The 144,179-nt window shown below is 40.1% G+C and overlaps 3 protein-coding genes across 10 annotated transcripts in view; 2 read left to right on the forward strand and 1 right to left on the reverse strand.

Annotated features, from left to right (window-relative positions):
- Positions 1-11,710: 11,710 nt before the first annotated feature.
- Positions 11,711-73,054, reverse strand: SEPTIN7 (septin 7). 4 transcript variants are annotated; one of them, XM_027793582.2, is made up of 13 exons: positions 72,958-73,054; positions 39,214-39,320; positions 32,807-32,907; positions 32,184-32,318; positions 29,080-29,197; positions 27,181-27,273; positions 25,874-25,970; positions 23,711-23,762; positions 22,664-22,789; positions 18,234-18,254; positions 15,448-15,583; positions 13,289-13,428; positions 11,711-12,740 (listed from the first exon to the last, which is right to left on the reverse strand). In XM_027793582.2, exons 1-13 carry the CDS (start codon positions 72,965-72,967, stop codon positions 12,701-12,703), a joined length of 1,176 nt encoding a protein of 391 aa, XP_027649383.1. In that variant the 5' UTR covers positions 72,968-73,054; the 3' UTR covers positions 11,711-12,700. The 4 variants fall into 4 exon arrangements, with proteins under 4 accessions (XP_027649383.1, XP_027649381.1, XP_013158581.1 ...); XM_027793580.2 differs by lacking the exon at positions 72,958-73,054 and adding an exon at positions 39,416-39,473; XM_013303127.3 differs by lacking the exon at positions 18,234-18,254.
- LOC129784481 (uncharacterized) lies at positions 72,956-95,088 on the forward strand. Its single transcript, XM_055804277.1, has 2 exons — positions 72,956-73,056; positions 92,339-95,088. The coding sequence occupies exon 2, from the start codon at positions 92,347-92,349 to the stop codon at positions 93,052-93,054; it is 708 nt and encodes a 235-aa protein (XP_055660252.1). The 5' UTR covers positions 72,956-73,056; positions 92,339-92,346; the 3' UTR covers positions 93,055-95,088.
- A 33,375-nt stretch (positions 95,089-128,463) lies between these two features.
- The window catches only part of HERPUD2 (HERPUD family member 2), a 21,227-nt gene continuing 5,511 nt past the window's right edge, over positions 128,464-144,179 (forward strand). The window contains exons 1-5 of one of the 5 annotated variants that reach the window (XM_055805222.1): positions 128,464-128,585; positions 128,826-129,152; positions 134,792-134,869; positions 138,140-138,253; positions 140,359-140,516. In XM_055805222.1, coding sequence (XP_055661197.1) covers positions 129,006-129,152; positions 134,792-134,869; positions 138,140-138,253; positions 140,359-140,516 — 497 coding nt within the window. In that variant the 5' untranslated portion in view covers positions 128,464-128,585; positions 128,826-129,005. Of the gene's footprint in view, positions 128,632-128,825; positions 129,153-134,791; positions 134,870-138,139; positions 138,254-140,358; positions 140,517-144,179 lie in introns of all 5 variants that reach the window. The other 4 variants (XM_055805224.1, XM_055805225.1, XM_055805226.1 and 1 more) reach the window with 4 other exon arrangements.

Consider the following 144,179-nt stretch of genomic DNA (forward strand, 5'->3'; position numbering starts at 1 on the left):
AGCAGTACCCTGCCTTAGTACTGAAGTTAAAAATACCTTCAGCTGACTCCCCACGCAGGTAGAAGAGACATCATTGAGACTGGGACTGGGCCAAGGCAATAGTTCACTCCTCCTCTCCTGAGAAAATTAAATGAATGGCAGTCATAGGAGAGCCAAGAGCAAGCAGAGCCTTTAGCTTTTCACTCAACAGGTGATTTTGCACGTGACGGAGACTTAATTTCCATGCACTGGTTCAGCCCAGTGTCAGAGGAGACATCTGAAGGTCTGGAGCAACCTGAAGGACACTAGTTCTTCTGCTGCTTCAGAGCTGGTGACAGCCCTCCCCCAGCCCCCTGCACCCTGGCAGCGCCTCAGAGAGTGAGCTGGCGATGCTGGGTGCAGTTTGGGCAGAGAGGACAGGCAGCACTTCGTGCACAACTTGTTCACTGACCTCTTGCCATGTGGCAGCAGCCCTGGTCTGAAGCCCACCCGCACACCTATTCCTTGGCAGGTGCCACCCGCCACCCACCCATTCAGACTGGCATGCAAGGGAACAGAGGGATGCAGCTCAGCAGCTTTCTGGAGAGGTGTCAAGAGAAAGCCAAGGTGTGTGAAATCCCCTGGAGTTTCAACGAGCCCAAACTCTCCCTTGACCAAGTGATGGTCCTGAGGAAAAGGGACTCAACCTCCTGACTCCCCTTTGGACAAAGCCTCACACCAGCGAGGCCGTGGTAGAAAGGATGGTGCTGGGTGCACGGGTGATGACTTATTTTGCTGGAGAACAAGGACCTTTTCAGTCTTTGGGATATGTTCATAAGGATGTAGCTCTGTTTTTAAGATGACGGTGAGAGCCGCTCAAAGCGCTCAGCTTGAACCAGCAGGGAATTAATATCCCTGACAGAAATTCCTCCCCTGGGAAAGCCGCCCTCAATGAAAACCCAGCTTGCTGTCGTTTCACGGCGTGCAGCAAGTCGTGTGCCCACCCTCTGGTGCTCAGCCAGGGCCGGAGCACAGCTGACACTGCAGCAGGGATGTTGCCAGCTGCAAATTCAGGTGCCGGTGCCCTGTGCAGGCACAACAGGCACGGCCGTGCCCAGGGACAAGGTGCTTGGCAGAAGCCTGAGGTGGTCGCTCCTGCCTCCAGCCCTGGGATGTCAGAAGATGCAAGGGCTCTTTCTGAAATCCATGCAGGCTTTTTCTGCTTGCTCCTGAGCCCTAGATGTGGAAATAAAGAAAAGATTTTGTTCATCGTCTGGGTACCAGGTTGCAGGGTGATTATGCCTTAAAATGTAGTGAGGGAGCAACTGGCACTGAATCTGGCTCTCGGAACGCACCTGGAAATCAATTCTGTGCACACCTGTCTGCAAGGAGGGGCTGCCCAAAGCCTCCCACAGCTTAAATCCTGATTTGGAAAGAAGAGACCCCCTCAGATGAGCATGGAGGAAGTAAACAGCTTGATGGAGTGTGAACTGGCTGCAAAGGTGCTTTGCTGCACGTAGGCACTTTCCAGGGCAGAACTCGGGTAGATAAGTGATCGTATATAACCAACACTTACGTATGCAATGGGGGAATCTTACTTGAGGTCCTATGCCTTCATATGCCACAGGGAAATGCAGCAGGGATGGTAGATGCTGGTCCCCGGATCCTGAATTAGGTCAGTGGAGTTGTAACATCTGGCGACGTAGCCGCTTTTCTGCGGGAATTAGGCACAAGCGCCGCTTAGATGCTGAGACGTAAATACCCTGAGATGCGGCTGGTGGATGCTGGAGGGTCTGGGCATCTGTGCTCTCCCTGCAGCCAAGGGGCTCGGTGGTGGCTTTGGGGGCCTGGAGAGGAGGGAGCCAGTGGTCACCCATCACACACCCCTCTCCCAGCTGGAACCCCGGCGTTCCCCGAGGGCATTGCCCTCCCCGGGGGTGGCTGCCGCGTCAGCCATCTGCAAGGCATTGCAGCAGCACAGGAGGAATCGCAGCAGTGAACGCAAGCAAACTTTCCCCAGGAAACTGGGAGAAACTGCCAGTAATGAGGCAATTATCTGAAAAAGCTTGAGAGCTACCCAGGAGCTCAGGAAACCCAGCTTAGTCACGGGATGAGGCCATGGCCGGGGGGATACCAGCTGCTGAGGGACATTCCCGTTCACCTTGCAAAACCAGGGCCAGCTTTTTATATCCCATACAGAAACACACAGTGCCTCTACATAAGCTCATAAAGACATAGAGGGCATTGGTCTTGATTAGCACTTTTAGCAGCTTTAAAAATCCTTGGTTTTCCATCATGAGATACCTTTACAAGGCAATTAGGTTTTCCGTGTGGGTTTTTTTTTTTTTTTAAGTGCACAGCTGCAGCGAGTCAAGTGGTCCCTTCCTGATATCTTGCGATGCTCTAGCTGGTCTGGGCTGCTCCACGTGGCTCTGGATGTCAGACCAGTTTAGTTCAGGGTTTTTTCTTTGCCACTGCCATCGGAGCCACCCAAGGGGCACAGAATAATTCAGGTGGGAAGGGACTGGGGGTGTCTCCGGTCCACCCTCCCGCTCAAAGCTCAGGGCAGGGTGCTCAGGGCTGTATCCAGCCGGGCTGCAAAACCTCCAGGGATGGAGCCCACACAGCCTCCTGGGCACCTTCACAGCCATCCTGGGGCCCCCTGAACTCACTGCCCTTCATTGACATCCAACAGATACGGGGGGGGGTTGCAGCATCCACACGTGGTCCAACAAGTGCTCAGTAGACGAGGATAACCCCTTCCCTTGACCTACGGGGCCACGCTCCTGCCCACAGGGGTGGGAAGCTGCTGGTCTCCATCACTGCCAGGGCACGCTGGGGGCTCGTGCTCAGCTCCTGTCCCACCACCCCCAGGCATGTCCCACAGAGCTGCTCCCCAGCCAGCCCCTTGCCAGCGCCGCTCTCAGGGGTTACTCCTTCCCACTTGCAGCACTTGGCACTTGTCCTCGCTGAGTCACACACAGTTCCTTTGGGTGTTTTTTGAGGCCAGATGTGACATGTGCCAGTCTCCATCACTAGGACCAATGAGAGTGGCCAGCCATCTCCATGCCCTCAGGTGCACATGCAGCCCAGCTGCTCAGGCAGATGTGTACGGGTCATGTTCTCTCCTGGAAACCCAGACTTGATCCAACTCCTGAGGCTTTCACCAAATGGGACCCCCACATACAGCCAGGACTATGGATTACAAATTCCGGCGCAGAAAGAGCACGTAGAAAAGGAACTGAAATCATTGACCAGGAAGGAGCAGGTGTTAAGCTTTTCTGGCCATGAAAATTAAATTTCTAAGTAAATGGGGCTGGCTGTTTGCCTGCTTTCTCCACGCAGCCGCATTTCCCTAGCTTCACATGACTGGGGTTCGTCCTTGCAGATGTAAAGATGGGAAGACAGGTAAACCTGGAATTTTGGAAAACCAATGTTAATGGTAAGAGCAGATTTTAAAAGGAAGATTTTGAGGCAAATGGAAAACTGATCAGAGTAATATGAATCACATGCCAGAATGACGACCCTGGTAAGTGCAGAAGATGAAAGAGAAAGTGGAAGCACACCTATTGCTGATGCCCATAATGATCCTCACCATTTACAACCACTTCATGACTTCATAAACTGGCCTCCTCACCCATATCAAATGAAATCCCCTGGGCTTTCAGACATTTCTTTCTACTCTAGAGCATCTGTCTTTACAGACAGAAATAATTCAGTATCTTTTAAATCAGTGTCACATGATTCTCTTCCACAGTTTCCAGGAACTTCTGGGCTATCATTTACCACCTGCACAGCTACAGAGATTGCCTTTTTGTTGTACCAAAATCTTGTGATCTGACTTCATTTTTTGGCTGCTTCTTTCTCCGTAATAGACTTACTTATTTAGTTAGTTCCTCTGCATTTAAAACAATATGTGACCTTACCTCTGGCCCTCAATGCTCCAAACAAGTGACTTTTACGGAGTGTATTTTCAATGGAATATTTTTCTTTGCTTTATTAGAGCTAAACCTCACCATGCAGATTTCCCACCATTCTACACAGCAGCACATCTTCTTCACCATAAGCAGTTACTCACAGATCTGAAATGTGGAAGTGGCAGGCAGAAATGCACTGAAGTTAGAAAGGGGTTTGGTTGGGGGTAGGGTGTCGCTGGGTTTTTTTGCTAGTTTATTTGTTTGTTTAAAATCACTGCATTTTTGGACATCACCAGCTACCTTGTGCCTCATACCCACGACCATTTCACTTTTGCTAGCTACAGGCATGGAAGAGCTGGACAGTCGAAACTGAGTACGCCTCAGAATAACAGATGTAAGGCAAAGGCAGTGCGCAGAAGAATTTAACCGGCATCCTCTCTGATTAATTAGAAATCATATCATTAAACTGCTTTGTCTGGACCCTGGGGCCTTTGCCAATGCCAGGAGTGCCATAGCTTCAGGTTTCAAACTTCTGGCAAATCCCAAATGTCATTCCCCATCCCACTAGTCTGAGGCTGAGTGATGCTGTGGACAAAGCACACAGAAACAAACAGTGAAGCAGCTCGGTGGGTCCACAGCAACTTTTCCAGATGCTGAGGTTAAAAGATGCCCGAGTTCTCAGGTGTGGGCCAGCTACAAGTTTGTGGTCCCAAAGATGGCGATAAAGCTGGAGAGCCATGCCCAGTGGAGCCAGAGTATCTCAGGTGTAACCACTGTGGTACCAGCTGGATGGCAGGATATTTCAAGTGTTTTGCTTGCAGCTCACACCTGAGGAGTGATGGAGAGATCCTGAGGACTCCAGCAGGATGCTGAGATTTAGCTGTGGGAGCCAGAACAGCAGCAGCAGCAACACCCTTTAAACAAGAAACTCACTGCACCATTAAAGGCAGTATGAGCAAGACACGTGGAGTCATACTTTAAAAAAAATCATCCAGGATGAACATTCAGCTTGTGATCTGCTGCATCCCAAACTCATGGCACTACAGCTCTGCTATGCCCCAGCTCAGCACCAGGCCACCTCTCCCCATGGGCCAGAGCCAGCCTCAGACAGGGCAGCTGAGCAGCCCCTGTGCCCAGCAGCGGGAGAAGGCAGGCGGAGAGCTGGAGCGTGCCAGGAACAGCCAGGAACAGGAGTGCAGGAGGGCTGGGCGCCGCTCACCCTGCACGGCCCTTACCCAGCAGCTTTGCCTTGGTGGCCCCTTGCTCACTGAGCAACAAAAAGCTCAGCACAAGGAGCTTTTGCAGTCAGAGTGGGAAGAGGAAAGATGGGATGAATGGCAGGAGGGGACAGTGGGGAGGTGGAGGAGAGGAGCAGGGTGGGTGGGGAGGAGGCAGCTACATGGGGTCTTTTCCCACTGGCACATTAGTCGCTGCAGGAGCAGGAGAGGCCAGGGGAGGAGGAGCAGCCACAGACATGGGGTAGGCAAGCAGGAGACAGGGGAAACAAGGGCAGGAGGAGGAAGAAAGTCCTGGAGGTCACCAAGCTGCCCTGCAGGGAAAGGCTGGCAAAGGGAAAGCGGAGATGTTTTTCTAAATTGCCTGTTTGAGAAGCCATTAAAACGCACACCTGTGCACATCCTTGTAATCTGGGAAAGCTTTTGTTTTTCCTTCATCTTCCCCAAACCTGCTGAAGCCACCGTGTAGGGAGAGTGTCAGTACCAGTGGAGGCATTCCTGCACATCCTCACACAACTTCAGGCTGCGCTCAGTGAAAGCCGTTTGACCAACGGCGAAAACCCACCTTCCTGAAACAGGAACTGTAGCACTAAATTCAAGACACTTCCCCACTGCACGCCCGAAGCCTCTCCCTCCAAGGCACTGGCAAGGTCTGCTGAGAGCCAGAGGCTGCAAAAGCCCAAGGTTCCTCCTGCTGTTGTACAGAAAAGGAAAAATAAACCCTTCATGAGACTGTAAACTGAATTTCATCAGGCAGAGGATGTTGCCACCTGCTGCTTAAATAGGGGCAGATGTTAGTTCCCTGGGGTTTGGGTCATTTCTGGGGTTTGAACTGTTTTCTAGCCCAATAAACCCGCGGGTGTTGCCTAAACTCCCGAATTAAGAATGTTAGATGAGTATGTGCACAAAGTTTAGGTCGTAGAAGGGGGTAGCACTGCATGTTCCCAGGACTAACAGCTGTGCTTGTAGCTCAGGTGTCAGCAAATCCTCTTGCACTGTACTGCTGGCAAACACGACAGACCACAGAACACTTCCTTCTCTGCACTTTCTTCACTGTAATCGGGTTTGCAAACCAGGTGGGCTACCACAGCAAGCAAACGTCACCTGCAAAGCCTTCAGAGGAGCCCAGGGAGGTACCCAGCTGCCACTTCTTCCCTGGTGCCAGTTAGGACAAGGTGCAAATCTTCGGGGACAATGAGGATTGTGACTGGCCAAATCCGGGGCACCCAAAAGCAAATTCAAGACAGGAAGCGCTTTTAAAATTATTTTTAAAGAACTGTAACAAGTGCATAGCCTAAAACGGTAAGAACAGGTGGTGAACAGCTACCTTTATTTGCAATTCAAAGAATGAGGTTGAAGAATTGAGCATTTGTGCGGGACTAAACAAAAAGGCCCACGTTTCCACCAGACGGTGCCTTGGCAGTCAGAGAGAAAGGAGGTAAAACCAGCCCAAGTTGCTCTCCAGGCAGAGCCGAGGCAGCAGCAGCGTTGGATTGCTGTTGGATTGCTGTTGCTCCCGGTGAAATGCCTCTGGGGAAAGATCTGTTATCACAGCCACCTGGAAGAAAGCCTCAGCAGCAGATGCAGTCATAATGCTGGGGAAGGAACGGCAGGACAGAGCTGGGGGCAGGGCTGAGCAGCCAGTCCAGTGCTGTGGCCGGGAAGGGACAGCGCATAGTGACCGTGCTACATCTGTTCACCAGGGCCAAGGGAGAAAAACCCCACCGGGGTTTGGCACACAGGAATGGAGGTGCAAAGTCTTGGGAATCACACCGATTCTGTCTGAATCTACCTTCTGGTTACTTTCTGTAAGGTGTCCGGACAGGATGGAATTACGCTGCTGCTTACTTCTTTTCTTGGTTAGTTTTCTGGGAGTTGAATCAGCTCCATGCAGGCTCTGACCCCCCAAAGCAGCAGCAAAGAGGGAAGGCGAGGAGCTCACACTGTACCAGGTGGCCACTCAGCCATGGGAGCTGCCCAAACCCATTTCACCCATTTTGCCAAACCCTGTGCCTCTGCCTGCATCTCCTGCAAGAAAGGTGTTTTTGCTTCTGCAGGGAGAGGTGAACCTCCATTTTTGATGGAAAACTAAAGAAAACTACAATTTAGGTGACTTTCCCAAGTTCTCAGAGGCCTTTACTAGCCAGGTGAAATCCTGAAAGCTGTCAGCACAATTCTGACTTGACGTGTATGAAGCGAAGCCTTCCCCTTAGCGAGGAACCAGTGGTGTGCTGGTGCTCTCACACTGCTCCAGATAATCTTTGCTAAAGCCCGCAGACCAGGGCAGCTTTTGCTGGGAAGGAGAGGGTGGGATCATATTGTTTCTGAATTTTAACCACCTCTCCTTAGGCATAAGTGAAGTTCAAATCAGCAAAGATTTCGCAACTTCACCACTGCGCTTGCCTTGTGAGAACCATATGGATGAGTCAAGTCTGGCAAGAAGTGATTCAGCAGCTCCCAAATGAGAAGGAAGTTATTCTCAGGTATCCAGACGAACTTTCGAGAGCAGAAAAGGGATTCCTCTTACCTCTCAGTAATCTTGATAAACTACAAAAAAGTTGTGACGTGACTGTTTTTTCCATTTCCTTTCACTGGTTTCCATGAAGATTACTGCTAGCAGAATAAGGGGTGGGGGTGGGGGCTGGAAATCAGAGGAGCCCGAGTAGCAATGCTCCCTTAATAAAGCAAAACCACAAGTTTTATCTTGACTTATGTGGTCTAGCTGTCCCAGGGCAAGCTGAAAGATGATAGTCCATTAAAAAATTGCTCTGGCTGCACAAAGTGTCTTGGCTGCCCCAGAGACCTCTCTAGACGATAGCACGGAGGTGATATATTACAGAAAGAAAACCAGAGCTGCCTTCCCAACCATGAGGGGAATGACTACAGATTTCTACTTGCTTTCCAATGTCAGTCAGCAGTTTCTTCTCACTGTATGGCTCAAAAATCTGTTCCCTCCAACATCCACTTCTAAAAGCTCATGAGGAGAAAACAGGGTGCAGCACACAGGGATTATTTGCACCTACAGCCTCTGCAGCAGCACTACCTGGCATCCCAGCCCACTTGCAGGTCTCCCAGTGCAGTTGCTGGGCTGCCCCCCCATTGTTGCAGACGCCCTCCTGCTCAGGCAGGGATGCCCCAGGCAGCTGTGGATACCTGCTGAACGGACCAAGCCCTCCAGGCTCACAGCTCTGTATCCTGCTGACTACGGGAAGGGAAAGACCCGCTTACCGTGCTTCCTCGCTGCTGTCCGTAGCTGGAGACGGCCAATAAACGACATCAGCAAACCAAGACGAGAGCGACAGTGCTTTGTTCCAGCATCAGCAGGTGGTTAGATCCAGGCGCAAGGGAGGGATCCCACTCACCCCCTCTGAAGACGACTTCTGCCATTTTTACCAGGATATAGCGCGCATTGCTAAAGATGAACATTCGTGACTAGTTAGAAGCAAAAGAAGCTGCCAAGAGCAACAGCTGAGTAGCTCCTGGGAGAAGTAACCATGTGGCAACAGAAGGCAGGGGTGGTCAAAACCACAGCGCAGCGCTTCAGAAGCGCTCCGTTCCCGAGGTGTTGGTACGGGGAGCTCATTTCAGGAGGAGCGACACAGCAGATCCCGGTGTCTGGGGCTGGCTGTTGCGATGGCTGGCCACCAAACCCGCCAGCCACCCGGCAGAACAGGATACTCAACAGAACATGGCATGAAGCAGGCATGGGTTCTGGAGAAGGGAATAATTGCCTTGCTGAGCCTTAAGTGGTGTCAAGTCAGGAAACTGAGATCTTGGCAGTGGAGAAATGTAAACTGCATTAAGACAGAGCTGTAAACGTTAAGGTTAGGCTGGCAGGAAACCCAAGAACCGTAAGCAAAAGCAACCCCAGCAGCTAGGCCTCAGGGAAAAGCATCTCCTTACCCCGGGCACCTAACACAGCCTGCCCTCACCACCCAAAGACAAAAGAAGCTTGACAATGCGGCACAAATAGGGAGCTGAACCCACTGCATACTGGTTTGCTCCACACCTTCCGCTTATTCCCAAAGCATGAGCTGGTGATCCAGCCCAGTTCTTCATTTCCTTATTGATTTATTCGCACCGAAACCTTTACAAGCATTAATATTTAAGCCGTTTATATTTAAATCAGATTGAGGAGTTTCTTGAATCAATGAAGACAAAACCAGTCCTCAAACAATTCTGAATCTCTTCTTTATGCTTACTCTGGAAATTAGAAGGGAAAATGCAAATTGCCTCACACCTTGGGATGCCAAGCTGAGGAATGGTTTCGGTATTGCTTCAGCAGCATGGCCGCGAGGAGTATCTGGTGGTGCAGCATCACCTGAACTCCAGCGGTCCAACACATGGCCACTCGAGCCAGAAGGGGCATCAGCCGGTCACTGACTGTTCAACAGGAAAACCGTGAAAACTGGAAGAACGACACCACTCCATCAAAACTTGGCACTCCGTATTTCATGCTGGCAGCAGTAATACTTGCATCCAGATACTTGGGATGCCGAACCCAAATTGTGGTCAGCCACATAAGCAACTCAATATGGGAATGTATTTTACATCAGAAGGAAGTCCCAAGTTTGCAGTCTTTGTTTACTTTTCCATATATAATAATATAGATGCATTTTCCTATCTAGCTCTATATAGAAGTAGATATACCAAGAGCCCCATACGAACGTAGATGCTGGTTGCCCCTTCAGCAGGGCTGCTTGAAGCGGCATGCCTGACAGGACCAGGATTATTTTCTCCTCCTCGCTACCCCTTTAACAGACCACCCACTACACCGAATTGAGATCTTCATTCTAAAACACAGCAGCAAAATTTCAAGACTCACGACTGCCTGAAGACTAGGCCATATTATTCTAACTACTGTTACAGAAACGTGCAGCAAACGTATGGAACTGCTCTTTAACACCTCTTATTCTGTGCCTCAGTAGAGCAGGTAAAGTTTCACAGCACCTCGTGAGGAAAACAAGACAAGTCTAGTACTGCCCACTGACATCTGGGTGCAACAGGCTTCTGACCAGCTAGCACACACACCACGAAACCTTTGCTGCATGTTCTGTTGAGTTGTGACACAAATACAGAGAAATTTAAGTAGCTATTTATTAGCAAGTAAAAGGAGTTTTGACTTTATAGAAATAACACACTTAAGATTTAGTCAGTGGAAGGAAAAAAAATCCTGGCCTCTATCATAGTACCTCTTTAACTTACAGACTTCTACTAGCTACACAGCTACGAAGTTGCAAGCTGCACAGGTTCAGGCCTACTAATCTCTATTTATTTTTTTATTTATTTTATACCCCCTCCCCAGCTAGAGAGTGTAGAAAGTCTGAAAAAGAATTCTAATTTTTGGCAGACTCTTACTCTTCTGGTGCAGCCCAAACCTACCACAAAAAGCCAAAGCATTTAAGAAACAAGTTCAGAGGTGATAAAAGTCTTCCCAAAAGGACAATGCTCCATTTCAGAAAAGAACTCAGAACATTTGAATTCTATATGCTCTAAATTTTCATTCAAATACAAATGCTATGTTACAGTTATCTATGAGCCCTCATACAAAAGATCTAACACAAGCTTATACTAGTATCCTATTATCCTGAGTGTGTGAGAGCTTTGAGACTCAGAGTGGGGAGAAAGAAGGCAAGCATGATTAAAGTAAGTTTCCTGATAAATAAAATCTCTATTTCAGAGGGAACTAGAATGCTAAAGCACTAGCATGTCCACAGGCATTATATCTTGAGTTTTGACGAGTCTGAAAAGCAATACAGAATCTGCAGCTCCTGTCCTAGATGGTAACACTTGCCTGGTCTTTTCATTCTTCAATTTACAGAATTAAGTATCAAAATAAATTTACCAAGGGGGTGAGGGGCACATGCAGGCAGTGTACATCCTCTGTGATGTATCAAAATACCAGAATTTACAACTCTGTTCACTTGAAAGGGAAAGTTACATCCACTTACTGATAATCAGTAGCTTCTCTGAAAAATAGATAGCCAGTCTATTTGAAACGTATTATAAGGAGGCCTTTATACAGACTACTGAAAACGTCTTCATTTCTTCGGGAAGCTAGCTGAACAAATGTATTTCTGATAAACATAACTCACGTGAAAGAAAAATGAACAGAAAGAGTGATAGCAGGAGTACTACAAAGTAAGACAAGGGACATGTCAGGGAAAAAAAAAAAAAAAAGAGACATTCTTCATCATTCCACAAGTAGACATAAAAAGTCGCCATCAATTTTTTAACAATGTACACTGTTACATTTATTAGAACTGACACAGCTAAAAAGACGAAGAGCCCCAGCCCTGCCCAGAAGCCCAACAGAAGTACCTAAAGAGGCTGCGGGAAAGGGATGCAGCACAGCGCCTGCGGATGCGGGGTGCCCTCTTCTGGGCCAGACAGACCAGTGTTTCGCAATTCACAGCCGCTGAAACCGGATTTTTTTTAACAACTCCACAACGCATAGCTATTTTCTATACCTTAAACTAATTACTTGGATAAATCAAAGAGACGGGTCAATCAAGTCCGGCAGAAGAGAGAAAGTTCAGACATTTCCCAGAGAAGAACTTGGCTGTTTAACTCCTTCAAAATTCCTGACACAGCAGCGTGTTACATCACAACATTGTTTATTATGTGACTTTTTACAATACAAACAAAAATACAGAAATGCAGTATATGAATACAGCTAAATGCAAAATGGTGATGTTTTTCTTGAGGCCATATTCCCATTTCTAGTAAAATAAAGAAAGACTGCACACAGGTAGAAACAGGTTGGTAGTTAACTCCACAATTTTGCCTAGAAATGACCTATAAATGCGTTTTTCCTGCTACTTACCATAAAATGTAAAAAGGGAGTTAAAGGAAAGTTTTACTCACTGGTTCCTACCATATGAAAGAAGCTATATTCTATTTAGGAGGGCCAATATATGGAAAAATATCTAAATTAAATGTTATTACAAAAAATGAAGCAGTAATGAGATCCTTCTGGCTAAAGAAGTTACTAAATGAGAATAGCATATATTTAAAGAATCCAAAACATAAAAGGGTTGTTATAAAAAGCTTAGGTGCACTGTAAGCCTACAACTTTTGTTTTTCCATGTGTACTTTTAAACAATGGAAGTGTCAAAAATAGGGTCAACTGTGTTAGACTAAATTACATTATTGTATAATGCTGCACTGAAAGGAATTCCTGTATTATAACAGAGAAGCATTGTTTGCATCATATTATGGCAATTTATCCTCACTAAAAACAGTCTAGAGTCCTTGCATTTTTCAATATCCTGTAAACCGTCAAACCACCAGAACATGATTGTACAACAGTAAAATGTTTTCTTTTGCATTAAAATGACATCTGTTTTAAAAAAGGAAGAGGGGAAAAAAAAAAAAGGTACTTAGAGCTGTTATTTTTCCAAGTACACAACACCCTAGACAATTCAAGGCATCTCATTCTCCATCAAAATTAACAAAAATATGTCATGCTGTTAAATCCATTACTATGGATACAACTGGTGCAAAATTGGTCAAACGGATCCAACAAACACTGATGTCCAGGCTGGCGTATTGGCAACTAATACATAACTGGTGGTCAAAAAGATGCATTTAAAATATCTTCCCTTTCTTCTTATTCTTTTCCAAGGTCCTAAAATGATATATATAAAAAAGGCTGTTAAACAACGCGTACATGCTCTAATCTTTTTAAAGTAATGGCTACTGTACATCTTTTAATATACATTTTATAAAAGCTTTACTGGTTGCAGTACAACATATGAAATTTATTATGTACACAGTACCTGCACTACATGAAGTCAAGCAATGCATTTATCACTAGATTTCCCCTTCCAAGGGCTAGGAAAACTTAACACTTTCATTCTCAAAGCTTCAACTCTTCATCCTTCAGAAATCTGATGCAATCTAGCTTTCAAACACAAACATTTTTTGGATATGTATTTAGACTAGTTATGTATGGATACAGTGTTTTTGCAGACTAAAATCTGCTTCAGAATAATCTTCCCAATATTTCTAATACATGTTCCTTTGTAACTCAAAGCAGTTCCAGATTTTTCTTGGCTTTTAAGTGACATTTCCATCGTGGCCACCCAGCACTGACCGTCATTACCACAGAAACTGCCTTTTAGCAGAAAGCTACCAAACATTTACTTTGAACTCCAGGACAAGACTTCAAATTACCTGGAAGAATTCTGTTGTTCCAAAATACGCTGTTGAGCTTCCCAGTTTGCTTTCTCATCCTCAAACTGGCGACGCTTTTCCTCTAATTCTTTGTGTTGTGCCTCCAAATTCTTTTTCATTTGCTCGTGGCGTCGCTGCAGCTATAGAAAAAGTTATGAACAGTCAGTAAGTGCAGAAAACACAGCAACTTCTGGAGCTGTAGTAACAAACATCAGTACGATACTAATGCAAGGAAATAGAGGATTATGTTTTCTCTTCAGAGAAAGTAACTCTTAGACCAAAACCTCTAAGGTTATAGGCACTGCCAATAACAGAAATAAAAGGGTATTAATCCCACAGCCTCATTTTATACTTAACAGAAAACACCCCAAATGCTGCCCAAGTTACAAGCAGGGAGCTGTAAGCAGCCACATATGGCAAACAAAAGGAAATTCAAGAATAATTCAATATTTGCTGCAAATGTTAAGAAGCAAATTGCAGAGCATCTGAGTATCAGTAATGCATAAATTAGCATCTTTGACTTTGTGCAGGTGAAAAAAACCCCAAACGTTGATTTCATCCTATAATATTAACTATATTAGGGATCTGTTTGAAAAAATATTAAGTAGATTAATTTATTCACTAAAGAAATTACTATTGGTATTACTGAATACTAATAATACAAGTAACATACTAATAAGAATACATTGCCAGAACAGTGTAAGTCTCTTCTGCAAGTTGATGGGACAGATGACAATCAAATATGTTGTATGTGAGAATGGATCTGTGTGTATGTGTGAACCACTGTAAGTGATTCCTTTTGTGCGGTGTAACATGTTTCTGAATTGGGTTAAACAAAACTCCCTCTTTCTTTACTCTCTTGCAAATTCCTCTCTTACGCAAACCCTTCAAAACATATTTCCTTTTACAGATTTTTTTTTTTTAAATGCTTTATACTCAGCAGTGCTTATTGTCTACTTTTCTACATTTAGAGAAATACAACAGAAGTTTGAAGTCATGAATGGTGAAGAAAAAAAAAAAAGCACTGCATGAACATTTAAAAACTAGCATCACAGGATGCGCTCAGTCAAAAAGTCATGAAGTATTACATGCAAAACAAGATAGGTTTCTGTTTGGTTTTCATATTACAAGTAGAGTGTGAAGGCCAGAAATATAAATGGGTTCAAAAAGATGAGAGAGAGAAAATGAGGAAGGATAAATCCAGTGACTAATTAAACACAGTGATCCAGATAAAATGCTTAGCTTTAAAACCCTCAAATTGCTGAATGGTGTATATTAGCATTTATGCCCTTATCTATATGTTTCTTCAAAAGAAAAAAGTCTGGATTGATACTTTTTTTTTTTCCTCTCATCCAGTATGTCTTGCCTCCTTATAATGCCCAGGCTGCCAAGCATTTCAACATTTCAACCATCCTTCCAAGTTCCCTCACTTTCCCTCAGATCTGGAGCCAAACTTTCCTTCAGGAACTTTGACAGTTTTGAACTTCTCTATTAGGCTTCTTATGGGAAGCTGCCTTTTCAAAATTTAAAATTAATTTTCCAGTTAAATATAATTTTACAATAGTCTCTTAGAAAGATCACTCTAGTTGCTTGAAGGCCATAAAAACAGTTTCACTGTGAGGACTTAACCTGGAGATGACAAATTAAATTTATGTACATTCAAATGACATCAAAATGCTGACAACATATCCCTGTCTCTTCCTTAGTCTTGTAATTCTCATTTAGATGGTTTCTTACAGACATTGTATCTAACTTGTAAAATGATTTTTTAATACGCAAAGCAAATTATCATTACTACATTAGCTTGTGTAAACCATTAAAGTCTGCAGAAGTTTTTAACGCACATGGAAGAAAACATGCATAAAATATTCCAAAGAAGAGGGAGAAAAAGAGGGTAAGAAAGTTAAGGAGTATTCTAACATACTGTGAAAATAAAATGAAAATGCATGAGAACATTAAAATTATGTTTTAAGTTTGGGCGTACACCATTTCAGCAAAGACAACAAGCTGAGAAAGAATAACCGTGTTGTCCTTAAACGTAAAATCTAACTATGGAATCAAATTATAGACAGAGGTTATGTTGCAAAGTCTTGGCAAAAGGAACCATCTCTACACTTGTTCAGCCTCAAGCATATTGGCGTTTAAGACACTTCGATTACCTCAGCCTCGGAGTCCTTCAGTTTCTGAACTTTTTCTTTGACTTTCATCTCAAACACCTGTTCCATTTCCATTTCCATTTTTTTCATTTTGGCTACATGCTCCCTCCTTTCCTCCTCCATCTGTGCCAACGGGCTCCTGCCATAAATCCAGAAAAAGAAGTTAGCTAGTTAGAACTTTTTTTCCTGTCTGTTACATTAGGGCATCTGTAAAAAACAAGATAAAAATGCTGAAGCATTAAGATAAATAACATTGCTGTGTGCACTGCTAGCTTAAATTCAATTTGCATTATTATATTAACTGTTTAGTTAAGCTTTCCTCCAAAAGACACTTTATACAATATATTTTCCTCCCCCACAACTGATTTACATTACATTTAGGGTAACAGAACTCTTGAATTTATATCTTTAGGAGAACCTGGTAGTGGGAAGACAGGAAACCAAAAGTTACCAAAAAAAAAAAGTTAGCATCTTCCAAGTGATCTTCAGGCATCTTTCCTTTCCTTTCAAATATATACAAAAATCAATGGACATAATAAAAATTTTAAGAGCACTGTAGAAAAAGTGTCCCATTTCCTCTAAATCTTCACTGTTTAAAGTGAGTCCAAAGAGTAAGTTAACATTACAACTGTGTTGAACACTGTGGTCATGCTTTTGAAGAGATAGCAACTTTGCAAAAAACAGATTCAGGAACTGAATATCAGTACTGCACGGAAGTGTTAGTTGGAAGACTTTCCTTTAGAAAGCTATTGATAAACTTAATGTACATTATTTTTATAAGTTAGTTATTTTTTTAAAATATACTTCACGGTTATTCCTTTTCTGGGTTCTGAATTTTCAAAGCTGTATAAGCCTGCTATCTATGTTATGGCGATACAGATTTTAAATAGCAAGTTTCACACTAAATATCTGATAAAACAGGATGATTTTTATCTAGTGATGATTGCTACATAGAGTCATTAAGATTTTTCTATTGTTCAACAACGTAATCAAAACAAATCACTGGCCTCCTTTTTAGGTTTTGAGTATGTATGGCTTAAAATGACAAAGCTTTAACTATCATGTTGTTAACAATGAAGAATTGAATATATCTGGAACTGTTATGGTCAACCAGCAGAGGGTATCTACGGCAATGTCAGCAAAAAGTCACTCAGACCAGCAAATTGTAGAGGTAGCAAGCCTAAGCCCTATCAAAAGTAATTTTGTTTTCATTTTAAAAAAACAAAACAACCAACCAAACAAATAATAATAAAAGACCCTAAAACACCCCTGTTCTGTTGTGATTCAAATAATGCAAATTCTAAAAGGAGAAAAGAATGACTAACTTTCAGTGATGGTTGAGACAATTAGCAATGCCTATTTTGATTCAGCATTTGCTACTCATTCTTAAAGGAACAGAGATATCAAACATAGTTAAGATCTGGTTTGACTGTTAATGGCTCATTTTACCCTTCCTGCTTGCCCATTTTCACCAACTAACCATACAGTGAGAGTAACTGATGTCACATCAACTCAAGACCATATGGACTTTTTCCTCAAACACCAGTATTTTAAGGGTGACAACTGGTGGGGGGCAAGGAGGAGGAAGAAAAAAAAGGCATTTCCATTTTAAAAAAAGAATTAAATTGAATCTGAACGAATAGTTGCAAAGCTTGGACAGGTAAGTAAAATGCTGTATAATATATGGAACTGAAACTGACCCTCAGTCTAATGTTTACTTTAGCCCTTTAGCAACTTTTGTCAAGGAACATAAATAATGGTTAAACCCAGGTGAAAGTACACTAATACACTAAAATAAGAAGAAAAATGAAGGAAGAGGTGAGTAGCAGTACTTGTGGAAACTAACCAGCTGTCAAAACAAGACTATTTTCTTGTTGTTAAAAGTGTACAAGTTCTCAAATGTATCTGCTCTTCAAAAATTAACCTAGGAAGTAGATCTGAATAGTGAGGAATTATTGCTGCAGTTTCTACAGAGTTGAAAACGGAGCAGAACTGTCCTTCTGTTGACAAACTAATAATCTAATGGGGATGTCACGCCAGCTGTATTGCAGCTGTATATTCATTCAGTGGTAAAAATCAGTCTGCACAGAAAATCTGATAAACTAACAAGCAAGCATTTACAGCCCAGAGCTTTACAACCGAGGTCACAACTGGTTTTGTTAGGTCATCAGTATGTGACGTGGGTAAAAACACATCATCTTGTAATTCAGGATACAACTATACAAGGGACTTGAACAAAAAGAGAGCTGAAGGAAGACCACCGAAGACATAACACATTTAATAGTAGGATGTATGTTAAAACAGCCCTCAAAGTTAATTGGCAAAAATAAAAAATTATTCTAGATATGTGCAACGTGGAACCTCTGCGAGCCAGTAATAAGATAAAACCATGGAAAAAGATTAAAGTAACTAATTTCCCAATCCAATGAAGTGCTGTAAATCTACAGATAATGATGAACCTATGGATAGAAACTGGGGGGATTTCCCAATTTATGCACTTCTGCTTGAAGTTTGACCAAATTTGTTTGAGGCTTAGCCAAAAAGTTTCTAAAAGAGAATGGGTTTTTTACAGATATATCTGTCACTGAAAGTATTTCTAAATTCCTACAGTTTACACTAGCACAGCTTTAAAACAACAACAACAAAAAAAACTGCTAGGGAAAAAACCAATGCTAAGAACGGGATGACAGGAAACTTTTAAATTTGAAACATTAAACAGTGAAACTCTTTTTTGTTTTTATAAAATTTTTGTCTTTAAGTTTTTTGGAAAAATTTAAATGACCACTTACATGCCTTCAACTGTGTCAAATCTAAAAAACAAAAAATACAGAGGCTTAGCTTAGCATGCTTAAATAAAACCACAAAATCAAAAAGCAATAATTAAAAAAGTAAAATCATTATTAATAGATTCCTAAAGCTAATTATGTGCTCCCCCAAAAGCAAATTTTTCACAGTAAAAGGAAAGACTTAAAGCTTGTTATATTTATGTGAAATTCAGTTAGTAAATCACTATACCATGTCAATATTAAGGCAGGTTTGATGTGCAGACACTTTCAGGAATACCTTCCCTAGAATATGCATGCTCTTAAAGTGATTTTTAAATATTTTAGTCACATGAACAACCGCTTGCTCTAAACAAATTTTCGGATACCAATGCCATATCGAGGCTTCTGTGTTCATTTAAAAATTGTCACCTAGCAAAGGACATTGTATGAAACCCCCAGGCATGTTCTTGTGCTACAAAAAGAGCACTTGACGTCCGTGGCCAGCAGAGGTCCCGCCGGGGCTGAGCTCAGCTCTGCAGAAGGCTTGCTGCAATGTCACCGCCCCGGAGCGCGATGCTCAACCCGGCCGTGCCTGGCGTTGGTACTTCACTAACACCAGGAGCGGGGGCGGGGGAATGCTGAAAACAAGATGCTCAGATTCAGTCTCACCACAGATTAAGGTGGGCTTAATAACAATTAGAACCGCTCCACACAATTCTCTAAGAATACAGGGAAAGGGAGTTAGAAGCTGTCTAAGCTAAGTGATTAGAACGACCTGTGAGTTGTGTATTTTGTTACCGGGTGACAGACAGGTTATTGGACAGAGCAGTAGATGGATAAGGCTCATTTTACAGCATACGATACGACTTTCAATAAAGTAAGGTTTTACTTTTAAACTGACTGAAGATAGCAGCTTCATACAGCAAATGGAAAAGATTTTTCACATTAAAAATTTTAAATTTCAGAGCGAATGCCAATTTTCTCACACGTCACACGGTACACACGTGTGAAATTACAATTACCACAGAGTTTGAAGAGACAAGTTATCCATATATGTGAAGACTACCCTTGCCATTTGATTTTTCTAATGGCTGGGATGATGTTGAAAATTTGAAGAAATCAGACGCTAAACCTAAAATACAAAAAGGCTACATAATCACCGAAAATACATGCTTTGGATTGCTCTTCGGTCAACGAGTTACTTGTAGAACAGTCATTTAGAGTTTCACCAAATCAAAGGAGACAAATCAGAGAAAATTATCAACTGCACAGAAGAAATTGCTTCACTTCATCTGCCCAGCATTAGTAAAACTTGTAGCACATACTTCCATTTTTCTTTCACATTTGCATGTTAACAGTATGAAAAACAAAGATCTGCGAAGGTCATAAAAATACAGCTGTTTTAAAGGTGCAAAAAGTCAGTCCAGTCTCCAACAGCTGCCAGTAGGAGATACTTTTGGAGAAGCGCAAAAACCGCTGCATGTACGTCTCTTATGTCTAACCTCCCATCTTAGAGAACAGCAGCGAAGTAGTTTCCAGAGCCAGAGGTTGTGTCCGTGCTTAACAGTACGCTTGCAATACCACCAGACAGCATCAGAGCACGTCTCCATTCTCATATGGAGATACAGGATCTGCCTCTTGTGAAAGAATCAGATTTCCAGAGGACAAGTCAAATATTGCTCCATTTGAGACACAGACGCTTCTTTCAAAAGGCAAGCAGGCAAGCATAAATCTCCTAAGGGGATGCATGGATAAACTGTTAATATCTGTTCGTCCCCCTTTCAATTAATTCCCAGGAAGCCACATTGTTATTAGGAAAATTCTTTCTATGCTGCTTCAACTATGCTAGATCCAACACAATGAGAACACACTGAAGCCAAAAAAGCATGTTAAAGCTTAAAAAACAATGCTGCAACTCAACATTTGGATAAGGTAACAAGACAAGAATAGCATCAGCTGCTTCATAACCAATATATGCATTTAAGAATTGTACTTAAAGTCACCCTGTGTTTGAAGGAACAAACTAAGGAAAGGTTCAAAATATTTCTTACAAGTTTGCAATAGATTTCGCTATCTTTCAAATGGCTGAATCAAACAAACTGCAATCATTTAACAATTCTTCTCTCGAACAAAAGAAAACCTGATGGCTAAAAGCACCAGTTGTATTTATTCTCCTCCAAGATGCAGTACTGCAGTGTTCTGAGAGACATTTCTTATAGAGAAAATTGTTCCAGAAGGCACGTTTGCCTAGAAATATTCAGATGGGACAGCATAGTGATCCGAGATGGCAGGAGATGCAAAAATAAGCATTGCTTCAGAAAGCACAGGAATTCCAGACCCTCTTAGCATAAATTCTAGCTAAAAAGAAAATCTCAGCAAAGCTATCAGCAACTGACTGAGAAGGGCAAATGAAGGACACAAAAAGAGTTTTGAAACATTCTAATAGATACATTTATACAGAAATGCATCTTGTTATGATTGCAATATGGGAATAAAAAATAGATATAAAAAAATCACTGGTTTATTCTTTTACAGAAAAATTCAGCATAACCAGTCCTTAACTGGGGATTAAGTAACAGACCAAGATTGTAGGTGCAAGCTAACACAAACAGCACAAACCAAAAGATAGTGAAAGTGTTATCACTAAAATTCAGATTTTTTTCAAAATCTAAGGAAAACATACTAAGGTTTGGAAAGGTATAAAAACATAGTATTAAACAACACAAAAAAATAAGAACTAAACAACTTCATTTGATATCCATGGAAAAGTTTCACTTTTCAGTACAGTAACAGCAAATAATAATACAGTAAACAGTATAGCAATAGCAAGTCAGAAGTCCTGGAGGAAATGCAGAGTTTTCTTTTCTGTGCTACTAATAATACACTATCACCTCAGCAAAGAGAAAGTTAGCTCCAGATCTTGCACTCAAGTAATTTTCTTCTCTGACGTGCCCACTTACACTGTTTTGTTCTCAAACATGGGAACTACCTTACATCCCCCCCAATCCCCAATTTTTCCACAGCAACTACCTCATCTAGTAATTTTAGTTCTTATGATTCCTCCTCTCCCTCCCATTAACACTGTACCGTTACAAGGAACAGTGTGGCTTGAGAAATGTTTCTCATACTTGCTGTAAGCATTCAGAACCCTCGAGACGCGACTCAGGGACAATATGACGACAACAAACATGACAGTAAGAAGAAGGAACCACTGTGTTATGGATACACGTATTGGAAAACTACCCTTTTTAAGACTTGACCTCACTAAAACCTTACCTAAATTTACATACACATTCGAAGAGTTGATATAACTGACATATACTATTGTATTTTTTGTCAACATCTCGTGTAGGCTCACACTAGACGGAACCAAGTCATGTCCGCTTAAATCATTCCCTCACGGCCACTTTCAAAGCATTAAGGTAGCACAGAATAGACGCTCCTTTAATGAAAAATGGCTTTGTAGCTGTCAAATGGATGGGAATAGCAGATATTTCCATCTAGTTTCAGAGATGTTTTTCAGGAAGAACAGCTGCAATTTGGCAGGTCATTAGTTGAACAGAATAGTACCCTATATTTTGGTTGAGAAAATTGTATTTAAATCTAGTACAAATAAAAGAAATAGTATCACTAATTATTAATTATTTAATCAGTAATTATTGTTGATACAGGAGAAAAATACTTAAGAGTGAGGCTATTCTCAAACAGCATTATACAATGCAGAATAAAGTAGAGCCTACTTTTAAATCTTCCAGTAACTTCATGAGGCTGGCAAACAACTTGCTGTCAGAGGTAATTAAAATGATATATGAGGGTTAAAAAAACAACAAACCAACTGCAACAAAAGACAAAAACCCTCCTTCACTGCAACTCTCCTCTCACAGAAGATAAAGACGTTGCAATAATTTCCCTGCCATGATAAGCAACCGTAGAAGTAGCCAGGGCAGCGTTTCAAAGATGACAGCAGCAGATCTGGATTTTCAAAATTTCAAAAAAAATTTTAATCCTTTCTTCTCAAAAACGTCCCTGACACAAAGTATTGAGCATTCATGCCAAAAGAACCAACAATCCCGAAAGTATATAAACCAAAATAGAAACACTGATGCACAAAAACTTTGCAATAAGTGCCAGTGAAATAAAACTCAAACAAAAATAGTAAATGTTAGATTCAGTCCTGAAGAGAACTCTTACTAAAACCCAGTTATTTAATATGTTCAGTTAAACTAATGTAAGCATTACTGAAATAGAAAAAAAATCAGAAGTAAACAAGAGGTATACAGTGTAAAGACCAGAACTACAGTGAAGAGGCAACTGATGGGAGGATAAATAAAAACAAAACCACTCCCCACAGAAAAAAAACAAAGCCAGAAACCCCACCACACATACACAAAACCAATGAAACACAAACCAGAGCAAAAAGACTAAAGCACAATACAACCTTAACAAGAACTTACTTTGTTAGCTGCCCTTTATTTTTGTTGTTGTCAACACCGTTGTATGTAACAGCTGCCAGTTTTCTGCTTCTGTAGTTCTCATAATGTACGTTATTAGTGACATCCTTCAGGTCCTGCATATGAGTTCTGTCAATAATTGCAATTTATCAGCTTAGTGCACAAATACAAAATACTAACTGAAAAATCAGTCCATGGTAATTTTGCAGATTTACTTAATTTTATAATTATATCCCTTCATTAATGTCCCACTCCCCACAATGTTTCTTTCTTCCACATAAATTACAGCTGTCAAGACAGCAAAGTCACAGAAATACCAGGTTATTCTGCAATGAACTCTCTCAAGTTTGCACCATTCTAGACCTTAATTTACAGGACTCATCTTTGGAAAATTTGACTTCTGTGGATAAACTTGCAAATTTGGAGAACAGATATGAAAAGTGTGTATTACTACTGGAGTAGGTCTGCCAAAGCACATCAGGCAAGAAACAAACAAACAAAACTTCCTAGTTCCTATATTTTAAGTCTGCAAAAGCTAAATGTAAAGTTCAAGACTAAGTTACAAGCACTCATTTCCCATAATAATTTTCCATTGTCAGCCTGGAGAAAAGCAAAGCTTAATGATCAAACTAAGACTTGTTATAGCAGATGTCACTTACTGAACTGCTGTTAAGTATAGGACTCAGTGCCTAACACAACGAAGCACAAGCAGTCTTGCTCTAGACAACTGCAGCACTGACTTTTGTTTTTAAAAAAATACCTACAACTACGTACACATCAGCACTAACAAAGAACTCTGGTTCCTATGGTTTAATCACAATTTTCAAGAACAAGTAATCAGAAAGCAGAGAACTATTTAAAAAAATATCACCACCACCGCTTGCTAAATACGTGGTTAAACAAGATATCACTAAGTGTAAGATATTGTTCACAATTAAAAATATAGGGATTAATATCAACTCACTAGCTCAAATCCTTTATCCTCCAATATACGACTTCAATCTCCTGGACATACCAGAAAACTTCATGTTACCCCCACAGGTTACTTACCTTATCAACATGTTCCTCAGAATTGTGAAATCACAGTGTTCACCATTTTCAACTGCAAAGAGGTAAATTTTTGTTGAGATGCCAACCAAAATACGTGCCCTACATAGAGGTAAGGCTTTTAGATGTCACCCAACTCCTACATTCATTCCAACAACAGATCACTTCCCGCCTTTCCTTACTCAAACAGTACGCGTATTAACAGTAGGACAGCATTAGCAATACATCAATATATCCTACCAGCAGAGTTCCTGTGCTCCCCTAAGCCATATGACAAACCGTACTCCCTACAGCAAAAAAGCTACTGCAACAGAAGCACAGTTTTGCCAGTTTAAGTAACTGTATGGTCCTTTGGAAGCCCTGCCAGCACAGTTGTATAAGGATCAGGCACTAACCAAAGACCTCAGTCTAAATACAGGTCTATCCGAAACCTTTAGAAGACAGACAAGGCAATCTATTTCTCCCTGCCCCACCAAATGAGTTGCCAAGAGTCTTAATTTTTATGTGGATTTAGTCCTTTATTACCTAAGCAAAGGAAGGCTGTATATCTTATTTGATGCATAGGCCTACAGGCCAAAAGAGCACATTGACAGCTGTCATTAGATGTCACCCACTCCACTGTGCCTATCATCCCATTACTGTAGAAGAGGCTGGTACTGAGTGGCATTTCCCAATACATAATGAATTAACACTGGAGAAAAATGTACATCCCTGAACTCTCTGGCATGCAGACAGAGAAGGCAACACACAAAGCTCTTGGCACACGCAAAAGAAAGGCACAAGACAGGTTCCAATATGCCCCTGAAGCAGAGATGGACGTTTTTGTGGGAAGGAAGAAGGAAAACAGGATGAAGGAATTAAAATAACCCAGGTCCAGTGAATCCTACAGAAAAATGAAGCACATATTCTCCCTGTGTGTTCAGCTTGTATCTGCACTCCTGCATTATTTTATCCCATGGTTTTACACAAACTGTTAAGTGGTGCTGTTCAAGATAGTACATGAAGTCATACTCTCAAAAAAGTATCATCTCTGACTATTCTGTCCTTAGCTGGCAGACTCAAAGCCATTTAAAGAGGCTCCTTTTCGTTAGGCTAGTTCTTCCCTTCCAAAAATTATACAATCAATGAGTGTAAAACACAAAGTTTGTTTTAAAATGAAGAAAAGCAGCAGCATTTTGTACATCTCCAAATGCTAATGCAATAGCCTTAAATAAAGCTGGATCCTCTCTGGTGCAGCTGGTTTTTACTTTCTGCCAAACCTCATTTCCTGCCAGACATGCACTTCAAAGTGCTACAGCATTTCTCTCTAAAGTATTGGTCCATACTCTGCCTGTTGGTTGGATTTTTTTGGGTCTATTTTACACTGCATCAGATGTACAGTCCCTTGTTCTTGGAAGGCAGAAATAGCAAGAAAAAAAAAATCTTCCCTTTATTCAATACATGCACACTGTAAGGAAAAAGTTCAATGATCATGCAAAACCAGTTTAATAGTGAGTTTCACTATACAGCATGGTGCAAGGTATGCCATGTGCCATTTTGAAATAAGTGAATAGTATTAAAGCACAGGCAATGGCTGCCTGCAGAACATACAGTTATCTTCAAGCTTCTCTAACAGTGGAAAGTAAATTTAAAATGAGTAATAATAATTTAAGCAAACCCACACCACCAAACATGGAAAAAAAACAACTATCAGAAGTATTCAATTAATTACCAGGTACCTTCCTGTTGCTACACTCCAGCAATTAAGACTCAGATGTTTGGGGAAAAAAACAAATTCTTCCAGACACTTTAAATAGTCAAGCTGATCAAATTAACATTTATAATGCGAATACTTTAGAAAGAGGAATCAAAAAATATGTAGGTTTTGCATGAAGAAAATTAAAATAAGAATGCTAACAAACTGTTGTAATTTAAGTCTCATTGTTAACTGCAGTTAAGTTACTACAGGTTTTACAATTCCCCACTGAGGCTTTAACAGGAATCTGTTTGCAAAGTTACATGTTGCTGAACCTTTACCTTGTTCCAAGTCTGTCACAACAATAAATGTATATTCAATAATTTCCAGACCAAAGCACATTGAAATTAAGCACATCAAACATTTCAAATACAGACTAATGTCTAGTAAGTTTGAAATAGATAACAAAAAAAATCATGAGAAAGCCTTACCTTCTGCAACACCCCACGGGTACTGCCTTCCTCTAACTCTCTTGCCATTGACTTCAATGATCGTATTACTACCTACCACAGCAAGAGGTAAACGGTCCTACAAGATAAAGTATTACTTTAAAAAAATCAAAATTTCTATTGCCAAAAGATACTGAAAGCATGCCTATGTATAAACTTGATGTAAGCTAGTTTGGCACTATAACACAGCTTACCCGAAGTGCAATAATTATGTTTACTGACCTCTGCCTAGTGAAATGACAAATATACACATACACATCTCTCAAATTCCTTACACTGTTGTATTCTGTAAATCTAGTTAAGAAACAGACATTACTGTTATTTAGTAAACTAGGCAGCAGGCAAACCATTTCCTATTTACTCAACTGCACAGTAATTATTTACCAATTCATATCCTCACTGGCTACAAGGCCTGTTACTTTGACTGGGTCTTGTACCCAGTTTTTCAAAGGTTTGGCAAAGAACTACTTGAAATTCTTGTTTTCAGCTGAACCAAAAATCTCTTCAGTGTAACAAGCAACAAAGAGGCCAAGAGCAGCATCACGCTGCTGAAAGGAACAGTGTACAAAGATAAGTATTTTGGACTTTTGTCCTTGCTTTTATCCTGCTCTTCTCCTTTAGGCTTAGCCCCAGAATATCTTTCATTTGTGCTATTTGTGTTTATCTATCCTAGGTGACTTCCACAGTAACAAAAAAATTTGAAAGCCTTTATAGGCTGTTAAAGATACTGAACAAACAGAAGCAAGGCTCAAGAAACATATACAAGATGGACTCCAACATAAAAGAACAAACCAAAACCACAAGTAAACAAAGAAAAAGCCTTTCAACAGCCTGACAGTCCTTTTGATTTTCTTTAGTCATTTGTCTCTATTAAGGTTTCAGTATATCAATTAGTCAGACAGCTATTAACTGTAATACAGACACACTGTGCCACTGCACACCTCTGCCTGAAAGACAGCTCTTGCCTCCTTCAAAGCTCAGAATCAAACAAAATGTGGTAGGTGGAGAAAAGTCAAATAGGGATGAAATAAAAAGAAAGTGGTCTTAAGAGTTTATTAAATGAACATGTGATCTAGTGCTCTTATTCTGAAGTTTAGCCATTAAAGGACTTAAGTCATCCAAGAGTGTCATTCATTGCCTCTGCTGAGGAGCAGTGACTCTTAGAACAGGTTTATATCTGATTTTTATCTTCTAAACATTTTGGTGGGCTCTTCAGTAATGACAAAAAGCTTTTACCGTTCTACCACACCCCCCTCCAGTAAGCAGTTTTTCCAAAAAGAATTATTTACCTTTATCTTTTTAACAATCTTATTTTCTTCTTCATCATCTGTTTCTGGAAATTCATATATTTTAATTTTGTGTTCTTGGATTTCTTTCATTATCTAAAAACAAAAATGTTATTTGTTTGAGGAATTCATACTTTGCAGTAACCCTATTTCTTGCTGCAATCTGATTCTCCCTCCTTTTGTTTGATATGAAAGACCCTTGCATATTAAGGTGACTGAGTTATATCACAAAACTTGCACATGTTTAACACCATCAGGTGACCCCAAGGGATTTATTGGCATGACTACCTCTCCTTAACCAGGAGAAGACAGGATCAGAGCCAGAGCCCCACAGCTAACAGAACACTATCCATCAATACAGCAAAAATGAACATCAGTTTCCTGCAGCAGGGCAAGCAGACATTTACACTAATGGGAATTCTACCTGCACACAGAAAACCTAATACAATACAGCTTAAATTCTCTAGCTAGTTGTGTAACTGAGTCCCTTAAAAAAAAAATTTGAATAGATAACTGCAGACATGCTTCAGCCCTTGGAGTTCTCACAATAGCTACTGCTGTCACTCCTATTCTTTTCCATTTCTAGCTCACCTGAGCATCAGTTGCTTCAAGCAGAATCACCTGCCCATTTTAATAGAGCTTGTGACTGATGGACTGACTCTAGCAGTTAGCTGTGTTGAAAAGTATTTGCAAGCAATAATGAAAACTTAAGAATAACTGACAGCGTCATCAAAAATGAGACTGTGCTGTTTTGGTGCTTGATTTGCCTGAAGGCTATTTTCAAAAACAAGCTGATTAGTTTTCCAGAATTTTAAAACGGAAAAGTATTAGACCATTAAGCCAACAGCTACACTGCAGAGCCTTGGGGAATATTTCTGGTTCATGGGTTTGCACTCTTATAAGAATGTAAGTTCCCAATTCACATAAGGACTTATTTTCATTTGGGAAAGTCTCCCCTATTTAACACCAACTCACTGATAAAGCTGCTTATATATTAAGAAATATTCTGCGTTCTACCATTTTCTCCCTTCTTTACATAAAAAGGCCTCCTAAAATGCAACCAAAACAGACTTCAGGACTACAGCACCTTGCTTAAGCTCCTCCAAGGAAGAAAATGTCCTTCCATTTTCAGTCTTAGATCAAGAGTATTGCACACAACATCTCTTAATACCAACTTCTTTTCAGACCCTGTATTCTTCTAAGCTAGGACTGAACACAGTTCAATAAAACAAACTTCATGCCTTGTCTTGTCCTTTTCTGGGTCCTCCTTATCCTCCTCATACAATACAACAAAGCCTAAATGTTCTACTCTGTTCATGTAGTTGAAATAAAACATAAACCACTTGGAGACAGTAATACCAAATTTTTTCTACAAAAGAAATTTTATCAGTTGTATCAATGTTAGCATTGTATCACCGTCTTTAAAATACATTACCGCAGCCCAAGACTGAGCAACAGGCATACTGATTCTGATCTAATACCTGAGGCATCTTTAATAAATATAGCGCATCAACACAAAAGTGAATACCACAATACAATCAATACTACTGTGATACTGTTAAATAGCTTTTTTTTTTTTAAATCTTTTCAAGCACACAACTTCTGTTTGGCACCTAAATCTTGAAAGCTCCCTTCCTCCCTGACTGATTTTTATCTCAGCAGTGAATTATTTCACCTGCCAAGAAACATACTAGACTTGAAACCTCTCCCCCTGAGGATAGAAACAAGATTATTTCACCAAGAAATATAATTAAATCTAGATATATAAATTACTTAGCTTTGCTGTCTCAAGTTGTTGCTTCAGGGTTTAAACTTCATATGCAAGAAGTTAAATCTCACCATTTCCATAGGGGCCTACTTACTAAATTACCCCATGTTGTAAATATTAATCTTTCAGCTCACCTGTTTTTTAAACTGTTGGCATTCCTCAGGTGTAAGTGTGTCTGCTTTGGCAATAAGTGGAATGATATTCACTTTTTCATGCAGGCGCTTCATAAACTCTATATCCAAAGGCTTAAGTCTGAAAGACAGCATTAGAGCTTCGCAATTTATATTAATTAAACAAGAATGTACAAATGATTTGAGATTTGTCCTGACAACTACCCTTAAGACACTGATTTGTGAGCGACAGATGCTTGAATGAAATTCAGAAGGCTACCTGCGACTGCTATAGGAAATCCCCCAGAACTGTGCAAGCCCAGAGGGTAAGTCGTAAATTAATATTGCTAGAAGTCATGAGACCACTGCTAGCTGAAATTACACTCATTTAAGCAAGTAATAAGAACTCTCCTATGAAGGTAGTAAAGCTTGTGTCATTAGCTGGAAGACAGTCCCACTTAAAGCCTGGCTGGTAAGAGCTTACAGTTGTGAATGATGCTCTGTTCACATATGCAGTTTCAGTTTCTGGAAGTAATGTTTATTTGTATGCTTCTTCCTGAAAGTGGGCTCTGAGGTTTTGGGGTTTTTACTGTCTTTAGCAATCTAGTATATAAACTCTGTGGCCTATGTACAAATGAAGTAGAAATATCTAATCTGTAAATCGCTACGTATAACAATAAAAACATTATGAAAGTGGGTGACTGACATAAAAACTAAACCACCCACCATATGGGTATATAAAACCATTGACGTGGATCAAAGTGGTCAATATTTCCTGCTTGATAAAGTAAAGCCACAGAGGCCGTGATGCATTAATGCTTCAGAATTTCAGCGTTTAGTCAGGCTTAAAGGAGTCATTTAAAGGACTCAAGATTATTTCTCTTCATATAAAAGAAATTAGGATTAGGAACATTAAAACCAGATTCAGTTGGTACTCAAATTTAGCTTCTTTTCCAAACTATATGTAAAAGAATAAATAAAGTGTTAAAGAATATACACTTTAACATTTCTACCTGTCACTGAATTTCTCAGCTTCTCAACATGTTTCTGTTAATCTAGATGTGCATTAATGTTATTTACTTAAGAGCACTGGTTTAACTATCTATCCATCTCAATACGCTTTCCCTCTCCTCACTCCAAAAAGCTACCCAGGGCAACACCAGCTGCCGGGCAGTTGCCAAAGCAGAACGTCCAGAATGACGACAGGGCTCACCTCAAGGTCTTCAGCTGACAGTGTAGACTGAAGCAGGAAGCCTTTACATGAGGAGCCTAGCGTTGCAGAAAGGCTGCACATTATCACCCCATTCCCTTACCTGCAAGGCTCCTCCAGCCCCTTCACTCTCTCCCCGTAACCACCCCCATACCAACTAACTTATCGATTCAGATGTTTATGTGGATACCAGCTAAAAACAATGGGATGCGTTAAATTGAAGGACCTAACCTGCATAATTTTCTTCTTTATAGATTGCAAAAAGTAGGCTTTTGTGAATGTATGAAGTTATAAGGACAAATGAAGTAAGTACACCTACAAATGGCTTTAATTCAATGTAAACACTATCATGCATTAAAAGCAAAGAGTACATTACTCGATGGGTTGCATGTGCTGTTGGAAACATGACTGAAGACTGCACCACTACAAAAAACAGGTAGGAAGCAAGCAATGCCCCTTCAGAGAAGACAGGATCTTAAGAAGAAATGAATGCTAACAGCAGCACCCATTTTTTCTGTGCTTCATTAATTTCCTTTAATTAGATGACAATTCCAAGCATTTACTCCAGTAACTGAAAAACATTATGCAAACCCAGCTCAACTTTACAGGCCCCCACAAGAATAACATGAAATACCCGTGCAAGGAACAAATTTTTCCAGCTTTTTAGCCTCACAAATTTAGTGACCAAAACTTAATTTAACTGAAGTATTACCTTTATTTTTCCTTACAATTTGCACCTCCCAATAGTTTAGAAACTTTAAATGGGTAAGAGAGAAGTGTGGAGGGAAGACAAAGGTTTTTTTGAAAAAGCTCAAAAAAGATTGACTAACACAAAGAACTGATCATCTTCCCTTTATTTAGATAATATTTTGATTTTGTACACTAGTAAAACAGTGTATGCCAAGGATTTAAAGCGTTTGCATTTAAAAATTGACATGCATGCTGAGCAAAACTGACATTACAAACATGCATGTTGAACAACAACAAAAGATGTTTCATTAAGGCAAGTCTAGAAGAACAACTCTTCTCCACCCCTCAGTACTCCTTTCCAAATTTGGAACATCTCTGTCTAGCTCAAAATGATTAGAACCATTCCAACACTAGCTACAGAAACTGAGCATAATAGCTGGCATTTTTCACTGCCTGAGGAATATTCCTCAAAATTCCTTCATCGCTCTCTTCAAGTTTTACTACTTTTGACACATACAGTAGCATAGGCTACTTCTCTTCCTTCTGGTTTTGAAGGTATAACTTAAGAGTCTGACAAATTTGATCAGCTAGACAATGGTTGCTTAACATCTTATCAATTTCAGACACAATCAACCTGCATCTAATACACCCTGGAAATGCAGTTCTCTCTCTCTACCACTAGATAGAAGTCTGATCAAGTTAAAAACTAAGCAGGGGTGGAAGATTGCATAATAATTGAAAAAAAAAAAACCATAATGCCTATATTGGAATTATCACTAGACAAAAGATTACACCCCAGGTGAATTAAAGCGTGCAGGAAACTTCCCATCTTCAATTTATCATTAAAGTCAAAGGGAAGGAGGAAGAATGGAAAGGAAAAATCCTGTTGCTTCAAGTGTGAACCAGTTTCTCCTCCTGATCTGAACAAAAGATATAGATCACAAACATACATGGCACTTGCGAACACCTCTGTAATTTTAATTGTTCTAGTACTATTTTCCTTGTCAGATAATTGATGTGCAATCATGTTTTCTCGTATTCTAATTTATGCTTGTCTGGCTTGCTGATGTTTGACAAGCCAAAGCAAGCTCATCTTTGAAATTAAGGATGGCCTACAGGCCATTAAGAAAATTCTGTTTGGAACTTTATATAACTAAGAGTGCCAAATTTGGATGTTTATCCAAGATAAAAGACAGAGAAAGAAAATACAATATACACTAATACGAACCCATGTCCTGAAGGAGCAATGAAGTATAAACAACACTGCACTCTATTATCTGGCATCTGACGTCTGTTCACTCGAGATTCTGCATTCAGGTAGTCCTCAAATTTACTGTCAATGTAGTCGATAACTGGCTGCCAACTGCAGAGGTTACATGAATAAAAACCTGTAAGTTATATCATTTACGTAAAAAAGTCTGTCTTTGCTAAGAAATAGATGTACACTATTTCCCCATGGCTTGCCTTTTTTTTTTTTTTTTTTTTTTTTTTTTTTTTAATTAAGACATTCCAACACAGCACATTTTAAGTGACCAGCTCCTCAACATACATCCAAGTTACATAGCTCTGGAGATACAATCTGTAAATTCACTGAAAAACCCTTTCAAACATAATTACCTTCATTATAATAGCATTAAATAGAACACTTAAGAACAGTAGCCAAAGGAATTCGCTTTACTGGTCACATCTTGTGACAGTACAGAAGTTGGTTCTGCACACTGCACAAACTGGATAAAGAGCCAAATGCTCCATTTACTTTAAAGGGAAAAGCTGACAGCATTTCAATGGAGCTATAAAGGTACTTGGAACTACAGTAGTTAAGGTTTTAAGCTAACTGAAAGAATGTCTTACCAATTACTATTATCCACAGCATCGCCAAATCCTGGTGTGTCAACTATTGTAAGTAGTAACTGAACACCACCCTCCTTGATTAAAACTTTTGACTGCTCAACCTGAAAAATGAATAAGGCAAGATTAAATTTTTAGCAATTTTGTCACTCATCATAAACACCGGGAAAAGCAATCCATGAATAAGTCCTCTTACAAAGAATTACTAACTTTTCTGTTTCAGACGAATACTGCATCCATGTTTTGCTTATAAAGTCTCTATAAATTGAAAATCATTAAAGAGAAGAGTCATAATTTAAATAAAGTGATAAAAGAACCCATCTAAGTAAATAGGATACCTTAATATCTTAACTCCTGTCAACAGGAGAAACCCTAACCAACAATACTAATGCCAATATAAAAAATAAAAATATATATATTAAAAATACTTACATTCTGAGATATCCAGACATTCTGATACAGCAGGCATTACACTTTGGAGTAAACTTTGTCACTTCAAAGAAAATGACAATTTTCAAAACTAAACCTCCCCCCAAGCATCTTAGATACTACATTTCTAGTCCTGTTAATGTGTTTTTAAGAATACATTTATTCTTCAGCTAGTATAATGCTTGGGAAAGGAATCATAGAAAGTGATGGTTTCCTGTTACAAACAGATTGATATTGGAAAGTAATATAATCTAGCTGCAATCTGCTGAGCTAGACCTCATGTGACCATAATGGATTTGTTCCTGTTAGCTCAGGTCACTGATGGAAACCTGGCTCAGAAGGCAACTGCATCAGCACAAGGCACGATGTGAGATCTGGGCGTGGGAATGCGTGCCTCAAGTTGTGACCACCCATCGGCAGCACAGCTCAGTCAGCTTGCAGTGAGCATGACGTGTTTAATCTGTTTGATAACATGACACAGACAACTTAGGCTGAACAGCAAACTGACTGCTACCCCTTTCTTTCTGCCAATACCTCCTTAATTATTGGCAATGCCAACGTCAAGCGTATCTGCTTAAGAAAGTGCTGTACAGCACTGTCGTATCAGTGTGATCCACAGTAGCAAGAAATTACAAATTACAAACTCACGTGAGCACGTTGGCTCTTGCCAACTGCTCACACATTTAAACAGTTTTCCCCTGATATTAAGACAATATCTATTAAATCACTAGTGATGCTGTTTTCAAGATATGGATTCAAGAAATGAACAACGGAAGCCATTTATTCAGAGCCACACACGAGTTGGCAGACGTTGATGCCACCTGGTTGCACATTGCTCAACATTTCTTAAGTCTCCTGAACCCTAACTGGAGGGAAAAAAGAAAGTTAAATATAACCAGGCGAACACCCACAAGAACATTCAGTGAAGAGTTATCAAAGTTTCTACTCTGAAAGTAAATCCTATCTGGATGGTCTCTTGACCAGCTCAAGATCTGAGATTGTATCAACGCAGCTCAAGCACTTGCACATCCCTAGTTATATAGGTGAAACAGACACTCTCACAGCCACACCTGAACATTGTTACAAACACTTTGCAATCACTGGTTACGTGATGCAATGTCAATCTACAAGATAAATTAACACTCTACACAAAGTCAAACTAAATACCTCTTGCACAAGCAAAACACTGATTCCAATTCAGGAAAAGAATACACAAAACCACAGAAAGCAGTAACTAACTGCAAAGAAAGCTCCACATTTAATCTCCGAGTATGCAGGATATTATTTTTATCTGCTCAGCACTGGGGATCCTATCTGAGCCAGATCAATCCTTTTTACTGCTAGGTGTCAAAAACCTAACTCAGCTACACTATCGCTGTCCAGAGCATGCAATTGTCACGAGCTGGTTCTTCACATAACAAAAACACAAATACAAAATCAGTAAAGCAGCTTCATAAAACAAAGAGTCCCCAGCCCCAACACTGGTTTACCTAGATGCTAGTCTCACAAGAATCCAGGTTGGGGTGGCCTGGGGTTGGGGTGGACTTCCAGGCCACCCAATTCAAACCCCTACTTGAGCAGGCTTACTGCAAAGGTTAGGAAGGTTTAAAAAAAAAAAAAAAAAAGAAAAAGAAAAAAAAAAGCCCCAGTACACACACAGCCTGAGACACCACCAGGCTGCCTTTTCATTAACTGTGTAACTCCTATCTTTCTGAAAGCATCCAGTCCAAAACCTTGAGAACCTAGGAATACATGCAGTGCTTTAAAAACTTAATTGTGATGAATGTAATTTTTTACCCCTCAAGGGTTCTACAGAGAAATTTTATTGAATGCCACAACGCACGACAGTAATCCCCAGTCACACAGTCTACTCAGCCAAGAGTTTACTACTGTCAAGTTTTAGCACACAGATTAACTTCTGATGCCTTGTATTCTTTTTGCTTTCTTGCATATAGTAACTACAATGCCCTCCTATAACTGAGCTCTTTGCAAGTGTTAAGAAACTCCTAACGCTTTCAAAATATTAGAGATGGTAATGTTACGAGCTGTACTCTTGCCAAGTGCTTACAAGGTATCAGCTTTATTCTCCAGCACAAAAATTCCCAAGGAGAATCTTTAAATTATTAAGTACTCACAGTGGAATGCTTTTACAAAAGCAGCAATTAATAAACCATTATCTTGAGCATGTGTTTATAACAAAGGAAAAGGAAGGTCGGGAGATACTCAGAAATGCCACGCCAAACATTTTTCCTGATTCTGTATGCTTGTAAAATTTAAATGTGGCGAATTTGTGAAGCCACCTTCTGACAAAGGTGCAGTAACTTTTGCCTGCAGTAACTGAATCTCTGCAGACAGTGCTAATACCTTACTGGGTGGTGAGGATTTAAATTTATTCTTACTTTCCATAAATTCATGTAAGTATCTTGCTATCAGAGCAGGGTTTTCAAAATCCTACGGAACAAGAAACATTAGTTGATCAAATTAAATATCCTATGCTTGTGTTGTGGACAATCAGATGATATCCACCGTATATTGTAAGTGGTAGAGACTATTGGTAAGAGATAGTAGGTGAAGAACCTGCCGTAAGGCCTCTGTAAAGTTGCATTTTTCTAGCCTAAATAGATGTGTCCATACATGGTCAAAGGCACAGAAGGCAGCAACATCTGGAAAAGATCCAGAAAAATTACTGTAAAATAGTGTCATTCATAGTTAAGAATCCAACTGCATCCTATCATCTGATTTACAAGTATTCCCAAGGGATTAATAGAAAACATTAGTTCGAGTCCTGGAATTTAAAACGTTTTAATAAAAGTCTCCTCCAAACAGCCATTTTCCCATGCACTCCAGTCAACTGGGTCACACTGATCTCCTTGGCAGTTACAACACAGCATTCACAACATGATGCTTGTTACAGCTTGACTACTTCTAATGGATTAAACAAGCTCTTACCATACTCTAAGATAGTCAAATAATGTTCAGAGAAAATATATTTCATACCCCATCATTTCTGAAGAAGTTTCCTTTAAATTCATCTGACATCAAATCACTTACTACTAACCGTTTTTCTGTTTTCCATTAAATTAATACAAAGGACCTGCCTCACAAAACAACTTGAAACTGCAATTGTTTTCAAGCCCAAACCAGTTTGTATTTATCTATGCGAGATCTTACACAGTTTCTGATCAGTAAGTTATTCTCACCACATAGAAACAGGTGATTACCACCACCAAGACTTTAGAATGCTCTGGTGGCTTGTCTCATCTCTACTCTACAAAACCTTTGGCATCCTCAGCTTAGACAGATTTACACTGGCAAAGAGTACAAATCCCATGTGGATCCAAATAGCAGCTCCCACTGTTGGTTCTTTGATTTAATGCTTGACTGGAATCACCTCCACAACATACACATTTTATGTTTTTATTAAACCCACTAGATTTTCAAGGTTGTAGGGGGAAACAGTTTTATCCTCACTTAGACACTGACAATTAAATAAGACAGTTTCAGTTTCCTTCTTAAAATGCCATGCTTACCGATTTTTCATTCAGCACAAGTAACTGAAAGCAAAGCAACATTGCACTACAAGTATACACAAACAAAAAACCCCTCAGATAAGAGTAAGCAGTAATTTCTTAGTGGAAGGTGGTCTTGAAATGTATTTTATTCAAATCATATTATTTTCTGAGTCATGACAGACCCCAGTACTGAAAGTAGTTTTGGCTAGCTCTTGTCCACCCTCAGGCTTTAGCCCACACAGTGGATGTAGGAAAAAATGCAATGGCTTTTCAGCCAGGGCTCTGTTCAAGCCCTGACCCCCTACCCTACACCTTAAAAAGAAAAAAAGAAAAAAAAATTAAGTGAAGCTTAACAAAAAATATGGGGGTTGTCTTCAACCAGTAGATCAATAAAAATCAAATCACCTCTGAAGAATTCAAAAGGTCAGCATGAACAGATCATCTAACCTTGCCACCTAACAGATGAAAGTAGTTAACTCTGATTCCAGAAGCTATGTGCACAGTTTTAGTTCAATTTTTCTTACACTGATCCACCTTTAGACAGGGCAGCACTGAGTTATCTTTGAAAGATGTCTTGTTATTGTTTTTGTTAGTCTGTATGTAAATTCTTCCCACTTTTCCCAATCTAAAAAATAAAATTAAGTCTTCCAATGACAGGGAATCCAACACATCATTAAGTTATTTAAACTATAATTCAATGAACATAACCTGAATTAGTTTAGCTTCCGCTAAACCAATGTATAATGAACAGTAATGAATGGAATCACACTACATCTCTCTTCCAATAAAAAACAGGTCATCCTCCTACCTAGTTTTCCAACAGGCACTGATTATTTCATATTATTCATATTATACCAGAGCTTAACTATTTGCACACCTTTTCCATCCCACTTAACATCTCTTTGAAACAGGTACATAAATTCCACCTTTCTAATTCAAATAACGGTCCAATGCCCCTGCTAGCAAGTTTTAAGTCATTTTGTCAGAGTTGCTATGCTTTTATATTAAACCAATAAAACAGCTTAATAGACATGACCAAAGCTTAGAGAAATAAGCTCAGAATGTTCAAAAGCTTTCTTCCAAATTAAAGGATTGATATTCCACAGCAAATGCATTTTGTATTAGTATTCAAGATTGATGCTGAGCTGACAAGCAACATCATTTAACCTTCTTAGTATGAGCATAACGTTTTCCTGGCCCAATGGTAATTATTCAATGTTTTGAGATTAGATTAAAAAAGCCTTACCCTAAACCCCTCTAAAAAACACAAACCAAAAGCCCCACAAACCAGTAAGGTCAGTGGATCATAGCACTGGAGCAGTTATTTGATTTCATTGAATAAAACATTTGATTTTACAGCTTCTGTTTAGCACCTCGCATACCCTCCTAACTCAACACAACGCTTATGACCACTCTGTAATTGCAAAATCACTTCAGCCACAGCTGAGGTGGTCTGAGGCTGTCATTTTGCAGCTGGAAGAATTGGGCTGGACAACAGAAGCAATGCTGAGCACCCCCGGTCCTCATCTGTACAAAGTTAGATTATTACAAGCTATATTCATGAAAATCTTAAACAAGTGTCTAACGTGCATCAGCAGAGATGAACAGAGCTTATGCATCCTTATTCAGCTGCTCAGCTGTGGAGGCAGAAAACAGCCCACTGAAATATAATTATTTCCTATGCTACCCACAACATTATTTATTTATTTCTTCCTATTAGGTGTGGAAGGTGTTTCCTATTAGGAAATTTCTTTTTTCCTAATAACATTTTTAATAATACAAAAAGCATGCTCCTTTTCTTGAGAGAAACATATAACTGATCAGTAGCAAATTATTACACAAAATGAATGGATCAACTTCAGTTTTCCAGCCTGACTAAATAATTCTGTTGTATCATGTACTTGCAGGAACATCTTTTTTGCCTAAGCACGGAGTCTAGTACTTAAAAGTCAGCCAGGTTCACCCTAGCCCCTGACAGGTTTCAGAATAACAACTTATAATTAGAAAATGCACGACAAAGGATACAGGCTGCAGAAGACTGGTGGATACTTTCATACCTTATGTCCTTACACTTACGTCAAATCTTTTAACACAGTTTCTAAATGCCTGCCTTAAGCAGTCAAGGGGGTTAGTGCACATCTGTATATTTCTACAGATACACTCAGTATTTTTACTGATAATAAAACATCCCATTTCCAAAGAGAACTGCAGCCATATAAGGTTTCTAAAATACAGGCAGCATGCAAAGTACTTGACTTCAAGGTTCCCACACTTCAACAGACTACCAGTTTCAGAACCTGGAAGTTTTGTATTGCTAAGGTACACTGAAAGACACATTGAGCCTTTCTTGGTGCTTCACATAACTGCTAAACTTACTGGAAATACAGGTGCTTATGTGACAACTGGATCACCTTGCATTACTAGATTGTAAGTTACTTCATTCAAGGTGCAGTTTTTTCCCAGACATACCTGTACAGTCTTTTTAATTCTGTGTGAAGGACCTGGATACTCTGGGGAATACAATTCTGTTAAGAATAATGAGTTGATTAATGTTGATTTTCCCAGTCCAGATTCACCTGGAAGAAAACAAAACAGTGTCAGTAAAACCAGGAGTATCACAGCAGGTATAAACATTTAGATCTATATTTCAAATACTTTTCAAATGTAGTACCTGAAAACATGCACTCCGCTCTAAGGCTTTGAGAACCTGTCATGTTTTTGAATTTCAAGGAAAACCATGCAAATCCAACTGTCACTGTTGGATTCTATAGATGTTCATTTTTCTGATCACATTAAGGATTGAGTGCATTTAGCTCTTCTCCATTGCTCCTGTTACAACACAAAGATGATATCACCCCACGTTAAATTTTATAAACAAGCTATCTTCCTGGTATAACTTCCTAGCTTAGCCTGCTTTGGTGTCACAATATCTCCTTTATTTCAAGTATTATTTGAGAGTCTTATCATCAAGGAGGGGAAAAAAGAAAGGGGGTGAGGCCGGGGGTGGGGGAAAAAAGTGAAAATTAATTCAGTCTCACTACTAAAGCTACAAGAGCTAAAATGAAGTTTCAGAACTGTGGTTTGCCTGGGAATTCTGTTGTTGGGGCAGGGGAGGGAGATTAAAAAACAAACCAACAAACAAAACCAATTTGTTCATCAGCAATAATAAACCAGCCTTGCTAAAGAATCTGGAGGCACTACTGCCACAACAATCCAAGCAAATACAGTTACAAGTCCCCACAGCAAAGCTTACCCCCCATTTACATCTCTACAGAGACAGGAGCAAGAATTTCAGATCAACTACTTATTACAGTATTTAAAAAAAAAAGTTGCTTATTTTTCTACTGTAAAGAATCTACTTCAACACAGCAATTCACACTGGCAACAAGAACCAAGGAAAATAAGCATATGAAAATGATGTTTTCTGTTTAAGTTTTCATATGCAGTGCTGGTAGTCATTGACCTAAACAGTCATGCAGGAATTTGCTCTTAAGCTAACAAATTTGGGTGCAAACTATATAGTTTCACTAAGGGAGTAGAATGAGCTGCACTGCCCTCGCACTTTGAAAAGAAAAAGCCTAACCTGCTAATCCCTCCATTCCCAACAAATAATGGTTGATTTAAAGACTAAACTCAGAAAGCTTCAAAACTGAAGTGTCCTGAGTTAATGCAAGTAGTAGAGAGCTACAAAACAAAGCAGTTACAAACCTCAGCAGACAAGACCTTGTCTTGCCTGTAATAGCCAGCTCGATTTCATACACAAGCTAGCTTATACACATCAGCCATCTCAATTACAATGGCACAGCACAAGGTCTCTGCAGCACGGAACAGAGCAATCTGATTAGCTATACTGTAAACGGATTAGCAGCTGATGAAACATTGCAACCAGAGCTCCTGCAGGCTGGCTAAGTTATTAGTAGCGCTTGTTCTTCAAACCCCACCCTGTCCAACAGATGAGCTGGCCCCTGCTGCAAGCAGGCTCTGGCTACAGCAGCCAAAGAACAAGGAGATGCTCAAGTTATAACCCCATAATAGCGGTGCTGGGAACACTAACCCAAACACAACAACTACCTGTGAGCCAGAGGGGACAGGCTTGCTGACAAGCATTTCATCACCACCACCGCAGGTTTTGACTATTTCTGTGGTCTGCTGCACTAGACCTTTCAGAACTATGTGGTAAATACAACCAGACACTTCTAGGCACTGTAAGGGGGACACATCATCTGCGCTTGCAAGACCTTTAGGGTCCCTACCAAGTCTGCAGCAGAAAGAAGCTTCACAGCTTTCCAGCCTCATAGCGGCAGCTAGTTTCAAGTTTAACCTCCATCTCACAACTCTGCCCAAGATGCACATATCATTCCAGTTAAACGGAATAGCGTTTCATCCATCTACGGGATGCCTTGAAAGGAGGGGTCCAATTTTGCAAAGTACAATTCATAGCCTTTCAGCAAACATCACTTCTTTAGGTGAACATAATCTTGGAAAAGGCTCTCTACTGCACTATTGAAGAAAGATTTGTGTGTCAGATTCTAATTCAATATACAAAAAAGGGTTATCCCTTCTCCTCCCTTCTATTAGGGTTATTGCTGGTCTGGATGTGCTACAGAATTTGAAGTGGAAAACACTCTGAATAACCACTTCTCCTGAAAAATCACAGTGCTTGTCAAGTTGCCATTGAAATTCAACATATGGAAATAAGATTTTCAGCTTTGAAAGAATGTGATGGAAAACCAGCAGCTTGCCCTAGATGGTTCCTGCAGCTGTGGCACTCCATACCAAGTAGTTCCTGAACTGCTGAAGCATTACACCCTGAGAGGTTTGAGGTTTGTTTCCCCCTCCCTTACAGCAGCAAGGATGGGAAGGCAGTTTTGAGCTGAAATTAGTGAAAAAGACAAGTATGCTAAGGGTATTTATGCAACACCTTGTTCCCAAAGGTGCCCAGCCTCTTACATACCCCTAGATAACACTAAAGTCAGCAACTTTCATCAGCCAGTATTGATTTTTAACAGTTTGAACTGCTAAAATGCTACCAGTGATTGCGGTATCACATGTAAGAGTTTGCATCAATACACCAATCCTGGATGCAGTTGTGCCTTAGACCATGTAACAGTCAACACCTATAATGGTAGTAAAAGGCTATAATATCAAATAAAACAGTTACACTGAAACTGTAGGTAAAACCTGTACCGAAACATTCAATGTTGTACTATGGGGAGTCATGCTGCTTCCACTGTAATAAAACAGGAATGTCTCTGCTGACTACAAGGGAAGCAAAATTAAAAGAAACCAAGTGTATTTGAACAGTTCTAGCAGCCTTTTTGGACACAATAAAATATTCTGACCTTAGCTAACAGTATGGTAAGAAAAAAACCTAAACACACACCCCCAAACAAAACCCTCTGCTCTTCCCATGTAGAACCTTGCTCCACCCAAATTCACCTGAAAGGATTCCCTACTGGAAAGGCCGGGAATGCAGCTTTCAAGGATGCAATGGACTATGAATACAGCAAAACAAAACACAAGAGAACAGGGAAAACAAGTGGAATTTACTTTGCCTTAACATAAAAAAACCCCACCCAAACATCCATATAAAATGCATCTTCCCACACTCATTAAGCATTTCTGATGGGATTTTGCCCTCTCACCGTTACATAAAAGTGGCATAAGAATACAATGTAATAGAACCATTTCAGCAGTAATAACTTCCAATCATTCAATGTGCCATGATGCAGTTGGATCTAACTGCCTAACAGAGTAATTTTTAGAAATACCTTGTGTCTTCTGTTTTCAGCATGAAATGTTTTGTTTCCAAAAGAAAATTAAAAAACGCTTTAACTTTGCAGGGTAACCCTGAATCCAAGAGTTTAATCTTTTTTGATATCCAGCTACTGCTTTTACCTTGCCCTCACTCTCCCACTTAATGTTTCATATATGCTTCAGGTTCTTCTGGACAATTACACTGTTCTTTTTCTTCATTATTTTGTGTCTCATGTTTATCAGAAAATTAGTGTTTCAAAATTTCAACGTTTTCTCAAGCTATTTTCCCTCTGTAATCACATTAAAATAATGGAGCTGGCCACTCCTGGTAGAAATAAGCATGTACTTTACTAACACACTCCTGTCAGTCTTGCAAAGCACAGAATTTTTTGTCAGCCCTTACAGGACTAGCAGAAGTTCCAACTCTTCTCAAGCCTATGAATTTCTAAATGGCTGTACAAATATTGGAGCTTTTCTTTTACACTTGTGTTAACCTGTCAAAAATTAGCATCTTTATACAGATGGCCCAACGCATATCACTTAAAATTAACCTTGGATAGCATAATTTCTTCTTCTGTGAACAAAACACTGATCAGGTACTTCCCTTTTTCTCCACACAGATGAGACCAGCTGTAACATGAGAAGGGAAAGAAAGAAAGAAAGAAAGAAAGAAAAAAACCCCACACCAACACATTCAACACATTCAGCTTTTTGGGTTTTATCTTGAACATAGTTTTTTGGGGTCAGAACAGACTAACAACAACCACGGTAAATAGTCTCCAGAATAATATTAGTGCAGATAAGTATGGACAATTAACAATTTCAAAAAACGGAACAATGAAACGCAATCTATGGGACTGGGGGGAAAGCAGTGCTCCAGAAGTGAAAAATAAAGTAACTCGGGTTGTTCTCAACCGAGCTACATAAATCTTTCACCTTCATTTCCAAACCACTCTCTGTAAAGGAACCAGAAATCCTGATCTGTGATAATCAGTTAGAAAAATCTATTCGCAGCTAAATTGCAAGTGTTCAGTATATGGGGTTTTCTTTCACTTCAACTTCTATCCACCATCAGCTCATTACAACTTTATTACTGCAAAGAAACTTAAATTGCAAGCATCTCCTCCCTGTGATAATAGACATTAACTGTTATCCTTAAACCTTAATGATACTGCTTTTTTCACCATTCACTGTTGTGACACATTGAGAAAGTGGTACATTTCCAACCTACTCCAACTTTTGAGCCTCAACCATTCTTACGCAAACACCTACAACAGAAATGTACAAGCAGTCCACTCCAACTCAGTTTCCAATCTGATATTTAACTCTTTTTGGAGACTGCTATTTTCTCATTCATATATTACATCACTTGATAATACACCACACTACGTCTTCTAGCTACCACATCACTCTGAAAATCCAGGATCAGTTTTCTACCGTGTTTTTAGGATCTTGTTTTCTAAAATCCAGGCCCTGAACTTAAAAATATTACTTACATTCTTAGATTTATGACCCCATACGAGAGTTCATTAAATATGTCAAGTGATCAAGATCACTAACTGATACTGAACAGTGTCAGTGTGCTCTGCACATTCTATTTCCTACCTCTTCATTAAATACGAAAGAATTTACTCATGCAGAAGTCACCTGAAGTTCCTCTATTCTTCACTAACAATTACTTGGCTATCTACCAGTCAAACAGTATTTCATGCTTACACCCTGTGACAATCAACTGCACCGCTGGGAATGTGACCACACATGCTATCTGTACTTAGGCATTTCAAGTTCCTTTCCCAGACTCCAGGTGGGACTACAAGACTGCCTCAGAATCTGCAAGGAAAATGCTTTTGGCAATTCACAGCATCATAAACCAAGACTTCAGTTAAAATGCTCGAAGAAGTATGCTTCATGTCTTGTCACCAAGAAGATGACCCAGTCTCCATCGCTGTATCCGTTAACTGAGAACTGTAGCAACTGCAGATTCAGAAGGTGCATTAATGCCAACAGCTCTAGTGGACAAGGGAAGGTAACTCATCCCAATGGGGCTTGTAGCTTATTAGAGACAAGCCACCAACACCTAACATCCCAGGGTAAATGAGTTTTCTACAAATAGCACAATTTATTTTAAAAGCTTCCACTGCATTCTAGAAGGAAGCCTGCAGTTAAGAGTTACTTGATACAAACGGACACAATCTGCAGTGGCTTTACTGCTTTATCAGAACAAAGATATCCAGCAATACTTTTCTTCTTTGATGTGAGGGGGCAGAGATTTTTAGTGCATCTGATAGCTCCAAAGAGTTGTTACACAGGGATAAAATTCAAAAGAAAAATTATGTACTTCTCCACAACTAACATATACAGACTATTTAAATCAAAGCATATTTTATTTTTAGCAGGTGAGCCTTTTTTCATGGATTTTTTTTCCATTTTATATATTCTGATTATTGTGACAGATCTTGCCTAAAATATAATCCCATCAGTTTGATGCTAGTGATTCAAAGAGGGGTAAAAAGCTTGTCAAAAGACAAAAAAAATTAATGCATTTCATCTTTCATCCTTGTACAATTCAGTTTACCTGCATGACAGCACCTGCAGCTTTATGCAAATGTGCAACAGCTTTGATGGCACTGTAACACAGATGATTTTACTTTTATACAGAAGTGAAGCTACATGAATAATCAAAGAGCCTGAACTATACCGAACGGTATGATGGAATCGTCCTCTCACTAAGGGGAAATTATGCTCTGACATGTCATTTTAGATGACCACAAAAAATGAAGACTACAAGATGCTTTTAATTTTAAGTCTGATTTTAGAAGCTTTTGTAAAGGCTAGTTCCTGTGTTCAGCGCTCTACAAAATACAAATCAACATATCGAGAAATGGACAAGAAAATCCAAACTAAACCCGTCCGGAGGATGGCTAGGAGCAGTATCATGCTGCACAGCTGCTCCCACGTATTTCAGCTCCACGTAGGATGGTATCATGTGAAATCTTGCAAAAAGCTCAGCTTTGTATTTTATAGAAGTTTATAAAAGGAAAGAAAGCCAAAGCTCCACCATTTCACAACATGAATTTGGAGCATAAATTATGAAAGTAACATCTGTTACAGTCACAAAGCTGATCCTAGCAAAACAAAGTAATGGGGAAATCTACCAGCAATAAATTCACTTTTGCCTATCAGCAACTGCATCAACAGCAACAAAATTTGAGCATTCAGGATACAGTAGGACAATCTCATCAACTTTCTTAGAGCAAAATTTAAATTTTAAGTGCAAAAACTGAGGACAGACTCTTGGTATATTGCTCTTGTCACAGATGGCATTTCCATGATTCAGAAAAGCCATTAAAAGCAGAGAAGTACTTCAAAAGAATATTGCAACAGATTCTAGATAGCATTTTTCAAGTATTATTATTTCCCCTCAAAGCAGAAACAGTTCTAGCTTTTTACAACAGACAGGTTAAAATGGCCATGAAACAATGGCTTCACAGGCGAGATTTTTACTGCTGCCAAAATAAATGGTCCCCTACTCCAAACCCACCACTTGCACTAAAATTCATGGTGAGGCAAAAGCGATGCAGCAAACCAGGGCACTAGGAGCTTGAGGATGGGAAAACGAGGGAAAGATGACACCAGAGAGATGAGGTAAATCAAGACTACAAGTTTCCAAAGAGAGGGGATGGTAAATGTAAAAATCTCTATTTAGAAATCGACCTCTTCAGTGCAACAAAACCACCAACAACATTTCAGAAGTCAAAGAATATGTGGCGCTTCATGAAGGACGTCACATCTGCTCTAATTATGTACATAGGCTTTGCTCCTGATAAGTAGCATGTCTGCAAAGTAGCCATTTAAAATAGGATATGTTACTTAAACATGAGGCAAAGGAAGCAAGTTGTCAACAGTTTAAAAGAAGTTCTAGTGTAGTAAAACCAGGAACCAAAAATGAATAGAAACTTGTGATTTTAGTCCTTCAACATGACTGCAGAATTACAACAAAAAAAAAATCCCATGGCATTAGTCCACCCATATCTAGTATCAACAACAGCTGAAATGTGACAACCTGGGCTTCAGCATCCAAGCTCGCATGGAATTACAAGTACGCAGTTAGCAGCTGCAGCCCAGGCTTGCCAAAGCTTACTTCACTGTTTTCTATGGAAAACTCCTATGTCTGATCAAGCAGTAGTCATACTGCAATGCAGTTTCAGAAACATTACAAGCAACAAGAAGTTGTCAAAACTAACCTACACAGGAAACCTAAATGCACAAGCTGTCTGTGAAATAACTAGGTTAAGGGATTCAATTGGAAATGACAAACTGCAGAGTTCCAGGACAACCTCATAACCAGCATATACCTTGAATTTTCACAGGCGTTCACAAAGCCAAAATAAATAGCCTTCACAAAAGAAGAAAACACCCATATTGCTTCAAAATGAAAGCAAGAAGAACAAAACACAATTGTGAAAGATGCTTAAGAAGGATACTCTCTTTACGGCTGACAAAGCATATATCTGAGACCATGACTGCTTGGTCTGGAAAAATTATGCATCTAGAGAAAGCTGCAAAGCTGGACTTTACTTTTGCCACTGTATATGTCTCCAGAGTTATTTATTTTTTTAAAATTCATATAATTGGGGAATTAAAAAAAAATACAAAGACATGATACAAACATGAAATTTGCCATCTATACATTACTATTGACAACTAATGGTACAGCATTTCCAGTACAAAATTTTTAACATTTGCCAACTCAAGAATGAAAGGTATATTAATCAACAGATCACAGATTAATTAGTCACAGTAGGATCTTTCATTACTTGGGCAGAAATAAAACCCACACAGCTATCTACAGGCTGGTGAGAAACTTATAAAATAGTGATTGGGTTTAGTTTGTCTTTAAGACTGAAATACTCGGTACAGACACAGGGTCAACACCTTACGGACAGTATAGCTTACATTACTTGCATTCTACTTAAGAACAAGCAGTGTTACAGATCAACTCCAGCAAAAGGAGAGAGAGGTGAAGCACATTAGTTATGGTGTTACTCAAATAAGCCACCCAACTGATACATTTAAGGTACAAATATCACAGAAAATTTCCAAAGGACAATGAAGAAAATTATTGACTTAACACTGCATCAGCTCTTCCCTTGAAAATTCACACAAACACAATAAAAACAACTGGAAATAAGTGCAGGTGGGACATTCTGCGCTATTAAGCCAATCCACAAAAAAAAAAAAAAAAAAAAATCTGTCTGAGGACTGAACTAGTTTCTAGTGCCAGTCAAAATTTCTTTCAATACCCTATACCTTGTCTCTTGATGCTTTCGTAATGTCTTTGGAAGCACTTGCTACTGCAGGCAGCACAAGAGAAACTATGTTATTAGTACAGGACACTTAACTGCCACAAGTGGCAAGAGAAAGGCACAGATAGCTTGACAGAATTCTGCAAATTTAGCCCAGAGATATTCTTTTGGGGTCAATAAGGAAGGAAAAGTTAGGGCAACACCATTTGCAGGTTAGGATAATTCTGCTTTTCAATATTTGGTCTAGTGTTAGTCCAGGAGCAAAAGGATTGCAGAGATGTGCTCTACTGGATGTACTGCTGCTACTTCAAAGCAACCTTGGCAAAATACACAAATCTGATACCTCAATTACTTGGGGGTGGTTACGTGCTTTTCTTTAGAAGAAAGTTTCTGCTGTAGTGGTAAAAATGGGTATTTCTTCTTTAACAAAGGCTGATGTAGGTTGGAATAAGCCCGTGTTGTAAAAACTACACCCTTCTTAATACAGTGAGAACTGTTTTGCTTAGGTGCTAAGCCATTGCTTCCAAATTGCTGCCACCACTATTCAGTTTCCAAATAATTACTTGGAGGAAAACTGAGCCACTTTTGTAGCCAACAGCAGAAGCATACATTTACAAAGCTGAAAGGAAAACAGATAGGTCCAATGATAAGGTGATATCCTAAGACCTGTCTAGTGTGCTTGTTTGTTTTGCAGCGGCTAAGAGTGAAGGACAGACACTGGAGGTGGACCAGAACTCCTCCTGGAATTCCTGCCAGCTAGGGAGGACACAGCCCAGAGCCAAGGACATAGAATCAGGTAAGTCACAGGCTTGCCTTTCACAGAAGGTGAGGATGATATTCAGTGAGTTCAGCCAAAAGAAAAATATTTTAGAGAAGTTTTATATTATCACAAATTCTTAAATCATTCAGTCAAATGCAATGAAAAAAAACCCCAAACAAAAAACAACCAACCACTGACTTGGTAAGTTAATGAAAATCTGACATCCTCTCTTTCTCTCTCAACATCTGCTGAGCTGTCAGCTATTGGTTTCTGCTATGCCTGGCACTGATGCAGCAGAAAAGTGGTGAATAAATACTTGCCTATAGTCAGTTTCCTCTAAATTAGCAACTTTGTATCCATTCCAGCAGTGTATGCCTCCACAACCTAACAAAACAAAGAAATCTTGCGATTTTTCTGAGCCTTTTTAATACAAAATATCACCAAATCTTCCCTCATCTCCTATTTCAATATTTTTGCTGCTCTAAGGCTCTGAGTTTCACTGTGGATTTTAAATTTACTTGCTTTTGTAGGGCTAGAAGCACATAAAAAATTGTAGTAATTCCTATATTCCATATGTTAGAATAAGAGGATACCACCTTTGCAGTACTGTAGATTTTCACTTCATATGAACTTCAAAATCTGTGTTCAAAAAGTCTCATGTTGCTCTCCCACAGCAAAAAAAAGTCCCACTCATGTCCTTGAGTAACTGTCAGATTCCTATTCAAGTTTGTTGTTGAAAGTGATATATCATAGACTTGTTGATACTGAAATAGTAATTCTGCTAATGAGACTTTACAAAAAATTAAGAAAAGCTTTAGTGATGCATGGAAGTCCAAAGAAGACACATCTGATTAACACGTTATTTATTTACAGTTTAACATATGCAAAAGCTCACCATGTAATAAAAACTTGGGCAATCATTTGAAAATACATACAAATACTGTTTCCATACGCCACAAATATTTTGTTTGAAAGGTACATCCTAAACAACTAGCTTAAAGCCAAGACTGTATGTGTGCTAAACAAGGTGTCATTTATAAAACTTTAAGTTGTTCTTTTTAAAATGAGGAAGAAAGACTTGCCTTCATCCTACACCACAGGGGAAGCTACAACAACTACTGTTTCAAAAAAAGTGTCAACTCAAAAGCATGTTTCCAGAGATGCGTCTATTAACATCAGCTGATCTGATGCATGACTTCAGCTGTGCAGTGCTACAGGTTGTGCTCTTCCCTGAGATCTCAACATCAGACACATACAAAATCCACTAAATACAACTTTTAAACATTTACATAGGAGTATTTTTCAACCGCATCCTACAAGACTGACTCGTGCATAGCTTCATTTAGTACAAAGGTATCCACAGGATAAGCTGCTCTTCCAACTATAGAAATCCTAAATTTCTTTAAGGAGAAGTATCTCAGACAAACATAGATCCTTCATTACAAGCACCACAGTATAATTGGCAATTACAACACAAGATTTTTAGCCAAAAGCAAGCATTATTTCAATGCAACCGAGACTCATTTTGACAAGTTTCTGAAATAAATGCCTAATCACTGTCATATCAACTAGTACTGCCACCAAAAAACAAAGTAAAAAAAAAAAATTAAATCCCAGCCTCCTTGCCACCCTTCTTTGTACTGACACAAGATTCTTCTTTTGCCATGCTGCAAACAGACTGAAGACTAACCTTCCTTGCAGCTCCCAGAGAACTCTCCAGCTGGATTTGCACACTAATCCAATTTGGGCTGAGTGCTATTAGTTCTTTCAGCAGCAGCACAGACAGACCAGGTTAAAATCTGAACTTCAGCCTAGAGGAACAGCTGCTATTGTTGGATCACAGTTTTTCCTAATTAAACCACAACCACACTTCAAAAATGCCACTGAGGCCAGTATGCCTCTTCAAGGACTTAAAAATGATGGAGAATCATTTCTATTCTCTTATTTATGCAACTGACACCCTCTACATCAACCAAACTTTCCCATCAAAGCATCTTCAAAAGGTTGCCCACTATATTAAGAAACAGTGTGAAAACGGAATTCCAGCATCCATTGAAATAAAAAAGAAAAAATAATAATAAAAAAGAGATGACTCAGTGAAAAAAAAAAAGCTCTGCAGGAAAAACTAGTCAAAAAGAGGCTGACCACATATGGAATGCACAGTTTAATTTTTTTTCCCTTTGCTTTGTTCTGTTTTTCATTAAGCAAGAAAGCCCTTCAAGTTTTTGGATAGTTCCCCCCCGGCCCCCAACAAAAAGTACTCAAATCTTATTTTCCTAGAAGTCACCATAACCTGATTTGGGAAAAGAAGCTCACAAGCGCAAAACGCTGAAATTAAAATACTAATTTAAATTTTACAGGTTTTTTTAATGTCTGTAATTACTGAAAAGCTAGAAAAAAATGAGAAAAAACACAAACCTTGAAATAAATAAGTCTAATAGCAACTCCAGTGCCACTTGAAGTGGTTTTCTGTACAGTGTTTTATCCATTAACATCTGTGATGCGAATTGTCCTTGCCATGTTCCGAAGGGACACCTCTCAAAGGAATCGGCAGTCTTGGAAGACAGCAGCTCTCATTATTTTCCAGTGGTAACTTTATGCTGGCCACATTACAGATCTACCAACACTAAAATGATCAAAGGAGGACTAGAAAAAGACAGTTTGCCACATCAGACTGGTCCGTGGAAAAAGAGCCATATCGAAGTAATCCACTGGTATTGATATGAAAAAAAAATAAAAGAAAAAAAAGAAAAAAAAAGCAGCCAAATGAGGTAAAGAACTGCAAAACAGAACCATGGGTAAGGCAGTGACTGCCAAGAAATCTGCATTGATTCTAATATTTTTAAAAAGGAAGATGCAAGTCTGGATTCTTCCTATCTGTTTCCAAATGTTATGGTTAAAATAGGTCATTGTGAGTACAACATGCTTGTAAAAGAAGCCGGTGGAGTGGGGTGATGAAATGGGCACTTTTATAGTTTCAATAATCAGTTACTGTTCAAACTTACTATGATAAAAAAAAAACAGGGCAAGTTTTTGTAATTGAATATCCACAGTGCTATCAGAAACTCTGTTCTCAGAAGTAGAGGCAAGACAACAGCCAAGTCACAATCACAAAAATGAAGGACTAAATCAAACAGCCTAAATGATAGGGAATGAAAAGCATGAAGCCAGCAGATTCAGTAGTTATGTCGCACTGTAAGACATATCAAAAATCAATACTCATCAAAAGGTAGACCAGCATGCAAGCATACACCAGAATCAACAGAAAACCTGGGGTTCGAATGAGGGGAACTGAGAGAAGAGAAGGTTAGAAAGTCTTTGAAATGTACAAGGAAGTTTGAATAAAATTGAAAATAAACTGCCAGCTATATCTGAAAACAGTTGCTCTATGTTGGCAGCCCAAATCTACACTGCTTCTGAACAACACTTCTCAACAGTGGGGCACTTAAGTCACACAGCCTAATCAGAGAGAAAGCAAGGACAGGACCCTAAACAGAGTATCATACCAGCAGAGCAGTACTAATCACCCCAGCATCCAATTATGCTGGAGTGAAATAGTCCTACAGCAAAATCAATCAGAAAGCTGTGGAAAATGTTTTTAGGCAAGATTCAGACTTCAGCAAAAATCTCTGCTGCACTGAGCTGTGTTACAGAGCACATCAATAAGCCCTCTGCTCTCCCAAGAATATTGCTTCCAAAAATAAACATAAACAACTACAACAAACTCCCTCTTCACATTACATGTTTCAGGTTAACTGCTTTTTGCAGTTTCATGCAAATTCATCTACACTAAAATAAAGATCAAGGTTATCACTACCACCCCTGCAAAACATCATCTTTCCTTCCAAATTTCCATGAAGATTTTTTTTACTCCCCTTTCATCTCTAATAATGCTTCATTTAAATTATAGGCCTAAATTGCTCCAGAGATAATTCAGGTACTGAAATGACCAACAGACTTACTCACTCATAATTAGACATAACTGGCTACTTTTACCACCAGAGTGGTATGTTTCATAACATCCTCCACTCCCTCAACTGGGGATGCAGCACTGCAATCTCGTATCAGGACACTCTACTTTTTGCTCAACTATACATGTTAAGTTAAAAAAAAAATGTATACCTTCTTTATTAGCTAACATCCTAATTACTGGAAAAGGAGCACCCTCCTGCCTCTAGCCCCCTGCAAAAAGAATATAAAATGTATATTCTTGTCTCTTAGATCTAAGGGCTTCTGCTCTCCCCATCACAACCATAAGCTGTGTCATTTCTGCTGCTTAAAATAACCCTGAAGGACTAGACAAAGTCTGCATATTTCTGGGTCATTTTTCTTCCTAAAACATACCTAGCTATGATTCTGAAAGGAGCCATTTAAAGCATATGAAATAGAGATTTAAGTTGAAACACTTCTTAAATAATGAAGTATTTCAACTAGCCACTCCTGAAATCCTTGTACCAGGCCTACTGAAGGTATTTCAGCAAAAAACATACGCGGAGTTTTGGGGGGTTTTGTTTGTTTGTGGAGGGGGTGCAGGGGGGGTAGCATGGTTTTGTTAGTTTGGAAGTCTTCATTGCAATGATTAAAAGGGCTAATTAGCATGAGTGAGGGAGACTACAAGGTGTGCTGGATGGCTTCTTCCAGTCCCAAAGTAGTTTTTAAGCTATAATTTATTTTAACATAAATAGCCCATAGAGAGTACATTAAGATCTTTAAAGTGATCAGACAACAGTAATGTCTGCAGCACAGGAAGAAACCAAAAGGCCAGTTTGAGCTATAGTGCCTCTGATTGCAGATACAAGATACTCTTTAGCATTAAATTTGTTTTCAAATCAGGCCAGACTTGCTCAGAGCTACATTGATTTCACAGCATTTGTATAGAAGCACAAAAAAACCTGGTCACATCTTTATCACTGACTAGATTTTAGAGTTTTTCACTGGTTTATTTTTGCTGCTAGGATCAATTTCCTAATCTTAAAGATCATTACAAGTATTGGCCTTTACTCAGCAAATGTTTGGAAGCCCCTCAGTTCCAGTACAGACACATCGTATCTGTGTTCCTGCATGCTGCTTCATGCTTAAGAGACCATCTTAAAACGTCACAAATGGGAACAAACAGCAGGAGAGGGAGAAATATCATTAAAAACCCAAAATTAATCAAAGAGAAAACAGAACTATCTGCTAATTTCCTCATTAGGAAAAGCAAACACTGCAAGCCCACTGCAGATTCTCAAGTGCTACCTATCTGTGCCAAACACCTCAACATTTATGGGACTGAGATGAACAAGCTTGAAGCTTTTACCACTGACAAGTTTGCAACAGTTGACAAAGCAACCTATCAATAAAAAGCAGTCAGAACTACTCTGGCTAATTCGATGTAACTTGAAATATTTGTTACAGCTTACAGCCTGCACATTAAATATGTCATGTGCTTTTATGGATTCTCAGAGTTTCTACACACAAAAAACCTCAGACTTCTAAAACTCGCTACTAGACACCTTGCTGCTTTTTTTTTCTCCTTTTAAAGAAATCAGCGTCACTTCACAGAAAACATGAAATACTTCCTACATACAAGAAAAGCCAAACACAGCAAAATTTACAGAAAAAACTGTACTACAGGAACTAAGACTTGACTACACCTAAGGCCACATTTACGCTTTTACTGGAACAGCTATGCTCAGAAAAAGTCTTGATTTGTCAACAGTTAATATTGGCTTAATTGCAAGTATACACTCACAAAAAAAATTATAAATGTTATGTATTATTAATGTATAAGATGCTCCATAACTGACAAAACCAAATTTGGGTTTCTAGACACCAGTAGCCACCACTTCCTACCAGGCAGGCAGTGCAGGTTCTTCTTTCAGCCCTCTTGCCTCTCTTCCTGAAAAGCATCCTCAGCGAAAGCCTCAAGGCAGACTGACTGAATGCTAAGTAGCAAATGGACCGTATTAGATGTAATCCTTGACAGAATCTTGTGATTTACTAGTGTTTTCTGAAAGAAATAGAGTTCACGTTCTGCCAGACTGCCCTATGATGTGAATGAAAGCCCAGTAAATAGGAACAACTGTGAGATTCACTTCAAAAATGGAATTAAGGTCAGAGCTAGAACTGCATTAGATACAATCATCTAGCACACCATTTCACCACATCAGAAACACAAGTGAGCCTGACAGCCAGTAGACTTGTGCTAACCAGTCACCTAACTAACACCAACTGTAGAATAGGAAAGTTTTGTTTATATTGTCCCCCAGGGAGAGAAAGTCCAACAATCCTACAAAAATATTGCAGAAACAGCATCTATATAGTTACAGGACATTCCTAGTCTTCAGCACCTTTTGAAATTCAAGGGGTCCCAGTGTCATCTAGTCAGATGATGGAGTACAAGGGATCTCACAACTGGCAGCATGAGTACTATGTCTTCCACCCATAAGGAAGAACAAGTGCTCTGGTGCCAGACAAAAGGTATGGGGAAAAAACAGCACCACTACTTTACACAGACATCTACAATCTGGAGTTAAGACTATAAAAGCACCGATTTTAAAATGTGAATGCAGAATACTTCCCCAGTCTCAAGGGGCTCTTTCATGTGATCACTGCTGGCCTTAGTTATTGGAAAGCTTTTTGCTAGATAAACTATCCAATTATATGGGTATAATTCATATTCAATCCAGAAAGGAAACAAACCTCCTTTTTTCCCCTTCCTCAAAACTTAAGGGTCTGTCTTCCCACACCCAGGGATGGCAGTGAGGAAGTAAGCTTTTATTCAAGCAAAAGAGGAACACGCCCTAAACCGTTTTTTCCCTATATTTCATATACATCTGTATTAATGCATTTGGACACCAGCTTCCTTACACAAAGCCTTGCTGTTGGCCTGTGTCCTCCTTTTCCCTTCAGGTGCAGAAGCATTGTTTCACCTACAGAACAGCACTTTCTAGTCCTCATCCCCTCACGCTACCTAAGGCAGCCCCCACTGAGTCAAGAGCCACTTTTGATGACCCCACCAAAACATGGTGGTGGTTTGCCAAGCAAGGCAGCAGGATCTAAGCAGAATAGTGCCCTTCCAGAGCCAAAGCTGAAAACTGTAACAACACTGGTGCCCTGGAAATGAAATATAATTATCGGGAACAACCCGTTAACTCCACTATCAAAGAGTGACTAAAAATTAGTTCTCTTAACCTTCTATTCAGGAATACCACTCAAGAAAACAAGCCTGAAATAGCCTGTGTAAAAAACCATGCAATTTTTGCAACCACATTCCTAATCTCTGAGATTTCATAACCCACTGAATACTTTTTATTTACAGCTCTAACATTAGTCCACTGATTCAGACAGCTACATGCCACAGCTACAGAACATGGTTAGATTATTTTGAGTAGTATTTTGGCAAGTATATATGAATGTCTTATAAGAAAATTAATTTAGCACCTTTGGATAACAGGGGAGAAAACAATGCAATCTCTGTCCTCACAGTTCCAAACATGAAGCACAGCACAGTATGTAGCAAGCCTACTCCTACCTGGAACATGTTATTATGCACCAGATCTCATAAGACTTCATAAAAACGTGAAGACATTTGAGAACTCATTGCATACAAGCTTATACAAAACAAATCAGTACTGAAAAAAACCAAAAAAACCCCACACCACTGCAGCTTTAAAGTTGTCCTTATCTTTTTCACTCATTTCTTTCCAAAAGCACTACTGGGCCCAAAGCACAGATAAAATACTATTTCAGAACTTCAGTGCATTTAACTGAGAAGGATCAACATTAAACTACTATATTTCATAAACCCTCAAACAAAAACTGCCAAGGAAAACATGCATATAAGACAGAAAGCTCTATTAATTCATCCTGTTCACAGCATATACAAACAGTGCTTAGTTTTGATTTATGACCAGTGCTAACTACTAATTAGCAGGCTTACAACCAAGATACTAAGAAGCCTGTTCTGAAAGGCAGGCTAGAGTAGTTTTGACAAGCTTGAGTAGTTAAATTATCACCATGGTACAAGTCATCACTATGCATAAACTCAAATGTGCCCAACAGGGAACATTACAGATACAGTAAAAAACAAACAAAACAAAATACTCCACACCACCTTTCAAAAACAGCGTTACACAACAACATAAATATGCAAATTAAAAAAAGGTAAATTTGTCCTGCATTTTAGCGAAACTTTACTTTGTTGGGAACTTACATATGTGTGTGTTCAAAGTTTTCTTTGCTACTTTGCAGACTCTCAAAAAAAAAACCTAGCCAAAACCACAGAACCATACTTTCTATATGCAGGTTTTGTTTATCAAAAAAATATAAAATCCATATTCCCATACTGAATACCTCCTGGGTATTCCTTTGCATTCTTTTCAGCCATACTGGACTCAAATTAAAAACAGTATGATCTGCTATTCTGGCTGTAGCTGACATAACTATGATCTATAATTCTAGATGGAGACTTCAGATTAAAGTGTAATGCCAAACACCCTTCTTTGAAGCCAGTAAACTGACCCAGCTTCTCAACAAGCTGCAAGGCAAAAAGTGAGAAAACCCTTCAGAACGGCAGTAGTCAACAGATCCATGACATGATTTGGACCATGAACAAACAGACCACCACATCCATGCACCAGCCAATCCTGCACTTAACCTTTAAGGTGCCTGTCTCTGTTAGACATGAATCATTTAAGTCGGGGGGGAGGGAGGGGAATGAAGAAAGAGGATTACCAAATGGATTACCAAATGTATTTAGTGATACTTTGATGACAGAAAGGGCAGGACAAAAACACATTTAAGCCTTCAAGAGGAAACACCCAATGAGCTCACATGTAACCAGCAAAAAAGCTTCTGATGAAAGAGGTATGAAGAAGAAAAGCCCCATGATACAACATTCAGACCAATTCCAAAAAGTTTAAGTGCAACATCAGCAACTGCATTCATTCTGAACAGTGCTTATGCACACTGTCCCAGGCACAGTACCCACACAACTCAAGACAGCCAAACAAGCCTTCTCTAACACATCTGCTTTGTAATAAACTCTGTTAAGTAGCAACTGATTTACCCTAACCTTTCAGGGAAACACAGTTTACCACCTCTACCTCACTCAACTGTGCAATTCCAGTGTGTCTTCTTACCCTTGTTCACAAAGACTTCAGTCACCTCAAAGAAAGATGACAAAAAGCTGTGGTATTCTGCAGGTTTGAGTTAAGAGAAATCCTTGTGGGTAGTGGGGTGCCGTCTGACACTCTCGTAGCATACTGCAAGAGGCTGAACAGAAATTCACATTTGTTAGCAGATCTGACAAAGGAAACTTCACCATGAACCACAGCTCTCTGCTGTCCCTGCCTACTCTATCACCAGCCAGCAACATGGTTTTCACTCCTTGAGCAGCACCCACTGCCAAATCAGAACCGTTGGATTTGAACTGAGAGGGCAGCACGTATGAGAAGTATCTCCCCCAGTTGCATTTTTCCACCTTTTTATCCATGAGAATTCAATTACTAATTACTTTTGCAAATAAAAATTTACATCTCAAGGCTAAGCAGCAATACAAGAAGTTTCCTTTGACTTCTGCTTTCACATTCCCTTTCCATACTTTCCCACCTTTGCACCCAGCCTATCAAGTCCTCACTTTCTCCCAGAATAGCTTCAAGAACCACAGCTTTTGCTTGCTTCCAGAAGCAGGTAACGCTGAAGCTATACATATGTTTTGACATATGCAGTCATTTTTGTTAGAATATGTGGAAACAGCCAAAGATGGTTTTGAACAGTAAGTAATAAAAGAGCCTTCTGGAAAAGGTCCGAAATACATCAACAAAAAATATCTCTAGCCAGAAATATCAGAAAAGAGATCTCTACAATTTACTGGTCATGAAAGGATGCTAAATATACTCACCAGTACTACTATGACACAGCAGCTTGAACAAAACATGTAGAAAGGCATGTAAGATGTTGCCCTTGATCTTCCATTCTCAGAAGCATAAACATAATCGTGGCACAATTTAACTAAAAAATCCTAAGCGATCATCCACAGAAACAAAGATAGCCTTTTTAGTTATCTTAATCATCTGTGCTGAAAAGTACGAATTTCTCAGTTGTTTATTTCTGGTTTGTTTTTCTAAAAAGACACCTCATTTAAAAGCTTCTCACTGTATCAAGAAAACCCATCTGAGGTTTTAAATCCTTTTGCTCTATATGTAACAAAACCTACCATAAAACTTCAGCTATGAAGAGGCTTTCTATTAAAAGCCAAGGGGGGCAGGGGGGAATCTTACACAGCAAATTGAGACTGCAGTTCATTACAAGTAAGAGAAGCTGCATATTTATACCTCTTCATAATAAATAGGTAACACTGAGGCGTTCATGTCACTCAAACAATACTGTCAGTATTAGCATGTGAACCAGAAATATCTTATATGAAAAACAGGTATTTTAAAAAGATAGAAACTTCATGGGGAAATTCTCAGAAAAGAAAATATACAGTAATTACTGCCAACATAGATCTGGCATATACACCTACCACTCTAAAAGATACCACAGTCTGCAACATTTCTGTGTCAGTTAAATCTTCTATCTCTTCTGTAGCATTAAAAGTACTAGAGGCTTTCAAATTCTTACCCAATACAGGCCAGCCTCGAGCTTCATCTAAAGTACATTGACAGTGGGTGTTGTTAGAACAATGTGTCTACCTGATGAAAACAAAGTTTGTAAGGTGTGACGCTTTTTCTAGGAAGTACTGACACCTCTAGTATAACTGCAAAGGTCTAGTTCTCAGTAACAGGACAATTAGCAAGCAGCTTTCTCCTCCTTATTAAAAACCTACAAAATAAAAAACAAACCCCAAAAAATCCCATCACTTTATTAGATAGGGAAGGTGGTTCTGAAGAATTTTAAGTTTTACAGACAAGGATACAGACAAAAATGCAGATTGAGCCTTTAACCACTTACCTCAGAAGAGAAGATGACTTCAAGAGAAGCATTCCATAAAGCATGAATATGAACAGCACATAAGAACAAGTTATGAAATACTTCCCCAAAACCACAAAATGCAGCCAGTAAAGATTCATCTTTACTGAGGCTAGAGCCCTAACCTTAGTGCTTATTTTTGCATTTGGCAAGCCAAAGATAGCCTAACCTTAGAAAGATGTATCTAAATTAGATCAATTGGAAACATGCAAACAGGTAAAGAACACAACATCTTTAGTGAAGCATGGCTGTTGGGCTTTTCGATTACTATTATTTCATTGTAATAAAAAATTATTTATGTATTAATCACATTCAACATTCATTACATTGTTTTTTTAGCAGTTTCCTTAACTGACTGCTGCTCTTAGCTTTTTTTAAAAAAAAAAATAAAAATAAAAATCAATGTTGATAAACATAACCTTACCAGAACAAGCAGAAAAAAAAATTGTCTGCATCTTCCATCAGCTCATCTTACTTACTAGTAACAGGGAAGCCTTTCTTGTCCTGCCTTCTAATGGCATAAAAAAATGATGCAGTAACATATCAGTTTTAAAATGCTAAAGGAATAAGGTAATCAATTACAGTTTTACTAACTAATGGTATGATCTTTTCTATAACAGTTTATTCAAAAAAAAGACATACATCAAAGATTTTCACACTGCATATTCAAATTCGTGTCATTCAAATAAGAACAGTCATATGCAATTTAATTGAACACTAGCTTCTATATGAGGCAACCCTATTTAATCTTGGTTAAAAACCTACCTTTTAATAAAATATTCACAGTGTCTGGTTAATGAGAAACTGAAAATGGCCTAACTTCACCTGATTAGCAACTGCAAAGCACAAATTTAGCCAGAGACTAATTCTAAAGGGTACTGGATTCACAAAGATTTCAGAGTCCTCTCAAACTCTCAACAATGTCTTCCATCTTCCTGAACTCTCCTTCTGGTTGAAATGATATAAAAGCATTTTGGTAGTTTTTGAGGGCAAATGAAACCACCTAAATGGTAAAATGAGAAAGCTGAATGGTAAAGACTCATATGCAGCACAATGATCTCTAGATTATGATATTGTCTATCTCTGCAAACACCTGGATTATCAAGTTAACGTCACAAACTGATTTGACAGAAACATTTTTTATATATTTGTTTTAATAACCAGACTGAAGATCCTATGTTTCATCAGGAGTTCAAGAATGCAACAGATATCAGACCACTGTATACAATAATTTACTCAATAAGGCACATCCATGCAATATGCTCTACCAAACCTACAGTATCAAAAAACAACTGTGCAGTGAACATCAGCAGGACAGTCCTGCTGGATTTGACCCTCTGCTTTCCAAACAGTGGTGTACAGCAATAAAAATAACCTATAGGAAAAATGAACTGACATTGTACACAAACACAGAATATTGCTTTTCCTTGCCTTCCTCCAGTTAAAACCTACACTGCTCCCCCAGATATTACGTAGCCATAGCTAACATATAAAAGACCTTTCAGAAAACTGCACTATCGGGTATGTCCCCAAGGACATGGAAAAATAAGAAAAATCTTGCCTGAAGCACAACTGCTCTTTCAGCATGAACATAACTGCTCCCTAACATTTAAAAAGAATTCAATAAGCCTTTGCAATAAAAGCTATGTATAGAACCTAAAACCTTGGGTCTGACTAAATGCTGCATACCTGCACCTTCCTGAAACACTCAAACAGGTTATCAACTGTGACTTCAAAATGGGACCTAGCTTATTTCATTCAACTCAGTATCCTCCTCCTGACAGAAGACAAAAGCAGATGCCCAAGAAAAAGCACATGGAAGTGCTTCGAACAGGGGTGGACCAGATGACTTGGAGATTTCATCTAACCTGAACTGTTAAACTGTTATTATAAATAACAGTTTATAAAGTGTTATAAACTAAAAATAGCATGATACTGTAAAAAAGGCATGCGAGCAAGCAGTGAACTTCCTTGAAATACCATTTAATGTCCCAAAGTTTATGGTGCTACTTGATAGAGATCTTTATTTTGACCTTCTAATGACATGTGCTTGTGAGAAGTTGCAAATAGTAAACAAGAAAGCAAGCATCATCTACAGTCAGGCCCTGATGCTATTAAACTCAAAATTTCTCAAAAACCAAAGGCACCGACCTCAGCTACTCACAAACCCTGAACAAGAAACTGCTTAACATTTATTAGCAGGAAGGCTACTCTGAAGCCTTTTCAAAGAGCTCTACAGATGCACAATCAAGAAATTGCAGGAAGGCGTGCAACTGGAGACCTCTTCACCCATCCTTACCTGCTTTCCACAAATTAATACCATGACATAATTTGAGCTATTGTCATTATGCCGATCCTCCAAACTTCCTGTATTTTCTACTTATCCTGCTGTCTGTATCCTTGCCTGGTCTCAGTCAACTACACAACACAATTTAATAGGCATTAGAAAATACAATTACAGCATTCTACACTGTGCCCCAAAAGAAAATCAGTTTTTTAGCAAAAAGACAAGATAGGAAACTTCAGAAGAGTTCCAAAACTGAGGGACAAGAAGATTATATATATATACACACACACTCCCTAGAAGGTTGTCTGTTGATCACATAGTACCGTTGACATTTTGAACTTGTAGGTCTCAACTTCTTTCCAATTAGAAAGCTGTACCAAAATGCTTTGCAATTAGTTGCGGAATAAATGCTTTTGTTGTTACTTAAAGCAGCAGCTGTTTTTTGAGTAGAACCTCACACAGTCCAAGTATCTGCAATGTTCATAAAATACTTCCTCTGAGTCAGTTTTATTTTATTCCGTTATCTGAATGCTTGCCATTTGACATAAAATCAACCAAACTAGATAAATTCACAGTCAAATAAAAATTTGGACATTGCCCTCAGTTCAAACCATAGTTTAACAGCGCCTAAAAAATCACATCCTGTTATTTGTTGTATAGACTGAAATAGCGGTGAAAATTCAAGCCAAATTGTTTCAATTCAAGGAATACTTAAGGCTAAAATCTGACTTAATCATCCAAGTCTCAACTCATTTCTTTTCATTCAGTCACTAAAAATGTTTGATAATTACAGCAGCTAAAAGGACTGAAATGTCACGTGCTTAAAAAGAGCAAGAACTGCATTTCAGAAATAGTGTTTATTTCCTCGTAAGAAATGTACATGGATTTAGTCTTCCAACCACTAGACTGTGTTAGCCTGTTAAGTGAATTAAAAAGTAATATGCATTATTGGATTAAGCTCTACCTCTTTTGTAGCAGAAGCAGGTATTGATTCTGCAAAATCACTGGTAGAAGACATTTCCCTGCAGTAGTAATTGGTTTTGATTTTTAGCTTCAGTTATTCAGGAAGCAGGAGACAAAATGTACCTTTGAAATAATAATTCAAATAATTTTATGTACTGAAAGCACCCTAGACCATAAAAGAATAAAAATGGAGACATTCCAGCACAATTTTACAGAATAAGTGAACGTAAAACGCTATTTTTATTGACACAGTCAGTATTCTCCCTACAGGAGGGGATTTGGTGTAGCAGGCAAGATTGCACTCTTCAAGGTCTGACTTCACTAAGGTTTCACTAAAGTCAATCAACGGGCTACAAATAGTAGTGCTGTAGGACACAAAAAAAGTAGTAGGGCCACAAATACTCGGCATGTGGGACAAGAGGCTTCACTTGTCCTGCTCAGGCTAACCCCTCACACAACCCCTAACGTTCCCTCACACAAGCTTCAAGAGTACATGGAAACAAGGGAGTTCAGATTTTGTTTAACACTATTTCTTTCTGCATCAAAAAGACTCATACTAACCAAATTGCCTTTGGCATTTTCAGAGCAAGGAGTGGCCGTACACTAAATGTCTGCAAAGAGATGATCTAATTTCTTTCCACAACTTCAGTTCTGTTGCTGGGAGCACAGAAGAATGGTTAGCACAAACCTGTGCAACCATCTCAAAGGGTTCTACATTCCGTGAGTCTTTTGCCAGAAGTCTGGAGATACAAGATTAGAATTCTGGTGACCAAACCATAAAAAGTTCAGAAGGGAAATCCCCCTAAAAATAATTACAAGTAAAACTGGAAGACTATTTTATGTTGCTAACCTCTCCACAGGTCACTAAGCAAAACACCATCACATGTTACCCAAGACAACTGATGTTCAGAGTCAAGCTTGTCTTTAGGTCTTTTAAAGAGCTCCTTCTGTTGTTTACCTGTGCCATCCTATGTGAAGATAAGGGTATTTTTACTTCAGGGTATTACATTAATTGCTCAAAGGCCTCTGACAGAGTGTGCCACTTGTCACTAAAAGTATTTTCTGGGGTGAAAAAAAGAAAACAAACCAACCCCCCTTCACCAATGGCAGATGTAAATAGCTAATAAGGAAAGCAGTGAAGCAAAAATAACTGGAAACTGACAATAAACTTTCTCATAGCTTAAACCAAGGAAGAACAGATCGTAAAAGAGAATTGCTGACTTTCACGATAAAACATAAGAAGTTTAGTCTCAGAAAACCTAGAGCTCCCTTTTAACTCTGCAGCGTGGGACAGAATAGTATCTCCTCATTAGAAAATTCATGTATATGTGAAGGCAAATTAATGGATCACAGTTTAATATAGATACAAAGTAAATGTTTTGCAGATTTACATGACCGAGTTTGCAGAGATATTTACAAATGAAAGATCCAACTAGCTCTTTACCAGAATACTGTATCACAGGTGAGCGTTCAGATCTTTCATGAGACAACTTCAGAATATTCCTGAGAACATCTCATTTGTAACAAAAGAAACAGATTATTCCAAAAGAACACAAATCCACTTACGTTAGGTGCAATAGTTTAAAATGCTTTGATTTTGTGAACTGTTGGTCTGACTGGCAGCAACCAGAGCCTTGATAACTGGCATTTCCGTCACGGTAGAACAACATAACATTTTGTTATCTCACTGGTAAGTAATATTTAAAGTAAAAAAAAAAAATACAGGTCTATGAGAATAAATCAAGGACGGCAAGTTCCAAAACACTGGTACAAACTGAAGGTCAATGTCCCTTGCTTCTAAAACATGCGGTCCCTTACCATGCTTTTGAAAACAAAGTATAGCATTTCTATCTTGAAAGACAGACGACATGGGCAATGTGAATCAAGGCAGTAATAATAATCAATGCATGTGTGCAATGAATCCCCTTTGTTGCACCATGCCATTTATCAGGTGCCACCCACTGCTTATGTGACAATTGTATTTTTCAGCAGTGGTTTGTTTCACAGTTGTTCACTTTAACACAATGCTCAGAAGCCTGTACTGCAAAGTGCTTCACAGACATCCCACAACTGCTTTCAGACCACTGAATCACAATTTTTTCACCGACTTAGCAACAGAATATGAAACAAGATTAAGAATTAGCTCATAAATTCAAAATTTAACAATGACTTCAAACTGCAAAACTGCTATTTCAAAAAGCATTGCTGTTTGCAGTTAGAGATGTCACTGAGAATGCTTCAGATTCTTTCTAAATAAGCAAGCTGTCACCTTATGTGAAAAGCAGCACCACTTCACACATCCCAAACAGTAAAATACCAGAGCCAGATGCTGTTAAAACTGATACTTGCTGTCCTTATCCATCACACATTTGTGTCCTTCTGATGCACTGCTGCTCATTCTGCGGAAGGCCAAGAGTTTAATTCCCTTAAATCACAGCCCATTTCTGCCCTTCTGGAGAATCATCTACCTCCTGAAAAACATTTGTTTAGCCTTCACAGCAGAAGTTTCATCAACAGAAGTACCAGTGATGCACTTTGCATTAGCTTTGACACACCTGTAGTTTCGGTTATAAGATGTCAGTGTAATTTCTGGCTTAAAGCCTCAATGACGGAAGTCAAAACTTCAGTGATAGACAGACAGAACTGGTTGTGAAATTAGGAGGTCAGAACCCTCAAAAAAAACTTTCACACCAAGCTTAGAGGGAAGGAACTACATTGAATGGCATCATTACACACTTAATAAAGCTGATATCAACACTGACAGAAACTTAGCACTGTTCCAAGGTAGGGTGTAAGATTTGTTACATTTGTGCTTTCGGCATGTGTAACAAAACTACTCACACCGAAAAATTGGGATGAAAGAAGGCTGACAAAACTCAGAGAAACTCATTTGATGAAATAACTTCAGCAGCCTCACTCCAACTACTGGTAAGTCTAAATATTCTATGCCTGAAGTATTATATTATGGTAAATTACCGTAAAAAAAAAAAATCCCAGACTGCCACACCAGAACAGAAGTGAGAAAATAATCTTAGAAGATGTTCATTCTCTTTAGTAAAAGAAATTCTAGACAAGAGTACATTATAAAGTCTAGTTTGTCAGTAAATGTGCCCAACATAAAAACATCCAAAAACCCCAACGGAAAAACAGCCAAAACCCAAAATGAGAGTTGTATGCAATAGCCACGCTACATAAAGACACTGGGAAAAGGAACAAAATGTAACAGCTTCAAATAGATTCACAGTGAAGATCTGAACTGACTACTGCAAAATCAGCCAGAGGGAAAAACACGCATAGTGAATCAGAAGAATCAGGTTTAATGGGTCACAGTGGCTTTACTACAATTGGATATTTAGACCACAAATACTCCATCCAAGAATATCACTTTGGTTACAACATTAACCTATTCATTCATGAAACTGTTCACATTTCTTGATACAGCAGGCAAGTCTAACATTTTCAGCCAACAGGAAGAAAGCAGCTGTTTTCAACTCATACAGCATATTTATCTACACAAAAACCTGACTTCTACTTTGAATCTCGCTCCATGCTCATAGCAAAGATGGCCCAAAACCAGTCCTACAGTAAACTGGCACCTGATTATCCAGGGCTAAGGAACTGGAAACTGTAGCAGTGTACTTGTAACAGGTCATTACTTACAAGATGTGCAACATTCAGCTCACACCTTAACAATGCACCATGACAGCTCAGGACAATCTGTTGACTTTTGAGGGTAGAATCAAAGTGAGTGCTGCCATCTGATAACTGATTTAAGAAGTATCCATCACTTAGGTACCTTCTGTAAGATGTGTTTATGTTCACATATTAAACATCATTGCATGTGAACATCTACAAAAGCGTAACTAGAATATCCTGCCGTGACTAATTATTCTTACTCTAATATAAAAAATGAGATTCATTCATTTCAGTTAAACTGCAATCTACAAACACATCACCAACAGGGCAAGGACCAGGTTCTCATGCTGACCTCACCACAATGAACAAGCATACCGTAATGTATGAAATACCAACAGAGTAACTGTGCGTTTGTGTATATGTGTGTACATATTCAGATGTGTAAAATCAGCAAGGACATTTTGATTTAGAAATAAAATGAAAAACTGGTAAGATAGGATAAGAAAAACCACCCAGAGCAAAAATATTTACATAGTGAGAAACACAGCAAAAGTTACAACTAGCCTGAAGTAATACCATGACAGGATTAATTATGTAGGAAAGTACTGAAAAACTCCACAAAGCTTAAAAAAACAAACAAAACAAAACACCAGAAAGAACACAGTATCTCATTAGATTGTTTCCATTATATTCCCTAAATTTATCTATTAGAGACACCATTTTAAATACAGATAGAAGTAAAAATACAGGTTTTTTTATGAGACTGATGAGGAAATTATATATGAAATAAAAAAAAAAAAAAAACACAACACATTTCCAACAATCAACACTTGTTTAAAGAAATAAAAGCCAATTAGGCTACAGGCAGATTTTTGCCAAATTATGGGTTCACATCCACACACTTCAGGAGAAGTTTCTTCCCTCAAAAACCTTTGTCAGGAAACAAAGAATTTTAATAAAGAAATTAGGCTCTGACCAAAATGCTGCCACACAAGAAAAAGTTCAGTTTAAATACAACCACTAAAGCTTTACAAAACCTTTCCCTAATTCCTCAAAACAATATTTTAATATAATAAGACTTAGTAATCAAGGTTAGTTGTCAGAATTCAAGATTTGTATGACAGCAAGCATCTAGGAAGAGATACCGTACTGAAGTTGGTTTTCATGTTATCTACTCAAGAAGCTCTGCATTTAATAAAGAAAATAAAAACCCAAAGGCTCTTTAGAAGTTGTCCAGTAAGCACTACAATTCCAATAAATGTTGTAGGGGGGGTGGGGGTGGAAGGGTGGAATAAAAATAATTGAGAATTAAAGAGCAATCATTTTAAATACCAGCTTCAGTTCTGGCCACCACTGGAGTCTTTAAGCATCATTCAGTACAAATCTGAGCTACTGCACAGCAAGGGTAACGTTTAAAACCAGCTTAACAAAAATTAAGATTAAAAAATTTGTTTCTTCATATTGGGTGATTAAAAATCACTAGACTTATGAGCAACTTGTGAAAGTATTTGAAGAGCAATGGTTTCTAGATAAGCTCAAATAGGTACATAAACTGACTTTCCCAGACACTTCAGTTTCCACAATAATACACTGTAAAAAAGGTTCTCTTCCTCCTTCAGGTTTCAGACCTCCTGCAGGTTTCTTTCCCCAGCACTAGAAAAAGGCACAGGAAAGTACCACAAAGGAGACAAGAAGAGCAAGCAGGCTGCAAAGTATTTCACTGCATTACAAAAGAAAGGGGGGCGGGGAACAACACTCATACAACCAACAAAGAAGTAAGAGAGAAGACCTTTTAATTGAAACTAAGTAGTCACATGAATTTATGCTTCAAGCTCTGACCCGAAAGTAACTCAGTAGAAAATCATGCATTGCTGGCTAGTAAACTCACTGTCAGATCACTGAACTTTCACATCTTGAAGAGATACTCACTTCCTTTCCACAGAAAGGTCTTCAGAGTTCATCTAGACTGCCTTCTCAAAAAACCTTTATCAACTTTTTTGTACAAAAAGGAGTGATACGCTATTGGTGAGGCGTTACTCCATCAACAGAGACTACTCCAGAGGAATGCATCATCTCTAGGAATACCCTGGCTCCATTCAGAGTTCCACCAGTTTTCTATTTCTTTCATTTTTATCTCTGCCAATTCTCCTAAATTCAACATATTTTGCTTTGGCATCCTCATCAGGTACATGCAAGTATTAAGCTATCAATTTTAACACTCTGTAGACATCACCGCTGGAACATGTATCCGCAGAACCAGTACAGGAAAGGCAGTAATTTATTTAATTTTTTTTAACATTGCAAAATTCTTCAAAGTACCTTTCCTATTTCTGTCCTTCACTGAAACCTGATAATCCTGTCAACAGAACATCTGCAAGTTAAAATCTTTATTTTATTTTTTCAGGTCTAGTTTCCTAAGGGAGTAATCTGCCACCCAACAGCTGATCCCAGACTGCTACTGTTCTTTATGGAAAGAGCACCCTGGGAACTGGAAGAGCGCTGCCTAGCCTGGCCCTAGCTCCCTGGCACCACAGTGCCAGCCAGGCAGGCAGCCTGGAAATGGACTGCAGCCAAGGTTGTCGCACAAAACACATGACAGTTTTCAGACCATGACAGAATTGGAAAAACTGAGGTATTTTGAAGAAGTGAAGTTACCAGGGAAAAGGAGCAGGGCTCACTCAAGAAATAAAATAGGCTTTGCTAGTTCTTTTCCATAATATGCTTGCCTTTTTTTTTTTTTTTCCTACAATATGCCAGCATACAGCCTTGACTGTATACACAAGAAAAAGCTCCAGAACTGATAATGCAACAATATAGCACAGGGAAGCTAAGAACTGACTGGAAAGGTCAAAACTAACTTTTTTTTCCCTCCAGTAGTTTTTTTACTTCACTGATCCTAAGAAGCCAAATATGAAGGTCACACCAAAGGCCAAACACATACCCGGATACTGCGGTAGCAAGGACACTACAGAAACCTCAATTACAAGAATTTCAAATCACAGCAGGTCAACAAGAACTGAGAACACCCCTAAAGAGCTCCTACTAAATTGTACTGCCCATCCACAGGTTATTTTTCACTTAATTATTCTTCCTATCCTGCCACGTGCTTAAGAATTTTGTTCCGGGGTTTAAAATTAGGGGGGAGGATATCAGACTAGCAAAGAACAAGTAGCTGTGAGCATCTGAGGCTCTTGGTACCACTGGTTGGCTTGATAAACAAACTGCCCCAGAAAATGAAATGTGTCATTCCAATCAGAACACGATCTGCCGCCAGAAGATACCAGTATTAAAACAGTCCACGTTCTCTTCAGTGAATAATAAAAGCATTTTAAAATCAGAGTGTGCTTTTTCTTTAACATAACTTCAAGTCTTGCAAAATACAGCCCTTTCCATCCAAACCAAAAAGCCATGTTTAAACCAAAACATTTGAGTGTGCATATAATTACAAATGAAACACTATGACAATACTGCATGACATTTTCCTTTAAATTGTACTCTAAAGGTGAACTACAAGGCTAAAGCATCAATTAGAAAACAAACAGACAATTTACTACAGGAGAAGTTTCAAAACAGCTTCTGCAGTCAAAGCTACCGAACAGTTGCTCAAGAAATAGGAACTATGTAGCAAGGTCCCCTGGAAAGTCACTTGACTGTAAGTGTTCGGCACTTTGCAAATCACACTATTTTATTTAAAAAAAAAAAGTAAATAATATTTAAGAGTCCAAACCCTACTAAGGCTCATGAAACTCAAACACCTTAAAGTATACAGCTCTAGGAAAAGCCATCCCAAAATAATTAAGTACATAAAGCCTATAGGAGAAAAGAATTTAAAACTTGTTGGTTCAAACCACATTTTACCAGCACAATTTCAATACAAGAACAAAAGAGGGATTTCCTGATTCAGTATTTAGAAAAAAAGACACACTGAAAAGCAACTGTGTTTGTTCCATACCTCATTACACTAAAACAAAACACACACACCCACTACTTAAGCAAGTGTAATTATATTAATAAACAGACATAACTACAATTTCACAATTAAGATTTTCTTTAACCGAGTTACTAACCATGGTAGTATTAATTCTGAAAGTTTTCTTTTCTTAAGCATCTGACTTAAGCAGGTATTTCCTCAACTACACAGCAGAGAAATACAGAGAATACTCTGGATTTCAAAACAGACCAAATATTTATGTCGGGTTCTCACATGTTTCAACAACTATCTTGTACTTGAAAAGATTACACAAGATTAGAAGGAAGCAGCCTACAGAGGAAAACTTGACATTTTTTCCCACTGTTAAGCTTTAATGTTTCAGATGTAGTATTACTTGCTTTAAACTACTATTTAAATGTCATCTTTTGAAAGCATCAAGAATGAAGCTCAGTTTAATGCATATTTCTGCCTACTTCATGTCTTACCCTCAGAGGAGGCACTTAGTTTTTATTCTACAAAACAAGCCATTTCAAAAGCAGCGTGACAAACTACTCGTTAGCCTTTTAGAATATGATTAATATGAAATTCATTGTCCCATGAAAATTTTAAAGACAAATCAATGTCCAATGACAACTGATCAATAAGGAAAACAAAAGGCTATCTCAGTCTTCAGTTTTTTAAGAAAAGTTTATAAATGCTACCAGAAGAAACAATACAACTTAAAACAGAAATACAGTTAAATAGAAACACTGAAATGCTTATTACAGCTAAATATTATAGACTAACCCCAGTTCCTATTAAAGTTAACTTTTTAATGAGTCTTAAACATTAAATATAAAAAGGATATTTTTAACATAATCTTTTTATATTTATGTATGTGTAGTTCATAAAAACTTCACCCTTTAGTTACATGTAATGTAAACACCAGACCACCTGGAAATGAGCAACTATATTTACAGAAAAGACTTCGCTAGCATTCTAAGTCTCAAATAATCTTATTAAATCCTAACTCAAAGAGCAAATTATAGAACAGAGCACTGCCCAAATGGCTGAAATGGAGCCACTTCTGAAGTAGGGGTTGGAGGGAAAGAATTAGATGCATTTTTAATTTAGAAAACTACTGTCAATTCCCCCAGTAAACTTACAGTTAATGGCACAAATGTGCATGCAAGTAAGTTTTACTGCTCAAGTACCAAAATATTAAAAGTAATACTAGTAACAAAATTTTCTGATCAACATCTCATTTTCAATCTGGTTTTGGGCCAACTTCTCTTCTCGATGGTCACAATTTCTGCAGTTCTTCTAAGTGCAATTACACCAAGGTAATTTTACATGCTTTCTCCACTTTCTAATCCATCACTACATCTACTATGTGTGCTTTAAGTGACCTGCTTTTTGCAAGAATGAAACTCAGAAGTACAAATTATACTCCGTTCTGGAATAATACTTCATGAAGACTATTACCTCCCTATCGCCTCCCTTTTTCCTGCAGATAGCAGAACACCAAATTTTATTTAAGGCTAAACTGTTTTGTACCAAATAACAAATTATATACTTGGATGCTAGATTAAAAAGGAACATGTAATCAAGTTCCAAAAGAAAAAAGCCACCCTTAAATTTTAAAATTCTAACTCACTTTGTAATCAAAAGAAAATCGCAAGTGATCTACAATGATTTTTCAGCAATTTGACCTTGATTTCTAACTCCACCAATAGTACTATTGTTACATGCTACACGTTCATGACCACACAACGTATCCATTGTATTGCTGACAAAACATCAAAGCGTTATCAAACTAGCCAAATTACAAAAGATAAAGGTAGGCGTCAAAGACAGCTGGCTATTATAAAACACTTAATATTTTAACCATTAGCGTGTCAAAACTGGGTCACATATCTACTATACAAATATCCGTTACACACAAATGTACCCAACTTTAGTAACTGTCTGTTATCATACAAGTACTCAAAAGAAGGAGAATAAAGGAAATCTGATGTCCTAGAAGGACAGATTACAATTTGGGTCATCACTGAAGCCTTAATGACCTACTCTGCATGGCATTATTCATCCATACCAACTACAATTTCCCATTCTCTGTAGTCCATAGGGAACATAGTGTTTACATTTGGTTTTCTCTGCAACCATACAAACGAGAAAGGTTTGTTTAAATTAAAGCTTTGATTTTGTAGCACAGTTTTGTGGCCACAGAAGTGCAGGATATACAGGATCCTGCTGCCTGGTTATGTGCAAGGAAAGAGTCCAACTTTACTTCTGGATCCCAGTTTGCCATGTTGCACTTAACTGTAAAAGCAGTTCAATTTTTTTATTCAAATGAAAATCCAAGTTCAAATTACTTCTATTACGTATTTGCAAGTCACATTTTTACTAGATCCACACCAAACCTTTTTCTTACACTGTATGAACTATACAGTTCTCATTCTTTATTCTCTTCATCTATTTGCATATCAGACAATATGTTCTTTTTAAACACTCTAGATTTACCAGTCTAAAGGGAGAAGATCCATGTTTTCTCATGAGATCATCATCATCATCAACTTCAAGAATTACATCAATATACTTCTAATGATCACCATTCAAAACAAAGAAAGAAACTTACCTACTACCATGAGTGTGAATTCAAATCCTCTCTTCACAGACTTTCGGTAAACTTGATTTGGAAGATTTGCAAACCCCACATATCCTTCAAGGTTCTTCTGTTGCTAAAGGAAAGAGATATTTAGAAAAAAAAAGTTAAAAGCCTGTCACTTCTTAGCTTCTATTTTTTTTTAGTTATTCAAATGTTCACTTCATTTTCACATTTGTAGAAAGGTGCTATATGCCCAACCTCTCAACAACCTAAGCTGTCTACATCAAAGACAGTGCAACGAACTGAAGCAATAACTAAGATTATTATTTTTTTATTACCTGGCACAGAAAATTAGCCACGTTAACAGTATTTTGAGCAGCTACAACTACCACACTGTGACTGTGCAAGCCCAAGAGTGTACAAGCACAAACGGATTAAAACATAATCAACTTTGTTCTGATGCCCATTTGAAACAATGCAGGCAAGCAGTGGAAGTGTAGCTTTCCTATACTCCTGAGAGTTGTGGTGGTACTGCCCCAATATGACAGGGACTAACTTGAACCCCTCTACTTCTGGGTCACACATTGGAGGCCTTCATTGTTAAATCTAGATCTACACTAATGCAGCATGCTTTCCAACAAACTGTCCATAAAGGCCAAACTTCAGTTGCCTTGTACTGCGAGGAAGTTATTAAAAATATTGCCTACTATGAAAAGGGAGGAGAATTCTGGATGTTAGATGTTCTTCTCACCACATCAATGAAAGTGTTGAAGGTGCCTAAAATGCCTATTCCTTACTGTACTAGATCCAGCGATCCTCCACAGATCAGCCATGCTACTTTCAAACCACTCTTTCAGTAGAATCCAAGAAATGTGTTTGATATCACACCAGGCCTGAGGATTGTCTTATGACACAAGATAGTTCATTTCTTTTAGAGAATCAGAAAATACTGTTGGAGACAACCATCTATTTAAAGCTACACAAGGTACTGTTTTTCATGGAGCAATGATTTCAGCCTTTAGGCTTTATGTCCATCCATGGTTGAGAGGATATGTTTTGATACTACCTCAATTTCAGAGCTTAAGAGCATTACGTACATCCAGAGAGCTGAAGTGCTGCCTACAGGTTTAAATTCCCCTCCCTAAGACTATCTTCAAAAGGATAGAAGAATTCTAAAAAATAATTTAAAAAAATAAATTAAAACAAAAAACACCCTCACCCTGTTCTACTAGAGGCACTACTGCCTCAGAACTTCTCTGTATGGAATAAAGTATGGTTAATTTCAGTTCGGTATGCAGTGGACTCATGCTTATTTGGATCATTTTTCTAAAATTGACAGAATAAACTTATATACAGTAACAGCTCCTATAATTTCTTTTTTTTTATTAAAGCAAACATTCATTGTAAGGATATAAAAAACACTACCACTTTTAAAGCATTAAATGCAAGAAGAACTAGCTTCTTTGCAATCCAACAGCACTAGACAATTAATGGACTGTTTTAAGTCACAACTGATTTCTTCATTTGGCAAACAAGCAATGCTACACCACTACAAAGACATATTATACCAGTACCATCATCAAATGTAAGTTTGAAAAGTCCAGACTTAACAGGACTACATTGCAAATGACAGATCTAATACTACTGGAAATTAGCATCAGCTCTCATTTAGTGATAACACACTGCATTAATTCTCCTTCCAAGCTTTCATACAGAATGAAAAAGGTACATGTAACGATAGCCAGCTAAAGATAGGTGCTATAGTTTCAAGTTCAAATACACAAAATGCAACAAATGTTACTACTTCTCTAAATGTAGGAATGTTTGCCTTGTGTCATCAAGAAACTTTTTTTAAGATGCCTTTTTTTTTTTTTTCAATTAAGCCTTGGTGCCACAATAGTTTCATCTGAAAGGTTTAATGAAATTTTTAAAAAAAAAAAAAAAAAAATCAGTTACTACAGCTACAATCTATTACAGTCTAAAACGCTGAGCAAGAGCCAATGCTTCAGAGATACTGTATGACATGCAAGTGAGTGCTCTTTAAGATATTAAAAAGCTTCTTAACAGTGCAGGTCCTTAATAACTATGAAGGATATAAAATTGTTATTCATCCTACCAGATGTAAAATATTTAATCATAGTCAGACACTCCTTATAGTTCTACTTTGCATCTACATGCATCTTTTAAAGCCTACATACCTTTTAATGTATGTCATGCTTACCAGAAAAGTTCACCCCCTCACTAAATCTAGGTAACACTTCTCTTGCTTAAAAAAATGGTTTACATTTAAATCTTGTTTTAAATTATTTTTATTTCCTTTCCCCTTCATTTTAAGCTCCACATTTAGAATAGTTTTACTACTAAGAACTTTAAAAACACTGAGTATGAAATGCTAAACAAAAATTGATGACAATTTTGGGGTTGTTTGCTCTGTCAGTCTATAGCATTTACACCAACTTTCAGATAATTAAATACAAATGCTATGAACCAGAAAGATGTATGAAGTGTCACACTTGGTTTTAACGCTCTATTTAATGTCAGCATTTATACTCCACAGCAAAGAACCTTTTAAAAAGCTTAAGTCAGATGCCAGATTCAGAATGCTGGTGTACCAACACCAATTAAAATTGAAGCTTTCAAAATACTGATTTTTAAGCGGCTGCATTTGTTCATAACTTGCTACCTCTAAACAGACCAAAATAAACTAGGAATTGAATTTCATATATTCCTGCCAGGGCTTTTAAAAGAAGTTACTTTTTTTTTTTTTTTGCTAAAGCATTGACTTCCACTATATTGATCGTTGTGCCAGGTGAGATCTCATGATTTTAATACTTACAATAGCTTCCCCTTTTATCCATTCCTGATTGTCAACCAGCTGCTATCTAAACTCAGTTTCAGTTCACCTACTAAAACCCTAATTCTTCTTCTATTTCCACAATAGCTGTAATACATCTGTATCACAGTAATACTTACAGCTACTTTGTAAACAACACGTTTCCACCATTTCCAGCATTGAAGGTATCAACAGAATACATCCAGAAGCAGTCCAGTATAATGATGAATTTGAACCATTGCAGCAACAAGTCCACACAAGTGCAGCAGCAATCCAGAAAGAGAAACACGAACAGCATGAGGAGAGAAGAAAAAGGAAAAAAAACAAAAGTTACTTACATTTGACCAAGGTTACTCACAATACCTTCCACCTAGTATGCTTAGTATATAGTGTTTTATGTAACCTTAGTTTTATACATATGACAGCTTAATTTCACGATAATACACTACATGACTTCCATGCCATTTAATGATGAATACAGGTAATTATTTAATAGTTCTTTTTACCCTAGTTACTCAGTGTGCTTTTTGTTTACCATATACTATCTGAACCTGTAATAGGTTCAAGGGTATTTGTTTTCTTCAGAGGTGTTCACCAGAACATATAATCTCATTTCACCACACTACTGCACAGTATTTTTATTTTAGAGTAGAAAAGGTACAAAGATCAAAGCCACCATCATTGTAAATGGGTCTCAGGATTTTCTATTTCCATCTTACTTTATACATTTCAGTGAATAGCATCAATTCACTTCATTTGCAATACTGACCATTAGAGCACTGCTGCAAATTTTGGCATAACTGAACAGTTGAACAGTCAGAAAATAAAGAATAAATTAGGGGGCACAAGTTAATGTGATGTCTGTTCAGCATCACCTGACTCTGTGGATGACAAGACACCTATGCTCATTCTCCAATGTGGCACCTGAAATACTTTATAACCACAAACTCATATCACAGAGGCCCTTCAAATTTACTTTTTTCACTAAGCATCTTCCCATGCTTGAGTATTTCAAAACACCAATACAAAATAGAAGGGGGGAAATCTTAATACCAAGTTCTAGGCCAGCAGTCAATAATACTTCTGCCCCCTAACATCTATCAGAGCTTATATTCAGAAAATGTACATTGTTCAAAGTGGCAGTTTCTAGCTAATGAGATATGAGCATTCTGTTTTTACAGTCTCCCTCATATTCTATCAGTGTCCAGAGCCACAAAAATGTAGTATGTTGGGTACTTCGCTGCTGCGCTCTGAGAGGACAAAAAAAGCAAAGCACTGCCAAGGAGATCCAGTCCCTCTCTGCACCCTGCAGAAAGGTGGCACAAGTTGTTCCATGTAGCTTTGGGAGGAGGACAGATGCACATGCAGCAGAACTGGAGCAAGCTGTACAGGCTGAATACAACCAATGTTATAGATTAATACAGCAGTATGAACGCCTAAAGGTTTTGATATCAACCATATTAAGCACTATATTACTATAATTTATCATGTTGCACATCACTACTTTCAACTTTGAAACAAGGTAGCATTGTCAAGCACAGACATCAGTTCACCAAGTGCACAGGAGGGCCTGGTTCCCTAGACAAAAGCAGTATTATTAAACAGTGCTGCTTTAAAGCCATATTCCAGTGAGAACAGCCACACAGGTCAAACCCAATATCCTGCCTTCAACAGTAGCCAAAAACCATATACCTAAGGTAGCACAAAGAACTGAGTAAACAGACAGCAGTATTTTACTAAACACCTCTGTAGCCACCAAAACTGCCTCTCAAGCATTTGTTAATATGGGGCTATCTTCCCACTTAAACAGCATTTGACTGATTACTTTTTCATGTACTCATACACTCTTTTTAGCCTCATGTAAACAGAGCATCCACAAAAGCCCCTGTAGCAGGGACTCCCTCTGATTACCTGTATGTTGTTAAAGGGAGAACTTTATAATTTGAAAATCACCACCTCTTAGCTTAATTGCTGCACAGTGCTACCTGTGCTGGAAAATAGCCTTAATAATCTAGCATACTTCGTCAAGAAGAAGCAGTTTCGTGCTTCTGATCATCTGTGCTGCTCTTCCTTAACAGTGTTCTAGCTCTGTACTCTTCTGTAGAGGCCAGAATTAGAGCTGTATACAGTTCCCAAGATACAAAACAGTCACAGATCCACAGTCTGATCATGTGGTATTTCTTGTACTGATTCTCAACACGCAATTGGCTTTTTTGACTACTTCCGAGTACTGAGCTAACGATACCGTGAACTGCATGCAGGCTCAAGACCTTGCTCCTGAGCTTTAACAGACATTCACAGCTTATCGCTGAGCCTACAGCGAGAAAGCAGTCTGCATGTATATGTATCATTTCACGTTCACCTCTGCTGCACTTCAGCTATCATTTTATATCAAGTCTTCTAACGTTTTTAAGTCCTTGTAGTTGTCCATCATCTCTGTTCTAACTTGGCACAAATGAAGGCAACTCATACAAAGAAATATAAATTTGGCCTTAGCTAAACTTCTGATGCGTCCACTCTGTGCACTCAACGTTACTTTAATGTAGGTCTCCCCCAAGCAAAATGTCAAAGCCCATACAAACCAGCTGCAGAGCTGGTGCTTTTAGATCCATCAACCAAACCAATGGAATAACAGCCAGCAGCAAGCTGCTCCAACCGTGCAAATCAGTGAAAAGAGAGAAAGGAGGCACCATCGGCAGCTTTTCAAGGGGCTTTAAGGAAGAACACTGACAACCAAAAAATCCTCTTTTCCTTGTTTTCTATCATCTTTCTTATTACCCAGGCACCATAATTCACATCTCTCCTTTATTCTGTGCTGAATGGGTCCAGGAATGATAAATCTAAAGCCATTCTTCAGATGCCACCATCTGGGCCAAAAGATTAGAGTCTCTGGCATAAGGTCCATTACCTGACAAAACAGCATACCTTATCCCTCTGATCAAGAGGGGATGCAAATCCAAGGTGAGCTAAAGCCATTGTTTACCTCTACTATATACCTCTCGCTCTATAAGACAGCATTGAGCTGCTGGAGCATGTCTAAAGAAGGGTGACAAAGCTGAAAGGTCTGGAGCACAAGTCTGATGAGGAGCAGCTGAGGGAACTGGGTTTTTTTAGCCTGGAGAACATGAACCTTCAGGGGGGACCCTATTGCTCTCTACAACTACCTGAGGGGAGGCTGTAGGCCGGGGGGTGGGGGGGTGGTCATTCGGTCTCTTCTCCCAAGTAACAAGCGACAGGACAAGAGAAAATGACCTCAAGTTGTGCCAGGGGAGGTCTGGACTGGGTATTAGGAAAAATTTCTTCACCAAAAGGGTTGTCAAGCATTGAACCAGGCTGCCCAGGGAGGTGGTTGAGTCATCATCCCTGGAGGCATTTAAAGGACATAGATGTGGTACTTAGGGACATGGTTTAGTGGTGGACTTAGCAGTGCTGCTGGATTAATGGTTGGACTTGATGTCAATGGTCTTTTCCAACCTGAATGATTCTGTCCAACTTGAGAGCTCAGCTCACACTATAAACGGTGCACTGGTAGTAATCAGCAGTCTGTTACATGATGTTATGAAAACTCTTCAAAGGATTTATGATCTAGCCAAACTAGCAGCAAATATTAACACAAAGACAGCTGGAGAGGAGAAAAAAAAAAAAAAAAAGACAAAACAGAAAAGCAGTTTTACATGAGGAGAGTTTCTGTCCTTTCCAATCAAAGTTGTCTTTGGAGCTTCTCAGTCAAACTTATTCTAAGAGAAAGAAATGCAATACTCTTTCCCTAGTGACATCCTAGGAACCATTATTTTAAGAAGTCTCCAGAAGCATCATAGAAAACCCAGGAATTGTTGAAATCTGACCACAACTATAAGCAACATAAAACAATCCTAGAAAGGACAGAAATACCCATTGCATTAGGCATGTGATAGACATCAACAATGAAAACAGAAGGTGATAATTTTTCACTTATTTCACACATTTGAAACAAGAAGCACATTCTGAATATATTTTTTCTACAAATTTCATTTGCTGTGGAGTCAATTTGTTCTTGTAAAATATCTAGACAGAGGGCAAGTTTCCTTTACATAAAGTTTAGTTTGAAATGATGTCAAAGCTGCCAAAACATAAGAATTCACACCTGGTCTAAGACTGATTTCAATAAAGTTAAAACCATCTTTTTAAACCTTTTAGCCAGTTTCTGTATACTCTTTAGCCAGAGTATTTCCACACAATTTCGTACCATCATGCCATGAGTAAGATCAGTTTAATAAGAGTTTCTAGTTTTACATAGAAAGACTAGTTTATGAAACACTGTGTAAGTATACATTTCTCCAATATACCTGACATGGTAACTTTTTATTTTTCTCTAACAGTGATAGTTGTTAAAATCTCCAAATCAGTGTCCATAAGCCTCCAAAACCTGCACAAAGGCCTAGGGATTCACCCTATCAACATCTTCAAAATCCTTAAAAGCTTTCTACAGTTTAACAAAGTGTATTTTTTCCAACTGCCAACATGGAGGCAATACATAAAACATACAGCTAACACACATCCCCGTCTTGTCCTACCACATCCCAGAGGCAGTCAGCAACTGCTCAAGTCTTGCAACTGTCAGGTTTTGTTACCACATTTTTAAAACAGGAGTTTTAAGTAGCAGTACTTAGCACAGTAATGCTTTCACAAGCCCTGAGCACTTGTTAATACAGATGGTAGCTTAACTTAATTTTTTTTCCCAAAAAAATTAAGATATATGTAATCCATATTAAAAAAAACCCAACTATTTAAAAAGTATGAAAAATAACATAAAAAGGGGGAAACTCATCAGCTCTAGCTGTAGAGTTAAATGTCTTAAAGATGCTGAACATCTACAAGTATGTTTGTCCTTTCACTATTCAAAGTACAGTAAAAACATCTGCCAGGTCAGTAATGTCTGCTATAATCTGCATGGTAGAAGTCTAGTACTGATGGAAAGGAAATCGGCACTTTTATTGCCTCAAATAGGCATCAACTGCAGACAGCACAAAGCTAATAAAAGCCTTCTTTTAAAATAAGAAAATTTGGCTTCCAAATGTGAACTTAGGGTCTTGCCTACACTAGAAAAAAACCAAAACTATTCTCAAAGGATCAAAAAACCAAATAGTTATTTGGATGCATAACCACCATTAAGAAATTAGCGTCTCTTTCCATCTCTAGGAACAAGCTGATTAAGTTGATAATCAGTAACTTCAATCACTGACCCAGTGAATGCACTTTCAACTGTTCCTCAAAATCTCACTGGGCATAGCGTGTGAGTATAGGTGAAGAGCGAGCTTTAGACTCTCTCTTTTCCTGTGCCAGACACTATCATCTGGTTTATTAAAAGACAGTGCTGAAACACATGTGATGTCTAAAAGCAAACTGATTCTCCAAGAAAGATCCTGTACTGTAAAGATCAGAAAGAGTAGACAGCACAGTCCGTCTGTTGAGCTACAGGCAGCACATCCAGAAGGAAGGCAAAAAACTCTGAAGAAAACCAAAGGGGATGCAGCACACACACTAGTAAACCTTAACTTGCTTGTTAAAAATAAATTTGCTAGCCTTCAGAGCCAACCTACAGTATACAAGGGCATGCCTGAGTAAACCGTGCACAGACTGCAGCAGCTACAGCCAACACAGCCAGTGTTGCAGTTCTTACAGCAGCCAAGCAAGTGCAAGAACGCAGACAACTACAAGAAAATGAAGTCAGTTAACTATTTAGAAAAACAAAACTCATTATAGATAGATGGGGGAGAGAAGGACGGGGGTGTCAAACTACAAAAGCAGGACTGCATAACTAAAACATACAATATTACAAGTTCTACTCATGATGCCTCTACACAACATTGAGGCCAGCCATACATACTGACAGTTTTTATGTAAAAGTTCATCTTTTAATATACATGCTTTTACAATTTAAAAGCACAGGAATAGAATTTTAAAGCTTCTTGTTCTTTCTGTGCATTTTCCCCTTTACTCTGGCTTTTAAAAAAGCCTTGGTCTGCCTCCAGAAACCACCATCACATAGCAACTTGCACCTAACAAATTACCAACTCGAAATCACATTTAGCAGTTAAGTGACCAATTATCTTCCACTCCATAAAGTAGGGGTCAAAAGGACTACAGCAAGAAATGGCACATGAGATAGGAAGGCTTATAGAAAGAGGTCACCAAAACAGCAGCCAGGGAAAAGGTGTCAGGAACAGCAGCAGATCAAGCATCAACCACATATCACTTGGTGTGTCTGTCACTTTCAACCTTTCTAACTCCTCCTCCTCGGTTTTGCTATGGTTGAATGTTTATTCCAATATAAACACTGAGCTCAGAGTTGAAGATTAAAGATGCAAAGGAAAAATATTTTGAAAAAAGCTGGGAAAGATTCCTGGATACAAAACATCCAGGGTGAGGGTGGGGCGGGGGGGTGGGTGCAAAACAAACAAAAAAAGTATCTGTACTCAGTATTTAACATGTCTCTTTGTCTATTTAGTTTGCGGAAGTTTCACAAAGAGATGTAAATAAAAGATTTTTTTTTAAATGGTGGGAACATTCAGGTAGTTTTATCTCACACTATAATCTCCTACAAAGTCAACTAAACCATGAGTTTGAAAAGAGTCACTTTGAAGGAAACACAAATTCTCCACAAAGTAGGTTAGCGCCTCAACCTGGAGACTGTTTCAAGAGTCTTAGGACTGAAAACATAGTAGAAAGAAGCAACAAAACACAGTAAGTATCACGCTGTATGTAATATATCATTTAGTTCCTTTGCCATTTCCTTTTAATCTAAAAAAAAAAAAAGTTACTGTTGAGCATTTTTCAGTTCTTCAGGTTCACCTGAAGATTGCATTTTCCTTCAAAATTTGCATAATGATTGGTCAGTTAACACAAAAACTCAGTAGGTGGTGATAAGTCATGGTTTATATGTTTAGACCTAGTTAAAAACAAGAAAATCCAACCCCAAAGAGAAACTGATTCCCTCCCTCTCCCACCCCACATCTCTGGGTGAAGCAGCAGCAACAGCAAGGGCATCTTCCATCTGCCCAAGCACAGGAGTGAATTTTTCAGGAAGAGCAGATTGCTGCAGTCCAGCTGGCAGTATTTCAGCCAAGGGACCCTGCAAAAGGCATTTTCAGGTGTGCACTCTGCACTCCCTTCTGTTCTACATGTTGAATAGTGACAGAAGTGAACTCCCCAGTAGTAGATCCCATTCTCCTCATCAAGCAGCTGTAAGGATGGCAATACAAGAAATAGTATTGTTATATTTCTAGCCTAAAGGGCTACAATCAGATCTAGTAAGATTTCCTGAACATGTAGTGCAGAAATGCTAATGAGAGGTGAATCACTCATTCAGAAACACTCAAGTGTGTTCAACACACTCCTGAAGTGTGTTCCCCTTAAAATCATGAGAGAAATTACAGTATTGCAACTCTGGTGCTTGTGTTAACATAAGGAATTCTCATTTAAAGTAACTAGGGTGAAGAGCTTTTACTATAAACTTCTGTATAGTGGATGCAACTCATTCCCACATGGAAACCATCTGATTTTCCGTATAGGCTCTTATATTCATTCCCATAGTAGCTTCTATGCTTAACAGCTCAAGCTCTGGCTTACAGGAGCCTTCAGAAGCCCTGTAGGTTTCACTAAGAAAGCCATTTTGAGCTAAAATTTTAAGACACATCCCTGTCACCTTTCCTTTAAGGTTTATTGTATTTTTGTGCTGTACCGCCCCAGAACAGTGAAACCCCAAGCACTTCTGAAAGCACTGATTCTTTTGTCTCAGACAAGCAATTTCTTCAGAAAAATTCAAATATCTCTTTAGACTATCTCATCATTAAGAAGCTGTTACCAACTAATCATTTAAAATGCATTTTTATGTAAAAAGCATAGTAGTAGTTCAAAGTTAAGATACTGTATTTTTTATACTTGAAGCTGGTTAGGTATAATTTTCCACAGTGTTCATTTTCCCCCATGGCAGCACATTTTAATGAACCAAAAGGCAGAAGTCAGATTTTTAATTATAAACTGAATTTTCAGGATACTCTGAAATCACATGTATTTTTACATTTCAATATTCCTACTATAAGGTTCATCAAACACTACCAGGAGAGGTCCTTAAAGATTTTATTAAATTACTAATACTTAGAGGATTTTACTTTTTAACTATTTCTATATTGTCTGAGGAGGTCTGTACCAATAATATAAAGAACTCAAATAGGGCAAAGAAAATTTAAAAAAAAAAAACAAAACAAAAAGACACACAGGTGCTATTTTAAAGAATAATGCCAACTAACAAAAACCTCTTCATGTGTTAAACTTAGATGTTTTGAAACACAGCTGCCTGGCTGCATTGGTTTTAGTTCTCTTTATTTTTAAGCTAGAGAGATACCACAGAAAGATAGCTCTCATTATAATTACCATGTAAGGAAGATCCTAAGTAAAACTTAAGATTGTTTCCCTGCGGGTTGCAATGGCAACTGATACAAAAGAATGGTCCACACTGATAATAAAATGTATCATCCAGGTGTAATATGAAGACTATTACAACATATAATTGGTTTAATTACCATCTGTAGTGTAAGTTGGCAGTTAGAAACCCTAAGTTTTGACTTAATTTATTCCACATCAAGGAATTGATTTTTAACTCAGCATTTACTGCATACATCTTTCCAAGTGGACGGCAACCCACTGGAGAGCATTCACAACACCAGTGGTCTAATTGCCCTGGATGACAGAACTGAAGACTGCGAAGACTGAAGCAGCAGCTTGATAACACCAAACCTGTTGGTTTCTCAACTCCCCAAGTACTTTTGTTTTTGGCATTAGTAACAAGGCTGGCTGTGAAGAGCATGCATTACCTGGTCCAACACGTATATCAGCAGAGCAGCTAACCTACATAGTTAGCACTAATAAATTTTACAGTGGGAGTTAAATCCCCTCTATACCCAGCTGCCACATGGAGTACTTGATGGCCAAGATTCACAACCAGAAACACAATTCAAAAGAACAGGAAACCCAGGATAACTGCTGCTACACACAGCAACAAAGAATTGAACATACCAAGGAAGAGTCACCTTTACCTACAGGGATATTGGATGCCTTGCAGGCACATTGCTAGGCAAGAAGCCAGACACAAAGCTAGGACCCAGTGAAATTCACTCAGTGACCAAGCTAAAGGCCATCCATCAAATATTTCTTTGGAGAAGCTGTGCCTTCACCACTTTCAAAGCCTTCTCCAAAATCAACTCTCACATATGTCTGGGCAAACAAGATGTCAGTATCCCTTCACTATTAAGGTATTAACACTCAAATAACTTAACTTGGTCTGCATAAAATACTGACATAATTTCGAACTCACCTGCTAAAAATTTCAACTGGTTAAGGATTCAGAACACAAAAAATATTGAAGACCTTTTACAGAAGCCCTGCTAAATACATAAAAAGTAACATATACCGAACAGCTCAAAAATTAACTTAACTTGCTAATTAAATTTTAAACTGCTGGTAAGGAAAAACTCCCAGCTTTCCTTGGCAATTTTTTATAAGATAGAAGCTCATTACCCATATACCACCTCCTCCTTCCAAGCATCTAGTCTTCAACATTGTTTTGAACTTCTAACAAAGATATTTTTCCTTTAAGAGATTAAAGAAGAGATTCCCATTACTGACAATCCATAACTGCACAACACCTGAAAAAGGACTGAACAACTATGTTGCCTAGTTTTTGCCCCAGTCTCTTTAAGGTCTTGTTCCCCATTGCTTGAGTTTGTCACTTAGAAAACTGCAAGTTCCTTCCACTGCTTTGAAAACTTAGAGGTTTGCAGATGTCCATGGAATTGCAATTAAGAGCAGTGAAGGTCAGTGCTTGGCACAGCTGAACAGTAGGAGATGACCATGAGCTTCAGTAACTAATACTGCAGCAGTCTGCAGACTATTTTTCTCTTAAGTTCTCCCTCAACTAAGTGCTAAAAAACAAAGAACACAGAACAAGGCAACAGGATGGCGCCCCTTTACCCATCATCAAGAGATTACTCAAGACTGTGATTTTGCACCATCTGGCAAAGCCTCCCAAGAGGAAACTAATTTAATCTCGAATCTCTTGGTTTGTTATAGCTTTACTAACAATTAGGAAGTGTTTGTTTCTAGAAGCAGGGGCCAGGGGAGAAGTAAGAAGATGGGTTTCTTAGCCTCATTCTCCTTTGGAAATTTTCACCTTCCCCAACTTGAAAGCATTCATTTACATTTAAACCAGCATTTGGAACTCTAATTTTGAGTCATTGAGTATTCTGAGTCTTGCATTCTTGTTTTAAAAAGCTACAGTGAGTATCGGTAAGATTGCACAGCCAGAAAAATCACCACTGTCAGAAAGCTTCCAGAAAAATTACATTTCTCCAGGAATAGCTTTCAGTGCCTCTTGACTGTTTGTTTTTGACAAGAAATCAGCTAAAAACCAGTACCTCAACTTACTTAAGATACCATCACAGTCAGCTTCTGGTGAGGACGACAAAGACGCTCTGCACTACCAGATTTCTGCAGCCATCATCAGTCAGGGCTTTAGTTTTGCACATCGCTCAAGAAAGCCCTACTGCTAATATTAGTATTACCATAAACGTTGCAGGTAATGATGCAACAGCAGGTAATAAAAAGTCAGTCACCTCACCCATTCAGTGCTCAAGGAGTAAATGATAGCAGCTAAAACAATTTTATCTTTGCCCACTTCCATTTATCTTCAGGTAAGTCACCAGCTCAGCAGAGAGGGGACAGTACTACCTTCTTAACCACTACCATTAACTCCTCCAGCAGGATAGGGTTTTCCTCTTTCCCTTTCTTAACCACTGGTAGAGTGGAAACAAACAAGTTGTACAACTAGATCAACTACCACGTACCTCTGCTGCCTTGGGCACACTTACCACAACTTTCAGCCTACGTTAAGGTGCAGTGTTTGGGTGGGAACAGAAAATGAAGCTCACTTCTCTTTCCAGCAGTGCCATGTTACACCAGTCTAAACCAGGCACCAAACCAAGACTGCACGTACTACTGCCAAAACGGTCGGTTGACATTCCATCTCTTGCCTAGAGCTCACTTGCATTTCTTTTTTCATGCCAACACTTCCGTGATCCCATGACATGAAATTTCAGGGAGCTCAACTGATAGAAAGAAAACTACCCTTGAAGAAAAAAAAAACAGTCAGTTCCCATGAGTTGAGTCCCATGAACTGACTCGCTGTCGGGTCAAAGAGGCACAGATTAAAAGGTGGGGAGAGCAGCAGAACTGCCTCCTTTCAAGCAGCCGGCCAACAGATTCACCCAGCCACTGTACCATCAGGGGTGAGCTTAGGCTTCCCTTGTGTCAGTTCTGGTAAATGTACAGCTAGGGAACAAGTCAGATTAGCTTGCATATCCAGCTGAAAACTACCATAACGTTAAGACTTCCATTACATCAGCAAGCTCATCTAATCATACCAGTGTATATGAACACTGGAGGTAACACAAAAGGAAAAGAGAAAAACCATAATCAATAGAGTATTTTTCAATTACGGTCCAGTTTATACCAGCATAAACTATGAAAGTGCATGATAAGGTTCTTCAGAAAGAACAAAAAAGAAAGCAGAGGGTAGTGCTGGGCATACCAAAATTTCTTACAGACAGTGAAAAAACTACACATAAATGAGATTAAACCACTCCAACTGGCCAACAGTGGAAAAGGTTTGATTTAAGCTGTATGTTAACATTGACTTTAGCATTCTCGGCCATTTTGACCACCTTACTAGGTCAAGTTTCATTTTATTTGAAGTTCAACTTGAATCATTACAGTAATTGTCTTTTAACATTAAATATAAAAAGAGATAATATTTCATACATTATTCTTCTAATAATCTGCCTGCTCTTACTACAGTGACACCCACTGGCACCAGTACCAATATTCATGCCATCTTACATTTCTTCTCAGCATCAACTACAATGACCTACAAAGCTCTGTCAGACAAATGTCACAACAGAAATTCTGCCATCAATGACTTTAGCTGACTCTCTGAAAGGTCTCTTTGCAATAACATTACTGTACAATAGACTGATTTCTGCATATAATAAGACAACTTTGATTGGAATTTGATAAACTGCTACTTGGTGGCTCAACACCACCAACATTAGAGAACACACCTTATGTATCTAGTTTGCATTCTCTTTTTCTGGTCATCATCCCAATCATGTTTTACCCCAAAGCACTGGAAAAAGCTTAGTACGTTATATTCTCCCCTTTCAGAGCATGCTTCTAAGACCACTGTCACTCCTTGGTCTTTTTTGTGGTCAAACGAAAAATGAATCTCAAGTCAGGGTTGGTTTGGGTTTTTTTCCTTTCTTCAGGTCTTGCATCCTTTGTGAGCATGATGCAACCTTTCCATTTAAAAAGCTCTATTTTAAAAATGCTGACACCAAAACTAGGTGCTGTATCTTAATATTGATCCCCCTAAAGGTACAGTGCGTCAAAGGAGGGGAAAATCTCCCTAATGTTTTAATCAATCCTCCCTCTTTTTTTTTTTTTTTTTTTTTTACCATTTTTTTACCTCTTTTTTTTTACCATTCAGGTCAAAAACAAAAAAAAAAACCACCAAAAAACAACCCAACAAAACAAAAATCACAAAAAAAAAAACCACTACCAAAAAGTCACAAAATGACCAAACAAAAAGCACACAACTATTAAGCGTAACACGGGGGGCGGGGGGGGAGGGAGGGGGAGAAATACAATTAAAAAGCATACATGTTGAGGTAAGATTTTCAGTGTTGACAAAAAAAAATTTCTAAATCTTCTATGCTACCAAGAAATAATTCAGTTCTATTTTGGTTGCTTAAGTGCTTCTGAATGTAACACCCATAGTGTTATTGTTCTGTAATACTGTTTCCAAAAGTATTTGCAAATGCATTTTGAACTATCATTGCGTTAAATGATAGAAATCTGGCATGAAAACGGCCACACAAAGAGCCATTTGAAAAAAAGATGAGAGCTAGAGCCCCTGAAGAACAGATTCCTCCTAAGTGGTGTTAAGAAGGGCTCGACCGGGCAGCTCACCCCTCTGTGCAGCAACACTACCAGTCCACACGCTGAAGCCGGCATGCAGCTGTTCGGGTGAGGCACATTTAGAAGCATGGAACAGCACTGATGCACAAAAAGCATGTGGCTTTCACGGGAAGGAAGTCCGAATGTACATCAGAACAAGGTTTAGTCAGGCACGTGTTTACATATCTCTAGCTCAAACTCTGCCAAAAGAAGAGTGGATACATATTGTCTTCTGAAGTGCTTAAGAACCTACTGGTTACTTTTTGATTTTTAAATGTAACACAAAGAATGTCATAATTTACAGCACCTTCACAGCCATGCTCATGCAATGCAGCAAATGACCTGGTTTTGCAGGACAGCTGCATTGAACTAAAGCAAAAAACAAAACTACAAGTCATGTAAATAACTGTTGCTCTGATTCTTTCCTATTAAAAAACAAACAAAGAAAACCCCAAAACAAACTAATAGGAAAGACCTACCTAATGACATTACAGAGCTATCACAATGCAACCATTAAACCAGGGCTGCAGAAAACCCCAATTTGCCTGACAATGTGAAACACAGTCTGGCAAGGTGAGCAGGAAGTCACTGGTTTCAGTGAGCCAAGTCTCTGGCCCTCACATTTGAGAGATGTCTTTACCTCACCTACACCACCATCCCCACCTCTGCAAGACATCTATTCTATAAACATCAGTTTCAGACGTTCAAACACTCCTAAGGAATAGTTTGGGACCGCCTACAGTTTAACACTACCCCAAATCTGAATTACTAAACGAGACTTAACTAAACTACTTAAATGGTGACTAAGTGCCATTCTAATTACAGAGAACACACATGCAATTAACTAGCTTATTTCAGGAGCTAAAGCACTAACTTACAGAAAACAGAACGTGGCTCATACATACACATCTCTGGTCTAGACAGGTTAAGTGAATAGTCTGGCAATAAATTAAAGCAAAAAAAAAAAAAGTATATCACACTACAGTTCTTAGTAGAAACCTCTCTCCTACACCTTCTCCAAGGCACATTTTCCATCACTGACCGTGTTTAAAACAAGGGTTTGAATCTGTGGCCATTGTCTTTTGTAACTATTTGTTGTCTTAATGGGTATTTTAAGACAGTATTAAAAACACCATCACAGCAGCACTGAGCTACAAGAACTGAAGAAATTAAAGTACTGAAAGTATGAGCCTGACCCATGGAAGAAAGTACCACTAAGCTGGCTAGCCAGTTAAAGGGGGGGGGGGGGGGGGGAAGAAGGCTACTGTGCACATTTAGACATCTTTATGCAAAAAGAAAGTCTATTGTATTTTAGCTTATAAAGAAAACAATTCTGATCCTTTATTTCTGCATAAGGTAAACAATCAAGTTTTTATCCATATACACAGACATTTGTTTGTAATACTAAGTATACATCTGAAGCACCATTTTAACAGACTAGTTGCTTCTCCTTGTGGGTAAACTGAAGGAAATGCTGTGAGTTATTATCAGCACACAGACTGATACGCACAGTTCTAGGTGTCTTTGCTTCAATTTCAGAATGACTAAGTAGTAACCCTTTCTCCCACAGTAGCACAGAACAGGTCTTGCATTTCAATTCAAGTTTCAACACAGACGGGCAGTAACTGACCTTTGAAGCAATGGCTTTTTGCAACCTGCTTTCCAAAGTAAAATCTCTATCTATCAGGTTTTGTTATTCACATGTGAACTTAAAGAAAAAATAATAAAAAAAACCCACAACCCACACACACAGACTCACCCAAAGCCAGGACAAAATAATGCTCTTACGTTCACAAGTCACCAGCCAAAGATGCTAGTAATCTCACACAGCAAACAACACACAAGCATTACAAACTAAGCAGGTATCAAGTGGAAGATGTTAAACACCACACAAAATACATCTTTCCCAATTTCTTAATGTTTTAACAGGCAAGAACTTCAAAATATATGTAGACAGAATTATAAAGAAGAAATACTTTACAATAATACTAGTTTGATATCGCAGTGAAATTTCTAGCCAGAAAAATCAGTTATCATTTAGTGAAAATCTACTACAAAAAAAATCTTGCGTAAGGAATTATGGTCTACCTTTTAGCTGGGACACACAGCAGTGGCCCCTCTAACTTTCCCCTTTCTTGGGAGCTAAGCCTGCATTTTCACACAAGCTGACTTTTCTTTTGGTTACGATATTAATTCAGATCATAGATATTTCTCCATACAGAAGCATTTCTTTCACTGAACGTAACCTAAAGTCACTATCAGTCAGAGGGAGATTCCAAAGGCCAAGAAAAAAAACATTCAGTGAATGGGTACTTCTACTTCTGACAGTCTTCTGTTCAACGATTTTTCATCTGCAGGAGGCGGCACACAAACTGCACGCAGAAGATTCTTGAACGTTGTCTTTCACAGAATTACATTTGTATGTAACTGGTTCAGCGCGAAGACGACAACTCCACGCCAAAATAAGTTTAGCTGCTTTTCCTTAAGTTGCTCATCAAAAAATCTCCATACACGATTGCCCCTTTCCCCAGCCACCCTGCTGAAACACTGAGCACCCCTCCAATTTATTTTGCAAGACCGGCTGGCTAAGCGAGGGGCTCACACTGAAACCGCTCATAAAGCATTTCATACAGATTTCCGGGGGAGGGGGGGGAAGCTGTTCATAAATTGTAGTTTTAAATATTTTTTTTGGTTTGTTGGAAAAACGGCCGAGCCCCCGGCGGCGGCAGGGGCAGCGCGGGCGAGCGCAGACCGGGCGCCCCGCGGAGGCGGCCAACAGCCCCCACGCACGCCCCGGCGGGCGGCAAATAAAAGCCAGACCCGAGCGGCATAAAGCCCTCCAAAAACGCTTTAAGATTTATATAAAAAAATTAAAAAAAAAAAAAAAAGCTAGAGAGGCGTGTAGGCGGCTGGCGGGAGAGCGCTCCGCCGTGCCTTCAGCCCTCGCCCGCTGCCACACACGCACCCACCCGCGCACAGGCGCCCCCTTCCTCCTCCTCCCCCCTCCCGGCGCCGTGATTTCAGTCCCACCCGCTCCTCTCCCGCATATTTGAAGGCTGCTTTAATTCCTGCAGCAAATTCCTCCCTCCCAAATTTGGGCGCAAAAGGCGAAAAGGGGAGGAGGGATGCAGGGATGGGGGGGGAAGGGGAGAAAGCGAGGGAGAAGAAATATCTCCGGCATTTTCGCCGCCTGGCTCCCCAGCTCCGCGCAGGCATTATACAATTTCGGCGAGGCAGGAAGTGACTGGGGGGGGGGGGGGGGGGGGGGGGGAAGGCGGCGGCGAAGGGGGCTGGAGCCGCATCTAAGGAGGAGGAAGGCGGGGGACGGCCAGAGGGATGGGGGCCCCGCGGCGGGGCCGCCGCTCCGCCCGGCAGCCGGTCCCCGCCGCCGGAATGGGGGTCTCGGCGGTACCCGCTGCCTGCCCCCACCGCCGGGGCTGCCTCTCAGCCCCCCCATCATGGAGACCCCGCGGCCGCAGGCTCCCGCCTCGGACTGTCACGGGCCCCCCGCGCCTCGGCCTCGGGCTGGAGACTCACCCATGGCGCTGGCCGGCGGCGGTGGTGTCGCTGCCGCTGCTGACGCTGGGCTCCGGCTGGCTGGCCGTCCCCCCTGCCTGCTCCCTCAGCCGCGGCGGCACCGAGCGGGCCGCCCCCTCCTCCCCGCGCGCCTCCCGCCAGCCAACCCGGCGGCCGCCGCGGCGATTCTCCAACGCCCCCTACGCCGATTCCGCCGAGGGGCCGCGGCCCTTCCGCACAGCGCCTACGCGCGCCCGCTCTGGCGGCCGGACGGATTTAGCGGCTCGGCCCGGCTCCGCTCCCCCCGCCGCCGCCGCCTGCTGCTGCTGCTGCTGCTCCTCCTCTTTCGCCTTCGCCGCCTCCGCCCCGCACACGCTCGCTCCCTGCCCGCCTCCCCGAGCACGCAGCAGCGGCGGCGGCTTCCGGCTCGGCCCCTCGGCTCGGCGTGGAACTCGCCGCGGCCCCCACGTCCGTACCCCTACTCCTCCCAGCCCGGGATCTGTTATTTCCTCCCGCTCCCTGTCAGAGAAAAAAGGGACCGCTCGGCAGCCATTTTGAAACCGGGCACGCCCAGGAGCGCGAAATCCCCGCAGCGGCCGCCGGGGTTTGCCCGCAACAAAGATGGCCGCCGGCTCGGCCGGGCTGAGCGAGGCCGTCACAACGCCCCCTCCTTTCTCCGGAGCTATTCTCGGAGCGCCGCTACGCCGCACGCGCCTTGCGGAGTGCAGTGAGCGCTGCAGAGCCTTACGCTCCCTTCGCCCGTCCGCTCACGCAGTTGGCGTGGGAGAGGCCGGCAGGAGAGGGGCATCTGGGGCCGGAGAGAGGGGCCGGGTGCGGGACCCCACCCGCAGCCCCTGGGCCGCCTTTGGGCTGGGGTCGCTGGGGCGAGGCGGGACGCCCTTATCCCAGGGGAAGCGCTCGGGCTGCAGCACTGCGGCTGGCGGGCAGGCGTCCGTCCCTTTGCCTCCCGGCTCCGCCCGCCCTCCCGCATGGCTGAGGGGGCCCCGCCGCGGCGGCTCGGCGCCGGGCTTTCCCCCCGTCCCTCCGTGGCCCCGGCGTGCCCGCCCCCGAGCGAGGCGGTTGGGTCCCATTCACAACCGCTGTCTCACCGGCGGAGCCTCTCCCCGCTGCGGGGCACGGCGGCCCGCACTGCCGGGGCGAAGGGAACGGGGCCCTCCTCCCCAGGGGCTCTGGGTGGCCTTCCTGGCAGGTGTGGGCTTTGCGGCGGGGAGGTGAAGGCGCTACCGAGCCGCTCGTTTCCCCGCCAACGGGCCTGAAGCCTGGCCTTTCTTGCCATCAGCAAGTGATAATCGGATGCCCATGGCCACCCAAATGAACGAGAACTCTTTTAAAAAATAAAATATCGTTGGCAGGCGCCAGGTAAAATCCTTCTAGGAAGCCCAAGGGGTGCTCACAGGCCCTGGGAGCCACGCTGAGGAGCCCGACCACTTGGGCAGGTCTAGTGTGGCCCCGAGACCCTGAACAGGCTCCTCGGGATGTTGCTGCCAGCGGGGGTGGAGGTCTGCTGACACTGGAAAAGGATGGCCTCCAAGAGAGGCAGAACAACAACTTTTGCTTTTCCGATTCCAATACAGCTCTCCACATAGTATTTCCTTTTTATGTTTGGGGCAGGTATCTTTGGAGCCCTTTAAACTCTTGAGTTATTTTATGCCCCAGCTGAAGTACTGGAGACCTGTATTTATGATGTGCGATTTGAAACTTTACATACTTTCTTTTCTGTTAGGGATTTCCGAGTGTGGCCTGTTCCTTGCCTTTTCTTTCACATAAGCCATGGTGTATTTTTCTATTAGGGAAAGGTACTTGGCAAAGAGGCAACGTTATATGAATTTATTGTTTATTATATCATTTGGTTTTGCTGTTATGAAGAGTACATTTTAAGAGCGTGCCCCGGTACTAGAAAGATGAAAATAGCAATTTTCATTTCAGCAGCAAAAGGGAAACTTTCAGTATTGCATATTTCTGTAGGTAGAGTCACAGCAAGGCAGACAGGAGCAACAATGAAGATGCTAAGATTGTCCTTGTCTCTCATTGATTCCCATCCAATTCTGTCTTGTCTAACATCTGATTTTCTTCTTTTGGGTGTGTTTGGTAAAGAAATAGTTTTTTATGACAAGGAAAATGCATCATCTTTTCAGGAAGGTATGCAGCTCTGCACAATGTGGTTCAGCGCTGTTTAAGAACTGGAAGTGTTACAATATACTGTGGTTCTTGGATGCCCAAGGGAAAGAGATTTTTATTATCATTGGTCACAGGACTGCCAAATATTATCTCATAAATCTGTGTCTTTCACAATGGGTGAGGTAAGAAATAACCTTTTTTTTTCATTCTGGTTGGTTTAGGTGGTAATGTCCATGGCAATGAGATATAGTTACATTGCTTTCGTGGTTATTTGAATACCAAAAAAGAGACATTTTACACCACAGAAGTTGTTCACTGAATACAAAACACAGTCCCCGCAGCTTTCCCATAAAAATACATTGTGGGAAAACAAACAATACGAAAAATACTTGTTTTCTGTCTTGTAGTAAGGGCTTCAAATTACTCAGAAACATTTATCTTGGTTTTCGGATACGTGTTGTTGAGAAAATAGTATGTAACTGATGGGGATATCTTCAAAAAGGGAATGAAGCCTTTACTTCATGGATTGATCACTGAAAAAAACAAAAGTGAGCTTGCATCTTTGAAATTACTGCAAAACTGGCACAGGCTTGATGAGGAAGCAAGATGCAAGCCAGTGGGTTTTATGTGAGGTTAATGTCCTATTTTTCTGTGTTGTGAATAGCGGGGGGGGGGGGTGTCTCTTTTCATACAGTAATTTACAGGGTTAGGAAGATTCTGCAAAATTGTGTTCATTTTGAGAAGACATAAAGCAAATGCAAATGGGTCCCAGAGGTTTGAAGAATACTTTGTTCTGTGCACAATATAATAAATCCAAATTTTTGCATTCCTGTAGTGATCTGCTGTTTTTCCTTCAAAAGGAAAAGACTTCACTAAATCCGTCACTAAACTTTAAAAAACTGAACTTAACAAGTAAATTTCAAGACTCCTTAGATTCTATTTATTTGATTCTTTTGAAAGAAAATACAATTTTGTGATTGCTTCTTGTGAAATTAATAAAAAGCTTTTTAAACTTAAATGTAGAACACTACCTGCCGTAACTCAGAACCCATCGGTGTCTTCTATTGTCAAGATACAGAAACAAACCCCACTCACCTTATTTACAAAATCTGTCAGCTAGGGTTGCTGCCAGGTTGGTTCCCAACCAGCCTAGCCAGTTTCAGTGTCTTCTTGCCAGTGAGACATATGAAGACTATTTTGTTTTTGTTTGGTTTTTTTTTAATGCAAGCAGACATGACTCACTAGGTGAATTTGCACATAGCATGAGCTCCAGCATGGGATGTGGTGGAATTACTGAGCTTGTACCCTGTTGGCTTGCTCCTGCATGCCAACTCCAATACCTCCGGGGTTTGTAGGGTGCGTGGTGCATCTCCAGGCTGAATCATGCTTGCTCAGTCTGTCCAATGTATGCAGCATCTTTTTGAGCTGCTGTGCAAATGTAACAGATCTTTGCATACCGAGCAATCCCTTACCAAAACAACTAGTTTCATTACACCAAATGAAGTCCTAAACTCCCACTCCTGTAAACAATCTGGCTCTTGCAAGGTAGGAGGCTGAGGATGCTCAACAGTGAGTAATAATCACAGTGTCCTCCTTCAAACCCATCCTTAAATCTCAGCTTTGCAGTAATGCCTGCCAGCATCTTGACCATTCTTTGACCACTGCTTGTCATACTGACCAGAAATGTCTCCTGTCCTTGTACTTTGTTGCCTCTTTGACAGCTGTTGCCCTTTACATTGGATGATCTTTTTGTAAATGCTGCCATTTTGCTTTGTTCACTAGCACAAGAAATGGCCTAACACAATGGCAGTACAAAAGTGAACAGTAGCATGAGGCATCTGGTGTGACATCTAATTGGGCCCTGATGCCTTGTTCATCAGCCCTTCCCTATTTTGAGACATACCGAGTCAGTAGGGCCCCTTCTTTTAATAAAGGTTTCCAGAATCAGGCCTGTATTTATGGTACTTCTCTCTGTTCAGGGGAGGGCTGTCATGAAACAGAAACCCCTTGTAAACTCACACGAGCAATACACTAACCAGCTATCCTAACTATCGTTGTTGCTGCCATCACGGCTGTTGTCTTTGGCTGCCACCTACAACACTCTTCTACAAATATGCAAACGATGCAACAAAAAATGTATACCTCCTGGCCCCCTTTTAAGTCTTGCTATTTGCTGTTTAAAAGAGTGCTGTGTAAAAATAAGAGCTATATTCATCAGCAAAGGCTTATAAAATGCTGTGAAGTTATGAACACAGGCTTCTATTGAACAATTGCTATGGGAAAAATACAGCATCTCTTGTTTTGTAGTGTGTTTACTGTATCGTCCTGGTATACATCCATTACTTCAATTATCTAAAGAAAGAGGCTTTGATGGATTACAACCCAATGATGTGATCCTTGTGAGAGGCACACACATGCACTTATTGTTTAAGGTAGAAAATGGTTGCTTTGTGCCGTTATAGTTGTGTAGCGGGGAATATAGATCAGCAGAAGAAGGAAGGCAGCCCAGCCCTTAGTCATGTACTCATACCAGTAACAATTACTTCCTTAAGTAAGGTGAGATATAACCTTCGTGGCAGTTTCCTTCACCCTTGTGAAGGACTTGTGGCTTGGGGAAATGCAGCAGATTTCCAGTAATGTTAAACTCTTTGAAAAACGCACCATCTAATACGTTGTTTGTACACCATTCACAGACACAAGCCAGTGAGCTGACAGATTGAAAGATACGTTTCCTACACCAGGGAGTCGGAGTCTTAAGCAAAGCCTCCTCTCACCCTGCCACCCCTCCGCTTGCGGGCAGTAGCAGCGATTGCTCAGATGACCGGGAGCAAGGCGATTGTGTGCAGCGTGTGTCTTGTAATTCCAGTTCTCCGTTTGTTTATTTGTTAATAAGTAAACCCCACCAAGGGTTGGGCAGGTCTCAGTAAATCCTTTCTATATACCCAGATGTGTAATCATTAATAACCAGGGCTGTAGCCGAACATATACTGATGAACCATTGTGTCTGAGCAGAGTCCGATGGGCGTAAAGTGTCTGCTCACGCTGCCACTGCTGTGAGAGTGAGGCCTTTGGAGAGCTGGGCTTACTGCCTTTTTACATTAGCAAGTGCTTCCTTGCATAGCATAAGGTACTACCGTCATACTTTGCATATTAAATTAGGAAAAAAAATACTTAGACGTATAATGCAATGTGGCATTTTATTACTTTTTTATTGATTTAAGGAAAGGAGTTATGCCTTCCAAAGGAAAACCAATTTTTCTTAAAATGAATTAATGAGCTTATAATTAATTTCCTGCATAAATGCTAGACAGTTTTTTTCCATTCTAGAAGTAAAATATTATAGAATAAAATAACAGTAAAATATTACAGAATGAAAACAAATTGTTCTGATAGGAAAGAAGTACTGTGTACCCTGTGCCACTGTGGTCCCAGCAGTCCAGCTTGTGTTTTCCAGTTGCCCCCTTTCAATTAAAGGACATCTACATCATCATAGGAATATTGAATCGGGCTTTGACCTTGCAAACACTGAAGTGATCATATGTCTAGTACTTGACGTTAGACTTGAGGTAGCAGTATGCCATATCCAGGCCTTGGGTACACATGTTGAACAACTGAAGTGTTGCAGATTTGTGCTACATACTGGCGTTTTAATCACTTTGTTCTGTTACCTTTAGCTGTGAAAATGTGATGCTGGCTTCTGGCACGGTTACTGGGCTACCTGCAATCCGGAGTCCTCTCCAAACTCATTCCAAAGCGATGGGTCTCTCCCTTCATACTGCAGGTCAAACCAGCCTGGGCCCTGTTCCCTCTGGGTACGCAGGTCCCCAGTCCACTACCGCACTTATTCTTCTGAACTACACATTTCTTGGCTCCCAGGTCCATACTTTGAGGCTGCATCTCGCACCTAAATGCATCAATTAAGCAAAATGAGTTGCTTATCAGGACCATCAGGAGTTCAGCACTTCGCAGAGCAGAGGACTTGAACCTCCACACCTGTCTAATCTACCACACCTACACATGTAACTCACCCAAGGTAGTCAGAACATCCCTCCCGTTTTTTTCTGACCAGCTGTTTTGCATGAACAAATTTATTGATGTCTCAGCACCAGAACATCAACCCTATGCTTTCTGAAATACAATTTTCAGATATTCAGTTGCACTTTTCAATTTCAGATATTCCAAGTGCTTTTGACCTTTAGCTTCCAGCTTAAAACCAGTTGCTGAAGCCTCAGGCTAGAATCAATTAATACAATCTTTACAGTTCACTGTTTGGCTTTATCTCCTGCTTTTGTCAAAGGATGGCTTATTTGTACCTGTGTTTTGGGCTGTGGTGACAGTTTATCTAGAAGCAGTCATTAAGCTGACCACACCTATGCATGTATCTTCAGTTAATCCAATAGAGCTACTCACTTGTCCCTTGCAACAAAAGGTGATCTTAAACAGTTATCAATAAATAAAAAGCAAAGCCTATTTTCTTCTTAAACCGTGTGTAATGATTCATGTCTGTTTACACATGCGACCCACAGAAGCCTACTGCCACCGATGACCGGGAATTTTGCAATTGGTTTTAAGGGTTCTACAATCTCCTGCAGTCAAACCTGTCTATTGCCAGAAAAAAATTCTCAAAACTATGTTTTGTGGGAAAACCACAAACAGCTGAGATAGGAATGTAACAGTATAGAAATACTCAGAACACATTGTAGTTCAGTCCAGTGAGCTAAATTATAGGTACATTATATAATGTGGAAAAAAACCCAAACTGAAATGTAGATCAAGGAAAATGCTGAAACTTAATTCAGATTACTTATTTGTATTTGTATTCTGAGTTACATCATCCTGAACTTCTCTTTTACATAAGGAGAACAGTACTTAGTGATTTTGCTATGATGACTGAGCAATACTAGAAACAGAACACACTTCTGAAAGAATCGGTTATGCAGACATTTGGGATTCATAATGGAAGATAATGGTCCTTTTGATGATGAATCCACTATATAAGCCAAAAGTATTTCAAGAGCTTGTTTCAAAGTAGATCCATTAGCATAACCCAAAACATATCCTTGGTCTTCTAGATATGAAAAGTTCTTACATGGTTGTAATAACATAAAGTTAGAGAGTCTTTGAAGAATCTACGTGCTTGTTACAGAGCCAAACTTCAGGTTCACTCCTTTCAGCATGTACATTTCCATGCAAAACACCACATAATCTGCGTTAGTGTAGAAAAATTGGGGTGGGGGGTTGTTTACATGATATCATAGATATGTTTTATGAAACAACTTCTGGATCATGGGGTTATTAAGTGTCCTTCTTGGATTAACTGGCAGTGTGAACTCTTCCTACTCAGGATGTTTCTAAGTTCCTTGCCAACACCTCTTCATTTTTTCCCCCTAATTCTAATGTAATGCTCAATGTTCTGTAAAAAACATGGTCAAATATATGGTAAGCATAGACTGTTTGGTTATACATTGATAGTACTTTTTGATAGTTGATCTTCTGCTCTACAGAGTGCAGGGCATCACTGCTGTTATATAATACACTAAATAAAACCACTTTTTCTCTTATACCTGGAATGCCTACTTGCATGACTTCATGTTTTATGAATATACTAGTATTTGTAATGCCCATGCCCGCTTTCAGATATTAGTCATCTTCAGCAAAGACACTGTCATAGAAGTAGTCTATTGGACATGACAGTTACAGACTAGTTGCTGTGTATTCTTTATTTCCTTGAAATACCTAGCTAAATAATTGAATGTTATTGAAAGAGGGTTCAGTTGTGCAGGAAGCAAATATTTGGCTGCGTTACCCTTCTTTAAAATGTGTTTTGACTACTTTATTGCAAAAAGAAACACAGCAGTATTCTACCTGTAGTGTATTATTATGCAGCTCATGCAAGTTACTGTTCTGTTGACTAGCTGGTCCAAAAATTCAGTGTATTTCATTCCAGTTTGCAAGCCAGTGATCTCCCATTTTATATCAATTTATTTCTTGATGTTTTTCTAGTTTATTGAATTTATCTCAACTATGTAAAAAGTCTGCAAATATCCCTATGGTAATGGAATCCACTTGGCAGCAATATATAGTTATATGATTCATAACTAGACAGTAAATAAATGGTTTAAGGCACAACTAAATACCAAATGGAAGCTGATATGTTTGGTAACAGCTGAAGGTGTTTTTTGTGAATATACCTCAACACCATTAATATTCTTTCCTGGAAAACCCTACTTCTCAAAAAAGCTGGTTTGGATGCATTGAAGAGTTGGGTCCTGATGTTTTAGGGGATGTCCCCCAAAAGAAATCCTTTCCCTGCGGTTGGGTGGTTCACCCCATAACTCTGTTGTGGCTGAGTCCAGAGAGCAAAGGTGGCTGTTGGAATTCTATACAAAAGAATTGGGGAACATTGAATTTTTATGATTATGGATCTGTTACTGCTAGGGCTGCCCATAGCAGTTAAATGGAGAAGTAGCCCTTTAGAAAGGTTCTTAGGTTGAGCCTATGCCTTTGACAGAAAGCAGGCTAAAGCAGCATTGATGGACCTTCAAAAGATCTAGTGTATGTGCATGTAGCTTCCAATGAATAAACAAGTCACTGTTTTTTGTAATGGCATATAATGCAATAAGATGGCTGAATACTTGCAGAGCATTTTTTTGCAAGAGAACAGTATTTGATTTTCTTGGGCTACAATTGGCAAAGAAGCCTTTTTCAGAGTATTCATAACTACCACGCCTATGAAAAAAGTGTCTATTCAACTCAGTGTCTTAGATGGACCCATTAGCTACTGATGTCTTGTTGCATAAATGCACACAGTTGCAAAAGTGACACAGGTTTTTAATGTAGGGTGTCTTAATCCACTGTGATAGCTACATGGCTTCTCCTTCGAACATAGAGGGAAGACTGTGCAGTCAAGGGTATTTTAATTCCATATCTAAAGTTCAGCAAATGGAAGAGAGAGCATTGAAAGACTTAAATAAACCATAATGTGATAAATCATAACAAAGTACAAAATGAAAACATTCAGTTTATTTAGAGAATGTTCTCAAAGAATGGAATACATCGGTCTTGAACCAAAGCATACATTTATCCAGACTGCTGTTAATTCACAGTTTATTTATAAAACGATTCCATTTCTGATAACATCTGTATATGGCAGGGTGCCTAACCTCTGGGGCACAATGGGGAAAACTTCTTAAGCTAGCATCCTCCTTCCTCTTTATCTACAAGCAAAGAAGCTGGAAGGAATCGCAGTGTTAAACTTTGCTGACTGAACTCACACAGCAGCACCGGGTGGGTCTTACTAACTTCCACTGACTGGAGAAAAGACGGAGCTCCTCTAAAATGGAGACAATAGGAAATCTTGGTAGGAGGTTCTCAGAATGGCCAGCCAAAACAACCTAGGTGCAAGACTGTAGACCTGTTGTGATACAAACTCAACACTTTGACTTCAGACATGGAGGAAACTAAACAAAAGTAATCACACAAACTGACAAAATGAAATCAGGAATTACCTTATATGTTTTCTGTCAGTTTGTGATAAAAACTCCAGCTGTTTACAGGCAGCACAAGCCCCACGGTTATTGTAATTCTGCTTTTCTCTCCGATTACTTGACTGGGAAAATACTAAAACATAATTTCTATTTGTGAAAATCCTTGAAAGAGCAGTGACTGCTTATGAATAACACACCTAAAATGCAACGTACTGATCTGGATGGAAACAAAGATCTTAAAATACATTTTTGTGTACAGAAATTCCATTTGCTGTACATCACTGGCAAATTTAATGTGGCTGAAAAAATAAATCTGATTAGCCACAAAATGTTTTTCTCTAATAGTAATGGCCTAAAATGTATTTTTGATATTGGAAAAAAAATAACATATTGGTCATTTTGTCTGACAGATTTTACCACTTCCTGCCTGATTATTGAGGAATTCAGAAAGCTTTTTGGCCAACAAGAAGTATGCCTACGCTAGGGAATTTCTTGTCCTCTTTTCAGGAAACACAGCTACATTAGAGCTATTAACGCAGGCTTTCTCACCACCATTTATTTAATGCCGTCTGGCCTCTGTTGCTTTTCTAGATCCCTCTTATCAGCTCCACAGCTGGCCTCTATCCTGCAATTAATTGTACTTGGTACAGAGATTGGCAGTGCTCATCGTGAGGTCCCGGCCATTACAGATCCCTGTACGTAAACACGAAGGAGAGAGCAGTACCTGGGCTAGCAAATATTAAGCCAGCAGTTTTCTCACATTTGCGTGGAGATCAGGCTGAACTACTTCAGATACGGTTTAACAAAGTGACCATTCACCGTGTGAGCCTTTGGGGCAGGGACCTTGTGATCCCAGGAAAATGGGGTCCCCATCCTTGCTGGGGCAAGTAATTAGGAAAAGAAGATGGGACCTGGCTGACCTGCTTCCCATTACCTGCTGCGATCTTCTCTCAGCATCAGCTGAGGAGGTACATCACTCTTCACCCTCAGTTGTTTGTTTGTTTGTTTGTTTGTTTAAATAAATCTTTAATTTGCTAAAACATAACCATTTTATTTAATAAGAATTTAGTAAGAAATAACACGTTATTAGCAAATGGAGGGGTGTTTTTAAGACTTTTCTCCTCAGCAAACTGGCTGTCACTGAGCATTACACATGCCCCTGGTAAATAAATTAGGAGATAAAGAGCATTAAACTCATAAAACAATTGCTGTATTTTGCTGATGGTTGGCATCTCTGCAATACAGCTGCTTCTCCCAGCCTCCTGGGAGCAGAGAAAGGGACAATAGCGAGCTATGCAGTGTGACTGACATCTCTTCTACCCCACCAGCCTAAAGGCACACACACATATTTACCCATACTCACCATCGGGTCAGAGTAATTTCTGTCAGTTTGAGATAATCTTAAAAAACTTTCTGTCACCCAACCAGGAGCCAACAGATGGGCAATGCAGGAGGTCACACAGGATGGTCCTAACAAATTCTTTTGGCCATGCAGTCCGTTCATGATTAGACAATCTCCCCGTATGTGTCAGAACGTGCCTTTTTCCTTAGCATCTGGTCTAGCAGGTGCAGCTCTGCCTGTAAGCCGCCCCCAACAGCCAGCTGGGCTTGCAGAGGAACATTACAATCTGTGACCATCAGAGGAGAGGGGTCCTTGCCGAAGGCTGTAAATAAAAGGAGAAGAATGTAGTGGCTTTGGGCCTCCTGCCCGAGCAGATAAACCTTGACTGCTGTTGCGCCTTTGCTTTCTTAAGAAGCCCCAAGTGCTGTTTCTGATCAGAGAAGAAAGAAGTCCTCTGCTGTGACCCTCATCATAGGCTGTGGCCGTTCCAAGCTGGAGTTCACACCGAAGGCCAGGAGACCCAGGATTGAACGCTGTAGCATTCCTCCCTTCCATGTGCAATCCCCCGTGCTGTCTCCTGATTGCTCTAGCCCGGTCCTAAGCGTTTCCTCCTCCACCGCTGATTGATGAAGGGTTTTCGTTACTCACACCCTGTGTCCCAGTGCCGGTGTCCTGTGAGGAGCACTCTGCGTTAAAGCAGGTGTTGAAAAGGCAAGAGGGAACAGGAAGGTAATAAGTAACTGGGTGATGGGTAATTCAATTAGCCTTCCAGCAGCTAAGAGACAAGAAATCTCACACTCTTAAGGAGAAGTTACTCCTCAGGAAATCCTTACTGATCATTGTTCCTATGGAGCAGGAAAACAAGCCTCTCACAATAGAAAATATCTTCCCATCAGCAGCACTAGAAAATGATAAAGCAATCACACTGTGGTAGAGTGAGTCATCACTCAACAATTTTTCTTCAGCGCTTTCCCAGTGATTGCTTGCAAAGGTCATGGATTGCTAAACCAGAGTTTGAAGGCTCTAAGATGGGAAGGGCCACCAGGAAGCCCTGATGCTGACAAAGATGCTTACTTCTAAATTTCAGTCAAGCTCAGAAGTAGAGTCTCAGGGGAAAGATCCATCTTCCTTGTTCTAAATTAGACTTGTGTTTTAGCAAATCTGAGGGAAGTGTTGCGGTTGCTATGGATAAAATAGATGTAGGGTCCAAACCTCAGAATTCACTCTTTTAGCAGATAGAGAGCAAAGAAGACAGGAGAAGTTGAAAGAGTGTAGTACTGTCACATCTCCTGCTGACACATCCAGTTCAGGGTTAGTTCCAGATCATGACACAGAAAGTAGCTTAGACTGCGGTGTTCCCATCTGCTGTGATAATCTGGCCCTAACATCCTTCTAGTCCACTACAGTGACTAACCTATGGAACGTCTTCAAACCATCATTCAGCTCTCTCTTGAACTGTCCAAGTGATTAATGTACCACCTGTAAATCTGTGATAGTAGGAAGAGTTACGTTCAAAAAAGGAAAATCACTGCTTTCTGCTTCATTTATCTTAAAACTAAATCCTTCCAGAGGTGTCACATTCCCTTCCTTCCTGCAGATGTAGGCTTGTCTAAATAGCCACGTTCCCCTAACATTCAGTTATCTCTTGTGTAGCACCATCGCCTGTAGCACCACTGACAATAATTAAGATAAGACATTAGTGTTTTATCACTGTGTGATAAAGTTAAAAGACTTAAAGCAAGTCTGATGGATGTAGAAATAACAAATAAATAAAACCCAACTATGCCTAACAGTACCTCTCCTGCCCTACAGCCTATATTGCTATTGACAATCCAGCCACAAGGGAAGTCCCAACAATGGAAGACATTATGGAAGAAAGTCTGGTGGAGACCCAGGTGTTGGAGTTACACACTGGGGTAGCAGATGCAAGCAGAGGAAAAAACCTGGAACTAGACTTCATGTCCATTCTGTTCTCATTTTTCTGTGATATCCCTGTGAAAAGTGATAGGAAAGTGCTTAGGTAGTGTTAATCAACAACTAGTGACCTCCTGAGCTCTAGGGAATTTACTGCTTTCACGGAGGTTTCTGGCTTGTTTTTTCAAGACTACAGACAGATTGTTTAATTTCTGTGTGTCATGGTGGTTTGATTCACCGTGAGCTCCCCCTGCAAGGGTAGAGCAACAGGCTGTGCTTGGGTAGAGCTTCTATCCTGAGAATGGCCAGACATGCCCCATTCCCCTAATGAGATTATTTTTACTCGGTTTTAAGGGTATTTTAGGTCTCCACAGAAACTGGGTTTTAGCTGTATACCTTACAGGCATATTAGATATATAAAGACTGATGTTAGCTGCATGCAGTACTGCTTAGAGTATGTCAGTAACGTATGATAAACAGAAAGATGTGCTTGGGGTTTCAATCATCTTTATTCTTAGTGAGGTACTTCAGGACTTCACCTAAATGTACATGTCATACATTAGAGAAGCTTAGCAGGCTCAGAATATGTATATCCCCATTTCCCTTTAGCCTGTGAAGCTGCATTACTACCAAAGCTGGGTAAAGTGTCTTTACCGAGTCAGTGTAAACAGCTCCTATTCAGCTCTCAGCATTGCAGGCACACTACTGGGTGGTTTTGGTTTTTTTTTTTTTCCTGCAGCTTTTTTCTTTTTCGGAAGTGAGAACCTTCTCATGCCTGTTGATTTCATCATTCAGGAATTTAATTCAGCAGTCACCTTAAAAGGCCATTCATTTAGACTTTAGGGAGGAGTGCATTTGCTTCCTTTGCAAAACGTGATGTCAAGGCTTGTATTTTTTTCCCCTTTAATTCATCTTAAAATAGGAAACACAGAAAGAGGTGGGTGGGTCCATAGTAGAACACAGCACACATTTATAGGGTCACTAAATAAACAGAGCTGAAAGACTCACAAGTAATGTATTTCTGACTGAACATGAGTACACTGGATGCTTTTTCTGAGGGTCACAGGTATGGAAAAAGACACAACCTATTTCAGCAAGGTGCTGGCTCAAGCTTCTTAATTAGCCAGCTAGAGAGATCAAAGAGCAAAAAGAAGTCAGATGAAAGCTAGGTGCTGGTGTGGCTGTAATTCCTAACTATCTGGTTCCCAGATTACAGTGATGTCAGGCTGTATCTGTCACAATTAACATGGGGAGGAGGAGGATAAAACAAAAGCCTGTTTGCTGTAGGCTTCACCAAAACAGTTTTTGTACAGATTTCTCCAAATGAAATGAGTTACTGTAGGTGAGGGGTGGCTCCAGGTATTATTACAGTTGTCTGCACATCTCATTACAAAGCCCTGTTTCCAGCTGGTTGTAACTTCTCGGAATTCAGCTCCTAGAACAGAGCCGTTCAGTGCCGTCTGGCTGTATTAGGTACACCTACGTACACGCAGCTGTACTTTTCAGACACAGGATAAAAGAAAACGTGTATTTTGCTCAGGGCAAAGGGGTTTGGGGTGAGGATTTGGCCGTTGCAGTCAGGAGGTGTGGGGGGAGGAGGGAGAAGGGGTCTTTCTGAAAGGGCTCTCTCTTACACTCCTTCAGCAAATCCAGCCACAGCTAACTCAGGCAGAGAGAGGGCTTTGAAAGTCTGCAGCTCACACATGTTCAACAGAAACCTTTACAATCTGAGCAGCTAACTTCCCTGATAATTTTGTCTGCCTTGAGCACACCCCAGTCCAAACTTAAGATCATTTTTCCCCCCGTACAGTTGTTACGAGGCTCTGTGGCAGGTCACGCTTGATACTGATATCCGAACTGAGCTGGGGGGCACAGCCTGGTTTCCAGCCAGCATCCCCTGGCTGGCATTACAGTGGAAAGGGGAAGCTGTTGGGGAGAAGGACCCCCAGAATGGTGGAAACTGGTCCCAGAGGTGGCAGGAGGAAGGGTGAGAGGTTTAAACTGGCAGCAGAGATGGGAGGAGGACGCTGACGCTGAAGCAAACTGCAAGGCAGAAGTTGGAAGGGAGCTGGGAAGGCAGCATCAGGGCTGGGGGGCCTGGGAAATGCCCCCGAGCAGAGCTTGGGGCTGAACCTGCCTGAGGTGGCACGGGAGAAAGGGAGAAAAGCAGTGGGGACAGTGATGCCAAGTCAGGGAGAGAGTAACGCCACTGGTCCAGGCAACAAGCTGTGCATGTGGCTGATGCCTGCAGTCCACTTATCTTGGATTTGCTAGGGCCTAGGATTTCCTGAGCAAGGAGATTAGGGCTCAGTGGGAAGTTTATGGGGTGGAGGTGAGGACTGGCTCAATCAGAGGTACAGGACTTAAAGCTGAAGGCAAGGAGAACATCTGGTACGGTTAAATGGCCCCTGGGATTTAAATGCTGCCTTGGACTCTGTCCCACTGCTCCAGAACTCCTTGAACACCAGGCAAGTTTTGCATTTGGTTACCTGGAAGCTCCTCATTTCCCTGGTGATCAATGTGATGCTTGATGGGAGAAAGTGCTGAGTGTTCAGAGCCAGAGCTAAAGTCAATGGGGCCTATGCTTTTTGCGGATACAAAAAAAGTCAGGTGCTTAAAAGGATTAGGTTTCAATATCTCAAATTGGATGTCAAAATTAATTTATCTTTTCCCCCATTTTTCATCCCCTTACCTCAGTTTTATTAAAAAAAAAATAATATTTGTAAAGTACTCAGATCCAATAATGTTAAATGCAAATAAATAAGTATTTTGGGGAACAAAAAATTCTTCCTTTGGGGTGAAATAAAAGAATACAGCACAGTAAAATCTGAAGCCCCATTAAACAACCAGGAGAACACAAATCACTGAACAGTTGCTCATTACATGACCAGCTCTTCTACTGTGTACTGGCTGAAGCAGAGCTACTCTGAAAATATAGTTAAGTATCATGCTACTATGAGCTGAGTCATCCATGGAAGTACTAATTGGAAAAATACCATCCACTTCTTTTCATGTACTAGTAATAGTGTAAAAGCAGTGGTTTTGAGCTTTCTTCACTTGTAGATCCCTAAAAACTTTGCAGGAGAGATGAAGACCCTTGGATAGGGACAAGACAACAGCTTGTTCCTTAGTTACCTCTTCTGCAGCCCTTGGAAGTCATCTGCAGAACCCTTGGAGTCTGTAGACCACATGTTGTAAACCACTGTCTCTGACTGTATAGCTCACAATGGCAAAAAAATCCCTGTTAAATCTAGAATGGTTTTCTCAGTCTTTCCAATAACATGCTCTGTGTAATAACAAAGTAATGAATGTAATGAAAGTACTGTTGTAATGAAACATTCGTCGCCCTTGCTGCTAGCAGTAATCTTGAAAGGGAACAAGTTTGTTCTGACTTTGCCATATCAGATGCTCTGCCTGTGACTTGTCTCCTTGTTGTCTTTGTTTTCTCTCCCTCAGTCACCACTGCCATATCTTGCATTTCTCTAGTTGACCATCACTACTGTACCACCAGTCTGAGTTAGGATCCCAGCACACTAGCTCATCTCTGCCAACTTAGTCTAGCTCCTAATATGCATCACATAGGGCTGCCATCTGGTTTAAAAGCTCACATACTTGAATGTTTCCATTCCATTGCAAATTAAGAATGTTATTTGATTCTGCAAAAACAAACATTATGAAGGTGTTTCCCCTTGGAGTTTGGGAACTTCTGTCAGTGATGTGCAAGGATCTGTAATTACAGCAGTGTTCCCTTCCATCCACCACAGGTGTCTCCGGCAATGTTCCCCCTCATTAGGAAACTATCCTATAATTTAAGATTAGAACTGGAACATAAGGCAGTAATTGCCCCTTTCTGTTTGAGTCTTTGCAGAATCTACGTTGTCAAGCTGAGGTGTCTGTTGTGCTTAAACCTCTCCACCCCTTGGCAATAGGTCTTTACTTGAACTTCATTTCGCTTTGCCTTGTTTGCATTAGCAGTTCCCTAGTTCAGATGCTGTGCGAGCTGGTTGCAGATAGCATTTGCTTCAGGGAAGTGCAAGCCTCTGATTCTCTTGATAACGTTACAGCCACTGACGATTTTCTCACCATCTGACATTCAGCTTTGTGCGACAGTTGGTGACCTGTGTCGCTTTCCCATTAAGTTATTCTGGCTGTGAAAATTATGGAAGAAGAATTGAAAGTGATGTGAAGTGATAGGTTCATTCAGTTCCCTGTTGGGAATATCTGTTCATTTCTGGAATATGGAACAAGGCACATATATCTTTATTCATTACCCTTTAAAATGACACATCTTTTTAAACTTTGTTAGTTCCATCTATGTGATATATGAGATCTTCCTGAGCTCACAGTATGTCACTGCTGCCTCTGGGTGACAATCTTAGTAATAGATGCTGGGCTGGTGACAGAGGATGTGGCCTCCTGCTCCCTGATTTCTCCTTTTTTGTTCTAAGCCCTGAGCCCTGGCTGCTCTCCTCTGAAAAACTCTGTGTTTGTTAGCAGAATTATAACAACACAGATAATATAAATTTGCCAGCAAGGTCCCTTTAATTTTTGTTCATTTTTTTTTAATTTAAATTCGCAAAACATAAAAAAAGATGTATTCCGGGCTGCAAGCACATTTAACAAAGGATTTAAAAAGCAGAGCAACCCCTAAGAGCTTTAGTAAACCACTAGCTTTTTACCACATGCCAGGGCTCTTCATCAGATTTTTCAAGACTTGCAGAGTGGACAAGAAGGGCTCGGTGTGGGTGGGCTTAGGACAGAGGTCTGACGTGTGAACGTGGGCTCAGAGTGCTTAAGCCCTTCACTTCTCCAGTCTTGCTGCCTCTTGCCTCAGTGTCTACGTGGAGGAGGTGCGCACATACATACATATGTGTGTATACATGAGCATGTCTTGCCCAGGTGCACGTGTAATATCCATGTATTGGGAATTATGCTGTGAGTAGCTACTCACTGCATTAACTGTTCCTGTTTCCCCCCTGAACCACCAACATTGTTATTTTTGCTTTACCGCCAGTACACAACACGATGCCATAGATAAATTTTGAAGTTCCACAGATAATTTACTACAATTTCTTTCCAGTTACCCCCAGTTAGTGTGGATAAACATTTCCTCGGAAGACAAAACACTAAACCACATTCTGGTACTCGCCTTGACTTTTTTGAGAGATTGACTTTTACAAAGCCATCTACTGCTTCATGGGAAGAAGGAAATTCCATTTGTGAAAATCAAGCCTTTCTTTTTAGAGAAAGCTGTGCAGTTTGTGTTTGCTGATTCTCTTCATGTGTTGCCAATGAGTAGGGATGGCCTGAGCCTGACTTGTCCTTTCTCATATTTGATGCATGTTTACTTCCCTCGTGGGCTGTGTTTTGAGCGTGTTTATTTAGTTTCTCACTGTTTGCCATACCAACTTCTTTATTCTTTCCCTTTTGAGTTTGCTGTATATTTTATTTCAGTCTTGCATCTGCACTCTGCTTCACTTTGCTCAGCTGGGTTTAGCATCCTGATTGTATGAGGATGTGCCTTTTTTGTCATTTAACCTCTTGAGGGTTAGTGTTCTGTTGAAGAGAGACTGCAGAGGGGAAGTCCAAAAATCAACCCCCTAAAATAGTCCTACCAACAGCAAAAAGAAAATTAAAAAGCCAAAAAATAAGTATATACAAAGCTGAAATTAATAAAATGGGTACAGGATTTAAAGAGCTGCATAATTTCTTCCCATCGACATAATCAAGATGTTATTCAATAAAAGAATAACTTTTAATTATTAAAAAATCATATTTATTGCATTGTATAATCACTGTATATTTTGAGTTCAAGAAAAATATGAAAAATCCAGGTTCAGTAAAGCACACCTTTCAGTGGAATCCAAGCCTTTCTTAGCATGTTTTATGGCCATTGTGCAACATGATCCTCTTATCTCTGGTAAAAGTCTGCAAGGTTTATCAGCAGCTTTTGACACAAATGAACTTAAGATCTGGCTGCTTTTCCGCAGAAGCTATCTGTGATCAGTGGAGTCATTCTAAAGATGAAAACTATTTGCACTCCCTGCAGAAATATCAGAGAGGGTCATCTTGGTTATCTTCCTTGCCTCACATCTCCTCGTGGAAAGCTAGTTGTCAATATTTGCATCAATGGGATGTTACTTTATGAGATACCTCAGATTTTTAAAATAAACAGTTATACGTATCTTGTAATCTGTACTGATCGTTACAATCATCCAACTATAGCCAAGCCTGGGAACAGTGAACGTCAGAAGAAAAGAAGCTAACTCAGAATAAGTTTGAAGAAAAGACGGGTAGGGCTGACAGATGGTACAGCACTTCAAGGAAATCACGAATTTCTCCTCTTTCCATCAGTTGCTAAGGAGAGATTATATATGGGAAAGTATCAAGAATATCAGCATTCAGGTAGAACTTTCTTACTTAATTCTATCAGTGTTTGAACACCCGTGAAGCCATCTTACACTCCTTCCATCTTAATCCAACCTGCTTCTTGGGACTGTGGCACTCATCCCTGTGACTATTTCTGAGATGGAAGGTGGGAATGCTTTATCTTCTAAACTGATCATAAAGCTCAGAAGCATTAACCAGTCCAGCATGCAGTTATGCATCTCTAGAGCTGCAAAGGCAAATGGGAACATGTCAGAACATATTTCTCTGCAGCTTAGTGACTCCACATTCAGTAGCTGATTTAAGCCAGAACAATGATCTTTCTCTTTTCGGCTTTCCACGGGACAGGGTTCAACACCATTAATGACTGTATTTCCCTCCCTACCACTCCAAGGGTACTTGCTGAGAGGGGATGATGTAATTTTCATGACTGAAGTGAATCTCGGATCAGTTGAGGAAACAGAGTTTGAAGAACATGCATTTGCCACAGAAATGCGTCTGCCAAAGAAAAATAAAGAAAAAAATGCAGAAAATCATTGCTCACTTTAAAAAAAAAATAAAGAGATTGCAAGATACTTATTGTTTATTCCATCTTTAAGTGGCTGAAGGACAGAATTCAAAGGGTTGTAGTGAATGAGGCTACATCTGGCTGGAGAGCAGTCACCAGCAGTGGTCCTCAGGGTTCAGTTCTAGGGCCAGTTCTGTTCAATCATTTTATCAACTATTTGGATGCTGGAGTTAAATGCACCATTAGCGAGTTTGCTGATGATACTAAAGTGGGAGATGCTGTTGACTTTCCCAAGGGACAGGAGGCCTTGCAGAGGTATCTAGATAGATTGGAACATTGGGCAATCATCAATGGCATGAAATCAAACAAGAACAAATGCTGGATTCTGTACCTGGGATGGAATAACGTCAGACATAAGTATAAATTGGGAGAGTGGCTGGAGAGCAGCCCCGCAGAAAGGGGTCTGGGGGTGCTGGTTGCCAGGAGGCTCAGCAGCAGCCAGCAGTGTGCCCGGACAGCCAAGGGGGCAAACCCCACCCTGGGGTGCACCAAACACAGCACAACCAGCCGGCCAAAAGGGGTGATTATCCCGCTGTATTTAGCGCTGGGGTGGCCTCACCTGGAGCACTGTGTGCACTTCTGGGCCCCACCACTTAAAAAGGCTGTGAAGGTCCTTGGCTGCATCCAGAGGAGGGCAACCAAGCTGGTGAAGGGGCTGGGAGGCGTGGTGGCTGAGGGGCAGCTGAGGACACGGGGTTTGTCTAGTTTGGAGGGAAGGAGGCTGAGGGGCGACCTCGCTGCTCTCTACAGCTGCCTGAGGAGGTGGAGAGGGACGAGCTGAGCTCTGCTCCCTGGAACCCAGTGCCAGGGAGTGTGGGAGCAGCTCAAAGCTGCATCTGCCAGGGGAGCTTTGGACTTGGCATGAGGGTGGTCAGACCCTGGGACAGGCTTTCTGGAGAGGTGGTCGATGTCCCATGCCTGTCAGTGTTTAAGAGGCATTTGGACAACGCCCTTAAAACCATGCTTGAACTTTTGGTCTGCCCTGAATTGGTCAGGCACTTGGACTAGATGATCATTGTAGGTCCCTTCCAACTGAAACAGTCTGCTCTACATTCTAAGCTTTCATTCAACAGAAGCAGTGATATATTGCCTGCTAAATAACCTCCCTCATCTACTACTTTAACTATATTACATCCACTAATTCCTGCAAAAACAACAGCTATAGGAGAGATATTCCAGGTGATGATGGACCAAAACAATCCTCAGAGCTAGATGAAGTCATCTTTACAACATCTTCCTCTTAAGTGACAGGCAGCATGCTAAAAACCAGCCACATCCCATCTCTCCCATCTGAAGTAAAACCAGCCTGTTTTAGTAAAGTGACGCAGAAAACTGTGCCTTGTATTTGGTGAACACACACAATAATGGCAATTATGACAGGAATGCACATGAGTTAATGATGAACACTCTTACTTGAGAACTGAGATCCACCAACAGAAGTGCCTGCAGGTGTATAGGGTGGAATCCATCACCATTGCAGAGAAGGATGCAAACTAGTATTTCATGAAAGGCCTTCAGGGAAGGGAAAAAGACCAGGCTTGTACATTTTTGCAATGAAAAGCACCAAAGAGAGCCCAAAGCACCTTGAAGTGTTACTGGGAGAATCCCCTGGGCTGCAGTGAGGGTGAGGTTTAGGTGACTGGCAGCAAAATGGGCTGCAGACTAACTGCACATGACTATGATAACCAAAATGGAAGGCACAGAAAAAACAAGAGGCTGGGGGAGCTGGTCAGGAGGACAGAGCCAACGGTGGTAGCTGGGGGACACTCATAAATTTTATGGCTAGAAAGGAAGACAATATGAAGCAAAGGCTGTAAAAGTGATTAATATGATTTAAGGCCAGTAGGGAGAGGGAGCAGAGATGAATGGGTGAAGCAGTCACTGGAAGCAAGTTTTTGGGTCAGAGCACAACAGTGAGGGTGAGGACAAACATCGCTCAGACTTCCCAGGCCTTCCTCAGGATGCACTGACTCCCTTATTCCACATAGCAAAGACTTAAGATCCTCCTTAAGATTCCTCTCTTTTGGCTTGACTTTGACTTGACATTAATGAACAAACTTCCATACTGGTGCTGCACACCCTCCGTCTTTCCCTTGGTTTTTGCAGTGTGGTTTGCAACTTTCTCAGTAAGACTGCAAGCTCCATAGTAAACCATTATAGCCGTAAAATATAAAGTGCAGAGAATTACAGCACCTAAATGGTATCAAAAGCACACCTATGGTGTTCTACAAATAATAACCTACCTAGCTGTAAAAACAAATTCCAGAAACAGATTACAAAAGGGTAGGATGTAGAACTCGTACTGTTGGACTGGCTCCTGCAAGAGGGTTGGACTATCGTAGGAGTTTTCTGGGAAAAAGTAGTGGTTAAAGAGAGTTAATTTTAGTTTTGAGAGGATCTGTTGTGCAACAAAAACCCTCTGTATGTCATGAGCATGCAGAAGAGAGTGGTGCCATCATAACATTATAATGAACTAGATGCACCCAACTCTAGTCAAATTAAGATGCAGTCAAGAATTTTAAAACATCATGCTACACATTTTATCTAAAGCATTTAGCAGCACACAGAAAACCTCTTCACTTGGTGAGAAGCTGTGACACATTTCTAAAGCAAGAAATACCACAGCACAGACAGAGCTGTCACCAGCGAAAAACAATTTGGACTCAAGTGAAAGAAATGGTAAAAAAATGATGATAGGAAGCCGTTATGGGACACTGGGGGAGGATGAGAAAGCAGAACAGGAAATGTTTATGTAGATAAAGGAAGCCTGCAAAACAACTACAACAGGGATCATAGGGATTTCAATCAGCCTGTTACTGAGGGGAATTGTAATTAGGAAATATCAAATAAGTGCAAAAAGCTGAAGACTTTACATACCCCTGAATTGTCTTTAGGCAGTTTATGAATGTGCAGCTACAGACAGAGAAACAGCCTCATCCTGGCTTTTATCTCCAGCTCCAAAACAGTGCAGGTCTGAAAGAATCAGTTTATTGACCTTCTGGGTTATACTACTCGCTCTATTTTCTCAGGCCTTCTGCAGATGGCTGGGGGCTGGTATATTCACAGAGGATGTAGTTCGTTTAACTTCTGGGGATTGACTCTTCTTATGTTTGTGGAGGGCATGAACTATAAATTGTTGGGAAGACAACTTTGCAAGCTATGAGATGCTTAAGTGGCTATACATATTTACCACCTGAGTTACTTAGAATATATGATAGGCAATAACTAGTCAGTTTTGGAAATTACAATATACACACCAACAAAAGTTTAGTTAAATTTGCAGTTTAAAAAAAATCAGGTACAAACCCCACTCTGCTGCCAGCAGTACCACCTCGGCTTCTGTGAGGTTTAAATTCTCCACTGCAAAAGTGTAGTTTGAGGCTTTGGCAAAAGTGCAATGTGTTGCAGTTGTAAGAAAAAAACAGTTAAATGAAGATTACTGGATGTTACTCTAGGCGATGCTAAAGCATCAGGTGTGGCAGCACTGGTCTTCTGTCCACCCCTAGCTTTTGCTTGCCTTTTGCTCAGGCTCTGTGTGTCTGCTGCACTGCTGCAGGCCTCTCTTTGCCAGGGGTTTCCACCTGGTCCTTCCAGTTGCCACTCAACTGCCCGTGATGCTTGCCTCATCCAAAACCATGGTGTTCTGCCATTGGGCCAGCATAAAAGAGGTGGAGGTCCCCCCTGATGCTGGACTTCAATAGACTGGAGGAACATCATCTCATACTAACAGGACTGCAGCCGGGAAATATGAAGAGTCGCAAGAGTAACAACCAAATATTTATGGGCAGTAGTTCAAAGCATGTTCTTCTGAGAAGCTGAAGCTGTAAATTTTATTTCACTAGACTTCTTGTTTGCAAAGATTCATCTGAACAAGCATCTGGTACATTCTGATTCACAGCACACGTCTGCTATTGTATCATTCTGCACAACAATAATCACTTTAAGATTAGTCCTGACTTCATTCAGTGTTACTACCACAACACAGATTATATCTGATGTCTGCTAAAGTGGATAACTTACTTTTATAGTATTTTATCTTTTCTGGTCTTTATTTGTCCTGGTGAAACATGATCTAGTTGCTATTTCTCAAGACATAATTTTTGAGTCTGGAGTCATCCGTGTTTGTGTAACAGAGATTGCACTTGCAAGACTTGCAAGGGATTAGAATGAGCATTGATTTTATAAAGAGACTGTGATTCACTAAGGTTTTGATGAAATCGTGGGAGAAAAGTGCACAGTTAATTCTACTTTCCTCTGGTTCCATGTGTACACTGGTCTCCAAAAGCTGTGCAGAGAGGTTTTCAAGAACAAACTCTAATCAAACCTTTTCCTAGGAAAGTCTTCTTCACAGCCTGCAGAAATGCCTGCTTTATTTTAATGAGCACTTTCAGCAGTGTCACACAAGTGTTTTCATAATCTCAGAACTCCTATTTAAATAGATGTGACAATCAAGCCAATTATGCTCCCATGGACCAATTTTTAGTTATCTTTGGGAGGATTCCACTAAAAACATATTTGTGTCCCTTTCCTGTCAGCTGAAGTATTTTTTTGGAAATCAGTATTATTTATCTCACTAATTACCCTTTAACTTGCTTTTGCTTATTTTTACAAATTTCCCTTTTTTTCCCCCTACTAGATTATTTATTTTTTTAAGGCTTACTACTTATTGTTTCTACTGACCTTTGGATCCCTGAGCCTATGAGGCTCTGGGATATTTTTCCTATTTAAAAGCCAAAAGGAGACATTTCAGTTTCCTTCCCCCCCCACCCCCACCCCCTGCCAAATATTTTCTGCCAGTGATTCCCTTTCATACAACTGCTTAATTCTGTTTTCCCAACTCATAGAAATTCATGTTAAAATAGGAATAGAGGAGATTCTTTTGGCAGCCTGCCTGCTGAACTCTAGAAATGCCACTTCACATAGTCCATGCTTTGGATGGTTGAGTGAGTTCCAGAGAATATAGCTGGGCAGACAAACCTGCTGACTGAAGCCTGTTCATCTGAGAAGAAGGGAAGCCGTTCTCCGAATCGCTTCATCCTGATCATTACATGTCTGTTTTATTCCGAGTGCTTCATCTTGGCAAAGTAATTCATTCTCTTCACCGCTTCATTTGCCAGTCACTGTGATAACTCAGCCGGCAGGCACTAATGGTGCCGGGGAATTTTGTGACTCTGACCCCCATTTATTAATAAGCATAGTAAGATATGGCATACACATGACTACATGGTTATTAGATAGCAATGACTTTACACCAGTGCTTACCTGAATATCCTTTAAGACAGGAATCTGGCTGGGAAAGGATGGCTCTGTTGCCACGTCATGGTCATCTCCCAAACAAGATGATCCTAATTGTGTAACTGAGAAGACCTAAAAGCATTTTAGTCTTTCCTAAGTGAAATTAAACTGCAAGTTTACACTTGATCTTTGTATGGGAAATGTTAAAATTCACAGCAGGTTTCCAGACGTCTGCTTCCCAACTGTTTTTAAAATCTAGGTCATTATGTAGAAGTGGCATCATATAAGTCTCCATGGAAGTCTCAGAACATCTTAAACAGCAAAATGGGTTAGCTTTCTGCAAAGCTTTTAACCATCTGATTAAAGCTTGTAACCATCTAACACAGCTTTTCATACATGTGTAGTCCAAGAAAGGTTAAATATCTCTCTTGACCCCTCACTGAGTGTGAATTTTTAACGTTCCATGTTCTCATTTGCTCTGTAAGGCAGCATTTTCTAGGTAAATTCCCCTGCTGTTTCAAGTTGTTTGTTGTTTTTTGCCATCCCGTACAAAACCTATGGCAATATAAATCCTACCTTGTTCCAGACCTTGGTCATTCATTTCCACATGCTGTGCAGTCATTCCTTGACTGTAGGCATTTTTCATGAGCTGAAACATTTGACGTGCCTCAGCTACTGCTATTTCTTTGATTTTGTTATTATTATTCTCCTCATCATGTTTTCCCAGACCGGGATTGAAACAATGCTTCTGAAATGTGCCCCACTCCCTGTGTGCAATTTTGCTCATGCTTGCAAATGATTTTCAGACTAGCAAGCAACACACGTTACTCTAAGCCATGGCAGAGCAGAGGTGTGGGGTAGTGCAGTGCTGGAGAGTGCTACGGGATGGGCAGAGGTGGTCACCAAGGCTGACAGTACCATCGGTAGGGATGCAGAGAGACATCAGATGCAGATGATTCCAGTGGCAGAAAGATGAGTAAGACATTGCTGGGTGAGGAAAGCAGCGGATGCTCAGACTCTTGGAATTTCTACAGGTAGAAGTTACTTTACCTATGGAATAAAATGTTGGAGGGGATCCTGCCATCACTTGTTGCAGCTATGTCAGCTTGGGAACCTTCACCCCAGTTCCCTCAGCCTGGATCAGGTCCATTGCTTAGAGGCATAACCCAGTTACACAGTACATGATTCCATGCCTCAGGGAGAGCCACGGGGGCCCCAAGGCAGAAGTGCAAACCAAACGACTGCCACATTTTCTCACCACCAGCCTGAGTGCCTGAGAACCCAGCTGAGAGCCTGGCTAGCGTGAGAAGGTACCCGCTAGCCTGAGTGAAAGGCATGACATTTGGCAGCTCCATTGCAATATGGGCTATTGAAACCCATTAAAACATTTCCAGTGCTTTCAGGGGACTGCGGATCCTGCCTACAGGCTGCTTTCCTTGTGCCATGACAGCACTCCAAGAACTCCGTTAATTATCACCACCTCTTGAACATAAATACACCTGCATCTCAAAGTGTTTGGTTTTTTTGTCCCTGAGCTTTTTACATCAGCTGCTTATTTTCATGTACTTGCCCACAACTGCCAAAGAATAATTTGTCTCTTTTTTCTCATTTCTGTCTGTTGCAGCCAATACAATCTCCTTGTGTCTGTTGCAAATTCCTCCACCACTGAGCTCTTCTGGCATCATATTGGCTTGTGTTTTTAGGGCAGAGGGGAGAAGGGTTTTGTGTGGTCATTTAATGCATGAGAAAACTCATTAATAGATTTTCTGGGTAACTGAAACGTTGTTTTTATCTGCAGAATAGAGCGAGTTTAACACTGCAAGCTTCCTCCTGATGCCCTGGCAGTCTCCTGCAATTCCAATTTGGTGTGACTGGTTTTTTTGGAAGGAAAGAGTAGCTCAAACTCTGTGCTTATTCATTCTCATTGCTGAGGCTAATCAATGAAGCAATTGTAATTTTTGGTGATGTGAGTGCCGGAATGTTTTCAACTGACAGGAGACCATTCACACATACTATTGCTAGGCCACCAGGTGAGAAGGAACAAGAACCATGAATAAGCACCAGATCCGAGCCCACAACACAGCTGCGGAAGCTCACAGCCCACGTTAGACAGTGGAAATACCCAGTTCCTCCATAGTGGCTTATTTGTGATTTTGCAACCTGTTGCTGTGAAATTAAGGTGATGTCAAGAACTGATGATAATTACTTTGGCTAAGTTGTATAAAACAGCAACAGATAGACTGCTCAACCAGAGCATTAAAAAGATTTTCTGCAACTCACAAACAATTACATAAAATTAAACAGAAGAACAATATTGTGTGCAAATTGAACCATTTTAAAACAATAAAGTGAAAAAGTCTGCATGCACTGTCCTTATATCCCTGGGGAAGGGCGCTCTCCTCCTTGCCTATGGAAACACAGCTTTGTTCCCTGAAGATGGCTAGAAGCAATACAGCCATCTACTGACTGGCAAGGTTAACCACAGCATGTTTATATGTTTGTCATTTAACTCGCCCTCTATTTCCATCTTAAAATTGTGGCCCGTGGAAAACTGGTTTTCAGCAGAAGCTAATTACTGAAGCACACAATTAATAGCTGATTAGTAGCTTGCTGACTCTCCTTATTACTCATTGCTTTGACATCTGGTTAGGTAGCTGCATATATAAGCACCCCTAAGCATGTGCCATATATTTTCCCAAGCATGAGATGGCATCGCATCTCACAGTTGACATGCAAGGGCTCCGTTCCCACGTCTCCACTGCTGTGTAGGTCTAAAAGAAAATCATAATCACATTTCCACCGAAGAATGAGATTAAACTCCCTGATGTCTGTGGCTGTCCTGTTCCCCTTTCGACACCTTAAGACGGTGTTTGCTGAATACTGATCACTTTGTAGAAAGTCAGAGAAACACCCTGGACACCAACATGATGTTGACAGAGCAACCTGGCAAAATAAGGGGACGGGAGTCTGACTCAGGAATTATTCAGGATATTTAATTGTGTTTAAGAGCTGTCTGTAGGTTGCGTGATGATGCAGGTGTTTGAAATGGAGCCTGACATGCAATACCCTGTGTGTTACGTGGCTTGAGGGCTTGCATGCACTAAGACCATGGAATCTTGCAGGAAGCCCATGTCTTGCCACAGACTCTCATTAAAACAAACTAATGAAGTACACTTCAAGTTCATACAACTATAATGAAAGATGCAAGAAAGGAAATGGAATGGAAGTGGATGAAATACTCCTTTTAAAGACAGTTTGCATTACAGGAACACCTAGATCCTGGATGGGTGTCAAGAAGCTCCCTTTTCGCAAAAGGCTGTTTTAATCCTTAAAGGAAAATGAAGTGTTGGTTAAGAACCATATAAGGCTCAGCAAGAACGATGTCTGCGTCAGCAAATTGAAAAAAATACCTGGCATATTTGCACAAGTAGCTGGCTGAGCAGTCCAAAAGGTACTCCTGAACACATATTGAGACAGCAGACTGTGTGTAAATATAAAAACAGCCCTACATTGTTACAAAATGACTGTAGGGAACAAGACTGACCAGAGCGACTGACTTTGCATGATGAACCTCACGACAGTTTATAGAACATGGTTTTTACAAATGATGAATGAAGTCCCACGATCCTCCTCAGGTTTTGGAGGAGCCGTGTAACCCACCGTGCTGCTGGGAAAGCTCTACATACTCGGTAGGCAGCAGGCTGATTATATGCACACATATGATTCCTACCCTTGCTGGAACTGGAGCATCCAGATTTACACGACCAAGACTTCTCTTTGAAGTGTCACTAGGAGGAAATTGGGACCTTCCTCCTCCTGCAACTACTTCATGGCATGGCTCAAATTAAATTTTAGCTATGTTCAGTCCCTATGCTTATGTAACATATAGGCTGAAATCACCCTCCGCAATGTTTAGAACAATCAAAAGTCACAGCATCAAGAACTACAGGCAAAATAAAACTCCTAGGTTATTTTACTTTATCTTGCTATTGTAAATGAGATGTTACTACAGATTCTCAGAACACAGTGTAAAGCTCCATGTATACGAGCAATAAGCATTCAAGGCTTTAAACTGAGACTCAAGACTCTCCTTATGATATTCAAGAACTTGTAAAAACTTTCTTTAAATAACCCTGAGGTTTTTAATGGACAGAGATAAATATAATGCTATTATAAAATCTTACAGCTACAAGAACAGCATTTCAGGCTCACAAAGTTATGTTTTCCAGAGCAGAGATGTGAGGATGACACCTAAAAATACAAGCATAGAGAAGCACTTGGAAACAAACTACTTGCAAGCATTTGGAAGCAAAACCTAAACTAGCTTATTTCCACTTGAAAATAAATGTGTCATCACAACAGACATGTCACTGGCTCAGACCGAACAGATTATAAATATACAAAATATATAGATTTCTAGAACATTTGGATCTTGTTTCTGTAAATACTTGTGCACAAGTGGATGCATTGAGTTTCCTGGGGTTGCTCATGTGTAGTTATTAGTTACGAGTCTGCAAGTCTCCAGTCATGTGCAGTGACATTTGCAAACCTGTAGGACTGGAACCTCAAAAATGACAAATTCTTCTGAAGTGCAATAGTTTCTTTTCTACGGACTGGATAACACTTAGCAAGCATTTGGTCATTTCTGTTGTAAGTAATAATAAACTGTATATGTAAAGCTATAAAGCAGAGGCTGAAAAATGATTAGACATTTCATAATCACTAGACTGGCGTTTTTAAAAGTTTTTCTTGTTCCCCCTCATGAAGGCACGTTCTCGGCCTTGCATGCTCTCCCAACAATCTGTGAATTATTTTCGTGGCTATTTTCAACCTGCGTAGCAGTGACGCACAGGGTATACGGTAGCCGGGGAGAGAGAAGTGCTGGGAGGGATACTGCCAGGAGGTAATGGCTACACCAGAGTTGCAAGCAGGAAGGAGCTGCCTTGCCAATTCCAAGCATTTTCATCACTGTGCTCTCCCTACCCTATTCCCACCCAGACACTTCTGCCATAACCCCACTCCTAATTCCATCTCTTGTGCCTCAGATGCCTCTGAAGAAGGCAGTGGTGCTGGGACATGCTGTGGTCCCAGCACGGCAAAGAAGACTTGGAACTAGCAGTGCTGCTTTGCTCTGCTCTTGCCGTTTCCTTACGCCATGTCCCAGGAGCTGGGGAGGCACTGGGAGACTAACAGCCCCATAAGTGGTTGGTGGAAGAGCAATCCTTTCTGTAATAAAGAGCTGGGTATTCAGTTATATATCTTAATTCTTTCCATACGTGTCCTTTCTTGCCCTCACTCCCTACATTTTGTTCAAACAGAAAAAACAGGAACTTGGCCTCATATCTGGGATTCCTGGAGAGCTAGCAACCTCACTGGATGCGCAACAGTGCAGATCAAATGGTGCCTGTCCTGATAACTGGCCAGAACACATACACAGATCAACTGCACTTCAAGTGAATATAAATCTGAGGTATCTGGAGCATGTCACGCTTCCTGCACAGGTGCTAGTTATCTGAGTATATGCCAGGAGATGCCTGTATCCCTGTGTTGTCTAAGCTGAAATTAGAGATACTGGCACAAACTTTACACAAGATAAGATAAAGCACTGTTAAAATATCTGACAGAGCCCTGTAATGTAAATCATCAACGTATCAGGTTTCAGAATAACTTTTTCTTTGAGCATGAAAAATCCTGGCTACCATCTAGTTGCTTGTTTTCTTTCCTAAGCTTCTAATCCTGGACACAGTCAGAGAAAAACTTGGACTATAGGAAGGAGCGATCTTCCCACTCACAGTAAATTTTACATTGCCATTGATCCAGATGAGCCCGTCACTGCTTTCTGGAGGTGGAAGGGATGATACCCTTATAGGCAATGCCTCAACTTTGAGTATTAGAGAATGAAACAGGCATCTTTTCAGACTGCACTTGGGCAGTTCCTAGATGGGGGAGAAGTTACTCCGTTCCCCCTGTAAATTATGAGAGATTCTTAAGGACTGATTATTTCTATGGTTATGGGACCCAGAACTGTGGGGCAGCATGGGCTGTGCCAGGATGTAATGCACAGATCAGCCCCAATTCTGCAGGCAGTTATGCACCGACCTCACGTCATAGGTGTCTGTAAAGCACAATGGGCGCTGGTTGCTCCGTCCGCAGCTAGGCACTGTGGAGAATGCTCTGCTCCAAAGGACTTACAACCTCAGAAGAAAGTCAAGCAACTAACAGTAAACAAGGAAACATTTAGAGTGACGCATGCTATTTTAGATTGTCACTTTATCATATAGTACCCTACCAGTGTCTGTGCAGGAACTGGCTGCAGGCTCTTTCATGTGGGCTGACTGCTACGTCCCTTAATGTGAATGGGGTGTCACATGGATGAAGAATGCTACAGATGAAAGCAGAGGTTGGTCACAGCACTGATGTCCTCAGTAGCCTCTTGTGGGCAGTAAGGTCAAAGGCTTTTTGAAAGTTAAAAATCAATTATATTAGTAGATTTTCTATTATTCCCTGCTCTCCAAAAGAGATCTTCCTTTGCAGCAATGCTGATTTGTCTCTTGATTTTTCTTGGTAGCGTCTTAGAATTATTTGAAATTCTAAAAGACAAGGAATTTGCAAAATGGAAATAGTAGTTTTTACTAAGACAATGCTCCTCTAAAACACAAATCATGATGGTACATGTTTTTTTCTAGATTTCCCATGGCCATTTTAGCAATTTGCTTTAAATCAAATATTTGAAATTCTGTTTCTTTAGCATACCACAACAAAACAATTTATAGACATTTTAATTTATAGACATTTCATTGTTTGGATAATTTTTATAATGTTTAACACAGGTTAAGAAATTACTGAAAAAATAAGTCTAAATTGAACCTTTGCCTAGGAAGAATTAACAGCACACAAAAAAATTTCCAAATAAAACTTAATGCTAAATCTGTAAGCAAAAAGTTATTCTATACAACCATAGTCCACGCCTGAGATCAAATCAGGGGTCTGACCTGAGACCATATATAACACAGCGGTCTGCATTTTTACAGGATAAAGAAGTGTCCATCCAAGTCCTGTCCCAGAAAGTTACTGCTTACCTAAAACTTTTCTATCCCTGCAGCTGTTTCGGCAGCATATTTACTGTTTGATTTTCCTTGAACAATAAGATACCAAGACATTATCTTACCTGTCTCTTTTGAAGCACCTCACACGTAAGAGGGAAAATTTATATGTAATCAGGGCAAAAACATTTGCAGATGAATCACATTTTCATGTAACAATTTCAAGAAATTATTCCTTAGACATGTGTCACCAACTGGATTACCACTGCTAGTAACATTGCACACAGTTACAAGCGTTTTTAGGATTTGTCAATAAAACCATCTTCACACTCCTGTTAGAAACCAGATACTGGTCTTAAGGGACATGATTGCAGAAGTCAACTGTTGCAACTGCATAGCCCAGAGGAATTCATTACACGTCCACTTCCATGTTGCAGTCTGTCCGCCAGCCACCTATTACAGCCCAGCAGGGCCTTAAACTATCATGTTCTTTACAGGTGATTTGCCAGTGAAAGCGAGTAGTTCTGTATTTCCCTCTCAGCCTGCTCCATTTTAATTCTCAGGTAGCTAGAAAAGAGAAAGCTTATTAGCTTTCTTATCAGTGGATATGCCTGTAAGGTCTCTCTCTCTCAATAGCCCCTTAGTTCTTGAAACCTTCAGCATTGCAACATCCAAGACTGCTACCTCTTTTGAAATTTGATGGAAATTGGCTACTGGGCTTAAAGGTTAGCGGGAGGGTCAACTGGCACATATAGAAAATACCAGCATGTAAGTCCTGACAAACAGCTGAGAAGTCCTTTATTATATTTAAATCTATACGCATTTCAGCTTGTTCGCTTACAAAAATATCAGGGCTGACAAATTGTATACCTCTTGTTGAAAGACATAGTCAAACCTGTTTGTCAGTGTTGCTAATATGGCAACGAAAAGATTTCCAGAGCCATTTTTCCTCATGGAAATCCATTACATAAAGTCCCATAGTACTGTTGGGAATTAGCAACATTTCCAGTACCGAAGAGATGATACACACTTCCAGAGTGAGAAAACCCATGTGAACATGACCTTTTCCCTAGTTTTCTTAAGGAATAAACCTCTCTGGCTTCATGTACACAACTAAAGGGAGCACAAACAGCACAAACCCACCCTTTCCTCCTTGAACACCAAGTTTGCCAGATCATTAAATGAAATGTAAATTCTGTGATTTAGAACAGAAAATTCTGGCAGGGGCTGAAATACCAATTTTCTCAAAGCTGTTTGTTCTGAAAAAGGAATGTGGGAATCCTTGTCATTGTTTCGTGGTAAGGCAGGCTTTTTAAAAAGTCTTGGAGAAAACTGTTGTGTCTGAGCAAACAGATTCTCAAGTTCTTTCTGGTTTTCATCCCACATACAGGTCAGTGATTTCACATGACCCCAACTATTAGTATAAATAGCAGAAGAGTCTGAATTCGTTAGCTACAGCCTAGCTTGTAACTGCTATGATTTTACTTGGTGTTACAGTGCCCAGGCTAAGCCCTGCTGGTTTGTGCAGAGGAATGAAAGGAGAAGGTGATCCAGAGTTTTTAGACTGCACACTCACTTATCCTATCAGAGAATAAATAAGCGAATGAATAAATAAAATAATCAAGAAGCAGAGAAGATATTTTAGTGGCAGTAACTTGAGATTTTGGTCTATTCCAACTTGATAAATGAATATCAGCACAGTTTAATCATATAAGGTATCTTCTGTGCCTAACTTAGTTAAGAACCTAGAGATGTAGGACCTTACATGCTCTGAATTTTCCCTTGGATTGTCTAATGGCTTCGTAAGAAGCCTCAACTCTCAAATCAGGTACCCAGTTTAGACATTTCAACAGCCAGAAGATGAGCCCTCAGTCTTTTGTAATGTTTTAAGTCCTTTATCTAAAAAAATCAGTAAAGTTTTTTCATTCCTAAAGATGATTTGCCGTAATTTTCCCTCTGAACTACAGAGACGTCACAGATAATACAAATACAAATACAAAAACATTCCTGTGGATTTGTCAAGGTGTGTCAAGTCAGACAAGAATTAATAATAACTGCATCACTTCTTGCATGTTAAAGTATCAAATGACCTCTTGGTGTGCTATTTTATGATACTTCACAATGTATACTCATAAAATGTTTTCTGAAATGTAAATTAATGTCAAGCTATTTTTACCAAGTTCTAACTTTTAGTCCTAAAATGAGATTGCCACAAGTGTAATCCTGACCCCTGAGGGCCTGTGCACAGTGCATGCGGTCACAGAGCTGTCACAACTCGCAGCTTCTAAAATGACACCACAGAAGAGTTCTGACTGTTCTCAGGTTGTGACTCAGGAGCTTTCCTGGTCATCCCAAGTCCAGAGTTTCGTACAGTAGCTAATGGGTGTGTTACAGAAGTACTATGTGTACGCAGACCACCAAACTGTTAACCAAAAAAATTGCAACCACCCTAAATGCAACCTTTAAAACTTACCATTTGCCTTGATTTTTGTGTATTAATCCTTGCAAGTGCTCATCTAGCTGATCCATTTCGGTGTATCACCCAGTGCACCCTATGCAGCACCTTTGCCTAGTGACTCGAAATTCTATTCTATTCTTGGAAATTCCTGGGAATTCCAAGTTATGTGCCCTGCTAGTGACAGCACGTTCAGAATTTCAAGTGCAAGTAATTGTTCTGATATAACATGGGAGGGGGCTGGGAAACTGATATGAGTATGTCAAATATTACATTTGAAGGTGTTGTCAAGTACCAGTTGTCCATATTTACAATTTGATAAGCCATCTATCTCAAGGGCAGCAGGTGCTGTAGGAACACAGAGGTCCCATGCTTCACCTCAAACACGAGTTTTCCAAAGGACTGGTTGTAGAGGAAATTAGAAGTCGGTAAATGTGAAAATTAGACTATTTTCTCTGCTTTTGCAAGTTCTCACATTAGCTGTTGTCTATATCCAGGTTTTATTTAAAAGGAAGAATTAGGTCCTGGCTGCTAACGATATTCCTTCAGGCTCTTCTTATCTTCTCTATTCTTATTCTCTATCTTATACTCTTCTCTATTAGCACACTTTCCCGTGCCTCACTCCTTGTTCGTACTCCCGGAGCTTAACAAAAGGGACAATTCTTTGGCATTAAAGGGACACTATGTACCTGACAAATCAGACCTGTCAGAAACCCGCATGCCCTCTGTAGTTACGCACAGCATTTGAAGACTGACGGAAGCATAAGGAAAGCACCGTTTACTGGTTCTTTTCAGGAGACAATGTAAAGCATTTTTTATAAGCGTTTTATTGTTGAGGCCAACTTTTACTGCCGAGATCTCCAGCAGCAGTAGCATGAACGGAACTTTTCCCTTGTTGTCGTTTTAGCCACCAATCCTGAGGGATATCCCATGAAGGATTTTCTCCTCAACAGCTGAAAACCACGTGAAATTATTAGTTTACAGTGATAACCTGGGCCTTCAGAAACTTGTTTAACGGCTGTAAGACAGCTCTCTTGTGCGACAGAAGGCAAAACCGTCTTCCTGCACCTCCATTCCGGTTATAAAGTAGCATTTTCTGAGCTCACAAGGACACCGGGGAGAATACAAGCACTGAGGCGTCCCCACACGGCGGTGACGAGACCAGGCACACAGCGAGTACCGGAGTCTTAATTCTCAATTTATCGCGTCGGCCTTTAGACTGCCCTGCGCACCGCCATCCCCACCCGCCACGGCCCCCGGCTACAGCCGCGGAGCAGGGCGAGGCCGAGCGCTGCCGCCCGCGGGGTTTCCCGACGCCCCCCCCGGCGCACAGTGTCGCTCCACAGCGCCCGCGCCCGGCCCTGCCCACCCAGCCCCTCCCGTTCCGTCCCGTTCCAGCCGCCGCCGGCCCAACGGCGGAGCAGGCCCCGCGCGCCCCAGCCCCCGCCCCCCGCGCTCGCCCCCGCCATTGCGCCCCAGCCCCCGCCCCGCGCGCCCGGGGCGGTGCGCGTGCGCCGTGTCCCCCCCGCCCGGGCGGCCCGCGGGCGCCACCCAGCGGCGCGCGCGGGGAGCGGCGGAGGGAGGAGGGACGCGGCCGCGCTTCCGGTCTCCATTTTACGCCAGCGACAGCGGGGCCGGAGGTCGAGGCGGCGCCGCGGGCGGAGGGGCCCAGCCCGGGCGGGCGCGTTCCGGGTACCGGGCCGTCCCCTCCCGTCTCGGTTCCTTCCCTTCTCCGTGGGTGCGGGCGCACCGGGGGGGAGGGGGGAACCGGCCGGTCCGCGGGGGGCGGGGGGGTGGCGGTTGAGGGTGAGGTGAGGGCGCGCCCGCTGTCCCGGCGGGAGCCCTGTGGCGGTTGTTACCGGAGGGGGGGTGCCGCTGTGTGAGCGCTAAGCCGCCCCTCTTTCTGCTTGCTCCTCCGCGTCTGGCGGGCAGAGCTCGGCCGGTGCCGCCGCCCCGCCCGCGCTGTGAGCGCCAGCACGACCATGGGCTCCCCCGGCCTCCCCCGGAGCGTCGCCCCCGGCCGCTGAGCCCGCCCCGGGCGCCCGGAGCTTCCAGCGGCCTCGTCTCCCAGCGGAGAAGAGCGAGGCGGGGCCGGTCGCCCCTGCCGGCAGCATGGACCAGAGCGTGGTGGATCACCCGGTGACCCTCATCATCAAGGCCCCCAACCAGAAATACACCGACCAGACCATTAACTGCTTTCTGGACTGGACTGTGGGCAAGCTAAAATCTCACCTCTCCAAAGTCTACCCTAGTAAGCCGGTGAGTGCTTGGCCAGCCCTTTGTCTTCTTCTTGTCGGGAAAACTGGCATTGCGGTAACTTGCGGATGGGCGGCCGAGGCTTTCCTTGGGTACTCTGCAAAATAAACAAGAATCCCGCTGCCCAGGAGTTACCCGTGTCAAGGCAGCGCCCGGCTCTCTGCTTTCAGGGAAGTTGGCAACGTAAATAGCTGCGGTTCTGTAGGGTGGCAGAAGATCACAGTGTAGCATCCTGAAAGGCGGTATCACTGAAGGTACTTCTTAATGCTACGTTTCACTCTCTTAGGATCTGGAGTGTAGATATCTCAGTTAAGTGAATTTAAGACTGATTTCTGTAAATGTCAGAGTTCTGTCTAAACCAATTACGATGTGATACATGTAAAGTTACCAACTCTAGTGAATTCACTGAAGTGTGGAATAGATAGATATTTATTCATAATATTATTTGAAACATGCAATTGAGCAATCTCCAGAATTACATCCCCTTTTTTCTTTTTCTCTTTCAAAACCCTTTTTTTTTTTTTTGAGGCTGTGTCGAAAACTCTGCTCTCAGATGTACTGCAAACATATGACAGTTGTGACTGTATTTTGAAATTTAGGATAAAGACCTGTAGCTTTCTTTGTTTCCTGAGGAAAATATGGTTTATTTGTAAATTCTTTTAAGTTCTAAATTTGGCAGTTAAAAAGAGTCTATGAAAAACCATACAGATAATAATAGGAAGATAATACTGCACCTGTTTAGAATGGTGGTCATACAGAACAGTGTACTGGAAATTTTCTTCCAGAAAAACTGTGTAAAGACAGTGACTTTGCCTTCACACTGCAGCAGCATGTGAGGCCTAGACCTTGCTGTAGAAACCAATAGACAAAGATTGCATTTATATTCTAAGTGATTGGTATTCACCTAGTTTGATAGAAGAATTATTGGCATTGATGTTTTGGTTTGGGTTTTTTTTTGGCTGGGGGAGTGTAAAGTAGTAGCTTTGTCTCTCAAAGGTTTCTGCTTTTTGGAGGAGGAAGCAAAGCAGTCAGCAGCTTGGGCTGTGTCACTGGCATGTTGACAGCTGTTAAGCAGTATTTGAGAGTTTGTGGATTTAGTTGTTGCGGTGAGTAATTCTCTGCTGGGAGAGCCTATCTGCTGTGAAAGAAACAAATACGCAACTTGCTGCTTCTTCCTCCTCACTGGAATCTCCTCCTATGACGTATTTGTGTTTAAACACTAGCTTTCTGACTCATGATATTTCTAAATTGGGCTTCTAGGAAGAATCTTTAATGAAGGAGAGATTTTTATATTGCACTGTAGGTTTTAACCAGTAGTAAGTATAATATTACATCTCAGTTTCCTGGAACATCTTTCTTCCAATGAAAACTGATTCCTCAGCTTGCCTCTCGTTATTAAATGACTAGTTCAGAATCCCCAAAATTGTTCTGGGTTAAAGAATGGGAAGTTTCTTTAGTGAAAATTATCTCAGTAATTCCAGTTTAATTTGGATTTACTGTACTTGCAATTAAATTAGTAACTGAACACAGTATTTTCATTTCATAGAACCTTTCAAATTAAAGTAGTAAGATGGGAGAGGAGGAGAGGGTTTCATAGGCTGTCTCCTATGTATAGTAAAATTGAAAAGGTGTATTTTTCGGCTTGATATGTTTTTGATCTTGAGTGCTAACTGCTTTTTCCAAAATTGTTCTAAGTCTTGTGCTTTCAGGAGCAGCCCCTTCCCCCCCCCCCCCCCCCTTTTTTTTTTTTTTCTTTGTAAACCAGATGACTGTCAAAAGCTTGTCGATCAAATTTCTACGTTCCCTGAATATGATAGGTCCTGGAAATAATTTCTATTACATTGCTATTTTAAGAGTGCAGGAGCAATCAGAACACATGCTCTGTACAGGTGTTGCAGTGTTCTTGAAGTTAGGGGCATAAAATAGAAATCAGTTCTTATCACTGCTATACATAGTCATTCCAGTTGTCATGTGTGACTTTTACCTAATCCTCCTATACGCATCTGTAAATTAGTCTGTTAACTGATGGTAACTGTAAACGTTGTCATTAAACTTACAATTTATTAAGAATGTATCTTCAGAAAATGAGGTGGTTAAAATAGGCAAATGAGAAGTTAGGCCTTGAGGCAGTGGTGTTTGTGATTTTTCCAGATTAATTTGTGTAAATGACTTTTAGCTAAAATGAAGTACAGATTCCAAGTATAGGCAGATTTGAATTGGTTTAGTCACTATTAAAGTTGGTATAGTTACTAAAGTCGGTCATTGAATAATCTAAATGGGTTGAAAACAGTATTAGTTTATGGGTCTGTACTAAGGTTCACATTTGTCAGTATTTGTTGCCCCTTACTGGACCAGTTTTTCATAGCTAGAGCGCTGCAGTTAGTGTCCTTAAATCTTTTATGTAAGAAAAGAAAACTTGGAAAATCAACCTGTATGTCTCAATCTAGCAGTTCTTCCCATTCAGTGCATTAACTGCTGCGTTGATTACACCCATAAGCATTCATTTAAAACTGCTGTTTCTCATTTCCTGTAGTACCTGTCTTCTAGCATGTACTTTCCCCACAATTCTCACCAGATGTGGTTGGTTGGATTTTTATGTCCTATTGGAAGAGTGGAGGAGAGGATGAATGACCAAAATAACAGATATCTTGTAGCTAAGACAGGATAGCTCAGAGATCATGTTTCAAGGGAAGTGGCTTCGTTAGCTTAGGTTTGGCAGTTTTGGTAATGTGCTGGGTGTAGCTAACTTGGACTAAGCATTGCAGATGGGGGTCTTACTTGAAAAATGGAGGGGGGAGAAAAAACACTAGCTGTTGAATTCTTAGTTTTAAATACATACCTTTTAGATCATAATCTAAAGACTGTTTTGCATCTCATTCTAAACTTTAGCTTCTGGAATCTTTTTATCTGGTGCCATGTGCTTGCTTTTGAAAATAGGGCCACTCTAGTGTGTTTTTTTCATCAGTTTAGTGTTTGGGCTAGTAGTGAGCATGCTGTTCCTTGAAGCAGGATGTGTGATAGTGAACCTCCTCTGGCAGAGGGATGAGTTGAATGCCTTTTCTGTTTACTTTGGCATATGTGTGTTTTCACATCTGTCCACTCTTCCATCTGCATTTAAAAAATCCCCACATTTCGGAATTCCCAGATGGCTTTCACCCTGAGAATTGCAAGTGATAATCTTGTAGTGCACGGTTAGGTATTTAAGTTATGTAGGGCGTTTTAAGACCTCATCTTCCCCCATTAATACCTGTAACTTAAGGTGATTAACAGTACTCAGTATATGCATAAACCTTTTCTTTTATGGTTTTGTTGGGAGCTGAAAAGCATTACTTAAGGCTATGTAGTAGCTTTGAGGGGTCATTTTAATCTAGCAGTTTCTTCTCAGTAAAGTACTCGTATTAAAAAAATTAATTTGTACTACTTGAGTTTGAGAAGGTATTTAATTAGATGGGGTTGAGGGGAGATTCATGTATAAGGTACTGCAGAGAAGAATCTGAATTTGACCATGAGTGGGACAGGCACTATAGCACTCCGTTGCCATGTTGGATGATGATGCAAAGATTTGGAGTTTGGGTTTTGCTTGTTTTAACTGCTTATCTTCTTGAATTAATCTCCAGATAATCTATCTCAGGACCTAGAAACAAGGTTTCTGGACTTTTCTTCTGGCTCCACTGGTCCTTCTAAAGCAGCAAGTTTCTATTTTACAGGAAATCAAAGTTTTCTGTAGTCTTAATGCATGCTGCAAATTCTTGTTTTTTCTAAGAAGGTCTTTCCCAAATAAGAAATCCAAGTAAGCTTGTGTTCTGTCAGCAGCCTGTTCCTGCTTGAAAGGAGCAACTAAAATGGTATAGTTCAAGAAAACTTAGTCTGATATGAGAGACAAGCATTTTTTTTGTTGTTTTAAACCTAAGTAGAAATAGTACAGCATTTATATTGAATTTATTGCAGTAGTTTATCCATTGGAGCTGCAGATAACTAGTTCCCTGTGTTGTGAAACATAGAAAAATAGTGTATTATGTCACTAATTAAAAATACAGAAAAATGCAGAAGAATATGGAAAATGTTTCTTCAATAGAAGTGATAAACAGTTCTGTACTATATGTGTTAGGTTATGCACTCATTTTTTTAAAAAAGATGTGTGTTTAATCATGATGGCTAGTATGGATTTAGGAAAAACTTTACAACAAAAGCTTTTCAGATTTCATGTGTACTTTTCATAATTATTTGCTTAGAGTATCTATAATTATTTTCTAGTGATATGACCAGATTTCTTCAGGGGGAAAATGTTCTGCAACTTTTCTATGTTTTGCTAATTTATTGGGAAACTGTAAAAGGCTATTGCAAGAAAAAAAAACCCACCTCAAAACTTTTGTGAAAGCTTTTTCTAATTGCAGAGACCTGAATCTTGGGTATTGGTGTCTTACTATTGGGATGAATAAGACTGCAGAGTGGGCAACAGTAGGCTGGGAGAGAAAGAGCAGAGATGTTGTAAGACTAGCTGTTTGCATGATGGGGAAATTCTTCAAATTTTTCATGCTGATAATGCATGTTTGTTCCACTGATGTTAAGCTAGATTTCTTCATTTAGTATTTGCTTATGTTAGTACTTTCTTTCGAGTGATAAATGCTATTGTACTTAGGATGCATGCAGTAGTTAAACTGAACTGATGTAACAGTTGGATTCTCTTTAAAATTTTTCCCATATGCGTGTATATTTAGGAGCATTTTTCAAGCAAAAAATAAAAAGGGAGTTGTTTGTTTATGTAGTTGAAGTATGTTAGTGACCTACTAGTAGTAAGACTACTTAAAACTTTCTGACAGCATAAAGTGAATTGAGTAGGGTTGGGGTTTTGTTTGTTTTGTTTAGCCAAGTAAGCTGCCTATTGCTTCAGTACACTGGACATATTACTGTACACCTGTACCCCAAATTTCATCATTATCTCTTCAGAGTAGACTAGCTAAAAGTTACTACCTTGTGAATAGTGCATCATTTGTTTTTAAAAAATGGAAAATCTTATTTTTGCATTAGAAAGGTATTTTAAAATGTGGGAGTGTAGGACCAGAGGGGGGGGGAAAAGCTTACCAAATTTTGAAGGCTACCTTAAAATAAATTTTTTGCTGCTTCATGCTTTTTAATGCTTTCCTTGTTTCCTCTTCTGTTTATTTTTGTGGGGTTGGTGGAATGGTAGCAGGGAGTAATAACAGAAATTCCTTGTTGAGAAAGATTTTGTGCCCCATTTCTGTGTATTTTAATTATCACTTGATTTTCCTACTGTGTTTTTTTTGTTTGTTTGCCCCAGCCACTTTTCTATCTACTTTTTCAGCAAGTGCCTGGGAATGGGAGCAGGATAAAGAGCAAATCTTTAAAAAGAAAGGAATTTTTGAATATACGCAGTAGTTTTGCTGAGCAGCATTTGCTAATTATGTGGTGTTAATCGTTATAGCACTCTTGCTGAGTGCGTAATAGCAGAATTCTTTCAGAATTTATTTGTGAGTTGGACGTGTGAATTCTCTGAAATGTTTTTAAGGCGCTCTGTTGGTGGTTGGAATCATAAGGAATTTTCATGCCTGCAAATGTTCCTGCTGTACAGATACACAGCTGGAGATAAAAAGCTAAATTCCTTTCTTTGTCCCATCTCCTAGTCTACAAAGGATCAGAGACTGGTGTATTCTGGCAGACTGCTTCCTGATCATCTGCAGCTGAAAGATGTTCTCAGAAAAGTAAGCTTTATATCAACACCATATGATATTTGATCAGCCCCCCCTTTTTGGGAAATAGGAATTTGATGCGTTGTTTAGCTTCAAGTTTTCATTGTTGTATTGACAGATGTAACCATATAATGTTGATACGTTCTGGAAAATGTACTTTCAAGTATCCCATGTATGTAAGATTATGATGCTTGTGGATTGAGGCATGCTTCCAAATGGGTGGGAGAGCAAGTAGGCTACATAAGTCATAAACAAGGGATATGTAGTTTAGAGACAGCTCCTGCTACAACATAAATGGAATTTGTTGGTTTGGGACATAATTTCATTTCTTGTATGTACATAATTCCAAGAACTTACATTAAAATGGCACTTGTGTAAGCAAATTAAGGGTAATACATTTATATGCAAAACCAGAATTCTAAATTCCTGAATGGTTTTGCTGGGAAAGCTATTTGTTACCCTGGTTTTATTTGTCATCTCTTAACTGTTCCTAATGATACTTGAAAGTTTGTTTGTTCTGAAGAGGTTTATTTTTAATTCTGCTGGTTCATCTTGAAAAAAGTAATTTTACTAATCTAACTTTAGATTCTTCAGTCAACATTTAAATAAAATCAAAATCCTGTATACATGCGACATATCATGTAGGAAATCTTGAAGTAAATGCACTTTATTCTCAAATTGCTACAAATAGTTTGGATTGATGCTACCATGTAATAGGGACTTCATTAAGTTCGTAAAGTTCCTGAAGATGTGTAGAATAAGGTAATATTTAGGGCAGATTAAAAAGAACTTTGCTTCAATTTTGATGGCAACAGAAAACATAATGCATTATGTTGAGTAGTCTTTCAGCTCCTTGTAAGTAGATGAGGGTGCATCAGTAGCTATAGTTGGAAAATACTTTAGGTCATTAAACAATTATACAGTTCTTAATCCTATGAAATAGGTAAACTCATACAGTACCAGGGTGTTGATGATGATACTTTTTTGTAACATACTGAGGTAAAAATCAATGTACAGACTGCAAGAGCAGGTGGGTTACATTTTAATATGTAGTATGGAGGAAAGTTTCTAAAGGAGAATAATGCTTTAGTGAAAGTAAGCAACCAAACTTCAGTTTTAAGTATGGAAAAACTGATGCAGAGGAATCTTGACTCTCTGTTGTTACTTTATAATCTTCATTCTGAAATGATTTTGTTACATTGGATTTAACTGTTAACCAAAAATGATTGAAACTTACTATATATAGGTTTACTACAAAAGTGGAGCTGGAGTACTGCCAACCAGTATATATCCTGTACCAATTAAAAAATTAAAAAAAAGTATTTATATAACTTACCTCCAAGCTTAGTTTTGCTGGTTGAGGACAAAATGAAACCTGGATCCCTTGAATTCACTTGGCCTGCTTAGAGCAGAGTAGTTTTAGGAAGCACGCTTTCAGACCTTACTTGTGTACTAGAGCAGAAACTTTTCCTAACTAATGTCTTCCTTCAGAATACAGGAGCTATATTTGACTTTAAAGGCATTTTAGTAGCTATAGGCCTTGGGTTTAGTTAAATTCACTGACTTTAAAAACATAATCATCGGTCTTAAGCACAAAGTTAAAAATTTGTGTTGGAACAAGAGGAGTCTTTTGTGCTCAAGGTTTTAAGAGCTTTTGGAAAAAAGATATGATTACTCTTTAAGTTCAGTCACATTCTCTGCCACGTTCTTCCCACTTGATTAGCTATAAATTCCTAATATCTGAGGTTTTACTAAATCTCTTGATTTAGCTTTGTGATACTTGCTCATTGATACTGAGAGGTGTCATTTTGCCGACGTAAAATACGTTGAGGCTATAATTTGTGGCACTCTTCAGGCACAGTGATGTTCAATGTGCTATGTATAAATAGAAATATATTGAACTGTCACATTGAATAAAGCTGTACACTGTAAGCTTAAAAGAAGTTTAACTTCCTTTCCCTTTCCAAGTGGCATAAGTTCTCACCTAGGAAGAAGGTAACTGGTCAGGTTAAAGGCTTTTGATGTGGTCAGAACACTGATTGCCTGTGTGCAGTGCTCTCTGATCATTGCTTACTATCACCATCTGGTAAGAAATTACACTTAATGTAATAGGCTGTGCTTGGGGCTAGAAACTGGTATGTGTGTAGGAGTTCAAATGAATGTGGATATGGATAGGCTATGCTAGCAGTAATGCACACTGGTGTATAAAAGCAGTTATTCAGTCTTCTTTATTCCTAAAGGTTAAAACTTAAAAGTGAATAAACCTATGTGTCTTAAGTTTCTTAGTAGGTTTAAAAAAAAACTCCAAACCTGGTATTTCTAAATGTCATCTCATGAAAAACTGCAGCTTGACTGCATCACGCTGATTTCAGAAGAGGACTAGGTGGCTTTTGTGGCTTTTCTTTAAAATTTGGTTGCTGAGGAAGCTGTCATGTGCAACTTTACGGTCGTAGCTGCTCTTGTTGCTATGGCTGTATGAGCTTCAGGCATGCTGGTGTAACGGGGTGTCTTCATTTGGTACAGGGCAAGAGCTTCAGATTGAAGTTGTTGTGGCGTCCATGTTAGTGTGTTGTGGGGCAGCATATTCATGAAGAATTGGCATGGGCTGATTACTTGCATGCTGACATGGCTTCAAGTGATGCCACTGACTTGCTTCCTTAATTTCATATATTTAGGAGTACTCGGGTCCCATCTAGTACTTTGAATAGCGTTGCCTGAGTGTGGAATATCTGCAGGTTAGACTTGAGCCAGGCTTAGGCTGGAGTGAGGTGGAGGCAATGGCTGATACTTTTTTTTTTTTTTCTTTTGTCGTGGTTGGCTTGTGGAACTCCAGTGCCTACATTTTTCATTTACCCTGATGCCTTTATTGAATAACACTCTTCGTTAGATCTCAGTGCAAATGTAAGCATTCTTAACTTTAGGAAACAGAGCCCTGTAAAAGGTTTGAGATTTTTCCAAAATAAAGTCAAAGCTTGTGATAGACTACCTCATGTTTCTCTGTGTGGTCCTCCATTGGTTCCGCTATACTGCGGTTCTAGGGAAAATTGGGAGTAAGTGAATGTTCAATATGTTCTTGCGGACAGCTGCTAAGAAAGCACAAGTTGTGAAACAGTAGGTTTCTCTTGTGCTAGGCTCAAGTTTTGTTTTATGGTCTCTTCATTTTGTATAACGTTTCTTTACTGATTGCAAATGCAACTTTGAAAGTGGATATTTAAAGATGGCTTTTGCTTGTAAATGTTTCAAATATTGTTGCTTTAGCTTTTCAATTTCTTTAATTTTTAGCAAGATGAATATCATATGGTTCATCTGGTATGTACTTCCCGGACACCCCCAAGTTCTCCAAAACCCAGCACCAGTAGAGAAGGTCACGGAGCTTCAACCTCCAGCAGTAGCTCAGTGAGTTTTTTTTTGTTTCATACATAGGATGTGAATTTCCTCTACACTGAGGAAGGTTTCCAAGACTTAACTCTTAAAATTTGACTGTAAAATAGTGTGGTGAAGGTTGAGCATGCCATATGAGTTTGTACAATTAGACTTTATTATTTAAGGGTGCCACTTTATTTAAACAAAGATGACCTTTTTTAAAAATTGTAACACAATTGTGTTTATTAGATGATAAAGCACTTTTTCTAAACTCTTCTTTTTCACACTTCATTGAAAAGTAAATTTTCCTTTCCATATTGCTGTGTCTTTGGCAGAAATTGAGCAGTGTATTCAGTTGAAAAAAAACCCCAAACCAAAAAAAACCCCAACAAAACAATGAACACTAAACTAAGTTCTGATTTACTTTGTGTACCCCTGAAGAGAGACCAGTCAAATTAGTGCCCTTGTGAGACAGACAGGGGCAGCCTGGCCAGTGTTCATTCTGCTTGACAGGAATTGGCCAGTATTTATGCAATTAGCTTCAAGGTAGTTGTAGTGTCTGTAAGACAGAAGTAAAAAGTGTTCTTAAGCTTTTATTAAAGGTGTTCACAAAACACTTTTGTTTAGGGTGTTTTGAGTGTTTTCCTCTTCACGCCCTGCAAAAATGATGTTCTTTGGTTGTACTCTGTTTTGACAGTAGTGCAGTAAATGTTTCTGTTGATGACTTAGTTGTCATTACCAACTCCAGAAAAAGCCAAGAGAATTACAGTAGTATCACTAAGCGACCCTTGAAGGTTAGTCAGAAAGGAATGTGTACATAATACCATTGTAGGTACTTTTCATCTGTGGTGTGTTGATTATCAGCATATGGGAAATACCCTTCCAGTAATAAGCTGTCTGTCTTCATTCTTTTGTTGATAGCATATTGCTTCAGACTGCTACGTGACAGTCAGAAACACAAGCAGTTTAAGTGATAGTAGAGAGTGGACAATGGTTAAGTCATCTTTTCAAAGGCTGTATTTAATATCTCTATTTGCAAGCAGGACACAGGGGGCCACCTTTGTTTTATTGTTTTATTGCTATGTAGATCAGTTGTAAATATTGTATTTACATGACTGTATTAATGACTGCTTAAAGCAGTCAGTATACCCAGTGTTAGGTTCGTAATACTTTGAATGGAGAACCTAAACCCAAATCTTGAATGGCCTTTATTCTTCCTTTTTTTTTTTTTTGTTTCCTCCCCACTGTCTAGTGGTAGGTTTTTCTTGTTTTCCTTTGTAGGGGGAAATGTGCTAGTGATGTCTTAAGTAACTGCACCTCTTCGCTTCCTGAGTTGTCAAAAGTTGAAGAGGAGTTTCTACTGAGTAAACATTACAGTAATGCTTAGCAACAGATCTTGGGGATTTATTTAAACTAAAATAATGCATCTCAATGGCCAAATTGCAGTCTAGTTACGGTCACAAATAATCTAGTACAGTCAGCTGTTAAATATTAAGCTGTTAACCCTGTTCCAGGGTTAATTATTGATCTTGGAAAGCATTGAAGGTCTGACCATGCTGGTTTTAGGTGTGGTTTTGGGAGCCTAAGCAGTTCCTAGCTATTTCCCTATTCCTACCCCCTGCCCCCTCCCAGCAGTGAGCGCAGCAGTTTGTATTGGGGAACTGGCACAGTGAAGAGGATGATGAGTAGAAGGGGAAACTGAAGGACAGAGGAATGATATTTTAAGTCACTGCAGACACTGTTGTCTCCGAATATAGTCATATCCTGAGGTTACTTTTGTTAATGATAGCTACTAGAATTTTTGTTGCTGCTAAATATTCTTTTTATTTAAGCTTTAGTTTGGTTCAGCTTTTTGAAACTGATTCCAAGTGACTTGTGGTTTTCTCTGGGACCTATCAAGTGTTGAGTCTTTCTGAAAACTTCACTACTTTTTATATGTGCACCTGAGTGCAATTTTGAATTTCTGCTTTTACTAAAGGCTTGCCAGAACCAATAAAACCCCAGAAGACCTGCCTGGTGCTTATATTCTCAGTAAAACTTGTGACAAAACATGAAAGCAAATAGTTTTTTAAGGCACAGTTGTAAATCATGTAACTGTGGCAAAAAGATCCCCAACCTCAACTATATTTGTTTTTAAGAATTTAGATCATTCTGGATCAACTGCTGCCTCACCCACAAACCAAGAACCTTCATCTACATCTTTGAACACTAGTGCAGATGGAGTGAGGCATCGTAATCTTCCACAAGCACAAAGCAATCCTATACCAAGCCACCAGTTCCCTTATTTAATGCAAGGGTAAGTGAGACTGAAGCAATTCTCAGTTCTTTGATACTCTTTAAAGTACTTTAAATGTTCAGGTACAAATATGTTTGTTTCACTGTCTGTAAAATTATTTGGCTAGTTCATCTTGAAGTGTTTTACGTTAGAAACATTTTGCATATGAACATTAATGTTTTTAGCTAGGACTCTGTCAAAGAGTAAGTGTTCTTAGTGCACCCTTCAGGCTGTGTTTTGTTTGGTTTTTTTTCTTCATGCTTTCTGCCCTCAAAGTGCAGCTTGTAATACTTATCTACTGGATATAGTTGGTAATGTGGTTGATAAAATTATTGCTTCTGATTGCTTTTTCTAGTCCTTTATTGTAATTGTCAGCACTAAATTTTTACCAGAATATGATGGTTCTTAGTTCTTAACACAAAAGAGATGTAACTCTTCACTTCTCCATATTGGATTCAACTGCATAAATGATGAGGTGTTTGAGTACATGTATGTACTTGTCTATCTGCAACAATTTTAAAATATTTTCATACATACTAATGAAATGTAACTAGTGTACAATTCTAGAGCAGATCTGTTATTACATGACTTCCAAAATTTTTTTTCTTAAAAAGCAGCTTTAGCAATTTTTAACCCACATGACCTTTGCAGCTTCTTAAAGGTTTTTTTGTATTGTATTCTTCCAAGGGGAAAATGGGAGGATAGTGCATTCTGAGATAATACCTCTCATTTCCTCAGGGAACACTTTAAAGATTTCTTTCTGGCAAGGCATTCTCCCAGTACTGCATAGATTCTAGAGATTTTCTTTGGAGAATGTTTAAACAAACTGTGGACCTGCGAACAGTGAAAATTGTTTCTGTCACTGGAAAGAAAACAGATATCAAGAACTTGTTGAAAACTTAGTAGTTTCAGTTCAATTTACATGCTTTCTTGTTGAGTTAGCCTAGACTTAACTAGTCTTACTAGTTTTAATCCTGAATTCCTTCAAGTCCTTTTTATTTTTGTATCTGAAATGTTCTGTCAAGGAAAAAACCTGCCTTCGCAATGGGTGGAGCACTTGGGTTATCCTGACTGCGTGCATCTTCGCAGAAGTGGTTTTGCTTGTCTTTGTGACAAAAGCTAGGTGACAGTAAGTTGACTGTCAAGACTGCTGTTTGGTGTAACGTAGATTAATTCTGGAAGCAATTTATTCTGTGGTGCAAATTACTAATCTGTAAGAAGTTTTAATGTTTTTCTAATTAGCTTTTCATGTAAACAGAGTGAGTTTTTTGTCAGTATGCATGGTGAATTGAATAGGTGAAGGAACTTCAAAAAGGCAACAGAACCATTGGTCAGTCTTCTAGCTGAAATAATTCCATTAAAATACAGTGGGAATCGTGAATTTGAAAGACTTTACTGTGTTTGAAAGAGAAACTTAAAAATAAAAATTCCAAGTCTGCGTCTGTATTAGCAAGTAATGTGGATCGAGAGGAGTGGATCTGTAGACTGAAAGAGATGCTGAAAACCTGACATCAACACTGCACATATTTCAGGGGTTTCAGTCTTATTTGGGCTACCTCTAGCTTGGTCACCAGGAATAGGTGCCTATTTGTGGCTAAGGTGCATTAGCAGTGCGCCTAAATTGCATCCTTTAATTTAGTGTAATCCAAAAGGAATCCAGATGGTGATCCAAGAGCATTCTGTGATGCAAACAAAACTGTAGTAAGAGGAAGTGACTGGAGATTTGCTTCAGAAGTCCATTCGTGATCTGAACAGAAATGCCAAAATAAATGAACCCTAAATAATCTTAGGCCCTTTTTATAAAAAGTAATTTAATGGAATGCTGTCAGAACTTAAGGTAGATCTTTGTCAACTGCTGGGTACCGTGGTGCTCTGCTCAACTCCAAATAGTGTGTGCCAGGACCTGCTGTAGTCTGCTGTCTTGAGGAAACCCTTTTTAATGCTTTTAGTGATCTTCTCAGATGTATCTGGTTTTGCTTCAGACAGCTGCTGCTTGTATTCCAGCAATAAGAAATGCCTTCTGTGTTTTAGCTGCTCTCTTAAACGTCATTTGGGGCAAAGAAATCCAGCTTTAGTGTAATTTATACAGGGACTGAGGCTTGTTAGGAACAGTGAATATTTGTAGCTGGAATCTGTGTGACTTTGTGGATTTTTCTTCCTGTTCCATGACCAGACCCACTTAATCTAGCTGCATGATAGGCTTTACTGATGGGCAAAAGGTCTTCAGATGTTTGAAAACACATGTGAGGGTCAGTTTTCTTCAGTGTTTTGCAACACTTAATTTCATTAATGAACTTGTACAAATAACCACCTAACATTCGTGTTACTTATGGTTTTGATTGTTTCTCAGTTGCTGATAGAAAGCCTTAGTATGCAAGTTGAGTATCTTTTGGGAAAACAGCTCATTCAGATTGCTAAAATGTTATAGAGAAAGCAACTTAAAACTTTCTGTTGCTTTTGAGCTGTTGTACATGCTATTTTCTAAAAACCTAGACTTGAGGTGGGACTGAGCAAATAGCTTGTATCTACCAAGTTAGTCTTTTGAAGTGGAGAGCAAGTGCAGCATTGCCTGCTCCTGCGGACTTAGTCATGGATCAGGGCCCCATTGTGCTACGCAGCTACAGACAGAACAGGTGGGCTCAGTCCTGAAACGGCTTGCATTTCAGATTGGAGGGTACTTGGAAGCTGTAAACAGACAAGGAACATCAAGGCAGTGAGATTATTTGTCAAGTGTGGGCAGCCTATCTAGTGAAATGTTTTTGTATTGTGTGTATATAGTACTGCTTGAAAGTGAACAACAAAATGACATATGACAGCACACAGTATGTTCTACCACGTAAATACCTTGCTTCTTCAGTAGCCTTGTCTTGCAGTATTTTTTTCTTAAGGTAGCAAATAACATAGTGGAGGATATTGAAATGTCACTTGATGTTGATATCTCAGGCTCATGAGATGAGCCCTAAATGAGATGCCTTTTTGGGTCAAGGTCACTAAACAAATGCAGTTGTAGTCAGTGATGCAGATGACAGAGATTGGGCTTTTAAGTCTGAATTAAAAGGCCTTACTTTTCCGCTAGGGGTGAGCAGTGTCTTCATGATGACACTAGCTAACTAGTCTGACTTTATCCTCAAATTGAATCCCAGTTTAGGTGTCTTCTATAGACCAGAAGTAATAAAGGTGAGCTTTCTAGCCATTTAAGGGCTAGCATGCCTCTTTCAGAATATTCTGAAGCTGCCTCTACCATTTGAATCTTAAAAAGTTTTCTGACTTACCTAACTGTTCTTCTGCAGTCTGCTGTGCTTTGTTCTCCAGTCCTGGAATGCCTGTGACTATCCAGTTTGTTTCTCTGCTCTTGTGCTGTTGCTGCCATTCTTTTGAAATACTTTGCTTCCTGCCTCTTCCTCCTCCCTTTGGAAAAAGAGGAGGAGAAAGCATGTGCTACTTCCCTTTTTCTTCTAACAGCAAGACGGCTTGCTTTGCTGAGAAGAGCCTCTTCCTTTGGAGAGGTTCTCACTGAAATACATAGTTTTTGTTTGGAGTTGTTCCTGAATTTCATAAGCTAACTTAATACCCTAGCAGCTGTAATAGCTGTGTAATTGACAGCAACTGTGTTGTTCTGATTTTTGATGAGCAAACAAAATACTGCTGTGCTATTTGGCATTGTGAGCCAGAAGCCAGTTCTTA

This window comes from Falco peregrinus, chromosome 5 (assembly GCF_023634155.1).
Source record: "Falco peregrinus isolate bFalPer1 chromosome 5, bFalPer1.pri, whole genome shotgun sequence".
Taxonomy (NCBI): Eukaryota; Metazoa; Chordata; class Aves; order Falconiformes; family Falconidae; genus Falco; species Falco peregrinus.

Bases quoted from the DNA above. Each gene is read 5' to 3' on its own strand.
- SEPTIN7 (XM_027793580.2), bottom strand. From the start codon at position 39,458: ATGACAGGTTCTCAAAGCCTTAGAGCGGAGTGCATGTTTTCAG. The intron at 22,790-23,710 runs GTAAGTAACCTG...AATTATTGACAG, and splicing joins CTGAGGAACATGTTGATAAG to AACTCATATGCAGGACCTGA. The intron at 13,429-15,447 runs GTAATCGAAGTG...CTTTTTCTATAG, and splicing joins TGAAGGACTCCGAGGCTGAG to CTGCAGCGACGCCACGAGCA.
- LOC129784481 (XM_055804277.1), top strand. From the start codon at position 92,347: ATGGCGCTGGCCGGCGGCGGTGGTGTCGCTGCCGCTGCTGACGCTGGG.